The sequence below is a fragment of the Colias eurytheme genome, chromosome 12 (genome assembly GCF_061535395.1).
Source record: "Colias eurytheme isolate Ceu_HAF_F1 chromosome 12, ilColEury1 Martin Lab GWU primary, whole genome shotgun sequence".
NCBI classification, from domain to species: Eukaryota; Metazoa; Arthropoda; class Insecta; order Lepidoptera; family Pieridae; genus Colias; species Colias eurytheme.
In genome coordinates, this window is record NC_142991.1 from 11342584 (window position 1) to 11465134 (window position 122551).

Sequence of the window (122551 nt, forward strand, 5' to 3'; positions counted from 1 at the left end):
AACACAACTACTTACGATTATAACAATGATTTAAATTTTGATTATGGATATGGGATAATCTTAATCTAAATCATTATTTAGCACAGGCAATTTCAACGTCTATTTTGATTATAAAATTACATCAAAAATCAATCCGCAGCTATTTTATTTTTTTGTATAATGGCCAAGCAACGTGTTTATGTTCCTCATGTTAAAGGTTGTGGGCGTGTACCTAAATTCACTTATTTTTAAGATGTTGACAAGTAGGTAAACAATTAACAAAATTTTATATACCTAAAATGTAAGGTTAACTTATGGCAAAGACGACTCGAATTAAATTCGTTACTCCTACTCCGTTTACTATGGCCAAAACACATTTCAGCGACTCTTTTAGTAAGTAGACGGTCGTAGAGACTGCTCAATGAGCACTCAACATTGCCTTTTTCTTACTTTTAAGTTTTAATTTAATATACATTTCAACGTGGTTGTGCTTTATGCGCCCACAACTACTGCACGTACTTTTTATATACAGGGTTACTTGTAAAACACCAGCAACCTCGCAGGACAAGATAGCTAACATCATAAGTAACAACATTTGTTTTACGTCTTTTGATAATTTGTTAGATGTTATTTTTATACAAGAATAGATATAAAATATTCATTTAATTTTCCATTTGAATATTATAAACTCTACGCGCATCCCAAAAATTACGTAAACAAGAAGCGAACGAGAGGGGAAAGGAGGCGTCGCGTCATCCTTTCGATAATGAATAGAACATAGACTTACAATTTACAAATGTTAGGAGAGTACAATTAAAACTTTTAAAAAATCATTTAAAAATAATGTATTGCGCTATGCCAAAAGTCGTAGAACAAATGTTGTTACTTTAAGATGTTAGCTATCTTGTCCTGAGAGGTTGCTGGTGTTTTACAAGTAACCCTGTATAAAGAAAATTATAAAATAAATCTTATTCAATTGTGTGCTTGCACATATCATAATATCGATGTAGAGCTATTAGCAGTAAGCAGGCGTATTAACAACGTACAATGAGTCAATATAACTGAATGAAAATTAAGTCAGGATATTATTTTTCTGAATCAGTATACAGGTGATATTTATGTGTATGATGGTAACCTGCAGTGAGTATCTAGTGACTACAAGTACTTAGGTAACTATGTTAAATTCTAAATAACATTCTATCAGGTGACATCGTCCCAATCTCTGTCTGTCTGTCTGTTACTCAATCACGCCTAAACTACTGAACCAATTTGCATGAAATTTGGTATGGAGATATTTTGATACCCGAGAAAGACATAGGCTACCTTTTATTGCGAAATATGTGCCACGGGCGAAGCCGGGGCGGACCTCTAGCATAATATTATATATGCGAAAGTGTGTTTTTTCGTTTTAATGTGACATGGCCATGGGTAACTTTTGACAGCGGTGAAACGACTCATACTAATGCGAATTTAACATCAGGGGAATCCGCGGGCAAAGAAAAATATATGAATATTATTTTCAATAAAAATGATGATGATATTGTTCATGAACGCTCAACGACCAGGCGAGTTTATACGTACACTAGCTATGCAGATACTGAGCCATCTGCGCACTCGTGGCCTGTAGATAGAGAGCATAGCGTACGGGATGTGGGTGGGAATTATAGGTGGGTGGTTTACTTTAATTAGTCGTCAAAATTTCCAATTTTAGGAAAATTAGAAAAATGATTTAAACTTTTTTAAATTTTGATAAGTTAGGGAAATTTCGATTGACAGAAAAATTACGATAAGTCAGGAAAAATTTCTATAAGTCAGGAAAATTTCCATAAATCGGGAAAATTTCTATAAGCTGGAAAATTTCGATAAGAAAGGAAAATTTCTATACCTACGTCAGGAAAATTTATATAGATAAGGAAAATTTTTATAAGTCAGGAAAATATCTATAAGCCAGGAAAATTTCTATAAGCCATGAAAATTTCTATACGTCAGGAAAATTTCTATAAGCCAGGAAAATTTCTTAAAAAACAAGGAAAATTTCTATACGTCGGGAAAATTTCTATAAGCCAGCATTCTATAAGCCAGGAAAATTTCTATACGTCAGAAAAATTTCCAAAAGAAAGGAAAATTTAAGACAGGAATATTCCCATAAGACCGGAAAATTTCTATACGTCAGAAAAATTTTTATACGTCTGGAAAATTTCTATACGCCAGGAAAATTTCTATACGTCGGGAAAATTTCTATAAGCCAGGAAAATTTCTATACGTCAGAAAAATTTCTACACGTCGGGAAAATTTCTATAAGCCAGGAAAATTTCTATACGTCAGGAAAATTTGTATACGTCAGGAAAAATTATATACGCTAGGAAAATCTCTTTACGTCAAGAAAAATTCTATAAGCCAGGAAAATTTATATACGTGAGGAAAATTTCCCTTTGACGCAAAAATTTCTATAAGTCAGGAAAAATCCATAAGTCGAGAAAATTTCGCTAAGACAGGAGAATTTCTATACGTCAGGAAAATTTCTCTTTGTGGGGAAAATATCGATAATGACTTATAAAAAATAATATTATACTTAGATAAATTATGATAAAATACGTATTTAAGGCGATAGAAACGATTCAACTATAAATTTATATTTAAACATGGTATGCATAATAAATAACTTTATATTTCGTGTTTCTCAGAAATAATTCAGAAGAGAACTTAATACAACGATTCCGTGAGATAGGAGAGGAAACGGAAGATTGCTCTAAACCGTTGTTAGGCGATTGTGAAGGTAATATTATTATTTATTTAATTAAGTATTTAATTTGATAGATAAATTAAAAAAATTAATCAGAGATAATGTAAAAAGCAGTTTTAATCCTACTAATATTGTAAATGCGAAAGTTTGTGAGGATGTGTGTGTGTGTGTGTGTGTGTGAGTTTGTAACTCTTTCACGCAAATACTACTGAACCGATTACAGAAGGTAACTTGGATTAACACATAGTGTAGGTTTTATCCCGGAAATCCCACGGGAACGGGAACTATATGCGGGTTTTCCTTTGAAAACGCGGGCGACGCCGCGGGCGGAAATCTAGTAGGCTATAAGCCAGAGATGAGATAAATCTTTTGATTTTTTAACGTTCTTAAATGGCTTATTAATACAACAAACAAAAGCCATTTTAGGATTTTTAAATGACAATTTAATAATCTGACATAATAGGAAGTTATTTTGATGAATATAATATCCACTCATTACATTTACCATAAGAAAGGTTTGAAGGATAGGAAAGGGAAAGGAATATGAAATGAAAACAAGATTAATAAAAATAATGCACTTTTATTTATCACAGGGCTGAAGCCAAATCTGTTACTAAATAAACACCACAACAACCACACTCTCGTTTTAACTACTGTCACTTACAACTAGAGGAATGCTATGTATCACAAGCACGAGCCTCGCTCGACCCTAAACATAAATTAATTAATTTAAATATAAATACAATTTAACTAAGAACCCCGCAACTTTAAATTACATAGAGAGGCATCTCGTGCGGGCGGAGCGCACCGACCGCGTCGACCCTGTGCGAAACCTTCCCCTAACTATAGATTACCGGTTTGTACTATTGTTGAAAAGCTGTTTTATAAAATTATTACATGCCCCAAAACCCTGCGTCGACGCGGTAAGCGTGCGCCGGCCCTTATGCTAGGCCGTCTACGAAACGTAAACGGACTCGCGCGTGTCGTACATAATGCTATGTATAGCGCGACGTGCGTCTCTGATATAAATATTGTGATGTCAACGACTAAATAATATAAATAAACGTCACAAGACACAAACTAAAATACAAAGATCGTGATCGTTCGAGTACGTATGAATCGATATCGAATGGAGGCAACAAACTGGGACCGCAGTTGCGGGGCGACACGCTCGGATGTGCGTAATTCAATAGAAAATCGCGTGCTCTACGCGTGCGCGACCGCAACCAACTCCGCGCGGAACGCCAGCGGCGTCGCTCTCGCATTCACGTCGACGCGATAAACCTATATAGATCTGATGCCATATCCACAAATCTAATATCGTCCACTGAGCACTAGCTAGCGCACGCGGCGAGCGGCGCGTCGTGCGGCGCGGCGTGCGGCGCGGCGTGCGGCGCGCGGCTACTGCGCGAGCAGCTCGGACACGTGGTCGGCGATGGCGCGCGCCGCGTCGCCCGCCAGGATGGAGCGGTGGTCGGCCGGCAGCTGGCGCACGGCCAGCGGGCCCGCGCACACGCCGCTCAGCCCGTAGTCGGCCGCCAGCTCCACGTAGTTGTCACGCGCCGTGAACAGCGTGACGGGCGCGCTCAGCTTGCCGCTGGGCGTGTACGAGTCGGCGATGACGAGCTTGCGGTAGAAGGACTCCGCGGCGGCGGCCAGCGCGGCGGCGTCGCGCCCCGCGGCCCCCGCACCGGCCCCCGCAGTGGCCAGCTCCGCCGTGCGCTGCACGCGCTGCTCCCAGCTCGATAGCTTCGCGAGCTCGTTCGATACCTGCCATTATTTGTCGGGTTGTACGTGTCGGTGTGTAGATACTTAGCTTATAAAAATAATGTTTATATACGTACATAATATCTCAAATATTGTCGTTTTAAATAAAAAAATCTTTTTAAAAGTGATCATTTCGTTTTCGACTTAAACACGAGGCGTTAGGCACACGTATATACATCGCTTCGTTATTCACCTTCGTCCATCGAATAGGACGAGAGATGTGAAATTAATTCGAATAGTTAAAAAGCACAATTAAGTCACTAGAGTATTATCTATATTCTATACAAAGTTAAAGAGGGGCAAGAATATATAGACGAACCTTGACGATGTCGAGCTTCTCGTTGAAGAGCTGCAGGAAGTACGCGAGCGCGTCGGCCTCGTCGGTGGCGGGCGAGCGCGCGGCGCGCTTCTGTGTGCTGCGCCGCGTGTGCGCCGCCACGAACGCGGGCGAGCCGTCCACCAGCACCACGCGCACGCGCTTGCCCTCCTGCACGCACGCACGCCGCCCATTAGTTATAATATCATATGCAAAATAAAAAAAACAAACTACCGAATTTTTTAAATCGAGTCATATTTAACTCGTGCGACTTTGAAAAATATTTAGCATGTGAAATCGCGTAAGAGAGAGAGAGCGAAGAGTACCTTCTCGAGCTGCAGCGCCATCTCGAAGGCGACGCCGGCGCCGAACGAGTAGCCGAGCAGCGTGTAGGGGTCGTGGGGCTGCAGCGCCTCGACGTGGCGCACGTAGAAGGCGGCCAGCGCGCGCATGTCGGCCAGCGGCGCGGCCGCCACGCACTGCAGGCCCAGCGCCGCGCCGCGCACGCCGCGCGCCACGCCGCGCAGCGCGCCCGCCACGCCCTCGATCGGGTGCACCTGCGCACGGTGTCGCCGTTAGAGACACGAACAGTGTGCAGTGTAGCGCATCCGGTGCACGCACAAGGAGACTCACCATGAACACGCTGGCTTTGGAGTCCGGCGCGGCGCTGGGCAGCTTCACGACGACCTGCTTGGGCATGATCTCGCTCAAGGTCGCGAACTGCGCCAGGTCCGAGGCGGCGCCCGCGGCCTCCTTTTTCGTCTCTTCCTTCGCCTTGTCCTCAGCGCTCTCTTCGCCGCCCGACAGAGATTTTAACTTAGCGAAAGTGAGAGCGCGGATTTCTTGCACTCCCAGCACGAGATCGTAGCCGCGTTCCAGCGTCTGTTTGATTTCGGCGCCCATGAGCGAGTCCATGCCGAGCTCCGCGAGGTTGGCCGTTTCCGATACTTTGGACGGATCTTTGATGCCTACAAAATTAAAAAGTAAATTGTTATTAAAGCTCTTCTTTATTTAAATAATTAATATCAAAAGCGTCTCCTAATAATATAGCATCAACTCGAGCGACCGAATGTGACGCGACATCGAATCGTCGTCTCTTAAAAACTATCTAGCAAAGACAAATGGGAACAACGAGTCGATCTCCTCGTAAATATGAAAATTATCATGCTATAAATTTAATATTTTCGATATAAGAAAATCTTTAATTGTTTTCTTTTTACTACTTATTTCAAAATTTTATTAAAAAAAAATATACAAAAAAAGTTGCATCGCATAATTAAATTAAAAAGTGGCAGTAGGTCGCCCTGACCGAGGATGTTGGCGACGGCGTGCACGAGGTCCTGCGCGGGCGCGGCGGTCGCGCGGCGCTTGTCGGCCAGCACCATGGACGCGCACACGGCGTGCGGCCGCGCCAGCAGCGCGCCCAGCGCCTCCACGCACGACGCCACGCGCTGCGGCAGCGTGCCGCCCACCACCGCCTCGTCGCCGCCCATCGTGTCCACGACCAGCCCCACCTCGCCTGCGGACAGCGTTCCACACCTCAAACAGATGAACGGTGCAGTAGGCGGGATGTACAACGGTATAGCACGGCGGCTCACCGATGGCGCCCCACTGCACGGCGAGGCCGGGCAGCCCGTCGGCCTGGCGCAGCTCGCACACGCGCTCCATGGCCGAGTTGGCGAGCCCGTAGTTGCTCTGGCCCGGGTTGCCGCGCCCGCACGACACGGACGAGAACGCCACGAAGTAGTCCAGCTCGGGGCACAGCTCGCGCGACGCCGCGTCCAGCATCTTTGTTCCTGGAAACGATTAGCGGTGCCTCTTTGATAAACATTCCAATGTATTCTATACGATCAATAATTACAAAATAATTTATTTATTTATTTATTTAATTAAGGTCAGCCAACAGTTGTTTACATCAACACAAACATACAGAAACAAGAACACAAAATAACTTATACAAATGCAACAGCTACTTAAAGGCTAACACCCCATGCAAAAACTTTTTTTTTTAAGAAAAGAAAAACAGAACGGTTATGAAAACAAACAAGGCAGATAATTAGTACTTACATTACAGTTAGTTTACATTTTAAATTTAGACAAATAAAAAAAAAAAAGATTAACAATAATAATTTTCTTAATAAACTAAATTGGATTAACATTTATGAGATTATGAATGAATTATATATAAGCTCAATGATTTTAAATTAAATTAATAAAGTGTTCGTAGATTTTATTCAGGAATAATCTATGGCTATCAAAATTAATATCTGTTACATCACTACACTCATTTAAAATTTTAAACATTCTTAGAAGTGGCGAATTAGTACCAAGAACAGTTCTACGTAATGGAGGGTAAAAAGGTGTGATACAGCTACGGGGATACCTATATGGCACGCGAAACCTAATTTGACTCAACAAACCGGGACAGTCAATTTTATTTCTGATAAGTTTGAATAAGAAAGATGCATCAATAATGTTGTATTTAACATGCAAAGCACGCATTTTAAAAAAGTTAAGACGCGACTTATATGTAGGTAGTTGTCTAAGCTTCCCAACAGAAAATGCTAAGTGCCATAGAAATCTTTTTTGTACTCTTTCTAGTCTTAGCATGTGAGTAGAATAGTGGGGTCTCCATACGGAACTACAATATTCCAGGCTGCTTCGTACCAAGCAGTTGTATAAAATAATTTTTGTTCGGCCCATACTAAAATTTTTCGTATTTCGTAATACGAACCCAAGCATTTGGGAAGCTTTTTTCGTAACATTCTCAATATGCGGTACAAAAGTTACTGATTTATCAAACAGGACACCGAGGTCCTTGATTGTGTCTACTTCCTGCACTACCTGGCTTCCAATATAATATTTTGACTGCACTACAGAGTTCTTTCTAGAAAATTTTATATGGTAACATTTTTTTGAGTTCAACTGCATATTATTGAGTGCACACCATTGAATAAGTCGATTTAGATCTTCCTGTAGGAGACCGGAATCACTTGGTTTATCGATTTTTATGGCAAATTTAAGATCATCTGCATACAGAAAAGCCTCTGAGTAAGAAAAACAACATGGCAAATCATTAACATAAATGTTGAAAAGGATTGGCGCTAAATGGGATCCTTGCGGAGCACCAGACGTAATATGATGGACATCGGATACAAAGCCATTTACGACAACGACAAATTCTCGGTCTGTTAGGTACGATTGTAGCCAATGTAACAACGAGCCAGTAACTCCATAAGCCGAAAGTTTTTGTAATAGTATGGAATGGGAAATTTTGTCAAAAGCTTTACTAAAATCTGTGTAGATCACATCGAACTGCTTATTCTCATCAACACATTGCACAAGCGATTCAGTAAAGGTCAACAAATTTGTTGTTGTAGATCTTGAATGAATAAAGCCATGTTGTTGATCACACAGATATTGCCTGAAATGTCGTTGAATAAAAGGACAGATTAAAGATTCAAAAACCTTAGCCAATGTAGAGAGGATCGAAATCGGTCTATAATTTGAGTATAGTAATAGTTTTATTTTCTTCTTTTTTTACCACAAACAAAAATATGGAAAAGAGGAATAATAAAACGAGCGACTAAAAAATAACTGAGCAGATGATGAGATACTGTTTTAAACTTGAGCGGTATGAATTTGACTAAGCGACAAAGAAACTAAACGAGCGATGAATATTGGTCGGTAATAAAATACAGGTTGAACGTGGGATGTGATTAATCCATTTGAAATATTAAAATGGATAAAAGTGTGCGAGTAAATTCTTAGGTGAGCAACTAAATTACTAGGTGAGCGACTAAATTAAACGACTATAAATACATAGAGTGTAAATTAAGGGATACATTTTTACGGCTTAAGAATAACTTCAAATAATTATATCATAAATTAAAAAAAACGAACTCATAGTACCTACTATGCTCAAAAAAATATTTTTCAGTGATTCGAAACACCTCATATAAAATAAAAATGTCGCTCAATATAAATAAATCATATGCCAAATAACTTGGCCAAATAATGAAAAAATGCAGGACGTAACGTTGTCACATAAACAAATATTAGGTCGCTCAAATATTATAAAGCTGCTCATTTTGTATTTTGAGTAACTCAAATTAATGTTTGTTAGTCGCTGTTCTAGTGATTTTTCGTCGCACGCAGTCGCTCACTTAGTAATTTTGTAACCCCAATTCATTATCTTGTCAACTATGATTTACAGTCACTCGTTACAGTCTTTCGTTTAAAATAAAGTGTGGCCAAACTTATCCGTCCAATAAAGTATTACACAATAATATTAAAATGTCACGTAAACTGTCAAATACGGGCAATAAGAATACGTTTTTAAAATGGTAGTTTTATACATTATTCGACGAATAAGCTTTATCCGAGCATTGAAAAATCGGCCATTAATGTATTTTATTGAACTATTCTAATGTATTGTATCGGGAAGGCACAGACTCCTGAAACACAGCGAAAGCTATATTGGGAGTCTGGGGTCTTTATTTTGATGTAAGGATCCTTGTTCAATAAATGATTTTTATTTTATTTATTTTTATTTTTTATATCGTAGATTTGCTCGCAACTGTCAGTAATAGCCCATGGACTTCTTTTGTGGAGTCACTCTACTTTTCTCATACGCATAAACGGTGATTAATGTAACTTTACGATATGATCAAATAATCTCGACACGAAGCCGCGCTTCTGATTGTCCATATCGAAATAGAAATGCGACCAATTCGTGAAGTTATCGAAGTTTCACGAAGTGTGCAAATCTACGATACGGCCACGACATATATTATGTATATCGGTTTTCGGTCATACATATTATATAACACACATAATATTATATACACACACGTATATAATATACAATACGCTTTAAATACAATTTTAACGCGGTAATAACTGAATTCGAGCGCTCACCATCAATCTTGGGCGTGGCGACGGCGCGGAAGTCGTCCGGCGTGAGGTTCTCGAGGAAGGCGTCGCGCAGCACGGCGGCGAGGTTGAAGATGCCGCCCACCGGCGCCAGCGCGCCCGCGTCCGCCAGCAGCGCGCGCGCGCCCGCCGCCCGCGACACGTCCGCCGTCGACACCGCCACGCGCACGCCGCGCTCGCGCCACCTGCGCACACGGCGTCGTCAGTGCCTCGCTCGCACACCGCACACCCCCCCCACCCCCACACACACACACGCACCTGCGGATGCACCACGACTGGTAGCCGGTGCGCACGCCGCTGCGCGAGTTGAACACTAGAGCGCGCGCTCCGCGCTTCACGAGCCACTGCGCCAGCTCCAGACCGAAGCCGCCCAAACCGCCTGCGCATCACGATGAATTCGATTAATGATCCACGATAAACGCTCCTTAAAATCTTATTTATTTTTTACTAAATTGTCTGATATTTTGTAAGTTGAGTAAATTACAGACATTCATAAATGAAAAATCAATAAATTATAACTGATGAAAGTTTCACTTATTAATTCCATCTTTACGATTCCTAACTGTATGTCGTTTTACGCGTTCTTATATAAAACAATAACGGATAAGAGCGCGCACTGACCGACGAGCACGTAGCTCTTGGCGGGGTGCATGTAGGTGCGGGGCAGCGCGTGCAGCAGGCGCAGCGCGGGCCGCGCGCCGCCCGCCTCCTCCTCGCGCACGCGCAGCACCACCTGCGACACACGAAGAGGTTACTTTCGGTAAAAAAAAATCCTTAGTATAGTGTAGTTAGTTACTTTTTGTAACAGAGGTTATTTAATATTATAATTTCAAGCCAAATTATGTAAGTACATAAAACACGTTGCATGTATTTTAGTCAGAAAATTAGACATGGATTTTGTTTTTAACATGTCGATCCGGTAATGAGTATCGGCAACGCTGACCTTCCCGATGTGCTTGCCGGTGGCCATGTAGCGGAAGGCCTGCTCGAGCTGCTGGTCGCCGAAGACGGTGGCGGGCAGCGGGCGCACGGCGCCGGCGGCGATGCCGTCGCTGACGCAGCGCACCACGGCGCGCCGCTCCGCGCTGTCCGGAGCCGCGTCGAACAGCGCGTCCAGCAGGATGCCGTGGAACGTCGTGTTCTTCAGGAATACCGACATGCCCTGCGCACATACGTGCCCTCATTGTCACTGCTATTTTATATATACATCTTACGACTTCTGTTTTTATATTAATCATTATAATTTCCGAGAAAAGATGGATATTATGTATGCCACCGGAAAATAAGAATCGCAAATTTATCAATTTCCTTTTATAAGCTTGCGGATCTTGTTGTCTTCCGATGACATATACACACAATATTTTACAATTCACTGTAAAGTATTGTACTGTAGCTTATTATCTTTATGTTATTGAATCGTTTCATTTGAGAGTAAATAAGTTTTGAACTTAAAAATTATTAGAAATAATTAACAGAGTAAAATAATTTCTAATGCGGAACACGTATGCGCGGGAACTCACCAAGGGGGTGTTATTGGAGAGGTCGAGCTTGCCGATCTCGAGGAAGCGGCCGCCGTTGGCCAGGCAGCGCACGGAGGCGGCCAGCTTGTCGGCGGCCAGCGAGTTGAGCACGAGGTCCACGCCGCGGCCGCCCGTGCGCCGCAGCACGAGCTGCTCGAACGAAGTGTCGCGCGAGTTGCCGATGTCCTCGTCGGCCAGCGCCGGGAAGCGCTCGCGCAGGAAGGCGCGCTTGTCGGGCGTGCCCACCGTGGCGAACACGCGGCAGCCGGCGTGCAGCGCCACGGCGATGGCGGCCTGCCCCACGCCGCCCGTGCCCGCGTGCACCAGCACGCTCTCGCCGCGCGCCATGCGCCCGCGCACGCTCAGCGCGTAGTACGCCGTCGCGTACGCCACCGGCACCGTCGACGCCTCCTCCAGACTCCTGCCATCCGAATATCATTGTTATTTCGATCTAAGAAACTATTACATCATATTTTGTGTAATATATAAATAAATAAAATGTAATAAAAAAAAATAAGTACAATAATGTATTATTATCACAAAGAAAAACACCTCTGATCTATTAGCCCTGCTGAACGATCAATTTAGAGTACAATATTATACACATATAACAGACGAGTACTGACCAGTTGTCGGGCACGTCCCACAGGAAGCCGCGGTCGGCCAGCACGCTGGAGGCCAGCCCGCGCGCCGCCACCATGCCCATCACGCGCCGCCCGTCCGCGCCGCGCCCGCTGAACTCCAGACCCAGGATGCACTCCTAAGGGACACGACGATAACGTTCAATAGATCAATTCCATTTCAATTCAATGAAAAAATAATTAAATCCTTAGCAATCGATGCTAGAAGATATGAGTGGGATTTTTGCGTAAACTCATAAAAGGGAAGATGCAAATATGATATTTATAAAAAAATTATGATTAAAATGTTAGAATAGCATAAAAGAAGGACAACTTCAACGTTTTTATTTTATACTAGATTTCCGCCCGCGGCTTTTCCCGCGCTTTCATAGGAAAACCCGTATAGTTCCCGTTCCCGTGGGATTTCCGGGATAAAACCTACCCTATGTGTTAATCCAAGTTACCTTCTATATGTGTGCTAAATTTCATTGTAATCGGTTCAGTAGTTTTTGCGTGAAAGAGTAACAAACACACACGCACACACACACACATCCTCACAAACTTTCGCATTTATAATATTAGTAGGATTAAAACTGCTTTTTACATTATCTCTCTGATTAAATTTTTTAATTTATCTATCAAGTTAAAATAAATAATAATATAAGTATTACCTTCACAATCGCCTAACAACGGTTTAGAGCAATCTTCCTTAAAAACGTATTTTATCATAATTTATCTGTAATATTATTTTTTATTGACTTATCGAAATTTTCCCCACAAAGAGAAATTTTCCTGACGTATAGAAATTGTCCTGTCTTATCGAAATTTTCCCGACTTATGGATTTTTCCTGACTTATAGAAATTATTGCTGCAAAGAGAAATTTTCCTCACGGTTAGAAATTTTCCTGGCTTATAGAATTTTTCCTGACGTAAATAAATTTTCCTGGCGTATATAATTTTTCCTGACTTATACAAATTTTCCTGACGCATAGAAATTTTCCTGGCTTGTAGAAATTTTCCTGACGTATAGAAATTTTGCTGGCTTATAGAAATTTTCCTTATCTACATATATAATTTTGCGGCAAAGAGAAATTTTGCTGACGTATAGAAATTTTCCTGTCTTTTCGAAATTTTCCTGACGTATAGAAATTTTCCTGGCTTATAGAAATTTTCCTGACGTATAGAAATTTTGCTGGCTTATAGAAATTTTCCTTATCTATATAATTTTGCGGCAAAGAGAAATTTTCCTGACGTATAGAAATTTTCCTGGCTTATAGAAATTTTCCTGACGTATAGAAATTTTCCTGGCTTATAGAAATTTTCCTGACGTATAGAAATTTTCCTGTCCTTTCGAAATTTTCCTGGCGTATAGAAACTTTCCTGGCTTATAAACATTTTTCTGACTTATACAAATTTTCCTTACATTTTCCTGACTTATATAAATTTTTCCTACCTTATCGTAATTTTCCCGACTGGATTTTTCCTGACTTATAGAAATTTTTGCGGTAAAGAGAAATTTTTCTCACGTATAGAAATTTTCCTGGCTTAAAGAAATTTTCCTGACGTATAGAAATTTAAGAGGAAAAATTTTATATGCCAGGAAAATATCTATACGTCAGGAAAAATTCTAAAAGCCAGGAAAATTTGTATACGTGAGGAAAATTTCTCTTTGCCGCAAAAATTTCTATGTCAGGAAAAATCTATAAGTCGGGAAAACTACGATAAGTCAGGAAAATTTTTTATGTCAGTAAAATTTCCATAAGTCGGGAAAATTTCTATAAGGTGGAAAATTTCCATAAGAAAGGAAAATTTTCATAAGTCCGGAAAATTTCTATAAACAAGGTAAATTTCTATGCGCCAGGAAAATTTCCATGAGAAAGGAAAATTTAAGACAGGAAAATTTCCGTAAGTTTCCGAAAATTTCTATAAGACAGGAAAATTTTCATAAGTCCGGAAAATTTCTATAAACAAGGTAAATTTCTATACGCCAGGAAAATTTCCATGAGTAAGGAAAATTTAAGTCAGGAAAATTTCTATACGTCGGGAAAATTTATATAGATAAGGAAAATTTGTATAGGTCAGGAAAATGTTTCTAAGTCCGGAAAATTTCCATACGAAAGAAATATTTCTATACGCCAGGAAAATTTCTATACATCAGGAAAATTTCTATACGTCAGGAAAATTTGTATACGCCAGGAAAATTTATATACGTCAGGAAAATTTCTATGAGTCAGGAAAATTTCTATGTCAGGAAAATTTCTGTCAGGAAAATTTCTATACGTCGGGAAAATTTATATAGACACAAGGAAAATTTGTATAAGTCAGGAAAATGTTTCTAAGTCCGGAAAATTTCCATACGATAGGAATATTTCTATACGTCAGGAAAAATTCTAAAAGCCAGGAAAATTTGTATACGTGAGGAAAATTTATCTTTGCCGCAAAAATTTCTATAAGTCAGGAAAAATCCATGTCGGGAAAATTACGATAAGTCAGGAAAAATTTTTATAAGTCAGGAAAATTTCCATAAGCCGGGAAAATTTCTATAAGGTGGAAAATTTCCATAAGAAAGGAAAATTTCTATAAGACAGGAAAATTTTCATAAGTCCGGAAAATTTCTATACGCCAGGAAAATTTCTATAAACAAGGTAAATTTCTATACGCCAGGAAAATTTCCATGAGAAAGGAAAATTTAAGACAGGAAAATTTCCGTAAGTCCGGAAAATTTCTATACCTCAGGAAAATTTTTATAAGCCAGGAAAATTTCTATACGTCAGGAAAAATTCTATAAGCCAGGAAAATTTCTATGCGTCGGGAAAATTTCTATAAGCCAGCAAAATTTCTATAAGGCAGCGAAATTTCTATACGACAGGAAAATTTCTATACGCCAGGAAAATTTCGATAAGACAGGAAAATTTCGATAAGCCAGGAAAATTTCTATATGTCAGGAAAAATACTACTGAACCAATTACAATGAAATTTAGCACACATATAGAAGGTAACTTGGATTAACACATAGGGTAGGTTTTATCCCGGAAATCCCACGGGAACGGGAACTATGCAGGTTTTCCTTTGAAAACGCGGGCGAAGCCGCGGGCGGAAATCTAGTTTTTTAATAAATTTATGACCTATTTTACACGGAATTCTTTAAAATGAAAACAAAACTAAAAATATTATTAACTAGCAATATCATGGACTTCTTAAAAATGTCTCATTGACAATACGTAATTAGGCTCGTACCTCCCCGGCGAGGTTGCCGGGCAGCGCGTCGGGCGGCAGCTTGCCGGTGGCCAGCATGATGTCGCGGAAGTTGAGCGGCGCGCAGTACACGCGGCACAGCTCGGCGCGCGGCCCGCCGCTCGGGGCCGTGCGCAGCTCGCTCTCGATCCAGCGCAGCGACGACAGGTCGCCGCGCACCAGCGTGTTCACGTACGCGTGCTCGACCTGCGACGTCGACGTTATCGTTAAGGTAAATCTTGGAATCGGAATATTTATAAGAAAAAAATAAGCGGAGCGACGACGTCACCTGCAACTGCGCCTCGGAAGCGTCGGCGAGCAGCAGATGGCGGTAGGAGCCCCACACGCCGGCGCGCAGCACGTTGACGGGCAGGTCGCGCCGCACCTGGTCGCGGTAGGCGGGCGCGTCGGGCGCGAAGGGCTCGCGCGCGCCGCCCAGCAGGAACGTGCGCAGGCAGCGGCCGCCCGCCTCGCCGCGCAGGCACGCGCCCAGCCCCAGCACGCCCGACGCCGGCGCGCGCGACACCGCGTACACGCGCACGTCCTCGCTCTCCGCGCGCTTCATCGCGTCGCGCAGCTTCTCCACCCACGCGTACGAGTTCTCCTCGACCTCGACGACTATGCTGACTTTGGGAAGCACGGGCTTCTTGCGCAACAGAATGTAGTCGCTGTTGGCGGCCACTTGGCGCGAGACGACGATGAGGCCGCACTTCTCGATCGCGTCCTTAGAGCCGGGGTCGTCGAGCGCCGCGTGCGGCTCCTCCAGCAGGACGAAGCCGGTGTCGGCGAGCGCGGCCGCGAGGTTGGCCAGCACGCTGGCGCCGTGCCGGGACAGCACGTCGGTCGCGAGCACCAGGTGGCAGTCCGCGTCCGGCGGGCCGCTGCAGGCGTCCTTTTGGGTCACCTGTTTAGAAATAATAATTGTCGTTTTTAACGGGCTTCAAAAAAAGGAGGAGGTTATCAATTCGGCCATATTCTTTTTATGTATGTACACCGATTACGCCGAGGTTTCTGAACCGATTTACGTGTTCTTTTTTTGTTTGATGCAGAATGGTTTCGGGTTAGTCCCATAAAAATTTCAGTCAGGTAAGCCTAGTAGTTTTTATTTCATGAGCATTTTTGTCTGATCGCGATGACTTAATTGAAAATCTAGCAAGTAACTTTGATTCACTTCCCGTTTACCAATTGAGCTGAAATTGTTTGATTCGTGTTGAAAATACACTAAAAAGTATCAAATAAAAATAACTACATTAAAACAACCGACTTCAAATACGGAAAATTATAAAAATAAAAAAGATTTGATATTATTAATTACTACATATTATTTAGATTTGCTATTTATTAATTAATAGGTTTGAAGTCGGTGACAAGCACTAAGCACTTAGTAATAAGCCCGTGTAAGCCGGTAAGTTTTACATTGGCTTGGCACCGACATCAAACCTATTTAATAAATAGCACCTCTAAATAATATGTAGTTATTAATAATATCAAATCTTTTTTATTTTTATAATTTTCCATATTTGAAGTCGGTTTTTTTTAACGTAGTTATTTTTATATCTGATTTTTTCAGACGAAATAGATCAATAGTATTGAGAAAATTAATAAAAATGATCTCCGATCGTATTTTTCTAATACGATCGAATCGCATGCATGTCGCTGCAGGCCGCAAGGGGGCACTCACCTTGGCGCCGATGTCGCCGGCGAGCGCGGTGTAGGCGGCGTGGCTGGCGCCGGCCGCCAGCGCCGCCTCCACGCGCACGAGCGGCTCGGCCTCCAGCGCTTGCAGCGCGGCGGGCGCCAGCAGCGCGTCGGGCGCGCGGCCCAGCGCCGCCTCCGCCAGCCGCAAGGGGGCACTCACCTTGGCGCCGATGTCGCCGGCGAGCGCGGTGTAGGCGGCGTGGCTGGCGCCGGCCGCCAGCGCCGCCTCCACGCGCACGAGCGGCTCGGCCTCCAGCGCTTGCAGCGCGGCGGGCGCCAGCAGCGCGTCGGGCGCGCGGCCCAGCGCCGCCTCCGCCAGCCGCAAGGGGGCACTCACCTTGGCGCCGATGTCGCCGGCGAGCGCGGTGTAGGCGGCGTGGCTGGCGCCGGCCGCCAGCGCCGCCTCCACGCGCACGAGCGGCTCGGCCTCCAGCGCTTGCAGCGCGGCGGGCGCCAGCAGCGCGTCGGGCGCGCGGCCCAGCGCCGCCTCCGCCAGCCGCAAGGGGGCACTCACCTTGGCGCCGATGTCGCCGGCGAGCGCGGTGTAGGCGGCGTGGCTGGCGCCGGCCGCCAGCGCCGCCTCCACGCGCACGAGCGGCTCGGCCTCCAGCGCTTGCAGCGCGGCGGGCGCCAGCAGCGCGTCGGGCGCGCGGCCCAGCGCCGCCTCCGCCAGCCGCAAGGGGGCACTCACCTTGGCGCCGATGTCGCCGGCGAGCGCGGTGTAGGCGGCGTGGCTGGCGCCGGCCGCCAGCGCCGCCTCCACGCGCACGAGCGGCTCGGCCTCCAGCGCTTGCAGCGCGGCGGGCGCCAGCAGCGCGTCGGGCGCGCGGCCCAGCGCCGCCTCCGCCAGCCGCAAGGGGGCACTCACCTTGGCGCCGATGTCGCCGGCGAGCGCGGTGTAGGCGGCGTGGCTGGCGCCGGCCGCCAGCGCCGCCTCCACGCGCACGAGCGGCTCGGCCTCCAGCGCTTGCAGCGCGGCGGGCGCCAGCAGCGCGTCGGGCGCGCGGCCCAGCGCCGCCTCCGCCAGCCGCAAGGGGGCACTCACCTTGGCGCCGATGTCGCCGGCGAGCGCGGTGTAGGCGGCGTGGCTGGCGCCGGCCGCCAGCGCCGCCTCCACGCGCACGAGCGGCTCGGCCTCCAGCGCTTGCAGCGCGGCGGGCGCCAGCAGCGCGTCGGGCGCGCGGCCCAGCGCCGCCTCCGCCAGCCGCAAGGGGGCACTCACCTTGGCGCCGATGTCGCCGGCGAGCGCGGTGTAGGCGGCGTGGCTGGCGCCGGCCGCCAGCGCCGCCTCCACGCGCACGAGCGGCTCGGCCTCCAGCGCTTGCAGCGCGGCGGGCGCCAGCAGCGCGTCGGGCGCGCGGCCCAGCGCCGCCTCCGCCAGCCGCAGCCGCAGCGAGCCCGCCGCCTCCAGCGCCAGCTGCACGCTCACCGTCATCGCGTCGCGCTTCGACCGCGACGTGTCCTGCCCACACACACCGCACGAGTGTTATATCCGCACTTCAAATCGATAGTTTTCTAGCGATACTGTGTGCGTCTATGTATTCGATATTCGGACACTAAACGACAGTAACATTCACTAACTCACTATCTCCTAGCTTTATATATACAGGGTGTAATCGTTAAGTGTGCACAGGCGATTATTCTGTAACTATTGCAGATATCAAATAAAAGTTTCACTTTAAAAACTTTAAACTGATGTCGAATGCTCTTTACCTAATGCGTAAAATGACAATAATAACTTTTTAAAAATAAAACGGGAAATATCTAAAAATTTTACATCGAACTTAAAAAAGTATTATTGTCATTTTACTCATTAGGTAAAGGGCTTTCGATATCAGTCTAAAGGTTTTTGATACCTGCAAAAGTTACGGAAAAATCGCCTGTGCACACTTAACGATTACACCCTGTATACTCTAAATGAATCGGTCACAAGAACAAAATTAATAATAAATATGTACATGTATACAAGTCAATAAAAACAGATATACATATAACTTAACTTTATAAACATAACACGGTATTCACCTCGGTGCCGACGTTGGCGTTGTCGTAGGGCAGGAAGACGTACTTCTCGAGCTTGGGCGGCGCCTGCGGGTTGGCGCGGCGCGGCGCCAGGCTCGTCTTGACGCCGCGGAACTCGACCCCGCCGCACGCGACCACGTCGATGTCGCGGCGCATGCGCACCGGCAGCGCGCCGCCCCGCGCGCCCGCCAGCGCCGCCGCCTGCGCCGCCGGGTCGATCAGCGCGCGCTGCAGCCGCGTGGGCAGGTACAGCTCGCGCGTGTCCGCGCCGATGATGCCGAACTGCAGCATCGCGTCCATGAACGCGATCCAGTTGTCGTGCCACGCGATCTCGCCGGCCGTGCCGCGCGGGTCGGACGAGCGGATGCCGCGGAACACGCCGCCGTAGTTGTAGCCGCGCAGGCGCAGCTCCTTGTAGATGTCGTCGGCGACGAGCGCGAGCAGGTCGGGCTCGGCGGGCGGCGCGGCGCCGTCGGCGGGCAGGCGCTCGTGCGCGGGCTCGCGGGCCAGGCGCACGGTGCCCGTGACCACGACCGCGCCGCCCTCGCACACGTCGAACTCGCCCGTGCCCTCGAGCACGTTGATGAGGAACCGCACGGGCGCGTCCCGCGACACGATGGTCGCGCGCCTGAACTGCACGTTCTCTAGTATGATGGGCGTCTCTTCAGGTTTCTTGTTGTTTATCTTCGCCATCGTTCTCCACACTAAAGTCTACGGAGTGATAAACATTTTTGTTTATTTATTTTGTTCTGATTTTAATAAATAATGTTATGTAACACATTTCAGGCGAAGTTAGAATTTACGACGAAATATAATAATTTTATTTAAACTATTAATAATTACGACTGTAAATATGGTAGGTAGATCATAGTAAAAAGTCAGCCGTGGTCGTGTGCCAGTTACTGTAAGCGAAACCAGATTCATTATAGGTAGTAGTAAAATACAATCAAATTGGCATACGATCACGTCTATCCTACAATTCTCTATCAGTATGACGTATAAAAATACGTTAAAATACAATATGTACGGTGCAACCGCACAGAGTGCAAAATCATCATTTTTGTATATCACAGCATTTTCATTTTCATATAGCGTTAGTTCACATTAAAACGTCGCGAGCCGCGTACGTATGTAACTCTAGCATTACAGCATAGCAATAAAATCATATTATTTAGCAGCTTAGTTTTATTAGTAGCAGCAGCATCCCAGGTGTACGAACCGTAGTCCGTACATCTTTATGGTCCTTCGAGCTTAAACGTAAGCAGGACCCATTCGCGTGTGATATATCATACCTCGTGTAGTGGGAACTGCCACGTAAGTTCCAGCAGCAGCGGTGAGTCCACAGCTTTTTACCTATACTATCTATCGAAGCGAAGTAGCATTTTCATCATGGAAGATCTAGTAGCTAGCCAAAACATGATCATCGGAGCGATGGAAAAGCTCCAAATCAATTTTAAGAAAGACGGTGTCGAACGCAAGACCCCGGCTCATATTAATAAGCGATTAAGTGTGTTAGATTCTTACTGGCAAGAATTTCAATGCAATCATATTAAAATATGCGAATATGACGATAAATCGCATGAATATTTTAGCAATAACATTTATAAGCGAACGGCCGATTTTTATCATGAAACGCGGTCTTACATAATGCGGCACTTGCCAGCGGAAAGCAAGGAAAGCCCTATAAGACCTGCAACACCTGGCTTATTGTCTCAGCCGGGAACAAGCAAACAGCAACAGGATTTAAATCCTCAGCCATCATTTAAATCGCAAGGTACATCGAGCAAACTTGATGAATTATTCCATAAACAAGCAATTAACTTTAAGGCTTTTAAAAGAACTGTAACAAGTATTGATGTTGAAAAAATATGCACTAAGTGGAAATTCGAGGATGCCCTTCAACAGTTAAATTCCCGATGGAGCGCTATTGACTCCCTTCATTGGGAAATCGACAGCATTTTGGACGGGGAAGACGTTGAATATGAGAATTCTTTCACTCGCCACGAAAGCATTTTCAACAACCTCAAAGAAGCGATAAACACAAAGCTCTGGTCTGTCTCTCACAGAGAAAATATAACACCGAAGGTTGACATTCCGATTTTCAATGGAAACTATCAGCAATGGGTATCTTTTAAAAATCTATTCAACGAAGCTGTTCATCTTAATCCTTCCTTATCAAATTCACAAAAAATGCAGTATCTGAAAAGTAAGATCAAAGGCGAAGCAGAACGCCTCATACAGCATTTATCTATAAGCTCACAAAATTATACTTCCTGTTGGGAAATATTAAATCACAGGTACGAGAATAAAAAGCTTATTTTTACATCTCATATTAATATTATTTTAGGCCTACCCAACATGCAGCAGCAATCGCTCACACAAATTAAAAACATGCACGACGCGACAAAGGAATGCCTGAATGCCATCAAAAACCTTGGTGTTGATACAAGCACGTGGGACCCGATGATCGTTCATATCTTAGCGCTTAAATTAGATACCGACACTCATAACGATTACATCGAGTCATTGAAAAATCCTAGAGAGCTACCAACACTGCAAGAATTTCTAAGTTTCCTCGAGATGAAATTTACTGCATTAGAATCATCTAAGCGCAAGCAAGATCCACCTAAAACATTCCAGCACCCTCAAAAACCAACACCAGCAGCATATCCTAAAGTATTCCAGAAATCGCATTTATTTAAATCATTCGCTAGCAACTATAATAATTCATCGCAAAACGGAAAAGGTATCAATTACACAACGCAAAATTGTCCAATATGCAACAATAATCATGCAATAATATATTGCAATAAATTCGCGGAATCTCAACCTAAACTGCAATTACAAACAATTACCAGGTTACAGCTATGTCAAAACTGCCTGTATAATCATAATGGTAATAAGTGTTTTTCCACTAAAAGATGTCGAGTATGCAATGAGAACCATCATACTTTGGTTCATGAAGCGTTCGCACAGCGGACATCCCAAAATACAGCCAGCACAACAAGCCCCGAAAAACAACCGAATAACAGCTCTCACGTGTCTCTGGATGATACGCAGGAAATTTTACTAGCAACAGCTCAAGTTTCAGTTCAAGCTGCAGATGGTTCATCATTAATCATGCGTGCTCTCATAGATCAAGGATCACAGACTTCCCTTATAACCGAAAATGCAGCCCAGAGACTTGGTCTGCCGCGTCAGCATTGTAAGGGAGTGATTTTAGGTTTAGGCGCGAAAGAGAACACGTGTAAAGGCTTTATGAACATACAAATATTTTCTCAATACAGCGATTATTCATTAAATACAGGAGTTTTTATAATGAATCATGCGGTGAACAATCTACCAAACAAATCATTCAGCAAACCAGCGTGGTCATTTATTAACGACATACAGCTAGCCGATCCAGAGTTTTATCGACGCCGACCAGTCGACTTATTGTTAGGTGCAGATGTCTATTCATCGATTATCATGGAGGGAATTATTAAGCAAAGCGAATCTATTCCTGTAGCGCAGCAAACACGCCTTGGGTGGATTTTATGCGGCAACGTAAAGTCATACCAATGTAACGTTGTCATGGTCGACGTGGATAGCCTTCAAAAATTTTGGTCAATCGAAGACATTAACGAAAACATAGATATATCACAAGAGGATTATCAATGTATTCAGCAATATCAATCAACAACAACTCGTCAGTCAGATGGAAAATACGTTGTTCGTCTCCCTTTACATCCAGACGCAGATGAAAAGCTCGGTTTATCAAAAACAAAGGCATGCGCTCAATTTTATCAATTAGAACGAAAGCTACAAAAAGACGACAATTTATTCAATAAATATAAATCATTCATAAACGAATACAAAGAATTGGGTCACATGCACTTAACAATAGCGCGTAACATGAAACCTGCCTACTACATGCCGCACCACGGTGTACATCGAGCCGATTCGAGTACTACGTCATTACGAGTTGTGTTTAATGCATCCGAAAAAACATCGACGGGTGTAAGCCTTAATGACGTCATGTATAGAGGTCCGAATTTACAGCAGGATATCTTATTATTAATTTTAAATTGGAGACAATATCCTTACGCATTTATAGCAGATATCGAAAAAATGTTTCGACAGATTTTAATTTCAAAGCAAGATCAACGTTATCAGCAAATAGTTTGGCGCGAAAATCCGAATCAACCACTCAGAGAATATACTTTGTCCACTGTTACGTATGGTACAAAAGCAGCGCCCTTTTTAGCAATGATGACGCTCAAGCAGTTAGCCAAGGACGAATGCAACCGTTACCCGATAGCAGCGAGGGTGTTAGAAGAACAATTCTACATGGATGATCTTCTTAGCGGTGCATTTGACATCATATCAGCGAAGCAATTGCAAAGAGATCTCATCGATTTACTCAAATCGGGAGGATTTAATCTCCGCAAATGGTCAGCGAATGAGTCATCATTATTAGAAGACGTTGATAAAGCAGAAAACCTAGCAAGCGATACGTACAATTTTAAGCATCAGGAATCAACGAAAGCACTCGGTCTTAGTTGGAATGCACGAGATGACAATTTTAAGTTTATGTGCAAACTATCTCCGCAATCCGATTTACAGCCTACGAAACGAGAACTACTAGGAGAAATATCAAAGATATTCGATCCTCTTGGTTGGTTGGCACCAGCTGTAGTTCAACTAAAACTATTATTTCAAAGCGTATGGTTAACTAATTTAAATTGGGATGACGTCATACCAGACAAGATTAACCTTGAATGGCGAAAATTAAGAGCAGACATAGAGAATATTGGAAATATCGAAATCCCGAGATGGATTTGTAGCGGGAGAGACGATTGCATTGAATTACACGGTTTTTGCGATGCGTCGTTGAAGGCATATGCATGCGTAGTATATGCACGGATAGTGCGTAAAGATCAAACGCACATAACACTGTTAGCCGCTAAAACGAAACTTGTCCCCGTCAGCAAAACTAGCCCTTCGTCAAAGACCGACATATCGTTACCGAGACTAGAGTTAAGCGGTGCACTCTTGCTCTCGAAACTTATGACAAAGGTCAAGCAAAGTTTAAGCGATCGCGATGTAAAAACGTTTGCGTGGTGTGACTCAACAGCTGTACTTGGATGGCTACAGGGCGAGCCCAGCCGCTGGAAGCCTTTCGTCGCAAACAGAGTGATTAAAATAACAACAACTTTACCACCACAGACTTGGCGTTATGTTAAGTCCAGCGATAATCCCGCAGATTGTGCTAGCCGTGGCATGAGCATCGCGCTTTTAGAAAAACATGACCTATGGTGGAAAGGGCCCACCTGGCTACTCAGTGATATTAAACATCAGCAACAATTAACGTATGATACTAAATTAGAAGCAAAGAAAATGTTATCAAACGTAGTTACGAAGAATAATAATATTTCAGCGAACTTTATTAGCGATTTTATTGACAAATACAGCAGTTTTACATATGCGTCACGAGTACTAGCATGGATATTGCGAATATCCTCGTCCGTAACAAAACAAAATTATCTTACTATACAAGAGTTGCAAATTTCACAATTAAAAATTATAAAAGCTATACAATATTTAGAATTTCGTCAAGAAATAAATGATTTAAATAGCTTAAGTAGAGTTGATTCAAAGAGCAAGTTATTATGTCTTAATCCATTTCTAGACGAAGAAGGTTTATTAAGAGTTGGAGGTCGTCTAAAAAATAGCAACACCTCATATAACATGAAACATCCCTACATAATACCACAGAGCAGTCATCTTACAATTTTATTAATTGATTTAGCACATAAGTCAACTTTCCACGGTGGAGCGAGGTTAACGAACTCTTGGCTTCGTCAGCGATATTGGATACTCGGCGGAAACAGAGCGGTTAAGAAACGTTTATATAATTGTGTAATATGCAAGCGACACAACCCGGTAAAACAAGTACAAATAATGGGAGATTTACCGGGAGCAAGAACGAACCCTACAAGACCGTTTTATCACACGGGGGTTGACTTCACTGGACATGTAGACGTGAAATCAAGCAAGGGTCGCGGTATCAAAACAAGCAAAGGATATGTGGCCGTATTTATCTGTATGGTCACAAAAGCGGTTCACTTAGAGTTAGTATCAGACTTATCATCATCTACTTTTTTAGCAGCGTTACGTAGGTTAGCAGCAAGAAGAGGAACTCCTCGTCACCTATACAGTGACAACGGAACGAATTTCGTAGGAGCCAGCAAAATTTTAACGAATGAGTTTATTGACCAGCAATCTATTTTAACAGAGGAATTTTTCACGGAAATAAGCGAGATGCAAATCGAGTGGCACTTCAATGCACCTTCCTGGCCTAGCGCGGGAGGACTTTGGGAAGCAGCGGTTAAAAGCCTGAAATATCATTTACGTAGAGTTCTAGGCGATCAAAAGCTAACGTACGAAGAGTTCGCCACTCTACTTTATCAGCTAGAAGCTTGTCTAAATTCGAGACCCCTATCTCCTCTATCTGAAGATCCTGATGACATAGCATATCTCACACCTTCCCACTTTTTAGCGAGCGGTCCAATTTTAACAATCATAGAAACTGAGAGAGACGAGAGAACGAGATGGCAATTGACGCAAAAAATATTTAGTGATATTTGGAAACGGTGGCGAGCTGAATATTTAACGTCATTATCAGCCAGAAGCAAGTGGAAAACATCAAAGCCTAATATCAAGTTGAACGACATCGTGATCATACATGACGCTCTTCTACCTCCAGGAAAATGGGCGTTGGGTCGTGTGATTGAATTACATCCTGGATCAGACGGCTACGTCAGAGTCGTAAGCGTAAAAACTAAGACGGGTATTATCAAGCGACCGGTTATTAAATTGTCCATTCTCCCTGTTAACACAGAAGAAACAAATCAGCAAAAGCTACAGAATCATACCAGCAGCTTATCACCAGCAAACACCCCGAAAAAAGCGCATTCCAATTAAATCATTTCATATAAACTTATTATGTATCGTTCAAATTAATAATATTTATTTTAATGCACACGTCAGCTACAAACGTAATATTATACAGTAACAACTTCAATATAACAAGAATAAACGTCGACAAACATTTTATATTCTTCAATAAATTAACATAGTTGAAGATGGATAGAAATTAATTAACTACTCCAATAAGCAACCAAACTTCAAAATTTATTAATAATTAATTATATCAATCATCTGGAAATCATCAGCTGTATGAAACTTTCAAAAGTAATATTCATTGTAACATCGTACTATACAAATAAGCCACGGTTGTAAACAATTGGAGTTCCATGACCGCATGTTACTGAATCAGCATTTCGATTCAACGAGGCGCACGCGACCGCCTTATCAATGGTGTCAGATATATTATTGCGAATACATTGTCTGAGATTAAAGCTAAATATTCATGATTAATTCACATAAACAACACACTTATAAGATAAATATTGAGCCGGAGGTGTATCCGAAATCCAACCGATTCAGTATTTTATAAACACCGGATCAAATTTGGAGCTGGAAAAATAGCTACAACGACTCCCTGCTAGCTCTTGGGAAGCGCATTCAGGGGATAGCAGCAGCAGCGGGCCTGTGGTGTGCGTGGCGGCCGGCGGCGCCGAGCGCCCTCCGCGGCGCGAGCGCCTGCCGCGTACCAGCGCGCAGCGTGCCATCAGTGACCCATGTGTTAGTTTTAGTGATAAGTGTGTGAGTGTAAAGTGTGTAAAACAAAAAGCAGAGCAAAGTGTGTGTGAAACAAAAAAGCAGAGCAATGTGTGTGTGCGTCATTCAGTGAATCAATAAAAGACAATTCCCTATTTTAGAACAGTGTAGCCTTAAGATCGATATCTAATGATTGTCGGGCATCATTTGTTAATAGCTTTTAAGAATATTGTTTTCACCTTGTAATAGGTTAGCTCATCGTCATATCTATCATAGCTTTCACTTCCATCACTCTTGTTGCCCGGGAGCATGTACGGTGCAACCGCACAGAGTGCAAAATCATCATTTTTGTATATCACAGCATTTTCATTTTCATATAGCGTTAGTTCACATTAAAACGTCGCGAGCCGCGTACGTATGTAACTCTAGCATTACAGCATAGCAATAAAATCATATTATTTAGCAGCTTAGTTTTATTAGTAGCAGCAGCATCCCAGGTGTACGAACCATAGTCCGTACACAATACGTGTAATTTATTAGATAATTAAACGGTAAACTTTTTAGGGTAGTTTAAAGGAGTGACTTTGAATTAAAGTTTTTGGTGACAAAAATAATTAATGGGGATACAGAATTACTAGTGAGCGAGTGACGAAAAATCAATAGAACAGCGACTAACAAACATTAAGATACTTAAAATACAAAATGAGCAGCTTCATAATATTTGAGCGACCTAATATTTGTTTGAGTCCTGCATTTCTTCATTACTTGATTTATGATTTATTTATACCACTGTTTATACTGACATTTTATCTTAAATGAGATGTCTCGAACAGAAAATCACTTTGATAATTAATACTGTAATGGGCAGGGTAGGAACTATGGGGCAAGCAAAGCTAAACAAGCTAGCTAACTAAGGGCTGCAGATATAGAAACTATATTTATCTTACAGAAAAGAGCCATTCGCTCTATATATAATTTACGTGCTCGGGACTCACTAAGAGATCATTTTAAGAATACTGGTATCCTTACTGTACCATCACAGTATATATTTAATAATATTTTGCATGTACACAAAAGCTCCGACTTACACACAAGAGTAGGAGATAGACACGATTATGGCACAAGGAACAAAAATAGAATTGAAATGCCATTTTTCCGATTAGCTAAAGTTAAAAATTCATTTATGGGTCAAGGTATACGCTTTTACAATAGAATTCCTCATAATATTAAAGAGTTTAGTAGTTCTAAATTTAAAACTTATATAAAAAATGTACTAGTTCAGAGAGCGTACTACAATATTCAGGAATATATGGACGATAAAAACCCATGGAGGGTTGTCGCGTAAAAACCACAGGACAGTTCTTTGGCATATTATGATATATTATGTAGTTAGATATAAGTTGCATATTATGTAATATTGACATGATTTTAAAAGAGCAACTATGGAGTTTCTTGCCGATTCTTCTCCATAGATACTGCTTTCCGAATCGGTGGTAGATGTTAAAAATACTTATGTAATGACGATTCGAAAGTGCTACTAAATAGTAGTCTAATTGAATAAATGAATGTTTGAGTTGAGTTTGAGTTGAGTTATGAGTTAATCACTTACTCACTTACTCACTTAGAATTTAATTAAATATCTTAAACTATCATACCGCTCAAGCTATTAAAACAGTATCTCATCATCAGTCACATAATTTTTTTAGTAACTCGTTTTATTATTCCCCAATTTTTAACAGTTTGTACATTATAATATAATTGCAATGGAGACTATTTTCTTGTTTTTTTTTGTATTTGAACTTTTATTTACGAGTGTAGTATTATATAGTTGAGCAATTTTGAACAGGTTTTCGTCATTATTCATCGTGACTTAGGTTAACTTGGATAAACATCTATAAAACATATTAAAAATATACAACCGGATCCTATAATTATTTAGTTCCTCATTATAAATGAACTTCATGGGTCCTTCAAGTTACCATTATTTATATAATTTTTAGTTTTAATTTGAATGAGAATGATTACTGTGGGAAACATATTTATACCCACGACAATGACGTCTTTCATCGTCAGTTGAAACCACTATTCAAATGAAATCAAATCATGTTTTTTTTTTGTATTCACATGTTTTTTTAATGCTCTAGAGATTTAAAGTAATTAATATTAAATCCTTAAGCTTGCATGCATAATATTTATTTCTCTGTCACATTTCATACAAAACCTATCTAAGAGATACGATCGAAACGAAGCATGTACATGCAGTTAGATTACGAGCGCATCGTACGCGCTTTCGACCTCAGCTTTTGACGCACATTCGGTTCGACGCGAATAAGGAGGCACTCACCAAGTATCCGGTGGCCGGGAAGAGGACGCGGCCGTCGATGTTGTGTCCGGAGATGAAGGAGTCGTCGTTCTTGGAGATGTCGTACTCGATGACGTTCTCGCCGGAGCGCGCGTTGCCGAAGTCGGCCACGCTCCACTCGACGGAGTGGTCCCAGCGCACGCGCGAGGCCAGGCCCGGCGTGCCGCGCGGCACGGGGAAGGGCACGGGCGGGTACAGCGCGTGCGCGCGGGGCTGCGCGCCCGCCGCGTACAGCCGGCCCAGCGCCGCCAGCAGGTGCGCGGCCGGCGACGCGGCGTCGCGCCGCACCAGCGGCACGTGCGCCGCGCCGGGCCGCGCGCGCCGCAGCACGGCCTGCAGCAGCGCGTGCGGCGCCACCTCCACCAGCACGGCGCGCTCGGGCACCGCGCGCAGCGCCTCCGCGAACCGCACCGGCGACAGCAGGTTGTTCACGTGGTACGCCGCGTCGCTCAGCTTGGCTGCGACGGCCGAGCGATCGTTCACATATTTGTTATACGAACTTTATAGATAATCCATACTAATATTATAAATGCGAAAGTAACTCTGTCTGTCTGTCTGTTACTCAATCACGCCTAAACTACTGAACCAATTTGCATGAAATTTGGTATGGAGATATTTTGATACCCGAGAAAGGACATAGGCTACCTTTTATTGCGAAATATGTAGGTACCACGCCCAAAGACCGGGCGAGTTTATACGTTCGCTAGCTATGCAGATACTGAGCCATTCTGCGCACGCGCGGCCTGTGGATAGAGCACTTAGCGTACGGGATGTGGGTGGGAATAGGTGGGTGGTTTACTTTAATCAGTTGTAAAAATTTCCAATTTTAGTAAGATTAGAAAAATGATTTTAACAATAGTTAGGGAAATTTCCATTGACGGAAAAATTACGATAAGTCAGGAAAAATTACTATAAGTCAGGAAAATTTCCATAAGGCTGGAAAATTTCCATAAGAAAGGAAAATTTCTATACGCCAGGAAAAATCCATAAGTCGGGAAAATTTCTATAAGCTGGAAAATTTCTATAAGAAAGGAAAATTTCTATAAACAAGGAAAATTTCTATACATTAGGAAAATTTCTATAAGCCAGTAAAATTTGTAGAAGGCAGGAAAATGTTTATACGCCAGGAAAATTTACGCCATAAGTCAGGAAAATTTCGATAATTCAGGAAAATTTCCATACGTCGGGAAAATTTCTAGAAGCGGGAAAATTTCAAAAAAAGGAATATTTCTATAAGTCAGGAAAATGTTTATAAGCCAGGAAAATTTCTATACGCCAGGAAAATTTCCATAAGTCCGGAAAATTTCTATACGTGAGGAAAATTTGTATATACGCCAGGAAAAATCCATGTCGGTAAAATTTCTATAAGCTGGAAAATTTCCATAAGACAGGAAAATTTATAGAAATTTATAGAAAGGAAAATTTCCCTTTGCCGCATAATTATATAGATAAGGAAAATTTGTATAAGTCAAGAAAATTTCTATACGTCAGGTAAACTCCATAAGTCGGGAAAATTACGATAAGTCAGGAAAAATTTCTATGTCAGGAAAATTTCCATAAGAGAGGAAAATTTCTATACGTCAGGTAAATTTCTATAAATCAGGAAAATTTCTATACGCCAGGAAAAATCCATAAGTCGTGAAAATTTCTATAAGAAAGGAAAATTTCTATAAGCCAGGAAAATTTCTATAAACAAGGAAAATTTCTATACGTGAGGAAAATTTCCCTTTGCCTCAAAATTATATAGATAAAGAAAATTTGTATAAGTCAGGAAAATTTCTATACGTCAGAAAAAATCCATGTCGGGAAAATTTCTATAAGCTGGAAAATTTCTATAAGAAAGGAAAATTTCTATAAGCTAGGAAAATTTGTATAGATAAGGAAAATTTGTATAAGTCAGGAAAATGTTTATAAACCAGGAAAATTTCTATACGTCTGGAAAATTTCTATACGTCAGGGAAATTTCTATACGACAGGAAAAATCCATAAGTCGGGAAAATTACGATAAGTCAAGAAAAATTTCTATAAGTCAGGAAAATTTTCATACGTCGGGAAAATTTATATAAGAAAGGAAAATTTCTATAAGCAAGGAAAATTTCTTTACGTCAGGAAAAATTCTATAAGCCAGGAAAATTTCTATACGTGAGGAAAATTTCTCTTTGCCGCAAAAATTTCTATAGGTCAGCAAAAATCCATAAGTTCCGTACACTTAGATTGGTTGCAAATTTAATACATAATATGGAATTTTTTCCACGAGCATACAGCAAAAAAAAAAATAATTTAATTGCAATTTTAACATTGTTCCGGACTGCGGACAAGGTTGCAAAATGAGATTTATTGTCGTCCCAATGTACCATTCACTGGACCGTAGTTTGAAAACTTTTGGAATTATTGTGAATTGATTGTCTTGACTGACTGGAGTAATTACTCTAAACCGTTGTTAGGCGATTGTGAAGGTAATATTATTATTATTTAATTAAGTATTTAATTTGATAGATAAATTAAAAAAATAATCAGAGAGATAATGTAAAAAGCAGTTTTAATCCTACTAATATTATAAATGCGAAAGTTTGTGAGGATGTGTGTGTCATGTGTGTGTGTGTGTTTGTTACTCTTTCACGCAAATTCTACTGAACCGATTACAATGAAATTTAGCACACATATAGAAGGTAACTTGGATTAACACATAGGGTAGGTTTTATCCCGGAAATCCCACGGGAACGGGAACTATGCGGGATTTCCTTTGAAAACGCGGGCGAATCCGCGGGCGGAAATCTAGTAATTAATAAATTTCCTTCATGAAATTATTGTACATAGGTAATGAATCTGGCAGCACACAGAGCGAGACACACTCACCGATGTCGGAGTCCCACTGGTCGCGCGGCAGCGAGGAGGACACCCAGCGGGCGGAGCGCGGCCGGGGCGCGGGGATGACGCGCTCCAGCGAGCGGCGCAGCAGCGGCGCGGCCGCCGCGATGTACTTGCTGTGGAACGCCACGCCCGAGCTGTTCACGCGCCGCGCGAACGTGCCCGCGCCGCTCAGCTCCGCCACGAACTTCTCCACGGACGCCACCGGGCCCGACACCTGCCCCAACAGTTTTCCTTTATTGTAGATTGCGCCAATTGCGAAAGTCGCGTTTGGAGGACGCGTACGACGGCGCGGGAGCTACCGACCGTGACGCTGTCGGCCGCGTTGTGGCAGGCGGGCACGACGTCGGGCGGGCAGCGCGCGGCCGCGTCGTCCCACGAGAGCCCCACGGCGGCCATGGCGCCCGGCGGCAGCTCGGCGTCCACGATGCTGCGCCCGCGCCAGTACGCCGCCAGCACGGCCTGCTCGCCCGTCAGCGTCTCGTCCGCGTACGCGCAACCTGCCCCGCCAAATATATCGATATGAGTTATACGCCGAGCTGGAAATCACTTCAGTGGCCTACTTTAATTATTTGTGAAATTGGTTTCCATTATAACTACTTATAGCACTAGATCCCACCGCAGAATTACTTCGTTCATAGTTTTTTTGATGAAACCAAAATTTTATGTATATTTATAATTAGGAGAATATATATCGACTAGGTTGCCAGTCAAAATTTGGCCCCAAGCATGTTCAATAAAAATTTTTCACTTTGATTTTTTGGAATAAATTCCGTTCACTTGTTATTTATAGTCTACATCACGGCCAATTACATAAAGATTCTAAAAAACCACGGTTGCCGTTTTTCATCTGGCCGCAACCCCTTCGCAGCCTGGCGCAAACAGGTATGATTTCAATCCATTTATACGTTACACGTTCATAACGCATATTAATTATGAATCATATATCAAGTTAAAGCTATTTTTTTTTTCTTTTATTGATCACTAGCACTGCCCTGCGGTTTCACCCGCATAGATAGCGATATCGTTACAGTGAAAAGTCTACTATATAGGTCGGACTATAGGTTTAATTTTTAATCACATGAAAATCACCTTTACCCCGTCCCGTGGGGCCGTGGGTTATGTCGGATTCCTACCGACCAAAACCCCACTGTGTTCCGTCAAGACGCATATTGGTAGAATTCCTCCGTGACCCCCGCACTACGGCCTGCTCGAACAGTATACCTACTATTTTCTGTAGATTGACACTTTTAAAAATTCGTTATATCTTTTGAATGGAATATCCAATTCTTTTCATTTAAAAAGTATTTTGCTGGTATTGAAACAGTCTATAATAAAACATCATTTAATGGGATAAGGATTAATATATGTGTATGGATAACATGGTTTGATTACTGTCGGCACTTTTATTTACTTTGAAAACGTAAAAAAGTTGTTGTAGTAACATAACTATTGAAGATGGACATATGGTATCGCGGACTTTCTTGTAGATATTGATCCATTCTATAATACCGTAGAACATTTTTTTGTTCTATCTTCAATAGATTCCGCAGCACACGCGATGACAGAAGTTTTATTGAGGATTTTTTTACACCTTGGGTTACATTATTGCATTTTTGGTAAGGATCTCTAATTTTTTTGAAAATGCAATATAGCCTATGTTGCTCAGTAAAGATGCAGCTTTCTAATGGTGAAAGAATTTTTGAAATCGGTCCAGTAGTTTTTGCGTGAAAACCATACATACATACATACATACTTACATACATACTTACAAACTTTTCCTCTTTATATTATTAGTATAGATATATGGTTGCCTAATTAAATTCAGCCGCAAATGAGGGTTGCTGGCTGTTAAAGATGATGAATATTAATTAAAAATGCTTGCGGCCAAATTTTTACTGGAAATCTAGTCGATATATTATAAATTAAAATTTATATTCCACTAATTATAAATATACATAAAATTTTGGTTTCATCAAAAAAACTATGAACGAAGTAATCCTGCAGTGGGATCTTAGACTATATTAGCTGAAATGACGTTTGTTGCTCTTTGGTTCCTATAATTTCCTTAATGAAGAGGAATTTGAATGTTTTTAAGAATTAACCAACGTAACTGCCCAAATATAAAATTCTAAAAAAAAACTCCTAAAAAATTATAAATGTACTTTTGGCACTCGTAGTCAATGAGTATTGCTTTAAGACGTACCTGTAATCACCCGGATTTAAATTTATGGATATAAATTTTATACAAATAGGTTCGGTTGTTTAGGTGTGAAGAATACCGAGGAACTTACAGGTACCTACTTTCGTATTTTCTACATTATATTATTAGGATGTTATGTTTCTTACGATACGCAAATATAAGCAGTTTTCGTATTGGTACGCAATCCCTACATTTTTTATTAATAACATCATAATTAATAATTATTTCATAATTACTTTTTTAATTGCAACATTCACAACAAGATACACGCTTATAATAGGTGTTCGCTGTGTGACTAATTGATCTTAATCTTATAATAATAATAAAAAAAATAATATTATGTTGATTTTATTCCGTTAAAGTTCCGTATTATTAAAACATTAAGTAACTTAGTCTATTGTTATCTTCCTGTCACGGCCGATCATTAGATTATTCATTAGATTCATTAGATCATTAGATCATTTAACTGATTCATTCTCGATGGGAACGAGCCCATTATTTATTAAGTACTCGGAATAAACGGAATTTTTTTTAGTTAGCATGTTAATCGCTTTGTTTATAATAATAACGGTTTTTTGCGTTTGTTTATATTTTCTTTTATTCGTTCAAAGGAGAAGTTTCATGATGCTGGGAATATTATATAAATCGTAATCGTGTTAAAATATTGATCAAAACTAATCAACAACCGAAAGCATTTCGGAAATCCAACAATAAATGACTTAGATATAGAAGGATATAGATTATTGAAGTTTACTTATTTTGGCACGGCGCGGAGGTCTGTGGATTCGATTCGCCTGTGACGTCATTGGACCGCTTAAAGGCAGATTGTTTTGATCATGTGTATTTATTTATTTTAAACTTTTATGAAACATAAAAGGAAAAAAAAATGAAATAAAAATATTGTTCATACAGTTAGTAATTTGTTTCTTGTTTATATCTGACAGTATTATTTATTTGCTGTACATATTTATTTCAATATAACGGAAGGAGGTTTCGAGGTCGAACTTTATTAATTATTTAATAATGAACAATTTGCGTAATTTTAATAAATTTAATAGGATTTTTTCTACAAACGACCCTCGTAGCGGTAACTTATGACCTACATAAGTCACCGCTAGGAGAGTCGACTTTTATCGATGACCATAATTAAAATATAATTTATCAATTATAGAACAAAATCGAAACCGCTGCATCGAATAAGATCACTTCGCCCTGGCCGGGTTTATCCACATAAACAATAGCAGGCGGTACGATGAATCGAATGAAATTACCGATCTCGCCCACGGAGTGTCCGACGATGCCGTCGGGCACTATGCCGACGGCGCGCAGCACGTCGACCAGCGCCACCTGCACGGCCGCGATGGACACGAAGGACGCGATGACGTCGTCGAAGGCGGAGTCGGGCGCGTCCGTGAGCACGTGCAGCAGGTCCACGCCGTGCGGCTGCAGGGCGGCTGCACTGCGCCGCACGCTCTGCGCGAACTGCGGCAGCTGCAGCAGCGTGCGGCCCATGCCGGCCCACTGCGAGCCCATGCCCGAGAACACGAACCACACGGGCCGCGGCGAGCCGCTCTCCACTTCCTGCGACCGCCCGACGCAACGTTACATATACTATTTCATTCGAAGCGATTATAAATTCAAATATTATGTTTTTGGCGAAACTCGATAAAATATGTTAAAAAGTCAAACTCGTTCTACAATTGAGGATGTAACATTGTTCCTCATTACGATACTAGTTTTATTAGTAGGTAAACGGAATAACAACTAATAAAAGTTTAAAAGTTAACATTATGTTACACCATCGAAACATATGAACATATAAGTAACTATTGCGATAAAAATTAATCGAATCGATAGAATCGTGTACGAAAAGAGAAGCCTCATAATGAATGCTAGTTAAAATAAGACAAAAATATATGTCTCGTAAGTAGGCAACTCTTGGGGCGGGAGTGCGGGAGTGCGGGAGTGCGGGAGTGCGGGAGTGCGGGAGGGCGGGAACTCACGAGGATCTCCTGCGCGGGCGGGTCGGCCAGCAGGCGGTACCCGCGGTGCGCGTGCCCGGGGATGTTCTGCGCGTGCACGGCGTCCAGCAGCGCGTGCAGCCCCGCGTCCGTAGCGTTCTCCGCCGCCAGGTTTAGAAGTTCCTGAATTCACATTCAACGATTTCAAGTCGCCCATCAGAAATTAATCGATTCATGAATCGTTTATATTAATATCGAATGACGTAGAGGGATCTAGGGATAATCGAGTGCGAGAAGAGAGAGATACGAGTGGGGCGCACCTGCACGGCCTCCTCGGTGCGGCCCGAGGCCAGCACGAGGCGCGGCACGGCGTACTGCGCCGCGGCGCGCGGCCGGCCCGGCTCCGACTCCAGGATCACGTGCGCGTTGGCGCCGCCGAACCCGAACGAGTTCACCGCCACCAGCCCGCCCTCCCACGCCGTGTTGCGGTCCACCACCTGCATGTATTCATTGTTATATTCGGTCAAATCGCATTGTTAACTGCAAACTGGCGAATAATAACGATAAAAATGTATTTGCATAATACGTCTACGAGAGATAACAGTGTCGTATCGACACGTTAGGCCGAAAAGGCCTCGCGCGTTATGTCATATCACGTACGTAATAATATAATAAAATTTTATCAACATTTGTATTCATCATATTAATGTTGAACGATAAAAAAATTGAAAACGCAGAATGAAATAAGGGTGCGACGCAATACCTTAATGCGGCCGTCGCTGAGCGCGGGGATGTCGGGGTTGGGCGCCGCGTAGTGCAGGTTGGCGGGGATGCGGCCGCGCTCCATGGCCACCAGCACCTTGGCGACGGAGCACAGGCCCGAGGCCGGCTCCGAGTGGCCCATGTTGGACTTCACCGAGCCCAGCAGCAGCGGCGTCGTGCGCTCCTTGCAGAAGAACTCGGCTATCGCGTTCACCTCTTGCGGGTCGCCCACCTGTCGCAACGAGCCGTTCCTTTACCGACCTGCTATTTAGCCGGCGGCCATATTCTGATGCATTTTTTGAGTACAGTAATTATCCAATCGGTCAAAAGTTTTCTGTGCGCGCGTAAAGTTTATTTCATTATGTGTAAATAAAAGACCGCTTCTAGACAAAAACTGTAATTGTTCTGGTTTCTATTTCTTATTTTTTGTTTTTAACAGACTAAAGGCGTATTTTTTTTTCTTTTTTCGTCGCTGTTTCATGTTTAAATCTATGTATAATTATGGATCTGGTTCTCATTCTTTAACAGAGTACCAGGTTTATGCTTTCCAATATATTTATGGTGCTGAGATATACTAACATCCATGAGGGTAGATATAATTATTTTATGACATATGATTTTTTTATGTGTGTACACCGATTTCGCCGAGATATCTGAACCGATTTACGTGATTTCTATTTTAATTGATGCGGAATAGTTTCGAATTGGTCCCATGAGAAATTTGATAGGCCCACTAGTTTTTGAAGTGAAAACTTCTTTAGCGGCGTTAAGCACTTTTTCTGTAATGGGTATAAAATCTTAAACTCGCGTCAGGACACGTGACCTGATCGAAAAAGCGTAAGACGGATACCATTCCAAAATATCAAAAATGCTCAACGTTAATAAGCAAGTTTTCACTTCGGCCGGCAACCCGTCTTTTTTTATTTTTGAGTATTATTATTCTTATTACCGAATTTCAATCCCGGTTACCGATTGAGCTTGTATGCAAATTGGACAGCCATGAAAAATTATCATAACATAGAGCTAATTTGATAACGGAAGGTGGAACTCAGTAATTAATTGACTCAACTTTATCGAGTTAGGGCTCGTTCGAGTCAACGAGCACTTTAGTGCGGGTGGCAACTACAAACCTCTAGGGCCCAATCGAGGAGCCAGAAAGCGGCCATAGTAACTATTTGACAATACAAAAATACACTAAAGTATTCAATAAAAATAAGGACTACTTTCTATATAAATATATGTATTTGGTACGTTCGCCGTACCTTGGTGCCAGTGCCGTGCGCCTCGACGTAGGCGACGTCCTGCGGGCGCACGCGCGCCTCGCGGAAGGTCTCCTCGGCCAGCCGGCGCTGCATGTCGCCCGTGGGGAAGGTGATGCCCTGCGGCTTGTGGCCGTCCGTGTTCGTGCGCGCGCCGCGCACGGCCGCGTACACGCGCCGCGCGGCGCCGCGCCGCTGCAGCAGCACGGCCACGGCCGCCTCCGAGCGCACGTAGCCGCGCCCGCTCGCGTCGAACGCGGCGCAGCGGCCCTCCGGCGACAGCATGCTCAGCCGGTGGAAGTTGAGCGACGTGCCCGGCTTCAGGCACAGGTTGCTGCCGGCCACCACCGCCGCGTCGCACTGCCCCGCGCGGATGGCGCTCACCGCCTGCGCCAGCGCGAACATCGAGCTGGAGCACGCGGTGTCTATGGCGTACGACGGCCCCTTCAGGTCGAACGTGTACGAGATGCGGTTCGGAAACATGGCCCGACAGCACCCGGTGAGGGCGTAGCCGTTGATCTTGTCCGGGTCCGAGGTCCACAGCTCCTCCGTCTCGGAGTTGGAGACGCCGACGAAGACGCCGGTGCGCGAGCCGCGCAGCTCGGCGGGGTTGAGGCCGGCGTCCACGATGGCTTCGTGCGTGATCTCCAGCAGCAGCCGCAGCTGCGGGTCCATCAGGTGCGCCTGCTTCGCGTGCACGCCGAAGAATGTGGCGTCGAAGTGGGACAGGTCTTTTAACTTGCCATTGCGCTCTGGCAATCCGTGGAGACCTGTGCAAAATAAAGCAAAATGAATACAGTGTAAACTCTATATAACGACACCGAAGGGACTGTGCATTTTATGGCGTTATATAGAGTTGTCGTTAAATGGAGAGAAGAGACTCTCTTTAATTTTTTGGAAGATTTTCCCTCGCCCTCAGCTTGGAGGATATTTTCCTTGTTTTTCCATATTGTGGACACGGTAGAGCGACTAAATCCAAAGCGTTTGCCAACATAACTTATCTTCTCTCCCGTTTCTATTGCGCGTATCAATAAAACTTTTTCGTCAATACACAATGATTTTCTTTTACTAGCCATGTTTACAGTTTGAAAGTTTGTGAGCAACTAAGAATATGATAATGTATAACTTAGATGTATAAGTAGATAATCCAAGACTTATACCTTGTAAGTCATGGTCAAAAACAGTCTACAAGTGCAAGCAATCCCAATTTGTAAACAAAAGAACGAATTTCTTAGAAAGTTCGGTATGCATGACGTCGAGTTTATTACTTAATTGTTGTCTTTATTGAGAGTGGGTGTGATGCTATGTAGAGTGTATCATTGTATGGTAGATAAGCTAACTGCTAAACCAACCAAAGGCAATTGATTTTGACGCTTTAGAGAGTTTGTCGTTAAATCGAGTGTCGTTATATGTATAGAGTTTACACTGTATTTGATTTCAAAACTGTATAGTTTACGATCGGACGATAACTATTTGGAAAATAAAACATCACATGATTGTAAATCACTAACAAAATCTAATGATATTGTTAATAGGGGTTGTAACTAATCATAATGTGGTATACCTACTATAAACACTATAAATATCTCACTTGACGTCAATTGAGTTGTTTTTTTTAGTATTGAGCACCAAAGTTGGCATAAACGATCAAATTTACATCAGAAGTAAATATTTACTTTAACCTGAAGGTCATTCGAGAGCCTTCTAGTGATACGCGAGAAATACCCAAAGAAATAAAAATAATAAAAACTTTCCGTTCCGTTACGTAAATATTATTTATTTCCTTGTGAAAAGTATAGCGTGCACTATAAAAATGTTGTAGTACTCTGCGAAATAAAGACGATAATATTTTATTGAGTAAGCTGATACTGCCGCATGAGTCATGCACCCATTCCGCATCAAATGCTCATTTAGCAGGCGAGTGAATACTGAATGGAGGCTCCCGTCCGCGCTGCTCGCATTCCGCCGTCAATTGTATCGCAGACGGCAGAGCTATCGAACGATCCTGCGAAAGGCGCCGCTGTGTGCGCTCAGCGCTTCCGTGTGGACGCTCGCCGGCCGCCGCTCGCCGAGCGCTGTGTCATGTGTTGACGTGCGCACACTCAGCACCCGCGGGCGCTACAACGACGTGTTTTGTATAATGTATTACGATCACGCCACCACCAAAAGAAAAGCGACTCGACTGCACCATTGCAATAATAACAAAAATAATTGCTTTTAAATTTTTTATTACTAACGATTTCAATATGTAACTATTAAAATTTACTTTTTACACATCATTAATTTTCTATACAGTGAAAAAAAAACCTACATTGCGTCATTTCATTAAATGTTGACGTAATCTACTAAAATTTAAACAGTGCCTCGAGGCAGAATCCGGGCTGCAGTGTATATTTCTGCAAAATTGTGTACACAATACCATTTATTTTTATTTTATATTTTACTGGTGGATACCTATTTAAAGATTGACTGACTAAAAGTTATATATAACTTTTTATTTATTTGCAAAACAAAGACATTTATGTTTTATTTCCATGATGGTAACCTATTAAAAACTCGAATTTCTATTACCCGAATCTTAAAACCCCGAAAACGGTTCTTAGAACTTTTAAAAGACAGATGTAATGAATGACAAATTTTTAAAATTCCTTTTTTAATTTCCCAGATGAATCAATTTCCAGATGCACCAAAACCAGATTTTTAAAAAGTATTTTTTGTTTCCCGTATTCTCATAATACAGATCTCATTATACCAGATTCTCAAAATACTTTTTTTTGTTTCCCATCGTACCATTTTCCAAATAAACTATTGCCAAATTTTCATAATCTTTTTATTTGGTTCCCATATAATCGTATAACAGATAAACTATTGCCAGATTTTCATAATCTTTTTATTTGATTTCCATACAATCGTGATTATACCTTTACTATCGAGTGAAAATAAACATTGTCAGTAAGTAAATTTATTGTTTTACTTGTCCATTACAGACCGGTTTTAGTGTCAAAGTCGACTCAGTAGGTTAGGTTAGGTTTGAACTACGACCCCCACGCTAGAACTGACTCGCTATTGTTTTACTTGCCTATTACAGAAAGGTTTAAGTATCAAATTCGACTCAGTAGGTTAGGTTAGGTTTGAACTGTGACCCCCTGGAAGGATTACGTTTTGCTGGATATCGTTTATTTGAATTTCAAAAATCTGGACATTGTTTGTCTGGATATCAATTAACTGTATTTCAAAAATTTGTGTTTTAAAAATCTGGCTTTCGTGCATATGGATTACGGTCATCTGGATTTTGTGCATTTAGATTTCGTATGTCTGGAACTCATTCGTCTGGATTGTAAAACGTCGTACAAATAAAGAAATGGGCAAATGAAATTCGGAGTTGCGATTATAATTATGGCAAACAATACTTCGAAATTTTAAAATTCGGGGTTATGAAAAAATGTCCAAACGTTTTCTGGATTTAGTTCATTTTTTAGGCCTAACCTTGCGTTTTTTAGAGGATGCAATTTTGTTTTTTTGATATGTAGGGGGGGTCAGTGTGAAGCTAAAACCAAGTTTGTGGGGTCGCCACCCTTGTCCCACGGCCGCCATCTTGAAAATAGCGGTTGGAATGGTTTTTACGATATATCTCTTAAACTATTTATCTGATAATAAAACAATGTGAACATTATTTGTTGCAAATTAAATTCTCTACAACTTTGGTCTAGTAACTTTTTGTCGTAGAACTATAAATAAAAAAGTTATAAGCGAAAATGTTCAGAAATTAGAGATGTTTATATTTTTCAATAAAACTTTTTTTTATAATTTTAAGAAGAAATGATATCAGACCATTTTTGTAGATTGTTTTTCGAGGAACAACTTTTATATACAACATTTTTTCATCACGTCAATAGCGCTTAGAAGTGAGTACTATTTTTCAGTAGTAACTATACATAATATGTATATGTATTGGCTATTGGCTCTTTTCCCAGACTCCACAACAATGGAAGCACACTGCAGAACATTTCAGCCCTGCTTTTCGACGTAAAAAAAACGCGCTTCCAGACTCTATCTCCTGGGTGGTGGGGAAAAGATTCAATAATTAATTATTAATAATATTGCAAAATTAATTATTAAAAGTATTATAATAACAAAAAAAAACAATTACTGATGACAAATTATTATTTACACATTTTATAAGAAACATTTTATAAGAATAACGTATTTGTTACAATGGAGTAGATGCAAAAAGAAGACAGAGTCGTTGTTCTCGCTCTGTATCCTTGTAGTTACGCGACAAGTACAATTTTCAGTTTGCTTAAAAATTTATAAATTACATAGAGATTTGTTGATCGCCCTATAAAACGATTAAAGGAAGATTCAAGAGTAGAAAATAGGAAGAGAAGTGGTCGTCCTCGTACGGTTAGGACAACGGCAGTGATTAATGCAGTAAAGGTGCGAATAAGGAAAAGTCCGGTCCGAAATCGAAAACAGTCAGCACTGCAGATGAGCTTTAGCAGAACGACATGTAAAAGGATGTTTAACGGGGACCTAGGGCTACGGGCTTATTGTAGAAAAACATCGCATCTTCTTTACGCACGCTTGAAGAAGTTAAAGCTGGACAGATATCGATTTTTGTTTAAACGATACGCGAGAAAAATGCATCGTGAAATCCTGTTTTCAGATGAAAATTTTTTTACAGTGGAGGAGTGCTGCAACAAACAGAATAACAAAATGTATGCCCACAGTAGTGAAGAAGCGTGTCAACGTGTACTATGCGTGCCAACTAAGAATAGGACCGCGTTTGCTGCCAACTTCACACGAAAACTATCAAATTAGTACTGCCAGCAAAAAAATGTGCGAAAAAGAATTTTCATATAATTATTTTTTATTGTTCATGATTATATTTAATTATTGTATAATCGTTATATTCATTAAAAAATACTATTTATTGAATTTCACTGATGGATTATGGATAAATTAATTATACAGGTGTGGAAACAGTATTCATAAAAAGTTAACATTTTCATAGTTAATGCGGAGATAGCAGTGACAGCGACAGCAATGAAGATTCAGAATACGACGACGATGACGCTGTGTTAAGTGGTGTAGAGGAAATATTATCCGATTGATAAAAACTGAAATAAAATATATGTTTTTTTTTTATATACGTGCTTTTATTTTCAAATCCTACTCATTCATAATAAATTTGGCGTGAAATGTATTAGAAATACCAACAAAGCGTACATTAAATATTTAAACTGAATATAATTTCTTTATTGATTTTTTTGCACACCATACGCTTTGGTAATGAAGTTAGCGCGTATTACTGAACAATATGGCGTCTTGACAGTCCTATTCATAATTGGCACGCATAGTACATGGAGTCCAACGCAGGCATCACCGCTCAACGGTGATGATTTAGCTGGTGATTTAGTAATAGTTACTATAAACGTACCTGCTAAATGACCTTGAAATTTCTTAATAGTTAATTATGACCTAAGTGGTGCCAAATGCGTAACCAAATCTGTAAATACAACAGAGTTATTGTGTGATGTTTATCGAAACTATGAGGATATAATAACCCTTATTAAAACGCTGGGAGCTATACTTCCCACGTCTCAGTTTGAAGTAAATCGTGTTTTATTTTTATATGCTTAAACCTAATGCAGTGTAATATTTATCTACGCAATCTTAACATTTTAGACAACTTTTTTCATGGAAACACTTTTCAGAAAATTATTACATATCATGGTAAACACACGTCAAAGTCAGGTGACGTGATTTTGCAGTCGAAAACGACCGTTATTTTTTAGTTTTTGGTGTAGTGCTCAAAAAAAATTAGATAAGTAGATTTGAGTTCTAGCTATGTAAACTAGACTATATTACGGTTGCGTGAAACGTAAAAATATGCCCAGAATCTTTGTTTTATACCTTGGTAGAGTCGATTGAAATTAAGTCTTTAAGTGGGAAGATATCATCCCAGTGTTCGTCACTGCACACGACATTCGGAAATTCTATATATAAAATCTGTGTGTCTAAAAAATCTTTTTTAGTTGGTATAAGCAACTTATTTATTGTTATTCGTTATTTCCTGATCAGATAATTAGAAATCTTAACTCAATACATTACAATTTACCTATTGTTTTTATTTTGTTGTAGAAAAATGCCATTTTTATGTTGAAGTCATTCATTTTTCAATTCCCGAATTCTTCCCTCAGTAAAAAAAACTTGCATTGATGAGTACTTTCACCTCCTTTATTAAAAAACTTGATCTTTATAATTTTTTACGATAACATTAAATTCACAAGTGGAGTCAGGGCAACTAACTAGTGTTTTAAAATATTGATGTCTGGAGTGGACACTGGGAGCTATAGTTCCCACCTTTACAAACTTTTTACAAGAGAGAACAGATGACGGGATATATACTTCCCACCGAAAAAAGGGTACTTCCCCCCCACTAACCCCTTTTTTGTGTGTATTTTTGAAATCTACGACCCAAAATTACCCAGGAACGTATCTTACTTTTTAGTTAGCTCCTCCACAGGCTCGCGTTTGAATAAGGGATAATTAATAAATAGTACATGGATGTAAATTCAGTACCTATACAGTCTCATTCATATTCTCAAACATCGATACAAGCACCTACCTAACAAATAAATATTTTAAGAAATTATTTCCACAAAAAAGTTCAGATCTATATAAAGAAATTATAATATTATGTAACGGTTTGACAATATGTACATGCGACATACCTATACATATAAAGATAATATCAAAAAGCAATCGATAAGCGGAAAACGCATCCGATTTAGATAAGATAGTGCAGAATACTCTTAATAATACCATGGACTAATAGAATCTAAAGTGTGATTAGTCTTGAGTGTATTAGTCTATGATAATACGAGTATATCTGATGCGTAAGCGACGAATTAAGGTCTCGGAAGTCGCGCCCGCTTCTTCTTATCACTGACACCACACTATTCCAATGAATTCTCATTTCTTAGTAAATACGACTCATTCATTTCACACTCGCAAGAATGAGCGAATCCATCACAAATTGATTGTAATTCCGCGTGACAACAACAACAACAACTATTATGTATTTCCATACTTTTATGTATTATGTTTATCAACTCAATTACACTTTACTATAATGTAGGTAAGTACTAAGTACCTATTCATTTTATCATAACAGTTGTTGTTAATACTTTACTGCATTTTACACGGTTAAAATGTAAGTAATGACGCTTATCGATATCAACATGTAACATCAGCTGATGCAAACTATTTTTATCTTTCCTACTTTTGCACGCGCTACTCTACTCTGTACACTAAACTAAAACTACCGCACTAGAAGTTTTCACTTAGTTCTAATGCAAATGGGATTCTAATAGGATAACTACAGAATATTTATTAAATGTTTAAATTTATAGCACACTACACGATCCTCAAGGCTCTATTTAACCCGGGGAATATATTTTGCAGTTATTGGTGATGTATTCTATACAGTAGGTTGCATGTACACAAATAAAAATCTTTCTTCTATACCTATAATACTAGCGGTCCGCCCCGGCTTCGCCCGTGGTATTTCGCAATAAAAGGTAGCCTATGTTCTTTCTCAGGATCTAAACTACACTAGATTATATTGGAACATACATTGTATTTGTTTCGGTTGGACTTGTAGATATGTAATGTAGCTGTAACATCCTATAATTATTTATTTATTTATGTATTGCCTATCAAACTTTCACTTGCTTTTTTGAGATTATTTTAACACAAAATACATATTAATGGTTTAATGAATACTCGTACACTATCAGTAGTATGACATATTGTAGTGTATGTGAGTGAAAGAGAGGGAAGTATTATGTCATCTCTTGCGCACGTGCAACGGTGACACCGCTCACACAGTTCAGTTGGCTGCAGGCGGTCGGAGTGAGAGGTCGTGTGCGTCTAAGAGCCGATAATAGGGAAGGACATACACTACATTTTTGGCGACGAGGTAAATCGGGAATAAATGTAAGTAATTTTTTTTTTGATAATAAAAAAAAATTTACAAAAAAAAAAGGGAGGAAATAGGTGTGCTGTGATAACTATTGAACTAATTATATCCACAGTCGAGTTACATCGAAGGGAATATTAAAGTTAATAATAATATACACACATACCTATTTTCATTATGATATTTTGTGCCGCTTACATAAAAAAAAAAATATCCGCACAAAGTAGATAAATAACATGTGCGACTGCGTGCCTTTCGAGAGGCCTCCGGCCTCCGCGCCGTAGAAAACGAAGGTTTCGTTTACACAAAGATTTAGCAAAACCTATTAAATAATTGTAGCCAGAAGGATAAAGTAGGTGTTGTCAATTGTTTCTCGTATACATAACTACACTGATACCAATGCATACGCGGGCTGTCTTTATTGCTCGAGCGTATGGTGCCTGTTTGATAAATACACTGTACAGTGTACGGGTATACAGCTAGCGTCGTCCAGTATATGTACTCACGTAGTACACATAGGACTGTAACTGCGTTATGCGAGACTAAATGTGATATTTTGTTTAGTCGAGGCTGTAGATTATTATTTTGGGACATTTGTTTACATATAAATTTATTGATACTGATATGTAAAAACTTGCTTAAAGGATTGGTTAAACATGATTAAATGAGCTAAGAAGGTTCGATTCCCTATCAGCTCAGAATAGATTTGTCTGGTTACAAAAATATAATTATACCAAATACCCACTTATATCTTATTTAATTACTCGATGTGAAGTTGCATGAGTATTATTTAAGATTATTCATTATTGCTTAAAGAATTAATTAATGGTTATCATGCAAGGAACGTAAGTTTCCTGGACAGGCTAATATAGTAACATTATGGAAGTTCATGTAAGTTGATGTATGTGTTTCGATGGTGATGTGGACCACGACAAGGGATTTCTAAAGTTGTTGTTGTTAAGTTATAATGTTACAAGATGAAGCCTGACAAAAAAAATGTTGTGTGGTTTTATGAAACCACGGTAAAAGTGAAACTGTTCGAACGGTTCCGAACACTGCTTTATACCTGCTCGGCAGCCGACCGTCACGCGACATGCGCTGCACAGACCAAAAAGTTTGAGACGATGTAATAAAAGTTTCACTTTAAAAAGGGTAACGCCCGTGTACGTAATTTGTACTGTGTTACCAGATAATGCCTGGTGGTCAAGAAAAATCGGGTGACGCCCGTGTGTATTTTATAATGTTATACCAGATGATGCCTGGTGGTACAAAAACAAAAATCGGGTGACGCCCGTGTGTATTTTGTAATGTTATACCAGATGATGATGATGCCTGGTAGTGCAAAAACAAAAATCGGGTGACGCCCGTGTGTACTTTGTAATTTTATACCAAATGATGCCTGGTAGTCGTAATATAATTACAATACAGGTGATGCCTGCAGTAATGTGATACGGGTGATGCTCGTATAAAATGTTTATATTTTGGGTGATGCCCATATTGCGAATTCATGCACTTAAATACGCGATCTTAAAAAAAGAAAAGTGATAGTTCGTCACCATTTCACAGTGAAGTATTGTTCGTAAGATTCTATCTTCGAAATTACTTACGGTTAGTATTGATATCCAAATAAAAAATGGAATAATACAATTTTTAAGAGCATACAGTAAATACTAAAATATTTACAGTAGATTTTATTATTCTTATCTAAAAGTGACTTAATATTTTCATAATTTCATAGCAGATTTTGTTAAACAACGAAAGAATAATCATAATGATAACAATACCTAAAATATCTGCGATAGGTATTGCACATTTAACCGACAACTATAAAGACAGGTTAAGTGATAATATAATAATGATAAACAGGGTAAGGTAATAAAACAATGAATATTCGAAAACAAAAATAAATGGAATGAGAGACATACAGAGTAGTCTCAATATTCATTATTTCAAACTACCCACCTGGCAGACGTTGTAATGCTCTTTCGCCTTTTATCGGTTCGTTAAACGAATTGGAACATGAATATTATCTGAATTGGTCGAGCCGATACGCTGCGTGCCGAGGTTTGAGTTTTACACTTAGCAACATATTTGGCTATTCATTTTTATTGTATATACTATGTGGCGTTGTAGGTGAGGTGGAAACAAAAAAATAATAATAAGAACTGGATACTCACCATACAGTCGGCAATTAATTTAGTTATTTAATAAAATAAAATACAAATATCAGTAACAATAAGGGTCGTGGTGTGCCTAGGTCCAAACCCTCCGGTAGGGCTCTTACTGATATAGGTGGACGTAAGATGGAGTGCGCGTCTCGTTGCGAAGGATAGGCGGTAGGGTGTCTTTAGGGTTGGTCGCTGAATTCCTTCAACAGGAATTAAGGAGCCGAAGCAAGCAAGACGTAGAAGGATTTCCTCAGCGGCAATCGTAGCAATGTCGTAGTACCACTTAAGATGGGTCTTAAGCGGTATGTAGCAGCGTATGAGGTTCCTTATCGGAACGTGGCAAGGACGCGACAATTCCCTGCGCGGGAACGTTGCGGGTATGTAGAAGCTTTCTAAACGGAACGTAGCAGTAGCATAACACCACTCTCTCAGCGGAAATGTAGCACCCCGGTTTGGGGTTAGGTATAACACACTGTTAATCATTACATGTTGGAACGTTGAAAACGACTTTTACGTAATTTATACAATAATATACCGTGAAAGACAAAAGTTGGACAATAGACAGTTGGCATAAAATATGAATCGTTAATTGTTAATAACTAGCAAACCTGGCGAAGTCCGTTTCGCACCAGAGACACCTTTTCCTTGTTATAAACCTCACGGAGCCCGAGACCTTTCCAACGAGTGCAAAGCCGTGGAAATCGGTTCGTGCATTCTGGAGTTGTAGCGTCAGGAAGGAAAACCCGACTTATTTTTATATAGTAGATTACTTTGATAGATAGTGTATAGTGACAAACAACCTGTCAAATATACACTTAAAATTTTTAGATAGATAATAAAGGTCAATTTCAAGACCAACATTTAATGTAAAATAAAAAATGGATCATAACCACATCATACCGCAAATATGTATTGGTATATGCAAGGTATATGTAAGAACCATGGTAAAATCATACACCATGTGCATCTAGTTATTATCTACTATATTAATAACGACTGTTTTTAATTAAAAAACACCAATTTTATAATAGACGAGAAAATCAGCAACACAAACATCAACGTGAATAGTATTATAAAAGTCAATACACTAATAATTTTATTTACAAGTTTAAAAAGTTATTAAGAATTTAATAAGATTTACAACGTAGTAATTCATATAAAATCCAAGTTTTAATGGTGGTTTGTAAGACTGGTCTGATTTCATATTCATAAAGTAGGTACTTACGTAATACATCTTTTAAGAGCTCATCTTTTGAACATTAAATATCGCACCTAATGCATTAACACCGCTGCGAAAAAATAATGGATATCGTACTAGATTGAATAAAAGATTGTCAATTAAGAAATAAAGATTTCGGTAAAGATTTCTTGTCAAAGCAAAAAAAAAAAAAATGTATTATCGCGAAAAGGTCACCATTCGTGCCTTAGTCAGAATATAAATTCCAAGTATTAATCTCTACAATATTGAGGTGGTATAGTGGTATTGATTTTGAAATGCAAAATTGAATATTGTAAATTCAAGTTAATTACTTAATTTATGCAAATACTTATATAGTTATAGGAAAACAAAGTTTTTATTGATTGTTACAGTTAAATTTGTATTACTGATTGTTACAGTTAAATTTGTATTACTGATTGTTACAGTTAACATTGTTCAGTTAAAAAAAAATATGTATCCAACTACTTATTTTCAGACCATTAATGTGTGATTAATGTCTAGCCATTATTATTGTCATTACAATACAAATACAAATGTTATCATAAGTAACAAATAAAAAAAGTCATCAACAAAATGATACATTCTGATTCGTTTTAGGTTCGTTACATTAATTGTATTTTATATACCTATGTATTATTAATGTAATAATCATACAATGAACAACACCGCGTGTGTGTTGAGGTTACAATAAGAAGTATAAAAAAAAAGTAATACATTATTAATCACGCTTTACTAAATATTCATTATTGTATTGTCAATAAATTGTTGTAATATTGCCACTGAAGTTAAATCTGTACGGTTTGGGTAGGTCATAAGCGAATCGAAAAGAATCGGTTGCATACAGTCATACGAACATACAGGTGAAGCTAAAAGCGGTTCAATAGAAGTCAATGGCACAGTATAGTATGATATTGTACTGTTGCAGAGCAAGCTCCACTAAGACTATAATTCTGTCAGAGTGGTTTATACCCAAAAGTTGGTATTTAAATAATTGATAATTATGAACCTTAACGTTGTAATACTATGTATCTGTATGAATTAAATATATTTAATGCGCTATAAAAAAGGCTGCCACTTTCTAGCCTCTAAACTATCACCCAAAAATATATCATAAATCGCTTTATTGCGATATGAAAGAGAGACGGACAAACGAATAAATAAACAAATCTTCCTTGTGCCTAAGGATCATTATGATAAGTTGTTGTTGCTTAAATAAGAATAAATAATGAACCAATTAATGTTTGGTTACAATTTTGCCGTATAATATATATTATATTATTTAGGGTACAGATATATACATATTATATTACATTCCGATTTTATTAGGTATATTGAATTAAAATCGGAACATATATTGTTTTAGTAACGAAGTACATATACAGAATATAGATATTAAATAATAACCGAGCATTTAAGTATGTACCCAGTCTATAGGCATTTCACTTGGTAATAATTCGGTTTGCAGCTATAGTTTATTAATAATTTTAATATGTGGGAAGACAGTGGTTACTTAGATGGTGCAGATGCCGGTGCAGGTAAAGTGAATTAAATTATGCGTCAGAAGAAGCAGCATTCACCTCTTCTAAATGACCTGGAGTGCAGGTCATGATAAATAGTGAGTGAGACATATCAACAAGGTAGTGCAATAATCATGTAAGGAAAAAATAAAACAGGTTAAGTACAGGTACCTACAGAACAGGTACAGTTAGTCAAAAGTATAGTTAAGTTACAGAAGGAACATTAAGTTACTGAAAACGATTTCGTCCCATTGGTTAATAAATAAATAATGACTTAATAAACTTAAATATAAGTATACAACTTATTCATGATAGATTGTCGTATACTTAAATAAATTGTCATTATTGTTATTATAAATACCTATGTAAGATGTTACATTTCTATGATTTTGAAGGAGCGACTATATGCCTATATATTCTTGCCGGCTCTTCTCTGTTGAGGCGGCTTTCCGAACCAGTGGTAAATTCATATTTTGTCCTTATACTGACGAAACGTTTTAAACGTTTCTGGACGAGGTATGGTTGATGAATGAAGGTTTGAGTTTGAAAAAATTATTAATTAATATCGATTTGAATACATATATTGTAAAAATTATTATAATTTTGAATATACATATACTTAATGGAAAAAAAAAAGAAAAAAATGAAAAGGAGAGATGTTGCATATAGATAGAATTATATTACTAGGCCAGGTGACACATTCTACTCTATCGCTGGTATGGAGCGGACGTGTCCCTGAGCTGTGTTTACTAACTGATACCTATGATATATAAAAAAGCTAGATGCGTTACCCGCTCTCTATTTTGGCAAGAAAAAACTCAGCTAAGTGCCCGAGTTTCACTTAGTTACGCACCATTTAGCGTCGTGGCTGGACGTTCTTTTTATATTTTAATCGGCAGTTGTTATTACGAAGTACAGGAGTGAGACATGTATTATGTCTCGTGCGTGAGAGTGAAAGAGAGAACAACTGTATTGGTGATAATGCGTTAGTAAGTAGGTATGTATTAATTACGCTGTTTTTTTAGTGCAATGATGTTGGCGTATGCCGCGTCTACTAGTATAATAGGTCATTGACTGATACTGGTGCTTAGGTATAGACTAGAATAGAAGCATACATATAACATACCCGAATAGAACATAATATTTTATTAAATAAAATTAATTGAAAAAATTAAAAATTTCTAAAATAAAGGAGGGATGTAGTGTATGTGAGTGAAAGAGAGGGAAGTATTATGTCATCTCTTGCGCACGTGCAACGGTGACACCGCTCACACAGTTCAGTTGGCTGCAGGCGGTCGGAGTGAGAGGTCGTGTGCGTCTAAGAGCCGATAATAGGGAAGGACATACACTACACATATATTATACATAATTTGGTAACAATGAAGTTCAAATTATACAGTTAGTACCTATATCTACTATAGGTAATATTATTATGTCATATCAATATGAATCGCCGCGCGAGTGGCGTCCTAATCGATTTAGCGTAAAATGAAATGACCAAAAAGCGCTCGTGACGTCATAACGCGTCAAGGTCAGTACAAAAAATATGACACGCTTGTTTTTCATACAGATCGCGGTACTTGCGTTGTCTACTTAATATACATGTCTGTGGTATAGACAGCTTAGAATAGACAGCGATAGAGAGTAAGCGAGAACGCATGCGAGCGGATGCCATCTTCAGGTCTATTCTCTATCTACTCGGGTTATAGTCGTGAATAACAAAAAGTTCGGATGCGTAATTATAAAAGAACGACAATAAATAATTTTTTTTTTTTTTATTATTTGGTTCACAAATTGAAATTGACACTTAAATAGCCTTAAAAACAATTTACCAAAACAAACATTTGCGGTGCAACTCCTAAACTACCTAGTGAGCACATCGTGCAAAAATATATCGCTATTTACTAAAGGCTTTTATATCTTTATTCTCAATGTACTTTTTATAAATCAACATAATATAAGATATTATGTACATTGCTAAATTACTAATAAGTAAAGATTACGATAAATGGATTTTACAATAGTTCTATGTTTTCATTATAATATTTGATAGTATCAGCACAAATTTGAACATGATTTTGAAATAATAAGGATAATTGCAAAAGCAAATAGAATTGGAGAAGGAAAACCCATGAGGATGCGTGAGCGAACGTTATCAGCGCAGGCCGCAGGAGCGCTGGCAGCGCGCGGGCGGCGCGGGGGAGAGACGCTCCAGAAGGAACGGAAAACGCTTTATTTTCCTACACTTGGCGCGTCAACAGAACATGTTTACGTAATCTGCTACTTGTTTACACAAACATGTGTCAACGGTAAAAATCAAATGTGAGTTATTTTGATTTCAATGAGGATGAATTAATTACTAAACTATATTTCCTTCACAAATATAGTCACTCTCAAACTCAATGTAGGGTATATTAATGTTATGGATTCAAATATTTAAATCTTAATTATGACAGTTTTAAGAAAATTATTATCTTATTTGCGAATGTTTATTGCAATTTGTTTTTGTACACGAGACATCGTTGAATGCTCAAGGAGAAAAACAAAATAAAAACCGTTTCTTTCCTTGATTCTAAAATGCTTGTCTATCATCTATTAATTATCTAACTGAAAGCAACACCATTCAGGAGTGACGTTATGGTTGAACAAAAAAATCAGTATGACTGCGTAGTATATGTGTTGGTATATGTATTTGTATTATGTACATCAAATCGAGAAAAAGCGAATGAGATGAGATGCTTCACCGGCATATTCTGACTAAACGGTTGACAGCAAACTATGACCAAAAATGGTGGTCTTTATTAGTCAAACAAAAAAGTATGTGGTAAGTACTACTAACTAGGTATATTTAACTTTTATGTTAGATTTTTTTAATAAAAAAAAATATGTAAAGCTGAGAACGTGTTCTGCATGAATCAAGAACTTTGTTAACAAGATAATTTTTATGTGAAATAACAATATAACGCGAACGCCCAACGAAGCGGGCACGGGTCAGATGGTCCAAGTACATCAACTTTGTCATTAATTTACTCTATAACATGTAAACATAAGAGTAGTAAGAATTACCGGGCGTCCAGCGTCGGTCGTCAGCCGTCACCAGGTCGACCCCGTCGAACAGCTGCTGTGCGAACTCCTCGATGTTGTCGGACTGCGGCAGGCGGCCCGACAGCCCCGTCAGCACCACGTCCTCTTCGCTCGCTGCCCGCCCGCCGTTCATCACTGCACCCGGCATCGTAATCTACGCTCGATCTGAAATTTAAAGGCTCGTCGTTAGTTCAAACACGGTATTAGCATAGCGATATCGGGAATAGTGCGGGACGCTAACCTAGCACGAGAGTCAAGTTCGGCGGCAGAGGATAACGTTGCTAATTGGAGGTGCGAATCGCGAGTGTATCAGCATCAGCTCGCGTGTCGGCCGCGGGAGGTGCACGCTGCGAGTGAGCCTGCGGCCGCGGCGCGGTCGGTTAAAAGGGCGCGATAGCGGGGTCGCGACTCGCCACCACGTTTCCACGGAGCCGCGTTATCGCGCCGCAAGGACGAGCAAGGTCGCCGGCTCTTCCGCACCCTAGCTGCACCCGCACAGCCGTCCGCTTGCGCCTCGTAGCCCCTTTCCACTGACTGCCACGTCCAGTGTTCGTTGCCCGGTGACGAAACTCGAGAGATGCTACATAGGTGATAGGCGTCCGATTCGACCTCTGCACGGTATCTACGATGCGTCGATTGCGTGACCCGCCGATCGATTGTCATCATATTATTATCTGTTGTGTGTAAATCACGCGCAGTTTGTTGCGGTATACATGTTCTACGCAGATATTGATTCAGATAGACTACGTAGTTCGTTAAATGTTCGGGCCAACGCGCCGCTCCCGTAGTCCCTTGGCCCCGGCGGCCGCTGCCGTCTCTTTGTATTCCAATTGAGTAGACCTATCGGCCGAGGCACTTAAAGTGCGACACGGTCGCAGCCGCCTCTTACGTACTACAGATATATATACATAATCATACTTCAATTGCTTTACATTAAAATTACCATTACCGATGTGTTATTTCAAACTATAATAGGTATAACAAAAACTAACATAGGTAAAGCAACGATGTTTTGAGTAACGCCTGGGCGAACCGGTGAAATGAAGAAACATAATTCTCTTTCTACATACATTTTACGAATGATTAATTTCTATCCATGCTAAATGCAACTTATTTTTATTAAATTCGTTGAAAAACTATAAAGCTCGGAATAGAATAATACTGGTAGAATATAAAATTAAATGGTAACAACAAGGGCGCAAGTAACAGGCCCGAACTCAGAACAGAGCCGGTAAAATATAATAATATTGCGGGGTCCGCATAATGTTTCCGTAGAGATACAGTGTTCTGTGCTGAAACGCAATATGGAAATACGTCATGTAAACCTTCATCTCAGTTATAGATGGTTATAGGTAAGTACATAACAATTAACAGAACATACCATCAAGGTACCATTATTCTCAATATTTTTTTAATATAATTCTGATAGAAATATAGAAAAGGCTGAAAAATTATGAATTAGGAACTATTTTTATACAACGACGTTGGTCAGTTTTCAACCTACTTCATAAACGAGGAGGTTCTCAATTCGATTGTATTTTTTTTTCTTTTGGATTTGTTACCTCAGTACTCTCGATGGAGTGAAATAAAGAAATGTAATGTAGGAAAAGAAAATATGATTAAAAACGCCATTATAAAGGTTGATGAATTTAATTTTCTTGATTAACACACAAGCTGGTAACAGGTGCTTAGTGCTTACACAGAACTATAGAGTTCTGTGGGTGGAGATGGCAATAACAGACACGGCGGGGCACGGCGGGGACCGGGGCACGGACCGGGGTCAGCGCGGGCACAGCGCGGGTGCGCGGCTCACAGATAACCGTGGAAAACTACACTCTGTAACCGTTTCGCTTAATTATTGTATCAGGAATGTTTACATTTAAATGTCACATTACTTTGCCACGACGGAGTTATCAACATCTCATAATCATCTCTTATTATTTACTTTTATAAAATTTTCATATACTTTTGAACTACCAATAATTTTAAATTAGCTTGTTCAAGCAAACAAACAATATTACAAAAGCTTTGTTTAATGTAATATCAGTATATTATATAGCCGAAACCACTATACAACCTAAAAAAAAACTTTAGAGGCGTAAAGGGACACCAGGGTGGAACGAAGTTTACGAGAGAGAGACAGACGCGCACGCCGCTCGTCACAACTATAGCAAAAAGTGTCGTTACAACTTTTCGGCTTAATTTTTTCCGTCTAGCCCCCTTTCGCAACGCGCGATAAGGAACTTCGATCCAATAATCACAACAACAACAATGCTATCCGAGAGACACGTGTTTGATGTCTCGAATGAGGAAGATATTCCATAAAAAGTCGATCGATATTGTTGACTCTAAATTAATGGCTCCTTATGACGTTCATGAAAGAAAGATAGAACTACTAATATTTTTCAGGACATAATATTTCAGAACATTTTTCACACACGGCACGATCACTAAGGTTTTCGCGTGTGTTATGGAAACCAAATGGCTGATAAACATACATAATTTTAAAAATTATATGTGTAATACTTATACATATCTAGATAATTACCACCCAGACACAGAGCAAACATTGATGTTCATCACACAAATATTTGCCCTGGGTGGTAATCGAACCCACGACCTCTGGCTTTGAAGGCAGTGGTGAAAATGCGTCGTTCAGAAAGGGAGACCTCTCAGGCTGAGAGCCTGAGAGTCTCAGCATTTGCTGCATCTGCAAAACAGACAAAACGCTTATTTATGATGAACGGTTATTACTTATTACGGAACGGAAGCTAAAAAGTAAAAATTAAAAATGGTTTCAAATAAAATAGTATCTAGTTATTATACATTCATATTTCATTATGTATATTGTAATTTGTAGGTACTTTCATTTTGATCGATTTTAATTAGTAAGAGGATTGATTAGGTATATATTATTGAGATAGATTGATTGAGATTTGGGATGGAGCATGAAGATTTTGCACACGCACTTGCCTCCATTGCATGCACAATTAGTGTAGGGATGTGTTACTAGTTCCTACAACATTGTAGGCGTATAGTAGTCGGAGTAAGCCAAAGGAATAGTGTGTGATATTAGTTATAGCTCTTTTTACTATGTGATAGAGGATTAAGTTCGAGTGTTTTTGTGCCTTGTTTTTATTGGATTTTACATAACAATTTTTATTTTTATTTTTATATTGTAATTTATATTAAGTATTTTTTTTTACCAATCGTATTATTATTTTATTTGTATTTTAATTAACCAGTGTAGTGACACCTCGCTCTGAATCGCGCAAGTGAAATGTTTTCGCTGCAGAGCATAATATATACAACTTTCCGACATCATCCATCGGGGCCTTCTCGGCCGGCCAGTCGAGTAGACTGGTCGAGGATCCTCTCTTTTTCGATGGAGTAATTACACCTTCCTTCCTCTACAGTGGTGACCCCGACGTGATATGAACACGCAACCTTCTGATCTGACTCACTGGAACATACCTGGCACTGGAAAGGCAAACTCGTACTACGACCTCCGGTCTCGGAGGGGAGTCCTGTAGCGACACCTCGCTCTGAATCGCGCAAGCGAAATGTTTTCGCTACAGAGCATATACATATATAACTTTCCGACATCATCCATCTGGGCCTTCTCGGCCGGCCAGTCGAGTAGACTGGTCGAGGATCCTCCCTTTTTCTATGGAGGAATTCCACCTTCCTTCCTCCACAACTATTTTAATATTATTATTATTATTTCAAGTCTATAATTTACTATTGTATTAAATTTTTTTAATAATTGTATTTCAGATTTATTATTATTGTATTATTAAATTATTTGTGCAATAACATAATTAAATAAAAAAATGTCTCTGGACTATAATCCACTAGTGGCGCGAACACGAGGCGACTCTTAGCGAATGGAAGAACGTCTGAGTGATAACCAATAGCACGTTCTATAATCGAGGCATAGCGAACTCTAATCATGTGATACTTATAAGTTATAGGCAGCATAATTGTTAATTTAACCTTTTTCTAGAAATAAATGTTTTTTCTTTCTTCTTTCTTTCTAATTAATTACCTATTATTACTACTCTGCGTCCCGCGGTCGCAGAGGTTTGTAGATTCAAAAAATTCGCGCCAAACAACATTTACTAGACTTTGATAACTTAGCCCTCCTCGATAAAAGGGGCTATCTAACACCGAAATAATTTAAAAAATAGGACCAGTTGTTCCTGTGATTAGCGCGTTCAAACAAACAAATTCTTCAGCTGTATATTAACAATTAGTATAGATCAAAAGTAAAATGTCGGTGCAGTGAGCAAGTGGCGCGAGACGACGGTGCGGGTGGTGCGGGGGGAGGTGGGAGCCTCCATCAGCTGGCGGTGACGTCAGCTCGCCCGATCGGCACACCGACCCCGCAGCGCCGCACGTGTGCCGGACACCACGACTACACCTACACCACACTAAACCTTGTATTGAACGATATTACATGCATTATATAACGACGCACTTCTACGAGCCTCGAACGTTGTATGTAAACACTAAACAGTATAAAATCATAGATGCCACAATTATGTTTACCGACCATTGAAGGTTGTGTAAAGATAAGCATTAACGTCACATTTTTATTCGAATTTTACCAACACCTTTGTTTGTATCTGTTTTTCCGGTCAAATCAGAAAAGGCCCCATAGCTTGTCATTAGCAAATTATTATTGGAACGAAGTTTATTATTACACTAGCTTACCGCCAGCGGCTTCGCCCGCTTTGTCTAAAACCTAATAAATTATATACTAAAACCTTCCTCTTGAATCACTCTATCTATTAAAAAAAACCGCATCAAAATCCGTTGCAGGTTTAAGCATACAAAGGGACATAGGGACAGAGAAAGCGACTTTGTTACTAGGTAGGTATGTAGTGATGATGATAGTGATAATGTTGTACATTATACATATTATAACACACAATTCCTGCTCTCCGCGTGCAGTATGCACTATGCACCGAACAGCTGACGCAATTATGTGTTGTGATTTGTGATTTCTGGGTTCGCTACATGGAAGAAAGTACAGGTCTACATTAACTGAATATAATATTATCTTGCTATACAAGAGCACTGTTGGCGGCGTTTTTCTTTTAGGCAAAATGATCATTTTATGACCAAAGGGCACAGGTAGAAATTTTGATCGGTCCGCCCCGGCTTTCGCCCGTAGTACATATGAAAAATAGATGTTGGCCGATTCTCAGACTTACCCGATATGCACAGAAAATTTCATGAGAATCGGTCCACCCGTTTCGGAGGAGTATGCAGACTAACATTGTGACACGAGAATTTTATATATAAGAATAGGTAGGTATTATTTTATTTTAAAAATGTTTTCTTAGATACCTACCTACGTAATGTAATAAAAAAGATACCTATTGTATGTCTATTTTGTGTTTTTAGTAGGTACCTAGGTAGTTACATATATTATAAACTAGTGGCCCGCCCCGGCTTCGCCCGTGGTACATATTTCGCAATAAAAGGTAGCCTATGTCCTTTCTCGGGTATCAAAATATCTCCATACCAAATTTCATGCAAATTGGTTCAGGAGTTTAGGCGTGATTGAGTGACAGACAGACAGAGTTACTTTCGCATTTATAATATTAGTTTGGAAGTAGGTATGGATTGTTTAACCTTGCAAAATTGTACAAAATTCATAAAAATATTTTTATAGGTAAATATAAAAAAGGACAGGACCAATCAAGGTTTAAAATCACTACCTAGGTACACAACGGATGAAATACCAATATATTTAATATTTTTAAATTAGGTATATCAGTCACTTCATAATTCATTAATAGCCTAGGCTCTCGATTAAACGGCGTTGTTTATAGTACTGTAGGTACCTACTAGGCTACTACCTACATAATTTTTTTTCAATAGAAGTACATATACTGGTCCGGGATACATCGCCCATTTTTGCAAGTGATTACTATCAAGCTAATTTTTCGTGAGTAGCTTTATTTTGATGAGATGCCCAATAATTTCATGTACAAAACTCTCGATTGTGGTAGCTACCAGAGGAAACAAGGGTAAAATATTTTGATTTGATGGTTCTCAAATATTAATTACTAACTGAATGTTTTTTTTTTTTGTTCAATCTCAAGATAATTTTCTAAATTATTCGAAAAAATATTTGTCCTATTAAATCTATGGTTTGATCAAAGAGTCCCCCTTTCCAATGTGTATCGATAACGAAGTCATCATAAATGATTACTTACCAGCTGATTTTTTTATTTTCACTTATTTAATATTTATATTATATAATTCAACAGACATATTGTCCTACAAATTGCGTAATAAATATTTGAGAACCGTCAAATCAAAAATTTTTATCCTTGTTACCTCTGTAAGCTACCACAATCGAGAGTTTCGTACATGAAATTTTTGGGCATCTCATCAAAATAAAGCTACTCACGAAAAATTAGCTTGATAGTAATCACTTGCAAAAATGGGCGATGTATCCCGGACTATAAAGTATGATTATTGTTTACATACACGTACCTATAATGAATATTTCTATCCTTTCTTACCTTCAATTAATTACTTAGGTACCTATTTGTTTATAGTTTTATACCTATATATGTATCTAGTTACTAACTACATAGGACGTAGGATCTAAAGATGCATGTACACGATGCATAATATTATTTTTAAGTTAAAAACATTTTACTTCCGCACAAAAATAACAAAAAATGTGTAGAATAAGATAAGCAGGACGTACCTATCAGCATCGCATCGACGACAGCGCTATCTGCCGTGAGGTGTGCGCGAGTAGGTAACTAATTAACTATAAATAAATATTACAAACCTTCAAATCGTGTTATGTTGATTTGTTTAATTATTCAAGCTCATTTTAAAGAACAGTATAAGTCAAGATTACTCTATTTTTTTTTCAAATTATAATGCACAAAGTTCGCCACTACAGCAACTTTTGGATCAACTAGGTAGGTATCAACCTATCTAGGTAGGTACATAAATATTATTTAAATTACATAATATAAAAAGGAAACATTTTTATAAATTATACCAATAAAATCAATAATTACCTAAGTAATACCTAACTTACTTGTTTATAATTTTAAGAGTAGTTTTTTTTTCATTTAATATTCCTGTATTACCTATGTACTGAATTACCCATGGATTGGAAGTATCTATAATATGATAATATTATTTAGATGATAATTTAGCATATATTATGTACCTACTTAGTAGTATGAACCTACCTACGTTTATTTACATTATACTAGGTAGGCATCTAACTAGGTATATTGTTTTAATAAAAAAATGTATTTAATACAATTTAATAATAAATCAGTCCTAGAATCTAAGTACTAGGTATATGTATAAGCATTAAAAAAAAAAAATATTGAGTTAATATATATACCTACTAGTAGACCACATGATTAAAATATATTTTTTTTTGTATAGGTACTTAGTTATAGGTACCTAATTACCAAAAATCCGTAATGATGTGATAATATTTTGATTCCGTTATAGTTAATACAAAATAATTATAATTAAAGGTACCTAACTACTTAATTGGATTCAAATATACATAATATATAAGACACAATAAAAACCTACCTAAGGTACCTATTAGCATGGACTAATAGAATCTAAAGTATATTAGTCTTGAGTATATTAGTCTATGCTATTAGGTACAAAATTATTTAAAATTTTTATTTTAGGTATGTACCTATAAGATCGTGATATTTCACTAACATAATAATATTATGTATGTAATAAATTAATTTTAATACATAAATGTTGACAATTATTGTCTGCAATACTCACATAAAATGTATTATGAAGATTGTAATTGCCTGAAGTTCAGATAGTAGGCGAGCTTCAGCGTGGAGTCGGTAGAGCTGTCACTGCCACTTGCCACCTTATTTAAAAACGATATTATGTTCACGTCGTGTATAAATTACGTATCGTTAATGTTTCGTATCGACCGGCACTCGTTCTATTATAATATGAAGAACGGACGCGAACTATTTTACTCGATACGATAAAGCAAATCGTCGCGAGAGCGCAACGCGACTGCGAGTCAAAGCCGACTCCTTGTGCGAATATCTATCGCAATTCGCAGAGTGTGCGAGGGACGACGGTCGGCGGAGCGGGGAGGGCGCTTTGCGTTGCTATGGTGCGAGATCAGGCCACGTGCACGCGGCCAATGGAGGCTCGGTGTCGGGTCGTGGTGTGCGTCTCGGAGCCGGCACGCCGCGGAGTCGTGGCGGCGCCGTGACGCGGCCGCGCGGTACACTCAGTACAGTCGCCTGTCGGCCTGCGGGCCCGCGCCACCTGCCCTGCCGCGCTGCGGGCTGCGTGCGCCGTGCTGTGCGGCGCGCGCGGCCTGGCCCTTGACAGTTGTGGCAGTCGCCGCTGCGAGGTGACGCGGACGCACGGGGGCACAACCCCACATTGACATTCTTCGATCAGCTGACTGACACGCCAGACTTTGATAATGCAACTTGGATCGTTGACCTCGTAGCTCTCACTTAATATCATTGTTGATGTAGAAGAGCTTGCTCTAGGCAAGCTAATATACTACCTATAGTACTAGTTACAGTACTAGTTATACATAGTACAGTGTACGATTCATGATATTATCGGTGTGTTTTCTAACCTAGGCACTAAATATTTCTACTTTTTGCCAAATGAATAGCTTTTATCGTATTGACTGGCTGGTTGGCTTGGTTGGTAGTGGCCCTGCCTTCAAAGCCAAAGGTCGTGGGTTCGATCCCCACCCAGGGCAAATATTTGTGTGATGAACATACGTTTGCTGTGTGTCTGGGTGTTAATTATCTAGTTATATAAGTATTTATTTAAAATTATATATATATATATATATATATATATATATATATATATATACAGGGTGTAATCGTTAAGTGTGCACAAGCGATTATTCCGTAACTATTGCAGATATCAAAAAACTTTAAACTGATATCGAAAGTACTTAACCTAATGAGTAAAATGGCCATAATAAATTTTTAAAAATAAAACGAGAAATAACCAAAAATGTTACATTAAACGCTCCCATACAATTTATTTCCCATACATTTTGTATTCATAGTAGATTTTCGAAGTGACGTCCTTATTGTGCAATACAATGAGGAGGTCTATTTACAGTTTCTAAATGAACTTCCCTCCAAATTTGCGAAGTAATTAAATCAGAAAACCAAAAAAACAAAAAAAAAGCTAAAATCTTTCATATTAAATGTATAGGTTGATCCAAAAGTAATGATAATTGGGTATTTCCTGTGCACATAAAAATATAAAATAAATGTTTTATGCTTGCTCATGTAATCACTAAGTTATCACAAAAAAATTATATCTACAGGCCACGTTTTCAAGTATTAACATTAATTTTAATGTGAACAGTGCGAGCCAGAATGTTTCCCGACGAAAAGAAGAAACAACGATTCGACATTTAGAGGGTGAATTTCTAAATTTTTAATGAGATCAGGATAATTTTTTGTCACGATTTGTGACCATGGGCGTTACCTGGGTTCACCATGTTTATGCTGAAACCAAGAAACAATCAATGGCCTGGATGCGAGCTTCCAAAGTGACGGTGAAGATTTTCAAAGTGAAAATTAGTGGGATAGATTAAAGCCGTAGTTTTTTGGGACGCTGAAGAAATGTGGAATATTTTAAGAAGGTAGCCACTACTACACAGGGTTCTTACTACACAGACCAAATTAAAAGATTGCGGGTAGGTTAGTAAGAAAAAGAGACATGGCAAACTTCGGTCTTGAATGTTGGTTCACCAAGACAACGCACCAGATCACAAAGCGTCAGTTGCGATGGCTGCCAATCAAAAATCGGCATTGAAAATGCTTGAACACCCACCCTGTTTGTAAGATCTAGCTCCTAGTTAATTCTATTTCATACCTCGGCACAAAAAACACCGTCGATATAAGAAATTTTAAGACGACAGCGAAGTGATGGCCGATTTTGAGGGGTTTTTGTAGATGAAGTCAAAGTTTTTTTTTTTTCTAAGTTAAGGAAAAAAAATATCGAAGTATTATCTAGTTAGAAGACTATCTAGAGAAATACATAATTATTTTAACTGTAATAACCTTGTTTAATATTGATTATCATTACTTTTGGATCAACCCATGTACATGGGATATTCATATCTCATACTAAATGTATGGGAGGGCTTAAAGTTAATTTTTTAGATATTTCTCGTATTATTTTTAAAAATTTATTATGGCCATTTTACTCATTAGGTTAAGTACTTTCGATATCAGTTTAAAGTTTTTTGATATCTGTAATAGTTACGGAATAATCGCCTGTGCACACTTAACGATTACACCCTGTATATATATATATACATATATGTTTATCAGCCATCTGGTTTCCATAACACAAGCGAAGGCTTATAATGGGATCAGATCGTGCCGTGTGTGAAAATTGTCCCGAAATATTTATTTATTTATTTTATCGTATAACAGCTGCTTTTTGATGATGTGTTTATGATTCCATTTCCCCATATCTAGAATTCTAATATATTCGACTCATACGTCATACGCATACCCACCTTGTACGGTGTACCCACCAATCTCCTATGACCTATAATATTCTTTCTCGCTTTCGCTTTCATTTTGATTTCATGATTCGCGGTCCCATTTGAATTTTGTAATTAGTAATTAAAATTTTAAATTCCTCAATCATTCAACGATAAAGCGATTCGAATTGAGATAGGTATGACCGTATGATGAAGAGGTAGCCTGTAAGTATGAAAATATCATTACAAAAAAATAGACATTTTACCGACATACCTAACTACCTAGATTTTTTATTTCACCTGTGGCGTGGCAGTAGGTATTTACCTATTAAATAATTATTTAATTACCTATATAATTTTGAAGCATGCTTCAAAATTATTATAAGAATCTTCTATCGATCTTTCTTATAAACCCGATAAAACAAATGAAAATAAAACCGTGAAATCCTGAATTATTTACTTACAAATAAAAAAATATTAAAAAAAATTCAAGGCCTTCAAATTTTCAGAAACAGGCTAAATTGAATGAGAACACAGTACACTGGGGTAGATCCCTTTAAAATTTATAAAAAGTGCAAAAAAATCGCAGTCGGATGAAACCCATTAGAAAAGGAGGGGAATATGATGAAAATTAAAGGAAAAATAAATTACGGTCAATCCGAGTTCGGGAAGTGGGAGAGGGGAGCTTTTAAGAGAAAAAAATGGTTTCTCTCGATTTCCGACAAAACTACAAGTCCTACGGAAAAAAGTTCAATGGCAAAGTTGTAGGTAATAAAAAAATCTACAACTTTTGTATTGACAATTTTTTCACATAACCTCAAAATTTAGGTGAAAAATTCAAAAAACCAAGTTTTTGGTTTTTTATTTTTAACTACTTCAAAATTTATTTTTTTTCTACGATATTTGGTAGAAACTTGCTTTATTATGTCCCAAATACACTGTAATTTATTTGATTGAAAATATTTATTTTTTCGCCTTATTTTGAATTAATACCAAAAAAACAACCTAATTTTCAATCGAAAAGTCACCCGTCAAAATATCAGCTTTTTTCAAAAACTTTGGGAGCCTTTTATTCATCAAAATCTCTACTTTTATATGGTGTAAAAAAAATAAACCTTACCATAGTAAATGTTCTCAGGAAATGCTTACAAACAGTGTCATAATTAGCTTTTACTAAATCAGGCACACTTCTCGAACTCTATATCTTCTCTTGTATCGGCTTTTCGGTAATATTTCAAAAGAAAAAAAATTATCTGTTCTAAGTTTAATATTTTACAGCATATTCAAAAGCAAAATGATGTCGATAAAAACATTTCAGGTAGTTTGAGAAGTGTGCCTGATTTAGTAAAAGCTCATTTTCACACTGTTTGTATGCATTTTCTGAGAACATTTACTATGGTAATGTTTATTTTTTTTTACACCATATGAAAGTAGAGATTTCAATGAATAAAAGGCTCCCCAAGTTTTTGAAAAAAGCTGATATTTTGACGGGTGACTTTTCGATTGAAAATTAGGTTGTTTTTTTGGTATTAATTCAAAATAAGGCGAAAAATAAATATTTTCAGTCAAATAAATTACAGTGTATTTGGGACATAATAAAGCAAGTTTCCACCAAATTTCGTAGAAAAAAAATAAATTTTGAAGTAGATAAAAATAAAAAACCAAAAACTTGGTTTTTTGAATTTTTCACCTAAATTTTGAGGTTATGTGAAAAAATTGTCAATACAAAAGTTGTAGATCTTTTTATTATTTACAACTTTGCCATTGAACTTTTTTCCGTAGGACTTGTAGTTTTGTCGGAAATCAAGAGAAACCATTTTTTTCTCTTAAAAGCTCCCCCCTCCCTTTTCCCGAACTCGGATTGACCGTAATTTATTTTTCCTTTAATTTTCATCATATTCCCCTCCTTTTCTAATGGGTTTCATCCGACTGCGATTTTTTTTTGTTTCAAAAATTATCTACTCTAGTCTACAGGGGAGGCACCAACTTATAAATATGTGCCACCAAAAGGCCGAATATTATTTATTAATTTATCGAATACTCGGCCCATCTCTAATATAAATATAACTACTACTATAAATAACATTTTAGAACGGACTGTGGATGAAGTAGAAGTCGGAGCCCTTTTTTGTTTCCGCCTTTAGGTTTCCTCATATCCTAGCATCGCGTCGCAACTGTAATCTTGTTTGGATCTATCCACTTAGGTTCGCCGTGGTTTGCGAACGCGTCCGCTCCGCAAACCAAACATAATGGATACGTCGTGATCGCGGAGCGCGACTGGAGCACGATCGGAGCACGGCGGAGCGCTCCGGAAGCGGTTTTTTGCGCGAACTCAAAGGGGAGCGCAGTTTGTTCGTGGACGCGAGCGTGTGTTTGTTAAGTTCGCGAACATGGAGTGGTCCGATGAAATGATAAATATCACTACATAGTATAAAACAAAGTCGCTTTCCCTGTCCCTATGTCCCTATGTCCCTTTGTACGCTTAAATCTTTGAAACTACGCAACGGATTTAGATGCGGTTTTTTTTTAATAGATAGAGTGTTTCAAGAGGAAGGTTTATATGTATAATAACATCCATTAAATAGTGGAGAAGTACTGTTATTTTTGAGGTTTCTAATGTGATGTCGTAAAAAATTACATTCTTTCCGCTTACATTGCAAACGCAGGCTGAACCCTACGAGTTTTATCAAAATAATGTACTAAGTATTATACACATTGAAAAGGTCTATAGAAAAGTCCGCGATGGTATATGTCTATCTCTTATGGATAACCCACAATAACTTTTTTTTGTCATTTACTTTTTACGACAAATAATGGCTAATTTTCGATGCGATTTTAACCAATACAGCATTAATCCTTAACCGATTAAATACCTTCAATACATTGTTCATTTAATATAGATCTATATGGGCCTTTAAACCGTATGATTTAAGTGAATATTTTCGAAGATATTACAGATTTAAAAATTGCGGGACGTAGCGTTTGCGGCGGTACCGGCCGGCCGGCCGCCCGGCTATATACCTATTTTATACCCGTGTGCGAAGACGGAGCGGGCCGCTATGTTTTTATATACAACGTTCACAGTTTTGCTATAGTTTATTTAGTATCAGCATTGCACCCGTGCGAAGCCGGGGCGGGTCGCTAGTATGCATTATTTCATTATTTCTTCTTCCCTTATTCATATTACCTTGCCAAAATTGAGGAGGTTGTTTGTATTCCATCACAATATTATGTATCAAAATATAAGATGCACTTCCTAGTTCCTACTAATTCTGGAGGCGGCATGTTTGCACCGATCGTCTGTCGTGTGTCTACTGGAGACCGGAGCGCGGAATTTAGCGCTCCGACAGGAGCACTGATGTTGCAGCCAGTGTGTACACTATACACGTTCACGTTCGCGGAGCACACATTGTTCGCAATCCACGGCGAACCTAAGTGGATACGGCCGGCTTTACAAAATCAAAATCTTGTTTACAATGCATATATAATTCGTAAAAAAAATTATAATAATTCAAACTAATTGGTAACAGTACTGAGAAGGTCCGCATTTTTATATGTACCTATTATGTTTCGCCATATAATTCGTCGAAGATGTAATAGGTACTTAGGTAGTTATATCCAGTTGATAAAAAAATCTTGTTTTGCCACAAATAAACTCGTGTTTTAGTACCTATATATGATATTAACGTGATAATTACGTGCTGCCTATCTGTTTTGTATTAATAGGTAGGTATGCGGTATGCTGAATGTCATTAACTTGAAATTATCGAGGTCGCTGCTTTATCTCATACATAATATTATAATATGTATTTATTTTCGACTTCAAATTATTTCGATGGGTTTCCTTCTTTATTATTTTTTCCAATAAAGATTTACTTCACTTCTCTGTTCCTGAAATGTATTTGTTCGCTATTTATTAAAAATAGCATGATTTACTTTATATACCTATTGTACCTAGTTATATCATGTGTTTAAAAAAATACTTTTTTAATTACATGCATAGTTAAGTACTTACCTAGCCATTTGCATCATAAAATGATAAGTTTAATGATGCAGTCTACAAATGGGCACACCTGTCTAGATAGAGCCTTAGATTCACTCTCGCCTTGAATAAATCCAGATTATAGGCACAGTCATGGCACAGTCCTTCGCAGTTCAACTACAGAGGGATGTTAGCAGCCAATGTTCAGTGGTGCTATACTGCTATAGGGTGGCCGGTGGAATGACATTATGTACCTAGTTCCGTCGCAAGTTATTTTAGGTCTATACAATGTGTATATTATGACATAACATTGTCTCTATGATATTATGGTCTATTTTCTAGCTTGTGTAGCACGGTCAATTTTGATCGAATTTTGATCAAATTTGATGATTGAATGATCATTGATATTTTACCTAGGTTTATTAATTGCTTTTTTACGAAATGTAACAGTCATGCGTGCGCATAATTGTTGTTCGCAATTCACTCCCATGATAAAATGAACGTCCATCTTATCATTATTTTAAAATCATATTCTTAATTAGTATATAATAAATAAGTAATACATAAATATTAAAAATCCGGATTCACATACTCTCGTTTTTAATTGATGCATGTTAAAATATGTATGTATTGGTATTGAATTCGCAAACCGGCCGTACCGGTTCTCCGACGTCATAGCGGTCATGTTTACAGTTTATTATGTTCCTCCTGACTTGCTGGTGTGCGCGTGTTGTGTGCGGCGAGTGGCGACGCAATACGCATCGACCGCGCCGCGGCGCACAGCCGCCCGCGCCGTACAGCACATCGAAGGGGTCTCAACGACTTTACAAAATAACCTAACGGACTTATGGGAAAAGTAAATTCTCAAATAATAATTATAAATAAAGTAGGTACCTAAGTACATAATTTGCATAATATGTATAATGTCAAATTATTTTGGAGTGTAGATAACTTAGGCAACGCTAGAATATCATCCACTTAATTAAACCGTGTTTCGCAGCTGAGAACTGAATTCAAGTTTCAACTGATAATTTTATCGTATGAAATATGTATTAAGTACTAAGCAGATTTTAAATACGCGTTGACAACGCCACCTAGCGGCCTAACTTCGTTATACTACAATCATAGCGTTAAAGCAAAGAATACTTAATATGTAGTAGCTAATCCTAATGCGTTAAAGTATACTAGCTTTTCGCCCACGTTTTAAAAAAAACTGGCATAGTTCCCGTTCCCGTGGTATTTCCGGGATAAAACATCCTATGTGTTTACATAAGATACCCTCTATTATATGCGAGCTAAATTTCATTGTAATCGGTTCAGTAGTAGGTATTTGCGTGAAAGAGTAACAAACATACACACACACACATATCCATCCTCACAAACTTTCGCATTTATAATACATATTAGTAGGAAGTAGGATAGGATATTCTATGATCTTATTACAATCGAAGGACCGAGGACGCCCTACTTATTGAGAGCCATGAATTAAGAGAAGATAAAAAGTAGCAAATGTTTCGAATCACATTGTATCAACCTTGTATCAACACTTTTTAATGTCGCAGAATCTAACGGCGTTATATACGTTAAAAGCGGGACGTACAGGAAAAAATAAAAATACCAATTATTTTATTCAAAACATAATTTTCATTAACAAAAAAAATAATACTTTAATAACTATAACACTATTAACGTTCTCAAAATGAACTCCCTAGATTCCAGTTGGAACGCAACGCCTTGAGCTATTCTACGTAGGCGCGATGGTGTCTGCGGCGGGTGGCGGGTGCGCGGTGAAGTCGAGCACGAGCTTGCCGCGCGCGTGGCCGCGCTGCACGCGCTCGAGCGCGCGCGCCGCGTCCCACCACCCGTACACCTGCTCCACCTGCACCTTGAACTGACCACCACCGTGACGTTAGTTATTAGTTGATACGGGCGGGTGGGGCGGGTGCGCGGTGAAGTCGAGCACGAGCTTGCCGCGCGCGTGGCCGCGCTGCACGCGCTCGAGCGCGCGCGCCGCGTCCCACCACCCGTACACCTGCTCCACCTGCACCTTGAACTGACCACCACCGTGACGTTAGTTATTAGTTGATACGGGCGGGTGGGGCGGGTGCGCGGTGAAGTCGAGCACGAGCTTGCCGCGCGCGTGGCCGCGCTGCACGCGCTCGAGCGCGCGCGCCGCGTCCCACCACCCGTACACCTGCTCCACCTGCACCTTGAACTGACCACCACCGTGACGTTAGTTATTAGTTGATACGGGCGGGTGGGGCGGGTGCGCGGTGAAGTCGAGCACGAGCTTGCCGCGCGCGTGGCCGCGCTGCACGCGCTCGAGCGCGCGCGCCGCGTCCCACCACCCGTACACCTGCTCCACCTGCACCTTGAACTGACCACCACCGTGACACTAGTTATTTCATATTACTTGAGGTTTCATATTCAATCTAGAAAGCTGGGATCCGGTTTTTCCCACGTAGACGAGGAAAAAATTCCCATGGGAATAAAATCTTTATCGCGGTAAAGAAATACGTCATAACGTCGATGACTTTCTAACTACCTCTACTAAGACCACCTTAGACACAAAAATCGTATAATGAAATCGCGCTTTTGCGACGTGAAAAGACAACAAATGAACAAACAACCATGCTTCTCATTAATTATCTGTATTTTTAGTACATATAAGAATACGGAAAGTAGTAATAGTGTAAGGGAAGGTATATAATTACGCGAGTCACTCCAATTTGATGCGTGGCGCCTTTATGCTAATAGCATTCTAGTAAACGGGTGAAGCCGCCGCGTGGATACCTATCTGTGAAACTATATAGCTCGGTATAGCCTTTTGATTAATTTTATCGGCGTCCAGTATTTACCTTCCCCCGTTCCGCGAGGCGCCTCAGCATCTCGATGTCATCGGCGCGCGGCACGAAGTAGGCCCAGCGCACGTGCGGCGGGCAGGGCGCGGCGTGCGGTGTGTGCGTGCGCGCCGCCGCCAGCGCCTGCCCCGCCAGCGCGGCCAGCGCGCCGGCCGCGCCCGCCGCCAGACCGCGCGCGTCCGTCAGCGCCAGCAGCGGCGTGCTCAGCGTCACGTAGCGCGCGAACCGCCAGCGCCGCGCGCCCGCCTCCCACCCGCCTGCGCCGCAGCAGTCCAGTATCACGTCGTACCTGCGACGCGCGCGCCTCGTTTAGTTGCGGACTCGATAAATAGTTAATTCAATTATTGTTGAAACTTGAAATCTGTCGTGTATAATAAACATTTCGTTTGCCACCCGGTTTTATGTATGACTAGATTTCCGCCCGCGGCTTCGCCCGCGTTTTCAAAGGAAAACCCGCATAGTTCCCGTTCCCGTGGGATTTCCGAGATAAAACCTATCCTATGTGTTAAGGTGATGAATTAATTTTTCTAACATTTACGGCCCTTTTCAAACCTTCCTAATTTTTATATTATTAAAGTTGTCGTGATGAAAATTCTTGACAAGAAAGTTCAATAGTAACACAATACGTCTACCGTTTTAGAAACATGATTCCATGATATTTTCTCGATAGAAAAAAAATACAAAGTTATCATTGTTATTTTTTTTAATCTCTGGCATCTTCAAAATAACAAACGTAAAGTTACGACTTTTTGGATATTAACTATAAAATATACAACCTATACGTCTACCGTGTTAGAATTTTGAAATATGCGATGGTTTTGAAATAAACAAGAAATAATTGAAATTAGCGCGCGACCAGCCAATATAGCGAGAGCCGCCCTGTACCTTCCTACCCCGATCGCTGCACGAGTCATTCTCATTCCCGCTACGGCCGTCACACGGGGAACTTGTGTCGCTCGCGCAATCGTAAAAAAGGGTGACAACACGATAAGACAAAATGAGACAAATGGGTACAATAAAGAAAATAAGAAGAAGAAACATAAAGGTTGGAGGAAAAAGAATGCTTACAATTGGAACAAATTAATGAAGTAAGTTGGTTTTATTTTAAATTTGATGATAATTGTATTATAGACGATGTTTGATATGTACCCCTGTTTTAAGTACATAACGAATGTGTAAGATTTTTTCATTTATAGCATAAATAATCTTTTCAGAAATCCGGAATCCAGAAGGAAAATAAACCCACTGATTGTTCACAATGTGAATCCACTCCTTCGTAAGTACCTTTATTCAGTCAAAAATGTATGTTATCAAAGCTCTACTGGTTTTATCGCATGATTCCATTTTTAGCAAAAAGCAACAAAGTGCAAAGAAATAAAAAATCATGGTGAACTTAGTGGAAGTATGGCGGACATAATATGGAACAGGAGCTCATTGGAGTAGTATTATATTTAAAAAAATACGAAATAATTTCAAGAATTACATTTCTTAGAAGGTGGTAGATAAGTATGTTATATAAAGAATTTGATGTTGATATTTATTTCATTTATACTTACTACACCTGTGCGGGAAATTGCTTAGTAATAAAACAGGTTTATATTCATATTTACATAGTAGGTAATGTGAGTTTTCATTTCGAAAAATTTTGTGTAAGTATATTAAATTGAGTTCCTGGGTGATCTGGAAACACAATTGGGCCCGGAAGATGGCGCTGCAGTCACTCCTCCTAATGACATGAACCGATTCGGATGAATATTTGTGTGCACATTTCATTTTTGTGTGATGATTGGTTGATTCGCTTTCACATTAGCTAATATTATGTATTTTTGTTGTTAGAAAGTAAACTTAATTTAATGTTTATAATACATTATTATTGGTATAAATAAGACAGTGTTCGTCTCACATTGCTGTACCTGCCTACCTACCCTACCAAGGCCTAACTTTGTTCTGGCTATTTTATTTTGATTATTTGTAATGAATAATTACAATTATAATAGAGTGCAAAAAATAAATACATGCGTCAATATATTTTGTGTTTTTTTTAACAATTTTTTTATTTTAAAAAATATCATTCCGATCGCGGCTTTGCCCGCGTGGAATTAGATTATATCGTGAATCCTGTCTTATCCCACAGAAGTGTTCAGTTCGGATAAAAAGTATCCTTTGTGTAAATCCAGGCAATTAGCTATATTTTATCAAAATTGGTAATGTAGTCTTGACGTGATTAAGTAACAACTAACAAAAAAATATACAAATTAACATCCAAAGTTTCGCATCAGTTTTACTGTATTAGTGATATCTACTGACTCTTGACTGACTGAGAAGAATTAGGGTTTATAACTTCTTTCAGAAATATTACCTTTCATTTCTGGGCATGACGTAATATCTACGTCAGAATCAAATTCTATCTAAATCCATTCAGTAGTCCGCGTTATTGAGTACCATTTCATTTTTTCAGAGTAACAATATTTTTTGTTATTTTAAAGATTATTTATAACCTGTATTATTTTGTAATAAAGTAAACATTACGAAATAATAATAATTATTAATAATGTCTAAGTAGTTGTTAAAAAGAAGATTATTTGTTTATAAGCAAGAAAATAAAACCAATAAATCAACAATTAAATATATGTATAAGAATATTATAACTGTATGACGACTCCATATACATGTTTGTCCCGAGTCGGCCAGCGGCAGCGCGGCGAGTTTGCAAGAATGACTTCGCGCACACCCGCGTTCGCGATAGCGAGCTATTAGACTCCGCCCGCCAAGCAGTAGATTTTTTTTTGTGTATCGTCTTAATCCAAGTTACCCTCTATATGTGTGCATACATCCATACATCCATACAAACTTTCGCCTTTATAATAGTATTAAGATTTTATGAGTCGTTTTAATTTCAATAAGCAAAATCGACAGGCTTACGGTCCGGCGTCATCGAGCTGCCGGTCGTAGTCGGGCGCGTGTCGGTCCAGCGTCGCGGCGGCGCCGAGCGCGTCGGCCAGCGGCGCCAGCTCGGCCGCGCAGCCCACCGCCACGTGCGCGCCCGAGTGCGCCAGCAGCTGCAGCGCGGCCTGCCCCACGCCGCCCAGCCCCAGCAGCAGCGCGCGCGCGCCCCGCCCCGCGCCCCGCGCCCCCACCCGCACGCCCGCCGCCCGCAGCGCGCTGCACGCCGTCAGCGCCGCGTACAGCGCGCCGCCCGCCTGCCACTCGTCCAGCGACTGCGGCGCCCGCCCCGCCTGCGCGCCCTCGTTATCGTTATTATTACTCGTTACGATAATACTATTGTCCGTTTATATTCAAAATGTCATCGAGAGTCTGAACTTTTTGAAATTGATCTTTACAGATAAGTTGCTCAAAATATACAAATATGTAGTTACAATAAAATATGTATAGGAAAAATAATAAATACAGTTAAAAAATATATGTGCGTGTACACACGTAAGAAGTGAAACTTCTTTATGACCTTTTTTTTTTTAAATACAAAATGTGTGCGTGTTGGTACTAGTGTACACAGTACACACGTACACGTAAGAAGTGAAACTTCTTTATGAAATTATTTTTCAAAAAATAATTTACTTTGAGCAACTTTACAGAAATACGTCGAATCACGCGTGGTAGGGATAAGAAAAAGATGGCGCGTAACGGAAAAATGTCACGCGTAACGAAAAAATGTTACTGTACGATTACCTAATCGTACAGACAATAGGTACATGTTCCCGGAATGCAATGCGTCGATGGTGCATATTTTATTATATTGTATTAATTATTATTTTAAGTTTTAACACACAGTTCAGTTCGCCATCGGATTCCGCACCGTGCGGTGCGTCATAAAACTCAACTAAATTTTTTTCTACGAGAAAGAAGTTTCACTTCAAAAAAACTCTTAACCCATTGAGCCCCGAACGGCCCGATCGGGCCACGAGTCACGACACAATAAATTTTCTATTGTGTCTGTGATTCCGGGGCCTGATGGATTAAACTCATGAAATTAATGTACCGAGACCGATCCTTGATACAAAGTTTACAAACTTTGAATTCAATCAAAATTCAATGTATGTGTAAAGTGGGTCAAAATCCAGTCTAATAGGAATCAGTTACATACTGAAGCTACAGCTTCAGGTGAAGCTAATTAAAGCGTGTTTAACATACGCTCAAGTCTCAACGCGATAGCTATAAGCATACAATTCTGTATCGGGTTTTATTTTTTCTTGACAAGCAATCGTTCAGAGACCTTTAACACATTTGCTTCTTTATTATGCGCATCATATTAAATTCAGAGAGCAGCGGAATCGGAGGCACGCACCCAGCGGTCCTTGACGAGCACGTAGTCGGCGAGCGCGCCGGGGCGGTGCGGCGGCAGCACGCCCCACACGCGCGCGCCCGGCCGCAGGCGCGCCGCCGGCCCCGCGCGCTCCACGCGCCCGCAGAAGTCGCGCCCCGGCACCAGCGGCAGCTCGCCCAGCTCCGCCGCGCCCGCCGCGCTCTCCGCGCGCCGCAGCGCGTTCAGCACGCGCGACCCGTACCCGCCTGCTCCCGCGCAATATATTTATATGTTCCCGAGCCGCATTCCAAGCGCACACACAGTGAAAGCATATTATGGACGGCGGACGAACCCAGATATAAATTCAAGTACTTCTATACCGCATGTGTTATTGTGATGTATAACTTAAATTTCTGTAAAATTTTATCGGAGTCCTTCTAGTAGTTTTTAAGTGAAAGAGTAACAGACATCGATCCATCCCATGCTTACAAACTTTGGTGTTCATAATATTAGCAGGATAGTAGAATGAGTTTGAGTGGCCAGCCAAACTCACACATAAGGCAAAAAGTAGACATACCGAGCATAGCCACATCAAGTGGATTTAGAGATGCAGCATGCACTTTAACGAGCACATCATCAGTGCTCCTCAGAGCTGGCACACGAGCGCTGTCCAGTCGCAGCTCTGCCAGGCCGCCATAGCTGTGCACTCGCCACGCCCGCATTCTGCTAGCCACACTTTTCACTTGGCTTTCTAACATTCTTCTTACCTACTGTAATAACGTTATCAAAATTAAATCATTAAAGCAATTTTGTGAAAAAATAAATATTGTGTTAAAAAGTTGAAAGCATATCCATTTCCATTCTGTATAAATAAAATATGTTATTTCTTTCTTTCATTCTAGTTTTTTTTTTACAGTAACAATCATTTACAATATAAGTGAAATTTCAGCGTAGTTTAAGTAGTGAAGTTAAAATATTCAATAACCTGTATCTGGTTTGAACTAGGGACTTTAAAAAAAAAACAATCTGTGTTATAATCCCTACAAATAAAATAAATGCTTACGTCTTTCTAACCTTCTTCACACTTAAACTACTGAAATGGCATGAATTAAATTTGGTACATAAAGACAAGAAAGACAGTCAATCCTCAGGACATAGGATAGGAATAACCCCTAGATCCCAAAGATTAACCTCTGCACCGAAGAGGTTATGGCGATTTCTATAATTATTATATTTTGTATATTATGAAATCCTTTTTTATACTCACTGCTATAAGTAATGAAATATAAACTGCTCTGAGATTTCGCCCATACAATTAAAATTAAAGTTTTGATGAGTGAAAAGAATATTTATAAATAACAGACTTTAACTCTTAATATGTATAAGTCTATAATTCACATCCTAAGTTCACATCATATAGAAAAATACATTGTTAAGGCAATTATCATGTTCATATTTCATTTATTTTAGTATGTATTGCTAGTAACGTTAGTAAGTATTCCAATTTAAAAAGGAAATTTTCCTCCACATTTCCTTCTTGACTTCCAGTATATAAAAAGGTACTCTGTGACTACAGTTTTACTATTTAGTTTGGTTTTGAAATTTTGAGTTTTGACAGGATCGGTACCTTATTATTATGTCATCTCTCAAAAGTCAAATTCATTTCTCATCGGATGCTGACAGCTGACACTGACGTGTAGTATAAATTATACACAAAATTATATTATACAAGTATGTACCTACTTGTATATAAGGGCTTATGCAGAAAGAAAGCTGGAAACTTATAAGCGCTTACCGGCGCTTGTCAACCCGCGCAGGAAAATATTATATGAACACGCGCCGATAAGCGCTGAACGGCGCCGACAAGCTTCAATGCGTGCCTTGCTGGTTAGCGCTGGGCGCTGCCATATAAAATTTGTCTTGGTCTGCTAACTGCTTCAACCTGCTTCCTTTGTGAACGAACGAACCAGCGCTGACATGCGCCGGTAAGCGCTTATATAAGTTTCCAGCTTTCTTTCTGCGAGGCTCCGAGTGTGTGCTGGTATGATCACTCCCCGTTTTCCAATTACAGCACTAAAGCGCATTATGCGGCATAATGCTTAACCACAGATGCTTAACTTGAATGTTCCAACTACAGCAACGCTTCGCACAATCGAGCACTAGAAAAAGTAATGCGCGTGAATTTATGCGTGCAATCGATTTATCGTTAGTAATTATTAATTGTTGGAAAAAAATTTAAGGCTTTCGTTTCATTGTAGTTTTTTCGAAATAATCAAAGTTAATTCAAATTGTGTTAAAAAATTAAATATAAGTATGGATGAAGGTACAAACATTGAAAAAAATGTTAATGAAATAATCAAAATCCAAATTACTTAAAATAACCGTAAATATTTTTCAACCAATTATTATGTATACCCTGAGTGTATACCACTTTATTTACACATTAATGAGGTTATTGCTAGCTCTATGAATATTTTTTTTTCAACACTGAACTTAGCGCAACGTGCTAGTGCGTTTCATGTTCCAATTAAGCATCCGAATTATGCTGATCAGCATAATTCGGCATTGTGCGGCACTGAGTCGCATTATGCTCTGTAATTGGAAAACAGCCAATATTAATGTGTAATTATCACAGACTATACAACTCTGTGGACGCGGGGCCTGAAGATGTCAATGTCACGTCTTGGTCACGTCAAATTTGATTAAACTATATTTAAATTGACTACTTATTCATTATTGCTCTTAGATATTGACATTTGATAGACTTGTGGATAGATCTATTATACAATATACATTATACTCTTTGGGATAGATAGACTTAAAGTACATAAGTACCACTATAGTTAATAGTACATTTTTTAATATAACAGAAGTCAGAACATACTGTGGAACATACGGCATACCTACCAGGCTATCAGAATTCCAAAACTACTTTCAATCAAAATGACAAGATACTGTATAAACTGAAAAACATATTATATTTTCTACTCGGTCATCGGTGCAGCTCCTACTTTTATAGTGAGCTTGCGTGTGTTTAACGCTAAGCATGAGAGATGAACACAGCCTTATCCAGGAGTAGAGTGAGCGCAGAGCAACTAGATCTGCTGCTGACGTTTATGGAAGAGCACCCCGATTTTGCGGCAGGCAAACAATCTATTTACTCTCGATTCAGTGCAAGTAAATTGTGGCGGCTTCTTGCTGAAAGACTTAACGCTGCCGCGGCAGATACCGGTGGAGCTCGCAAGTCACCCGATAAGTGGTGCCGGGTATGTGATTATTAATAAAAAAATCTAAAGTATACTTTGAATAAGACCTACTGAACATTTCAGTGTGCTGATAATTTTATTCATATTTAATCCTGAAATCAATCTTTTTCAGTACTGGGCAGATGTAAAGTACAAAGCTAGAAAGAAGTCTGCTGCAGGAGGCGCTCTAGGGGATCTTTCGAGTGCTGAAGAGCGGCTACAGAACCTCCTTAATTGTAAAGCCGAATGTTTGTATCTTGAACCATTGTTATTATTTGCTTTATATTATAACATTTACTTGAGAGCTGGAAACTCGAAATGATTATCCTATGTTACCTCTCATCTAATGTTTCCATATTTTAAAACTAATATTTTATAGGAATTTGAATATATTTAGATAGTTTTGAAAAATAAAATTGTAAATGGAAATAAGGACTAAGGATATTAGAAGTGATAATGCCAACCTGTGGGAGATGGCTGGCAATGTGTACAATACAGTCAAAAAGTTTGCCAAACATATTGCCTTTAGTATATCAGATCATTTTATAATATTTAATAATAATATTATTGTGGAAAAGAAAGTGGAATCATACACAAGAGGAGGGTTTTCAAAAACTTTATGGGTAACACTGAATCAGTCTTAAAACCTCCTGTTTAAGATTGTGAATTTTTATGTGATGATATACCAAACAAGTTAATAAAATAAAAGCATTTATTGAACATTTTAACTATTAGACACTATTTATTCACAAAGTTTTATACAATTTAATTGTATTATTCAGAACATCTTTAGATAGTTAATGTAATCCATTGCAGCGAGTAGCGTAGGCGCCGGCGTCGGCGGCGGACATTCGGACGAGGAGCGCAAGCCGTCGTTGGACGACGACATGTACTCGGAGGGGTCGGGCGCCGCGCCCGAGCCGCGCCTCGCCACCGAGGAGCTGCTCGCCGAGGCCGCCATGCGCACCGCGCTCGCCGCCGAGAAGCAGGCCGAGGCCGTCGCGCAGGCCGTGGAGCTGCTGCGCGACCTCGTGGCGCTGCTGCGCGAGCGCGCGCCGCCGCCCGCGCCCGCGCCCCCGCCCCCGCCGCCGCACGAGCACGCGCTCGCCATGCAGCACCACCACCACCGGCTCTAGCGCGGCGCGCGCGCGGCGGGCCGGCGGGCCGCGGCGGGCGGGCCGAGCCCCACGCGCGCCGCCACGTCGGCGTACACCTCGTCGGCGCGGGCGCGCGCGCGGGCGGCGCCGTGCTGCAGAGCGTCGCGCAGCAGGGCGGGCCGCGCGCGCAGCTCGGCGGCGCGCGCGCGCACGGGGCCCAGCGCGCCGCACAGCGCCGCCGCCACCTCGCGCTTGTACTGCGCCGTCGTCAGCCCCTCGCTCTCCTCCACCACCTGTGCGGGCCGACGGACTTTTGAATGGCTCGATATCGTCGCCGTCGATAGAGAGGGAGATAATAATATTGGATGACTAGTGACACGATAATATTATAAGATAGATTAGCTCCGGTAGTGGCGCGTCGAACTGTGTCTATTTAGCCACATTTTCCTTGTCACTTTTTCTCTAACAAATAGTTCTGTTGAATCGTGCCATCTCACTTTGACGTCTAATCGTGTATGCGTTAATGTGCCCTCTTGGAGGATCGAATGTCGCGTCGGTGACCTATCTACACTTTATAATATCATCGTGGATGTCACGAAAATCGACCCTCACCTCCTCCGGTAACTTGTCTGCCGCGAGACAGTGTAGCGTGATGAGATTAGACACGCCCGGCCGATTCTCGGGGTCGAACGTGACCTGCGACAGTGAAAAATACGATGATATGCTATGAGATGTAAGATGCAACTTGATAAATAATAATCAGAGTAAAATATGAATGTCTTTTCTTTTCCTTCCCTTTGAACTATGTATAAGGAGCGTTTAAAACTGAGAGTTACGAAGAGCCCACTCTGGCAAAAAAAGACTGAGATACTCGACCTGCGGCGTGAAGTCGGTGACCGCTTTCCTTATCTTGAGGGCGATGGTGTCGTCCGAGTCGCTGAGCAGCACGCGCGACTTGGGGTCCGAGTCCGACTTCGACATCTTCCTGCTCGGGTCGCGCAGGCTGCGGATGCGGTCGCTGCCGTCCTCTGAAATACAGGCAGCTATTATGGCAATAGCCTTCACACTAATCCAGATAAAACTTTATTAACATAAAGCAATATAATACATGTAGTAAAAATTTATTTATTTTATTTATTTATTTTTATTTAAAAAACATCACATGCCATTACAGGACGATGCCCAATGCGACACAGATACAATTTTATTTTACAAAAGAAACTTATCTACTACTATACTAAATTAAAATTACATACATAACTTAACATAGACATAGAAAAATTTAAAGAACTTACTAACAATAACAGATTAACTGCAATATTACCCTTGCGAATTCACTCATAGGACAATGAAATAAGTCCGCTCTTTCGTGCGCTTCATTTATTATGCGGATGACCCGTACCATTGGTGCTTTCGCAAGAAGGTTGGTTCGTGCTGTGGGCACTAGCAACAGTGGTGAACGGTGCCGTTTCCACGCGAATCTGGTGGGGACGCAGAAACTCACACATTCAAGTAGTCTTGAGTTCTGTTCCCTACCACGAAGAAGACTTATAATATAAACGGCAAGCGAAAAATCTCGCCGTACACTCAATTGATTGTACCCCACCATACCCAATACAAATAAGGTTGGGTACATCAACGGATAAAAAGGATATACACCGTACAATTTTAAATATAAGTGTCTCATGAATTTATTTTGGACCCGCTCCAACATTAAATTATATTTGTCCTCATGAGGAGCCCAAATTGCTGCATTATGTTCTAAACGACTTCTTACTAACGCGTTATACAGGACCTTAAGGGTTGTATGTATGTATTTATCCTAATTTTATTATTGTTGGTATAGAATAGGGACAGTATAATAGATACGTGTATGTTTTTTAAGATACAGTTCGATCGTGAATATGAGGAGTCGATAACTTGCGAATTATATTATCAGAATGAACGATATATTCCACTAGCTTTCCGCCATAGGCCTCGCCCGCGTAGTCGATGGCGATTCCTGGGTTTTATCCACATAGTCTCCAGTTCGGGATTTCCATGATAAAAATTATTCTACATCATCTCAAGTGCCAAACTCTCTTTCTGACAGGGTTACATTTGTGGTGGTTTTTTTTGTTATAATAAGAATAGGGAATATATGAGTGGAATGAAAGTATGTCGTACCGGGCAGCAGCGCGCGCGGCGTGGGGAAGGCGGGCCCGAAGCGGTGGCGGAACGTGCGCACCAGCTGCGACGCCACCTGCAGGTGCTGCAGCTGGTCCGCGCCCACGGGCACGTGCGTGCCGCGGTACACCAGCACGTCCGCCGCCTGCACCAAATAATATGTCATCACGTTATTCAATATTTTTTTTTAAATCTTTGCAATTATGTAATAAATAAACGATAACGATTATTGTACCGTTTATTTAGAACTCCTAGTCGGTGGCCTAGGAGTGCAAAAATAAAGGTTCGAATGACAGTAGACCTGCAGGACGGGATACAGCAACAGGCCCAGAGGCACCTCCTTGACGGTGGCGGCCTTCTCCTTGTACTGCGGCAGGTGCGCGAGGCGCGCGTGCGTGGCGAGGCAGGCCAGCAGCCAGCACAGCTCGGCGTGGCGCGGCACGGCCGACTGCGCGAACAGCACCGTGCGCGCCGGGTCCACGCCGCTCGCCAGCAGGCACGCCGTCAGCTCCAGTGTGCGCTCCCAGAGCGCTGATGGATCCTGAATTCCAAACACTCCATTCCATATTTATTAACCACTCAGGATTCATTTCTGTTCTGATCTACTTCAGAAAAATAACATAGTAAATCTAGTCTAAGACAATATTTAATCTATACAAATGTAAACAAGGTAATGCGAATTAATGTATATATGTATGTATATATCAAAGTATTTTATGATGGTCATAATATTTATTCCCTATTTATTATAAAAGTATATATTACGTATATCATTACATAATATATAAATAACGATGCTCACTTGTTTAGTTGTCAATGCATGTAAATCAGCTATAAATATCATAACATCATTGCCTTCATTTTGTAACTTAACACACCGCTGCACTGCTGAAAAATAGTTGCCTACATGCAGAGTGCCTGTTGGCTGCAACCCGGTCACTATTCTCTTAGGCCAATTCCTTTCGGTATCCTTATTCTCAGTTGCCATTTCAGTCTTTTCATTTTGTTCAAAATCTTTCACCTAAAATAAACAAAAAATATTATAAACAATTACTGTATGCTTCTCAAACATTTATCTAAGAAGCATTCAATACACACTAAATTTTTATTGTAAATACATAGCAGTGGGCACATTATTTGTTAACCTTAACATTATTGAGTTGTGTATGGACAAATCGAGCGGAATATCGTTTCCTAAAGCCTAAGACGAAACGAAGCGAAGACTTTTTCAAGATATTCATTTGAATATGAGCTAAGTAAAGCTTGAGGAGATACTTTTCATAAAATATATCTTTGCTGATTTTAATAATTTCAAATGTTTACAGAATACACGTTATCAACAATAAGCCATTAACGCGAACAATAAATAATGGTCAAATTTATTTAAAACTTATATTCTGTACATAGTATTTTTTAAAGGTATTTTTAGTTTTTTTCAAGCATACTTGAAGCATAATTTAAAATTTTTTTGACTGAGTGTTTTCAGTTTTGACTTATGACATGTGTCTACTGTCTAACCACAGTATTACAATATTATTTCCTACAGTAAGGAATCGCCTTTGATGTCGCGCGATGCCGCCGCCAGCGTAGGTACTTACGCTGCCACACGAAAATACGCTAGGGTTGCAACAAATGGGAAATAAAACAATTTTGATTATTAATATTATGATGAAATCATTTATTCATATGTACATTCAAAATAATTGCGATTATTAAATCTGATGTAATTATTTGTTCATAAATATATAATTACAGATATTGCACTGCTAAATATTATTTACGTGGACACTTTATTTTTGGATGTACTTAATTGTATATTTTACCATTTAACTAAGTAATGCATTCGCATTGGGATGTACAATCTGATTAGAAAATAATGAGGACAACATATACATAGCTTTGATTTTAATTCAACAGATACAATTAATACAATCTTTCTGAAATATTGTTTCCTTCTGGGATTTCAATGTAGATTTACATCCGTAAACGGAACAGTTTTTGCGCGTCATAATAGAATATGTAAGTACCTATGTATAATAAAATTATTACACAAAAAATACGACTGCGTCGTCCTTTCGCGATAGTTAATGCAAACTCAGCGTGATTGCATTAAGCGGCCCGCGTCGCCCGACCCCCCGCCAGTTCCCCTCCGTTTCTCTGCACAAGTACATTCGTCGCCATACTGTAGGATGGTAATACTGTGGTCTAACTGATAGGGGATCAATTACAGTTTCCTAGTGAGTGAATCATTTTCGTTTTAAAATAGGAAGTTATTTTCCCGGACATGGTAGGACATAATATTATAAAATAAGATTGTGTGTAAAAAATAATATGGATTGGATTTTAAAGTGAACATTTACTTAGGTTTATTGCTCTGAGGTTTTTTACGAAATATGTATTAACAACTTAACTGTCCCCATACAATACAAAATAACACTACCCCACGTCCATCAGTTTTTTTTTTCTATTAGGGTAAAAAACATTCACATTGTCTTAATAAATTATATTTTATAAAAATAGTTATTGTTTTTATTTATTTTATTCAATTTATATTTATGCCTCATATATGAGCATGAGCGTGGGATAAAAGATTTTTTTTTCCAAGTTCAATGAGTCATATGTGTACACATCAAGAATAGACAATAAAACTTGATTGATGACCCGACGAACCGAATTTGATGAACCCAACGTTATAATAGACTATAATGAAGCAAAAGGTATAGATATTTCGGACCAACTAGCATCCTTTCACTCTCCTTTACGCAAAAGTCTAACTTGGTACAAAAAAATGGCTGTTGATATTTTATTTCAAGTTTCTGTAATAAATGCTAGGTGCATTTACAATGATTTGGCATCAGGATGTCCTAAATTGTCTGTTTTGCAAGTACAAGAACATTTAGTTCGACATTTTCTAGGGCCAGCAGCGAGAACTACAGAAAATAACGTGCCTCAAAGACTTTCGCTTTCTCTGACTCCCAGATCTCCAGTTTCTAGTTCATCCCCTGGCCATAGTCTTCAAGAAATTCCGCGTAATACTACAAACAATAAGTTAGTTCGAAAGAGATGTACCGGTTGCTATGAAAAATTAAAAATTCAAAGGCAGTTGGCTCGTAAAGCTAAACAAGTGCACACAGAGTGCAAAACATGTAAAAAAGCATTTTGTTTATATTGCTACAACGAAAAACATAATATTATGTGTTGATTGGTTCTCCTAATAATACTTACAAACATATTTTTCAAAATAAAACGTTTTCCTTTACACTGTATTTTTTGTTTTATTTCGAACAAATAGGATACACACACCTACCTACCTTAGTACCTACCACAGATAATGTATAAAACTTTTGCGAAAATTTATTTCAATTTCTTGAAGATTAGGGTTTTCGCCACACGTTCACGTAATTATATTTAGAATATCACTCCACGTTCATAACAAAAATATACCCCAAAGATTCTTGAAAAAAAGAGTCACCTGTGACTCACGAACTTATTCCAAAAGTTCACCATGAGTCATATGTGACTCATTGGACAGTTAAGTTGTTAAGCACAGATCTATTACATCCTTAGAGCGAGCGCGCACGAGCAACTTTGTCTCCGCAACTTTTTTGTCTCCGCAACTATTTTGTCTCTCCCACCTATGGGCTAGTATGAAAATGCGCGCACGTAGCGACGCAACTCCCCATACAAATTGATGGGAGAGACAAAATAGTTGCGGAGACAAAGTTGCTCGTGCGCGCTAGCTCTTACATGTATAATCGTGCAATGAATTCATTAGTAATTTCCATAGCAACGATTTTTGTCATCATTGTTTCATTTGAGACTGAGTAATTTAAGAAGAATTTTTTACCAAAAATATAAAATATGGTTAAAGTAGAGTATAGTAGGTATATCAATGAGAATATTATACTGAGCACACAAAAAAATTAAGTTTATCTCCGACATTTTTACAATGAGCACTTCGGTCTTCAATATTGTAAGGTATTCTGCATTCCATTAAATTTATCCATGCTTAAATAATTTATTGTACTTCTTAAATTATAATCTCAAGTACAAACCGATGAGTGAGTTTATAATATATTTACGACCTAGAGAAGATAATAAATTTTATTATGAATCGCTACGTAATGCTACAGCAACTCGGTGATGGTACTTATGGATCGGTAGCATTAGCGCAACGCCGAGATACTGGTGAAAAAGTAGCTATCAAACGAATGAAACGCAAGTACTATTCCTGGGATGAAGCGATGAATCTCCGAGAAGTCAAATCACTAAAGAAACTCAATCACGCAAACATCGTAAAGTTACGCGAGGTGATCAGAGAAAACGATACGCTTTATTTTGTATTTGAATATATGCGGGGCAATTTGTACCAACTCATACGTGATGCAGAACGGCCGTTTGCCGAACCAGTTTTGCGAAACATTTTGTACCAAGTTTTGCAAGGTCTTCAACATATGCATCGACATGGCTTTTTTCATCGTGACTTAAAACCAGAAAATTTATTATGCGCTGGACCCGAACTTGTCAAAATAGCTGACTTAGGCCTAGCAAGGGAAGTTCGATCTCGACCACCTTACACAGATTACGTATCTACTCGATGGTATCGTGCACCGGAAGTTTTACTGCACGATACTCACTATGGTGCGCCGATAGACCTATGGGCTCTGGGGTGTATTATGGCTGAGCTTTACACATGTCGACCCCTTTTTCCGGGCAATTCAGAAATAGATCAGTTATATAAAATTTGTTCAATATTGGGGACTCCATCTCGTGAAGAGTGGCCCGAAGGTTATAGTCTCGCTGAAGTTTTAAGGTTCAGGTTTCCCGCCAGCACCGGCATTCCCCTCGGGCGGGTTGTGCAGAATGCTTCTCAAGCTGCCGTGGCTCTGCTGGCTGCGCTGCTTCGTTACCAACCGCGAGACCGCCCCACCGCACTGCAAGCTCTTCGGTATGATACAACTACTATACAAAAATTTAGTTAAATCAAATAAATCGTTTAATTCTACCGGATACTATAAATTGTTTTCCAGATTTCCTTATTTTGCAGTCGGTACCGCATTAGTTCTTCCACCACCAATATCACATTCAAGAAGGTTTGATTAGTTTTATTGTTGTTTTATTAATTGTTGTTTAAGCGACTACTTACCTTATCTTAGTGACTAAGTATAAGTGTCTTATAGATATTATAGTCAATTTTATGTTTGTTTGTTCTTTTGGTTTTTCATAGTAACTACACACATACAATAATGTTATAAGTATCGGTATCTCTTTTTTTATATAAAAATAACTCTTGCTTCTCTTTTTGATAATTTACTTGGGCTATCTGGTTCGGCTTGTTACCTACACTCCTATAATGAGATTATATCGACCCAAAGCTTAGAGCATTAAACTCTAAGATCAAAAGTTTCATCCTGTTTCATCTATGTATAATTGTATAATTCAGTCGTAAATGAAGTTAATTAATATTTCAGAAGCAGTACGCGTGGTGAAGCGGAAAATATTGTTCCAAACACTAACGAACTTAGCAATCTACCTGCTGTCGCGTTGATGCCGCCACAGGACCGTTTCGCAGATATTTTAGGGTCGGTCATAAATTGGAAACATGTTGGGACTTTCGATCGATCTTCTCTTTATAAAAATAATTTCGAAATTTTGTCGTATAGGGGTGAAGTGGTTCATTCGTCTCACATTTCCCGGGCCGGTGTGGGCGATAAGCGCGGGCGCAGCGTACTCGCGCCACTGCAAGCGGCCCCCGCGTCCAAGGCGGGCCAAGCGCGTGGGCGCGCGTGCGGCGCGGGCGCGCTGGCGGAAGGCGCCGCGGCCGCATATCTGAACACGACGCGTTATGTCACAGGCGCCCGTATCGACACTTCCCTTTTTCGTCCACTCCCGCTCCGTTCTTTGCATGGTATGATGAAACAGAACGAAAAGTTTCGTTACCCTATTGTTATTATTGTGTCTAATATTTTTTTAGGGTTCCGTAATGAAAAGTCCGGAATACTCTGCATCAATCAAAATAAGAATCACGTTAGTCGGTTCAGTAAAAGCGGCTTAATCGATGAACATACATAATATATATACATATAATAATATAAACATATTAAACCGGTCGAATTGAGAACATCCTCCTTTTTTTGAAGTCGGTTAAAAATAGAACAAATCTATACTAATATTATAAAGCTGAAGAGTTTGTTTGTTTGTTTGTTTGAACGCGCTAATCTCGGGAACTACTGGTCCGATTTAAAAAATTCTTTCGGTGTTAGATAGCCCATTTATCGAGGAAGGTTATAGGCTATATGATATCATCGCGCTACGACCAACAGGGGTGGAGCCACGGGGGTGAAACCGCGCGGAGCAGCTAGTATTTAAGATATAAAAAAAGTGATTTTATGTATGTTTTTGTAAGCAAGTTTAATATTTTTTTATTATAAGTTATTAACAGTAGCGACATCTATTTTCAAATTATGGTAAAGGATAAGGCCCATGATCAGCTCTTGAGTAGGTATATTGGTCCATGATATTATATGTATATTATAAATGCGAAAGTAACTCTGTCTGTCTGTTACGCTTTCCCGCTTAAACCTCTCAACCGATTTTGATGAATTAATTTGGCATAGAAAATCTTTAGACCCTGAGAAAGAACATAGGCTACTGGCTACCTTTTATTGCGAAATATGTACCACGAGCGAAGCCGGGGCGGACCGACAGTATACCTTAATAATTTAATATGTATTGCGATTAAAAGGTGTCATTTAATTGAAAAAAGAAAAGAAGCTAATAAATTCGTCTTAAAATAGACAATTTTAACTTGAGACTCTGCTGGAATGCGACATATTAGTTTTTACTAGGTACCCAAAGTACCCAAGTACATATGTAAAACTGGTTATTAACTACCTACTTAGTTTGAATTACACTTCATTATTTTATTTATTTTGGAAAGGTACAGCCTATAATATTAATTATTATATTATTGAAAATAACATCTCAAGTTATTTCGTATGGGTTATAGAGTCTAGAGTTTAGACTGTGGCAATTACTAATAAAAATCGAATGGAAATCATGGGAAAAAAAAAATAACATTTTTTAATAGGCACAGATGACCCGGAATAAATACGCTCAATATAGATTATAGGTACCTAATAATGTTCTGTCATTCCGGAATAATATAGTTTTCTACTGGTGAAAGCACGGTGTAAGAATACTTATTTCAAACTGGTCCAGTAGTTTCAGAGCATTTGTCTTTTAAATAAACAAATTAAATAAAAATTATTTATTGTTAAATCATTTTACATTTTGTAGTATTGTGTGTCTTTATAAGTGAGGATAGTAGTCTGTAGTAGTAGTAGTCTTTATATTATGTGAGTAAGTGAGGATTAAATGAAATAAAAACTGACTACCTAATAATAATAAGTCATAAATGTTAAAAGTTGTTCGTTTTATTTATATGTTTTTATTCGTTTAGAAGCGGCGGCCGTGGGTAGCGGTGCATCTCGCGTTGATTGGGCTGCAAAATATCTACGATAAAGACATCCTTCATTGTAAAATAAAAGCATTTAGATATAATTTTGTGTATTATTATTTTTCCTTTAAATAAAATATGGGGTATAATAATTTACCATTGCACATCTATACTATCTACACTAATATTATAAAGAGGAAAGGTTTGTAATTATGTATGTATGTATGTATGGTTTTCACGCATAAACTACTTCACCGATTTCATAAATTCTTTCACCATTAGAAAGCTGCATCTTCACTGAGAAACATAGGTTATATTACATTAAAAAAAAAATAGAGATCCTTCATCGAGATAGAATGTACATGAGATCCTTACCAAAAATGCAAATGTAACCCAAGGTGTAAAAAATTCCTTAATAAAAATTCTGTCATCGCGTGCGCTGCGGAATCTATTCCTTGAAGTACGAGGATGGTTCTTATGAAAAAAAACGTAAACATGTACCACGGGCGAAGCCGGGGCGGAGTCACAATATACAGATACATACAGTAAGGAAACTTCATACAAAATGTTCGAAATGGCTCCCCCCCATCAAGCGTGTTTACGAGGGTATTCAGGGGGATCGATAGTAGCGGGTGACACATCCACAGATTTTGAATATAGTATGGAAAAAAGTTTAAAGTGATGTCAATTCACATTAAATAAATATCGATTGTTTCAGTTTGTAGCCCTTTCAATAAATATATTTGTAAATACCATATCTGACTACAAGTTAAAAATAGACTATTTTTTAATTTCTATAGATATGGCAGTATGAGTTTTATATTATGTTGACATATTTTCTATCAAAATGATAGCTACAAATAGTACCTATTAGGAGTCCAGTCTGTTTAAAGATCGCATCTATTTTTTACGCAATCTAGAAGAGCACGAAAATATAAAAAAGGAAACCTTAAAAAAAAATCTTGTTTAAATTTATGTGCATAATTACGTAAATATTAGGGAAGAAAAAGATAGATATTATAATTACTTAGTGTATTTTTATCGATACGTGGCGTCTCCACTTTGTCAAGCACTAAGCCTGTCAAACTATTTTCTTTTTCTTCTTAAAACAAAAAGGTAGAGGTTCTATGCTCGTATAATAATAATTTTAATTTATTTTTGCATATTTTGTGTTGTTAATTTAATTTATCGTTTTAAAAATAATTTAGTAGGTATACCTACATACAAGTACCTATTGTAAATTCTGGTTTAAAATAATTATTGAATATATGTATAATACAAATATCAAGCATTATAAATAATTTAGGTACATTAAATAGCCTTCGGCGTCCATAACAAAACTAGATTTCGAAATATAGCACTGATAAAAACGTATTTACTTTTACAAGCTGTATTAATTCGGATTGTTTCTTCTTGTAAATTCATAACTATTTAGGCTACACCATTTTTGTATTTTAACGTGTTTTAATCTCCAAATTACCACAAAATCAACTGTGAAAAAAAGCAAACAGAAATATACAGGCCGAATTGATAACCTTCTCCGTTATTTTTCAAGTCGGTTAAATATCAAAAAGTAACAGCCCTATAGCTATACGTCATAATTTCATGGGGGGGGCTTAGTTTCCTAACTGTATGTACGTAGTATATATATCTGTCAACTGTGGCGGAGTGGACCGCTAGTAATATGATATCTAAATAATATTAGCTAACACCACAGACTAATAATAATATACTATGTATACAACTAAAACCAATATTATTATAGCATAATAACACAGATGAGAAATCAAGCCTCATATTAAATAGTATAAAAATAACTGCATTAAAAACAACCGACTTCAAAAACGCAAAAGTAAAAAATAAAATGGATTTGATATTATTAATTTCTAGATATTATGTAGATGTGCTATTTACTAAAAAGCTTTGATGTCGGTGCACGGGCTTAATACTGTGTGCTTAGTGTTTGTATATAAGTCTAATATAGTAATGTTTTCCAAACTTTACATACTTGATGTTGAGGCTTGATTATCATTTTTGAATGATATAAAGGTTTGCTTCCTATGCAAGTACAGGCCTAATCCACCACACTGGACAGTGCAGGTTGGCGGATGGCATATGTCAATACCAACATATACATATGTATTTCGGCTGATGATGATGAAAGGTTTGCAATGATACAATAAGAAATAACTGAGGATGATCAATGGTTGTTATATGCAATACAATGCTTAAATAATACAAATAATTGAACTTCATACAATACTATATATTATTTACATATTTGCATTCATATAAAATCTGTGAACAATCAACAAGGCGCAATAGGCGTCACTCATATTTGAGGTAGGGTTTGGTATCAGGCAATGCTGCGGTGTGTGAATGGGCCGAGTGCTGCCAGGCGTCGGGGGGCCAGCTGTACACGCGCGGCGCGCCACCCTCCAGCAGCCCCCAGCCCAGCAGTTGGGAGCGCGCGCTGCGGTCCCGCTTGGGGGACGCAGTTGAAATGTTCACTGACACCCCTTTAATAATGTGGTCTTGCCCGCATAAGGATTGGGCAACCTCAGGGTCTAAAAATGTTACAAAGCTAAAAGCCCGAAACGGTTTAGGCACAAACACATCAGTCACCTGTCCGAATGCACCAAAGTACTCTCGGAGGTCATCAGCTGTGAGGCTTTCGGTGCAACGTCCGACGAAAACTTTGCGATGAGCTGCAGAGCCTCCGTCCTTACTATTAGGGATGCGTACATCGCACCAACGACCGTCGATCATGTGTCTTCTTCCGAGGGCTCTCATTTGAGCCTCGTAATCAGCAAACTTAATAAAACCGAAACCTTTAGAGAGTCCCGTTTTCGTGTCCCGCTTCACTTGCACCATAAGCAGTTCTCCAAACGCGGTAAAGTAATCACGCACAGCGTCCTCGCCCGTCTTCCACGGTAGCCCGAGTACTATGAGATCCGAGCAGCGCGGTCGAGGCGCAGAAGTTAGGACATCCGATCGCGGGAAGGCACAAAAATAGCGAAAGGCCGCCCACCCCTCTGCTGGCGGTAAGACACGGTCATCCGACAGTCGCAATCCACGTAGTCGACCTCCGGATCTATACTTCAGGCCACTAGCTCCAGCGAACTGCGCGGAAATCGTGCTCAGTAACAAAGAGCCGTCTTCCTCGGTTGGCAGCTCGATGGGCTCATCTTGTTCGCCCTCGCTTACTACCACGTACTCTATCGACATCTCGTTTACCAACCGACACAAATAGCCCAACACCACATTGCGTTCACTTTACATTTCAAGTTAGTCAAAATTCGTGGTTTCTTTAAATTTTTATATCTTTTTTTCGATTCGATTCGATTTGTTAATATTAAAGAATAAGTAATAATTCTCTTGATAAATAAAAAATAATTACGTGAAATATCAACTCTATCAGGTACTTTGTGACAGTTGGATGACAGAACGAGTATGACGTTTCATTTTCGAATTGCCATCGTGAACTAACTGGGTCCCCAGTCCCCACTCCCCAGTAAACAGCAACTATAAAATTAGTTGGGGAGGCGAGGTTGCTATATTCGACGGCGCCGCGCCGTCGAGACTTATCAAAATCGAAAGATAAAATAATTTCGAAAAGAAAAGCTTGTATGGTAAAAACCATTTTAGCGGTGGGTTTGGCGTGTACGGTTTTTCAAAAATATTTTATTTTTTTAGATTATTAACGTTTTTTTACAAGTTCGCGACCCTATAACTCGGCGGCGTCAAGGACTTATCGTCAGATTAGTTAAATTTAGTCTTATAACACTAAAATCAACCCCCAATATCTTAATCTGACGCGCTCGGGTATTTCAGACTATCGAATTTTTTTTACTAATGATCGTCTATCGCGCGCGTCACTACATATTAATATGTATAGAGCTTAATAGTTTACGAGGTACCTAGTTCTATTAGGTCTAAGGTATCTCTCATATCTTAAACTGCCACGCTCGAGTATTACCGAAAAATCCCCTATTCGGCTCCCTATCAAATGTATTTGTCCCACCCAAGGTCCCACCTTTAACACAGCTACTAGGTAATTTAAGTTTTGTTTATTTGATAGTATCACAAGGTGATCACAAGTAATAAAATAATCTAATAGCTGCTGCGCCCCGCGGTTTCACCCGTGCACATTATTTTTTTGACCCTTCTTTTGTGACAGTTTGTGACAATCTAATTTTATTGAATGATCGAATGGATGAATATGAGACCAACTCTAGAGTAAAGACCAATGCAAATTTAGCACCTCATTTATGGAATTTTGGGTCGAAAATGACCTTAATCGATAGGTCTCCGTTAGGTCCTTTAAAGTCCCACATTTTTTTGTTAGGTCCCTTAAAGTTTTTTTATAAATATTTTTTTTTTAATTTTAGGTATAAAAAACTCTAGAGGTATAAAAAAACTCTAGAGTAAAGACCAATGCAAATAATTTAGCACCCCATTAATGGAATTTTGGGTCGAAAATGACCTTAATCGATAGGTCTCCGTTAGGTCCTTTAAAGTCCCACATTTTTTTGTTAGGTCCCTTTTAGTTGGTTAGGTTAATGTTAGGTTAGGTTAGGTTAGGTTAGGTTAGGTTAGGTTAGGTTAGGTTAGGTTAGGTTAGGTTAGGTTAGGTTAGGTTAGGTTAGGTTAGGTTAGGTTAGGTTAGGTTAGGTTAGGTTTTTTTTTTTTTTTTTTTTTTTTTTTTTGTAAAAGCACCCGCCATCGCAGGGTGTTGTCTGCTTTTTCTCTAGAGTATAGTCTAGAGACATTTATTTTCTTTAATCAATAATAAACACAATTTTCTTTATTTACAATATGGGCACATAATATTAAAATACAATTAAATTTTAAAATACGAATTTACAATATACAAAAAAAAAATTTTCAAAATAATAATAAAATACAATAATTAAAAGTCACTTTAAAATTAACAATTCAAACAATACAATAAAAATAAAACCAATACAAGTAAATATACAAATTAACACGGCACAACAATAAAACTTAACCCTAACATCACAGCTTATCACAGTTTCTTTTGTTTACCACCCCAACAATGTATTTACAATATTCCAGGAATTCAGATCTCGTATCATCCCCCAGGGCCGCGGGCAGATTCTCACCCGTCATCGCGATGCCCAATTTTTGCTCAATAACATATCTATCTCTTGCAAAAATCGGACACTCGAGCAACAGGTGAGAAACCGTCTCGTCGACTCCGGGCTGACACAGGCACGATGGATTCTCCTTCAGCTTGAATCTGTTCAAGTAGAAGGCGAATCCACCGTGTCCAGTCAGTGCTTGTGTGGTGTGGTGTGTGATGTCTATTTTCCGTACTATTTTGTATGCAGCAGCAGCGCTTGGGAAAAAGAGCTTCGTGCCTCCAGCCGTCTCCCCCACATCATATCTCCTGTCCCATTCCCCGATCGTATCCTGTCTCAGGATACGCTTGACGAATGAAACAGGACACAGATCGTAGTCGGGTTTCTTCTTCGACCCCAGAGCGGCCTCCTTGGCTAACTGGTCCACTCTTTCGTTCCCCCTTAGCCCTGCGTGCGCCTTGATCCAAAACAGAGCGACCTCCCGCCTCTGCGAAGCAGCTTTTCGGAGGGCCGCCCTTGTTTGCACAGCAAGGGGGTGGGGGGAACCGAGTGTGACTGCCTGGAGGGCCGATCTGGAGTCGCTGAAGATGCCGACCTTCGACACTCCACTCTTGCAGGCTCTAATTACTGCTCTTTGGAGCGCTAGGAGTTCGGCCTGGTAGACGGTGCAATACGGCGGCAAAGCAAGCTTGACGGCCTTCGTCTCGGCCTCCCCCTCCCATACGGAAAGGGCGGCTCCGACTCGACCCTCAATCTTGCTGCCGTCCGTGTAGATCCTATGTACGTGGCTATTAGCCACGTCGGAATACGAGTCCTCGTCCACCAGCCCGAACCCCAGCCCTTCCTGCTCTGCCGGATGTGGGTCCTCAATCGCCGGAGCCATTCTTTCCACCTCCCTGTCTCCCAACGCTGGGTGCGACACCCCCTTCTTGATCCCATATAATCTCGAGACTTCGAGTATTCTGAGATCAAGGGGGAGTATCCCAGCCAACAGCATAGCTGAGTTCAGGGAGACGGTCCGATATGCTCGGCAGATCTTTTGGGCGAAGCCCCGTTGTACGGTGTTCAGCCTTTTTTGGACCCCCATCTTTTCCACGGTGGGTGCCCACGCTGCCGATGCATACATAATAGTCGGTTCGATAACAGCTACATAAATAGTCCTAATAATATCTGGGCTAAGTCCCCAACCAACTCTGGCTGCCCTAGCCAAGAGTTTATATCGGGCGATTGCCTTTTGGCATACCGTCCCGACGTGGGCGTTGAAAGTGAGGCCGCTGTCAATTGTAAGGCCCAGTATTTTAATATGTGAAAAATATTTAATTTCCACACTCCCCATAGCGAGCCGTGGCACGTCATATTTTAACCTCCTCGTCGAAAGGAGGGCACAAGTTTTGTGTGGTGCAAAATTTAATTTGTTATCTTTACCCCATTCGTGTATTACGTTTAGGACACGGTTCGCTTTTCCTTCTATTTCAAGGGCCGTATCACCCTCAAAGACCAACACAATGTCGTCGGCGAACGCTTGACAGAATACTCCCATCTCCTCTAACATCCATAGCAGAGGGTCCAGCAAGAGGTTCCACAGGATTGGTCCACCTATGGATCCCTGCACGCACCCCTTGCTGGTCCCCCTACTTACTTCCACGCCCGCATATCTAACTTTCACCCCCCTTTCACTCAGGTAGCTGCTGATCACCTGCCTCACGTTCCCCGGGCACCCAACTTCAGCCAGCCGCACCTTTATGGCTGGCCACCAGGCGCTGTCGAAGGCTCCCTCTATGTCCAGCGATACCACAACAGAAATCTTCTTCTCCTCCCTCATATTTCTGATGTGGTTCACTAGTCTATAGAGGGCGTCCTCGGTGCTCCTCTGTGGCATAAAGCCATACTGGTGGGGGCTTATTTTGGGCAACAGGTAAAACCTGAGTCGGCCGACCAGCATCTTTTCGAAGATTTTGCCGAGAACAGGTAAGAGGCCGATCGGTCGATAGGCTTTCGGTACCCGATATGATTCCCTGCCCGGCTTTCGCAGTATAACCACGGTCGCCCACTTCCACTGTGCGGGGAAGTAGGCGGCAGAGAGGCATCTGTTGAGCAAGGCAAGGAACCATCCCGGGTTACAATCCACAGCGTGCTGACAGATGTCGGCCGTGAGGCCATCCGCCCCGGGGGCCTTCTTGGGGTTGAAGGACCTTACGGCTCTCTTCAACTCCTCCATGATGAAAGGAGGGTCATCCGGGCCCGCCGGTGGTTCGGTGTCCAAGGACTCCGCACACCTGCGCACCCGACGATGTCCCTCACTTTCACCACTTTCCTGGTCCTCGGGGTAGAAGGTCTCCGCCAACAGTTCTGCCGAGCTCCGGGCATCGAGGGTCTCACCGCCCCTCGAAAGGGGCAGATCCTCCTCTCTCCCTGTGGCTCTATTAAGCACCCTGTAGATGCCCTCCCAGACCCCCTCCCTATCCTGTTTCCGGCAAAACTCCTTCCAACTCTTCTCTTGCGCTTCTTTCACTGCCTTTTCATACATCTCTCTTTCTTCCAGGTACAATCCAACCACGCGGTCTCTGCGATCAGGTGCTGCGTTTCGGATCCTGCGTCTCCTCGTGGCCACCTGCTTCTTCATCTGCGCGAGCTCATCATTCCACCACGACAGGGTGAATTTCTGTGTGTGTTTTTTGGTCGGCATTGTGTCTCTGCATGTCTGTGTGATTGCTTCAGTGTATCTGTCTATTGCGTCATCTATTTGTTGTGTGCTGTGTATTGTGTCTATGTCTTGTGTAGTTAATTGTCTGTCCGACATCAGCTGGGTCATTTTCTCATGAAACTGAGTCCAGTTTGCCTTGTGTGTGTTAAATATGCGTGTAGTTCGTATTATGTTCGTGCCTGTGGATTTATGTTGTCTGATGCCGAAGGATATGCCGTTGTGGTCCGAGCTCGTGAGACTCTCCTCAACCCTCCAGTTGTCCACTCGGTTCAGCAGATCGTCGGAGCACGCTGTCACATCCACGTAGCTAGAGTACCTTTTCCCACCTCTGATGGTATCGAACGTAGGGATGTCCCCGGTGTTGAGTATGTGCATTCCCATTTCTTCCAGTACAGCAGACACATCTCTTCCTCGCGAGTCTTCCACTTCGCCACCCCACCACGGGCTTTTTGCGTTCGCATCGCCTCCCAGGACCATCCTATGGATACCCAGCTCTCTCCCTATCCGCCTAAGATGGTCCAGGTAGAGCCCCACTGGTTTATCGGGCTCGAAGTAGAAGGACACTACAATCATCTCCCAGGCTTTGGTTCTGAGAGTGGCCACAACGATGTTGTTACTGCTAAGGCGTGTATGTAGTTCGACATCCAGTGTGTCGTCGAGTACTACAATACACGCCTTTACTGCTCCACCCCCTTCCCCTTCACTCTGGAAGATCCTCACTCCATTGTATGTCCTCATACTTTTCGCCCCACCAACGTAGGGCTCTTGCAGCAATGCTACGCATGCCTTACGCTTGGTGGCTTCGAGCAGTAGCTCCCGTGTGGCGATTTGGCTCCGCTGGAGATTGGCCTGCAGCATTCGGTACTGGAAGGACTCACCTTGGGCAACCTTAGCAATACGCTACCGCCGATCTGGCCAGAGCATCCCACCTCTTTCTTTCCGTACACTCTCTGTCAAAGGCGCTGTGCTCTGCGCTGCCTTTCTTAGCCTTTATGCAGTTGATGCATTGAGGCACTTCTCCCCGCAGCCACTTGTCGCACTCGGTCTTCATGTGAGGACCAGCGCAGTGGCTGCATCGTTCCTTCTCCTCCCTACACATTCGTCTCGTATGCCCGTACCCAAGACAGCGCGAGCACTGCACTAACGGACTTTGATCCATCACTTTCACTCTACTTAGCCCTATATGGGCGTATCCTTCACTCGTGCATCTCTTCCATACCTGTGGACTCACCCTGGCCACTACGTGGTTCTGGAGGTGGTTCCTTGCTTTCATCACGTACGCTACTTCTACCTTTCTCTCTTCCCCCTTCAGGCCCTCAAGGATGCTTGCATTTTGATTACTGAATGCTGTGACGAAATCGTCAACTTCGCATTTCATTACATCCCTGAAGACTAGTAGAGGGCTCTTATTTTTTACATCTTCCACTACTAATCCCTCATTCTTTCTCAGCCTTTCCTTCACCTTGATTCTTTCTTCCTCATTCGCACAGCCGACGACCACCTTCCTGTTCTTCACCTTTCTTACCCTCTCTACTTTCACCCATCCGTCCTTTGCATCCACAGTCTTTCTGATCATTTCTAACACCTCATCACCCGTCTCTTGTTCGTCTTTGGATGACACCATGACCGAATGCAGGGCTCTTGCTTCGGGGAGTTTCTCTATGACTCCCCTCGAGACAACGCCCGCATAACTCGCCGTTTTGGCGACAGTCATGTTGCCCTCCAAAAGCGAGCTCAATTTGTCCATTTTATTTTCATTCTCCCGCATGCTTACTCTCATATCTTCCATTCTTGTCATCATCTCTTTCATACTTTCTTTCATTCCTTCACTTAGGTCCAGATTTCTCACCAATGCGTCGTCAACTACGCTGGGACCAGCATCGGATGGCGGGGGGGGATGTATAGGGTCCCCACTACGCCCTCCGCTACCAGCCCTGGCATTGGTGAGTTCCAACTCCATCTCTTTTATGATTTCATACATCCTTTCTAGCGCCGTAATTACCCCATCTTTTATCTCGGTCTTTAAGTTACGAGATTCCCGCAGATGGCCTTTACCTTTTTGCAGACAGGCTCGCCCTTCTGCAGTCCTACTGCTCATACCCTTAGGCGCTGCTGTGCTTGCAGGCTTCTTCACTGGTTCGGAGATAGTGAACGTGTCACTGGCACGCCTCTGGGGAGTGTGGATCATGATGACTTAGGGGAGAAAAAAAAAAAAAAAAAAAAAACCCCTGTCAATAATAATTATTCTTAACACTATTAGGTCTCCCAATAGGGGAGATACCTGTCAATAATTACAATTAAAAATTAATATCACAGATATAAATATAAGGTATAAAATATTAATATAAAAATATGATATAAAAAAGTATTAATAGGTCACTGATAGTTAAAAATGGTCAACTTAACACTATTAGGTCTCCCAATAGGGGAGGTACCTGTCAATAATTACAATTAAAATAAATATCACAGATATAAATATAAGATATAAAATAATAATATAAAAATATAATATAAAATAAAAATATAAAATATTAATAGGTCACTGATAGTTAAAAATTGTCAACTTAGCACTATTTAAAATATTAATAAAATATTAATATTAATACGTCCGTAATAATTACAATTGGTCAACAATTAAAAAAAAAAGTCAATACTTATACCTACTTAATCAGTCTCCCAATAGGGGAGGCACCTGTCAGTGATTACAATAAAATAAAATAAAAATGGAAATGAGCAGCAAATACTAATAATATGATATTAGTAATACCTAATAAGTATTATAGTCTATAGTTCAGTTTAAAAGTCAATCTATAAGTTATACGATAATATTATCGTACGGTTCGACCTACTAAGCTAGCACTAGCTTACTAAAGCTAGCTAGTCAGTACTAACCACTCAAGTCAATAATTAATAATTATTATTATTACTTAAGACTATCAGGTCTCCCAATAGGGGAGTCGCCTGTTTATGATTTAAGATAGAATTAATATATAGATAAGATCAAAATGAATACATATATGGACAAATAATACATATGAATAAAAGATAATAATATTATAATATTATTGTGTTGTGTGATATAATATGGTCCCTAAGCACTCAGTATATAATACCTTAGTCTAACAGCTACACCAAAAATGATGTAGCTGGTCTATTTTTACAAAATACTAATATACAAATACAAAATATAAATTAGGTTAAAAAGAAAACATTAATTCGCCACCACGTGTTTACTGTTTTGTTGATTGCACCCGTGACCTACTTAGATATTTCTCCCGAAATACGTTATGAGAAGTTAAGATAATTTATTATCTTTGTGCGGGAAGATGTATAGAATATCAACACACTAATTTAAGTAGGAAACACGGTGGGGGGAAAGGAGAAAAGTATAGTTTTGGCGGAAGAAAGTTTCTACTTTTAGGTTAAAACACTGTTTGGTGTCTATCTTCGCCAATTTTCAACCGATTTCCCCGGGACAAAAACCACAACCTTTATTTTGATAAGACGCGTCTATTTGCACTTGTATCGTTTCACCATGCACTGAGTTAGGGAGGATTGCCACCGCCCGGCTTACCGAAAATTGTTTGTTTTACCTTATGTATGGGTCCTAAAAATCCCAAAATTTTCACAGGCACTCGTTTCACTAATACCCACAACACCACAGTTCCGGTTCGCGAAGTCCCCGATATAAATCGGGACTTCCCAGCGACGCCGTACTTTTGTTAATTTAGTAAAAATTTCTTTTCGTAATAACTTTTCACAGGCTCACTCGATTTTAAAACGGTTTTCGCGTCCGTATCTGTTGTCCAAGCGCGCATCCACTGGTATACAACACTAGTGTGTAAGATGAAAAAATACCACTTTTGCAAAAAAATAAACTCAGGAGCGATGCGATTTAGCTGTCAACGGACCGCGTTCGGGCAAATGACTGGTTGGGTTAGGTTAGGTTAGGTTAGGTTAGGTTAGGTTAGGTTAGGTTAGGTTAGGTTAGGTTAGGTTAGGTTAGGTTAGGTTAGGTTAGGTTAGGTTAGGTTAGGTTAGGTTAGGTTAGGTTAGGTTAGGTTAGGTTAGGTTAGGTTAGGTTAGGTTAGGTTAGGTTAGGTTAGGTTAGGTTAGGTTAGGTTAGGTTAGGTTAGGTTAGGTTAGGTTAGGTTAGGTTAGGTTAGGTTAGGTTAGGTTAGGTTAGGTTAGGTTAGGTTAGGTTAGGTTAGGTTAGGTTAGGTTAGGTTAGGTTAGGTTAGGTTAGGTTCCCGTGTGGAGTTTCTGGTCTCCCATCGGGCGCGTCCTCAGGTGGCGGATAGGGGAAGGCCTCCCAGATATGGGGGGTACCGGTGGTCTTGCCGGCGCGGACCAAAATCAGCGTGGAGGAACTCGAGGGCTACCACGTCCTCGTTGCAATCTCTGCTTTGCAGAGAAATTGCTGGGTTTGTTTTCGAACAGTGCTGCTTTTGCGGCGAGGTATGGCGACCAGTGGTTGCGGACGATTTAGTCCTACTGGACGACGGGCTGCTTTGCAGCGATGGATGGCGGTTGTATCAATCGCGGCGCGGCGGGCTGGGCGGCAGGCTTTTCTGTCGCCTGGTTAGAGGCTTCGGCCTCCCGTCGGGCAACCTGTTATCCGTCGTAGTGTTGTTGTCACGTCTAGCAGCTACGACGGACCAGGAGGCTTGCCTTAATCGGCTGGCCTGAGAGGAAGGACACCTCATCAAAAACCCTCAAATCCGCGTTGTAGTCCAGCGGCGTGGATTTCCTGTCCTTCCTGGACAGTTTGGCTCGGGAGAGCGTGAGCTTTTAGCTGTGTACACCCATGGATACCGCCCGACCTCCATGGTGTAAAAGGGTTATCCGGGTGCAGGGGGCACCGCCCGGATGGACGTTTTATATCCCCCATACTCGTGGGAACAAAAATGTCCTTTAACTCCGAACCGATCAACGACGACTTTAGCAAACACACAATTATGGACACTGAAAACTTCTATGACCTCGAAGACACTGACGGAAGTATGTCTCCGGCGCGTGTCGAGACAAGGCGGGGCAGGGCTGTGCTGCGTTCAAGCTCCAGCTCTGTCAACAGCATCATAGAAATGGATGGAAAAGACAGGCTGTGGCGGAAGCGGACGCTGGACACCAGCTGTTCTGGTTCCGACACAGAGGATGGCACAGGGGTTTTTACATCCCCATTTATTAAGACCACCTCAAAAAGAGGGAAGGGCCGCCCATCGGGTTCAAGCGCCACTCGGCGCGAGGCCACATTCGATATGACGAGGTTGCGTAAGAGGGAGTTGGAGGCGCAGGCCGAGAAGGAGGTTGCTGAGTGCGCCGAGCGCATTGAAGTGGCGCAAGCTAGCGCTCCTCTCCCTCCCATTCCAGCAAAGACAAACACGTCGGAGGCTCTCAGTCGCCGCATTGCCGATGACCTGGCTGCAATCGTGAAGGTGATGACCAAGTCATCAAATCTCAAGGGCACTTTCAAAAAGGCCTTGAAATTGGCCCACGATGACATTGAGCAGTCAGTAGCTCTATTAGAGAAACACACTGTCTCTGAGGAGACGAGATTGCTGCAGGCAGCCAATTCCCGCCTACAGGCGGAGCTCGACTCCCTGAAAAGGGAACTCCAAGAGGTGAAGGCCTCTCAGGGCTCGTCGCTGCCTGCTCAGCCCCAAGATTCGGATATCTTGCGCCAGGTCGGAGCAATGATTAACGCGAGATTTGAGGCTCTAGAGGAGCGTCTGCTGCCGGAAAAGCGCATAAGACCTCCGCTGGCGGCAGATAGCAGGAAAGCGGCAAAGGCGGCTGAACAAGCGATGGCTGATGACCTCGCACCGCCCCCTCCATCAAAGGCGAGGACATATGCAGGTGTTGCGGCTTCATCGCAACCCGGTAGATCGGTGTCTGGGCCCGCAATTAAGAAAACCGCGAATCAGACGGCGGTCCCAGCTTTGGAGATCGAGGCAACCTCGAAGAAGAGGAAAAAGAAATTGGCGAAGGGGAAGGAAAGGGTCCCCGTGCAGCCTGATCCGGCGGGTTCAAAGCCCCCCAGAAAAGATACGCTGGCCACGTCATCCGGCCTCCCGCAGCAGCCGTCAAAGGTCGGAGAGTGGACTGTGGTCGGAAAGCGAGGAAAAGAAAATAAGGGGAAAGGGAAGAAGCCTTCGGCTAAGTCCCGCAAGAAGAAGTCGCGAAAGCTCCACGCTCCGAATTCCTCGGCTGTCGTCCTTACCCTGCAGCCGAGTGCGAAGGAGCGTGGCGTAACCTACGCCGGTGTTTTAACGGAGGCGCGGCGTGGAATAGACCTCGCCGAAATTGGCATCAGTGCAATGCGTTTTAAGCGCGCTGTCACTGGTGCCAGGATACTAGAGATCCCCGGTGCTACCAGCACCAAGGAAGCGGACTCCCTTGCCGCCAAATTGCGGGAGGTCCTCGGTGAGGATAACGTTAAGGTGTCCAGGCCGGTCAAGTGCGCAGACCTGCGAATCACTGGCCTGGATGACTCGGCCACAGTCGAGGACATTGCGGCTGCGGTATCGCGCGCAGGGGAGTGTACCGCGGAGAATGTGAAGTGTGGTGGCCTGCGCACGGGCCCCCGAGGTGCTGTATCAGCCTGGGTTAGTTGCCCGGTGACTGCGGCGAAGAAGCTGGCGCAGGCGGGGCGCGTAATGGTTGGGTGGGCTTCGGCGAAAGTCTCTCTCACCGAGCAGAAGCCCCTGCGCTGTTACCGCTGCCTGGAGGTGGGCCATGTCAGCGCCACGTGCTCCTCGCCGACGGACAGGAGTGCCACTTGCTTCCGCTGCAGTGAAACAGGCCATAAAGCTGGTGGATGCGATGCCGCCTCCGCTCGCTGTGCCCTATGCACGGAGGCAAAGCTACCGGCAGAGCATCGGCTTGGAAGCGCAGCCTGTAAGGCCCCGAAGCCTAAAAGAGGTGGAATGCGGAAGCAAGATGGCGCTCCAACGCCATCACGCTCTGCTCCGGTGCCTGATGAGGTACCGCAAACGGAGGCAGCCATGGAAACGCAGTAATGGCCCCACTGCGTTTTCTACAGGCCAACATCAACCACTGTGCCAGGGCCCAGGACCTTTTACATCAGAGTCTGGCAGAGTGGGAGATTGACGTGGCGGTAGTGTCTGAGCCATACAATCTGCCCCCCCGGGATAACTGGGTGGGCGATCTGGATGGCTTGGTGGCGCTGGTTGCTCAAGGCGACACACAGCTTGAGCAAATCATAAGGCGACGGGGATGCGTCTCGGCGGTTGTCAATGGCTTCACCGTTGTGGGGGCGTACTTCTCGCCGAACCGCTGCCTCGCCGATTTCGAGCAGTTCTTGGTTGAGCTGAGGGATCTGCTAGACTTCGCACAACCTCAATCTGTACTTCTGGCCGGGGACCTGAACGCCAAGTCGGTGTCTTGGGGCTGCGTGGCAAGTGATATACGTGGCTCGACACTCGCTGACTGGGCAGTTGCGTCGGGACTGACGGTTGTTAACCGTGGAGCAGAATTAACGTGTGTTCGGCAGAGGGGTGGATCCATTGTGGATGTCACGTTTGCGAGCCCCCCTCTCGCTCGTCGTATACAAGACTGGAGGGTTCTTTTGGACGTGGAGACGCTCTCGGATCACCGTTATATCCGGTTTAGCGTCTCCACGCCCTCGACGGCTCCCAGTCAATTCCCCCCTGGCGATTGTCGTCCACGCTGGGCACTTGGTAGCCTCGATAGGGAGCTCCTCATTGAGGCTGCCTTAGTGCAGGCTTGGCTCCCGTCGCAGCAGAATGGCGGCGAAAACGTAGAGGAGGAGGCCACTTGGCTTGCCGAAGCTATGTCTCAGGTGTGCGACGCGAGCATGCGGAGGGTGCGGTCGGTTCCACGTAGGCGCCAAATGTACTGGTGGTCCGCCGATGTTGCCCAGCTGCGTGCTTCATGCGTGGCTGCGAGGCGGGCGTACACCAGGCACAGGCGCCGTAGGCGGCGTGACGAAGAGGAGGAAGCGCGGTTATACGCCGTCTATAGGGACTGCATTGTGTCTCTGCAGCACGCCATCAGAAGCGCTAAGACCCGTGCATGGGAAGAGATGCTCGAGAGTTTGAACCGCGAACCTTGGGGTCGGCCGTATAAGAGGGTGAGGCAAAAGCTTCGCCCTTGGGCCCCGCCCTTGTCTCAAAGTCTCGAGCCACGATTTCTGGAGCAAGTGGTGACGTCCTTGTTTCCAAGTCGGGGAAGACATTCTCCCCCACCGATGGCACCCACGATGACTGCGCAGGAGGAGCTCAACAACGAAAATGTCCCTCCAGTCACTCGCAACGAGCTCGCTGTGGCAGTAGAGCGCCTTAAGGCGAAGAATGCCGCCCCCGGCCCTGACGGTGTTCCCGGGCGGGCCTGGGTGCTGGCGCTAGAATCTCTTGGACCCAGGGTGGAACAGCTGTTCACAAAATGCCTCCAACAGGGCCAATTTCCCCGTAGGTGGAAAACCGGGAACTTGGTCCTGTTGCAGAAGGAGGGACGCCCGCGCGACTCGCCCTCGGCTTATAGGCCGATCGTGCTGCTCGATGAGGTGAGCAAGCTCTTTGAGCGCGTCTTCGCAGCTCGCCTCATCGACCATCTGGAGGGAGTGGGGCCGGACCTAAGCGAGAACCAATTTGGATTTCGCCGGGGAAGGTCCACTATCGATGCGATTGCTGAATTGCGGAACCTCGCTGATCATGCAGATAATGAAGGCGGAGTGCTTTTGGCGGTGTCCCTTGACATCGCCAACGCATTCAACACTCTGCCGTGGAGTTGCGTGATCGAAGCGCTCCGCTATCACAACGTGCCCGGGTATATGGTGCGCTTGTTGCAGTCCTACTTATCGGAGAGGGCTGTGGCGTACCCCGCGCGTAGTGGGTGGCTAGAAAAGGAAGTGACGTGCGGTGTTCCACAGGGCTCGGTTCTTGGGCCCCTTCTGTGGAACATCGGCTACGACTGGGTCCTGCGTGCCACTTATCTACCGGGTGTCAGCGTGCTTTGCTACGCGGATGACACCCTGGTAACTGCACGCGGGGCCTCGTACAGGGAGGCAGCCCTCATTGCGACCGCTGGTGTGGCGGATGTTGTGCGCCGAATCAAACGACTTGGCTTAGAGGTCGCTCTGAACAAGTCAGAGGCAATTTTGTTTCGCGGCCGTCGAAGGGCGCAGGCTGCTGGTTCAGCTATCCAGGTGGGTGGCACGTCCATCGGCGTCGGTTCCACTTTGCGCTACCTGGGCATCGTGCTGGACAGCCGGTGGACATTTGTGGAGCACTTTCGTCGCCTCGCCCCCCGTCTTGTTGGGGTGGCCGGGGCACTTGGAAGTCTGCTCCCGAATCTAAGAGGGGCTGGGGGTGCGTGTCGTCGTCTATACACCGGCGTCATTCGCTCCATGGCCCTCTATGGTGCGCCCATTTGGGCCGACTCTTTGAGCGTCCGTACCAGACCATACTTGCGTAGACCGCAGCGGGTCATGGCGCTCAGAGTCGTGAGGGCATATCGCACAGTGTCCTTCGAGGCCGCGTGTGTCATGGCTGGGACGCCCCCGTGGGACCTGGATGCCGAGATGCTGGCGGACGTTTATCGCCGCGTCACGGCGTCCAGATCGCATGGAATTAATCCATATCTGGAGCAAGTCCAGCAATGGAGGGCTGATGCTCTCGAGCGGCGGTTCAGGGAGTGGGAACGCCGGCTCGAGAGGCCCAGCGCAGGAGCGAGGACGGTCGAAGCTATTCGACCGGTCCTACGCGAGTGGTGCGACAGGCGGCATGGGGCAATTACCTTCCGCCTGACACAGGTGCTGTCCGGACACGGCTGTTTCGGGTGGTACTTGTGCAAAGTCGCCAGGCGGGAGCCGCAAATGGCTTGCCATTGGTGTGACAGTCCGGAGGACACGGCAGACCACACTCTCGCCGTGTGCCCCGCGTGGTCCGAGCCCCGTGCTCACCTAGTCGCAGTCGTCGGCCCTGATCTCTCCCTGCCTTCCATAGCTCGCGCAATGGTTGGCAGCGACAGAACGTGGCGCGCGGCTATCACATTCTGTGAAGATGTGATGTCGCAGAAGGAGGAAGCAGAGCGGGTCCGCGAGGGAGATCCCAACGCGGATCCTATTCGGCGGCGACGTCTTATTGGGCGCAGTCGCCGAGTCGCGACCGCTGTACACGGTCGCGACTTGCTTCCCTAATGTTGGGTGCCGGACGGTGGAACGGGGACATAATCCATCGTCCGGTGCGGTGAGGCGGCGTGAGACGTGTTCCGTTCACGCCGCCCCCCAGGAAGGAGGAACTGGCGAACATGACTAGCCAGGTCTAAATCGCGATGGGCCTATATAAAAAATAGGCTGCCGCTGACAGGGTTACGGAAGCGGTTACACCAAATACCCGCGACCCTGCCAATATAGCGGAGCGACGGAACACAGTGGAGTTTAGTCGGTAGTCGCCGCATTCTGCGGTGTGAGTCCGACATAACCCAGGGCCCTTTCCCCGAGCGCTCTGGGTATGCCTAAATGCATTCTCCACTATAAAAAAAAAAAAAAAAAAGGTTAGGTTAGGTTAGGTTAGGTTAGGTTAGGTTAGGTTAGGTTAGGTTAGGTTAGGTTAGGTTAGGTTAGGTTAGGTTAGGTTAGGTTAGGTTAGGTTAGGTTAGGTTAGGTTAGGTTAGGTTAGGTTAGGTTAGGTTAGGTTAGGTTAGGTTAGGTTAGGTTAGGTTAGGTTAGGTTAGGTTAGGTTAGGTTAGGTTAGGTTAGGTTAGGTTAGGTTAGGTTAGGTTAGGTTAGGTTAGGTTAGGTTAGGTTAGGTTAGGTTAGGTTAGGTTAGGTTAGGTTAGGTTAGGTTAGGTTAGGTTAGGTTAGGTTAGGTTAGGTTAGGTTAGGTTAGGTTAGGTTAGGTTAGGTTAGGTTAGGTTAGGTTAGGTTAGGTTAGGTTAGGTTAGGTTAGGTTAGGTTAGGTTAGGTTAGGTTAGGTTAGGTTAGGTTAGGTTAGGTTAGGTTAGGTTAGGTTAGGTTAGGTTAGGTTAGGTTAGGTTAGGTTAGGTTAGGTTAGGTTAGGTTAGGTTAGGTTAGGTTAGGTTAGGTTAGGTTAGGTTAGGTTAGGTTAGGTTAGGTTAGGTTAGGTTAGGTTAGGTTAGGTTAGGTTAGGTTAGGTTAGGTTAGGTTAGGTTAGGTTAGGTTAGGTTAGGTTAGGTTAGGTTAGGTTAGGTTAGGTTAGGTTAGGTTAGGTTAGGTTAGGTTAGGTTAGGTTAGGTTAGGTTAGGTTAGGTTAGGTTAGGTTAGGTTAGGTTAGGTTAGGTTAGGTTAGGTTAGGTTAGGTTAGGTTAGGTTAGGTTAGGTTAGGTTAGGTTAGGTTAGGTTAGGTTAGGTTAGGTTAGGTTAGGTTAGGTTAGGTTAGGTTAGGTTAGGTTAGGTTAGGTTAGGTTAGGTTAGGTTAGGTTAGGTTAGGTTAGGTTAGGTTAGGTTAGGTTAGGTTAGGTTAGGTTAGGTTAGGTTAGGTTAGGTTAGGTTAGGTTAGGTTAGGTTAGGTTAGGTTAGGTTAGGTTAGGTTAGGTTAGGTTAGGTTAGGTTAGGTTAGGTTAGGTTAGGTTAGGTTAGGTTAGGTTAGGTTAGGTTAGGTTAGGTTAGGTTAGGTTAGGTTAGGTTAGGTTAGGTTAGGTTAGGTTAGGTTAGGTTAGGTTAGGTTAGGTTAGGTTAGGTTAGGTTAGGTTAGGTTAGGTTAGGTTAGGTTAGGTTAGGTTAGGTTAGGTTAGGTTAGGTTAGGTTAGGTTAGGTTAGGTTAGGTTAGGTTAGGTTAGGTTAGGTTAGGTTAGGTTAGGTTAGGTTAGGTTAGGTTAGGTTAGGTTAGGTTAGGTTCCCGTGTGGAGTTTCTGGTCTCCCATCGGGCGCGTCCTCAGGTGGCGGATAGGGGAAGGCCTCCCAGATATGGGGGGTACCGGTGGTCTTGCCGGCGCGGACCAAAATCAGCGTGGAGGAACTCGAGGGCTACCACGTCCTCGTTGCAATCTCTGCTTTGCAGAGAAATTGCTGGGTTTGTTTTCGAACAGTGCTGCTTTTGCGGCGAGGTATGGCGACCAGTGGTTGCGGACGATTTAGTCCTACTGGACGACGGGCTGCTTTGCAGCGATGGATGGCGGTTGTATCAATCGCGGCGCGGCGGGCTGGGCGGCAGGCTTTTCTGTCGCCTGGTTAGAGGCTTCGGCCTCCCGTCGGGCAACCTGTTATCCGTCGTAGTGTTGTTGTCACGTCTAGCAGCTACGACGGACCAGGAGGCTTGCCTTAATCGGCTGGCCTGAGAGGAAGGACACCTCATCAAAAACCCTCAAATCCGCGTTGTAGTCCAGCGGCGTGGATTTCCTGTCCTTCCTGGACAGTTTGGCTCGGGAGAGCGTGAGCTTTTAGCTGTGTACACCCATGGATACCGCCCGACCTCCATGGTGTAAAAGGGTTATCCGGGTGCAGGGGGCACCGCCCGGATGGACGTTTTATATCCCCCATACTCGTGGGAACAAAAATGTCCTTTAACTCTGAACCGATCAACGACGACTTTAGCAAACACACAATTATGGACACTGAAAACTTCTATGACCTCGAAGACACTGACGGAAGTATGTCTCCGGCGCGTGTCGAGACAAGGCGGGGCAGGGCTGTGCTGCGTTCAAGCTCCAGCTCTGTCAACAGCATCATAGAAACGGATGGAAAAGACAGGCTGTGGCGGAAGCGGACGCTGGACACCAGCTGTTCTGGTTCCGACACAGAGGATGGCACAGGGGTTTTTACATCCCCATTTATTAAGACCACCTCAAAAAGAGGGAAGGGCCGCCCATCGGGTTCAAGCGCCACTCGGCGCGAGGCCACATTCGATATGACGAGGTTGCGTAAGAGGGAGTTGGAGGCGCAGGCCGAGAAGGAGGTTGCTGAGTGCGCCGAGCGCATTGAAGTGGCGCAAGCTAGCGCTCCTCTCCCTCCCATTCCAGCAAAGACAAACACGTCGGAGGCTCTCAGTCGCCGCATTGCCGATGACCTGGCTGCAATCGTGAAGGTGATGACCAAGTCATCAAATCTCAAGGGCACTTTCAAAAAGGCCTTGAAATTGGCCCACGATGACATTGAGCAGTCAGTAGCTCTATTAGAGAAACACACTGTCTCTGAGGAGACGAGATTGCTGCAGGCAGCCAATTCCCGCCTACAGGCGGAGCTCGACTCCCTGAAAAGGGAACTCCAAGAGGTGAAGGCCTCTCAGGGCTCGTCGCTGCCTGCTCAGCCCCAAGATTCGGATATCTTGCGCCAGGTCGGAGCAATGATTAACGCGAGATTTGAGGCTCTAGAGGAGCGTCTGCTGCCGGAAAAGCGCATAAGACCTCCACTGGCGGCAGATAGCAGGAAAGCGGCAAAGGCGGCTGAACAAGCGATGGCTGATGACCTCGCACCGCCCCCTCCATCAAAGGCGAGGACATATGCAGGTGTTGCGGCTTCATCGCAACCCGGTAGATCGGTGTCTGGGCCCGCAATTAAGAAAACCGCGAAGCAGACGGCGGTCCCAGCTTTGGAGATCGAGGCAACCTCGAAGAAGAGGAAAAAGAAATTGGCGAAGGGGAAGGAAAGGGTCCCCGTGCAGCCTGATCCGGCGGGTTCAAAGCCCCCCAGAAAAGATACGCTGGCCACGTCATCCGGCCTCCCGCAGCAGCCGTCAAAGGTCGGAGAGTGGACTGTGGTCGGAAAGCGAGGAAAAGAAAATAAGGGGAAAGGGAAGAAGCCTGCGGCTAAGTCCCGCAAGAAGAAGTCGCGAAAGCTCCACGCTCCGAATTCCTCGGCTGTCGTCCTTACCCTGCAGCCGAGTGCGAAGGAGCGTGGCGTAACCTACGCCGGTGTTTTAACGGAGGCGCGGCGTGGAATAGACCTCGCCGAAATTGGCATCAGTGCAATGCGTTTTAAGCGCGCTGTCACTGGTGCCAGGATACTAGAGATCCCCGGTGCTACCAGCACCAAGGAAGCGGACTCCCTTGCCGCCAAATTGCGGGAGGTCCTCGGTGAGGATAACGTTAAGGTGTCCAGGCCGGTCAAGTGCGCAGACCTGCGAATCACTGGCCTGGATGACTCGGCCACAGTCGAGGACATTGCGGCTGCGGTATCGCGCGCAGGGGAGTGTACCGCGGAGCATGTGAAGTGTGGTGGCCTGCGCACGGGCCCCCGAGGTGCTGTATCAGCCTGGGTTAGTTGCCCGGTGACTGCGGCGAAGAAGCTGGCGCAGGCGGGGCGCGTAATGGTTGGGTGGGCTTCGGCGAAAGTCTCTCTCACCGAGCAGAAGCCCCTGCGCTGTTACCGCTGCCTGGAGGTGGGCCATGTCAGCGCCACGTGCTCCTCGCCGACGGACAGGAGTGCCACTTGCTTCCGCTGCAGTGAAACAGGCCATAAAGCTGGTGGATGCGATGCCGCCTCCGCTCGCTGTGCCCTATGCACGGAGGCAAAGCTACCGGCAGAGCATCGGCTTGGAAGCGCAGCCTGTAAGGCCCCGAAGCCTAAAAGAGGTGGAATGCGGAAGCAAGATGGCGCTCCAACGCCATCACGCTCTGCTCCGGTGCCTGATGAGGTACCGCAAACGGAGGCAGCCATGGAAACGCAGTAATGGCCCCACTGCGTTTTCTACAGGCCAACATCAACCACTGTGCCAGGGCCCAGGACCTTTTACATCAGAGTCTGGCAGAGTGGGAGATTGACGTGGCGGTAGTGTCTGAGCCATACAATCTGCCCCCCCGGGATAACTGGGTGGGCGATCTGGATGGCTTGGTGGCGCTGGTTGCTCAAGGCGACACACAGCTTGAGCAAATCATAAGGCGACGGGGATGCGTCTCGGCGGTTGTCAATGGCTTCACCGTTGTGGGGGCGTACTTCTCGCCGAACCGCTGCCTCGCCGATTTCGAGCAGTTCTTGGTTGAGCTGAGGGATCTGCTAGACTTCGCACAACCTCAATCTGTACTTCTGGCCGGGGACCTGAACGCCAAGTCGGTGTCTTGGGGCTGCGTGGCAAGTGATATACGTGGCTCGACACTCGCTGACTGGGCAGTTGCGTCGGGACTGACGGTTGTTAACCGTGGAGCAGAATTAACGTGTGTTCGGCAGAGGGGTGGATCCATTGTGGATGTCACGTTTGCGAGCCCCCCTCTCGCTCGTCGTATACAAGACTGGAGGGTTCTTTTGGACGTGGAGACGCTCTCGGATCACCGTTATATCCGGTTTAGCGTCTCCACGCCCTCGACGGCTCCCAGTCAATTCCCCCCTGGCGATTGTCGTCCACGCTGGGCACTTGGTAGCCTCGATAGGGAGCTCCTCATTGAGGCTGCCTTAGTGCAGGCTTGGCTCCCGTCGGAGCAGAATGGCGGCGAAAACGTAGAGGAGGAGGCCACTTGGCTTGCCGAAGCTATGTCTCAGGTGTGCGACGCGAGCATGCGGAGGGTGCGGTCGGTTCCACGTAGGCGCCAAATGTACTGGTGGTCCGCCGATGTTGCCCAGCTGCGTGCTTCATGCGTGGCTGCGAGGCGGGCGTACACCAGGCACAGGCGCCGTAGGCGGCGTGACGAAGAGGAGGAAGCGCGGTTATACGCCGTCTATAGGGACTGCATTGTGTCTCTGCAGCACGCCATCAGCAGCGCTAAGACCCGTGCATGGGAAGAGATGCTCGAGAGTTTGAACCGCGAACCTTGGGGTCGGCCGTATAAGAGGGTGAGGCAAAAGCTTCGCCCTTGGGCCCCGCCCTTGTCTCAAAGTCTCGAGCCACGATTTCTGGAGCAAGTGGTGACGTCCTTGTTTCCAAGTCGGGGAAGACATTCTCCCCCACCGATGGCACCCACGATGACTGCGCAGGAGGAGCTCAACAACGAAAATGTCCCTCCAGTCACTCGCAACGAGCTCGCTGTGGCAGTAGAGCGCCTTAAGGCGAAGAATGCCGCCCCCGGCCCTGACGGTGTTCCCGGGCGGGCCTGGGTGCTGGCGCTAGAATCTCTTGGACCCAGGGTGGAACAGCTGTTCACAAAATGCCTCCAACAGGGCCAATTTCCCCGTAGGTGGAAAACCGGGAACTTGGTCCTGTTGCAGAAGGAGGGACGCCCGCGCGACTCGCCCTCGGCTTATAGGCCGATCGTGCTGCTCGATGAGGTGAGCAAGCTCTTTGAGCGCGTCTTCGCAGCTCGCCTCATCGACCATCTGGAGGGAGTGGGGCCGGACCTAAGCGAGAACCAATTTGGATTTCGCCGGGGAAGGTCCACTATCGATGCGATTGCTGAATTGCGGAACCTCGCTGATCATGCAGATAATGAAGGCGGAGTGCTTTTGGCGGTGTCCCTTGACATCGCCAACGCATTCAACACTCTGCCGTGGAGTTGCGTGATCGAAGCGCTCCGCTATCACAACGTGCCCGGGTATATGGTGCGCTTGTTGCAGTCCTACTTATCGGAGAGGGCTGTGGCGTACCCCGCGCGTAGTGGGTGGCTAGAAAAGGAAGTGACGTGCGGTGTTCCACAGGGCTCGGTTCTTGGGCCCCTTCTGTGGAACATCGGCTACGACTGGGTCCTGCGTGCCACTTATCTACCGGGTGTCAGCGTGCTTTGCTACGCGGATGACACCCTGGTAACTGCACGCGGGGCCTCGTACAGGGAGGCAGCCCTCATTGCGACCGCTGGTGTGGCGGATGTTGTGCGCCGAATCAAACGACTTGGCTTAGAGGTCGCTCTGAACAAGTCAGAGGCTATTTTGTTTCGCGGCCGTCGAAGGGCGCAGGCTGCTGGTTCAGCTATCCAGGTGGGTGGCACGTCCATCGGCGTCGGTTCCACTTTGCGCTACCTGGGCATCGTGCTGGACAGCCGGTGGACATTTGTGGAGCACTTTCGTCGCCTCGCCCCCCGTCTTGTTGGGGTGGCCGGGGCACTTGGAAGTCTGCTCCCGAATCTAAGAGGGGCTGGGGGTGCGTGTCGTCGTCTATACACCGGCGTCATTCGCTCCATGGCCCTCTATGGTGCGCCCATTTGGGCCGACTCTTTGAGCGTCCGTACCAGACCATACTTGCGTAGACCGCAGCGGGTCATGGCGCTCAGAGTCGTGAGGGCATATCGCACAGTGTCCTTCGAGGCCGCGTGTGTCATGGCTGGGACGCCCCCGTGGGACCTGGATGCCGAGATGCTGGCGGACGTTTATCGCCGCGTCACGGCGTCCAGATCGCATGGAATTAATCCATATCTGGAGCAAGTCCAGCAATGGAGGGCTGATGCTCTCGAGCGGCGGTTCAGGGAGTGGGAACGCCGGCTCGAGAGGCCCAGCGCAGGAGCGAGGACGGTCGAAGCTATTCGACCGGTCCTACGCGAGTGGTGCGACAGGCGGCATGGGGCAATTACCTTCCGCCTGACACAGGTGCTGTCCGGACACGGCTGTTTCGGGTGGTACTTGTGCAAAGTCGCCAGGCGGGAGCCGCAAATGGCTTGCCATTGGTGTGACAGTCCGGAGGACACGGCAGACCACACTCTCGCCGTGTGCCCCGCGTGGTCCGAGCCCCGTGCTCACCTAGTCGCAGTCGTCGGCCCTGATCTCTCCCTGCCTTCCATAGCTCGCGCAATGGTTGGCAGCGACAGAACGTGGCGCGCGGCTATCACATTCTGTGAAGATGTGATGTCGCAGAAGGAGGAAGCAGAGCGGGTCCGCGAGGGACATCCCAACGCGGATCCTATTCGGCGGCGACGTCTTATTGGGCGCAGTCGCCGAGTCGCGACCGCTGTACACGGTCGCGACTTGCTTCCCTAATGTTGGGTGCCGGACGGTGGAACGGGGACATAATCCATCGTCCGGTGCGATGAGGCGGCGTGAGACGTGTTCCGTTCACGCCGCCCCCCAGGAAGGAGGAACTGGCGAACACTAGCCAGGTCTAAATCGCGATGGGCCTATATAAAAAATAGGCTGCCGCTGACAGGGTTACGGAAGCGGTTACACCAAATACCCGCGACCCTGCCAATATAGCGGAGCGACGGAACACAGTGGAGTTTAGTCGGTAGTCGCCGCATTCTGCGGTGTGAGTCCGACATAACCCAGGGCCCTTTCCCCGAGCGCTCTGGGTATGCCTAAATGCATTCTCCACTATAAAAAAAAAAAAAAAAAAAAAAAAAAGGTTAGGTTAGGTTAGGTTAGGTTAGGTTAGGTTAGGTTAGGTTAGGTTAGGTTAGGTTAGGTTAGGTTAGGTTAGGTTAGGTTAGGTTAGGTTAGGTTAGGTTAGGTTAGGTTAGGTTAGGTTAGGTTAGGTTAGGTTAGGTTAGGTTAGGTTAGGTTAGGTTAGGTTAGGTTAGGTTAGGTTAGGTTAGGTTAGGTTAGGTTAGGTTAGGTTAGGTTAGGTTAGGTTAGGTTAGGTTAGGTTAGGTTAGGTTAGGTTAGGTTAGGTTAGGTTAGGTTAGGTTAGGTTAGGTTAGGTTAGGTTAGGTTAGGTTAGGTTAGGTTAGGTTAGGTTAGGTTAGGTTAGGTTAGGTTAGGTTAGGTTAGGTTAGGTTAGGTTAGGTTAGGTTAGGTTAGGTTAGGTTAGGTTAGGTTAGGTTAGGTTAGGTTAGGTTAGGTTAGGTTAGGTTAGGTTAGGTTAGGTTAGGTTAGGTTAGGTTAGGTTAGGTTAGGTTAGGTTAGGTTAGGTTAGGTTAGGTTAGGTTAGGTTAGGTTAGGTTAGGTTAGGTTAGGTTAGGTTAGGTTAGGTTAGGTTAGGTTAGGTTAGGTTAGGTTAGGTTAGGTTAGGTTAGGTTAGGTTAGGTTAGGTTAGGTTAGGTTAGGTTAGGTTAGGTTAGGTTAGGTTAGGTTAGGTTAGGTTAGGTTAGGTTAGGTTAGGTTAGGTTAGGTTAGGTTAGGTTAGGTTAGGTTAGGTTAGGTTAGGTTAGGTTAGGTTAGGTTAGGTTAGGTTAGGTTAGGTTAGGTTAGGTTAGGTTAGGTTAGGTTAGGTTAGGTTAGGTTAGGTTAGGTTAGGTTAGGTTAGGTTAGGTTAGGTTAGGTTAGGTTAGGTTAGGTTAGGTTAGGTTAGGTTAGGTTAGGTTAGGTTAGGTTAGGTTAGGTTAGGTTAGGTTAGGTTAGGTTAGGTTAGGTTAGGTTAGGTTAGGTTAGGTTAGGTTAGGTTAGGTTAGGTTAGGTTAGGTTAGGTTAGGTTAGGTTAGGTTAGGTTAGGTTAGGTTAGGTTAGGTTAGGTTAGGTTAGGTTAGGTTAGGTTAGGTTAGGTTAGGTTAGGTTAGGTTAGGTTAGGTTAGGTTAGGTTAGGTTAGGTTAGGTTAGGTTAGGTTAGGTTAGGTTAGGTTAGGTTAGGTTAGGTTAGGTTAGGTTAGGTTAGGTTAGGTTAGGTTAGGTTAGGTTAGGTTAGGTTAGGTTAGGTTAGGTTAGGTTAGGTTAGGTTAGGTTAGGTTAGGTTAGGTTAGGTTAGGTTAGGTTAGGTTAGGTTAGGTTAGGTTAGGTTAGGTTAGGTTAGGTTAGGTTAGGTTAGGTTAGGTTAGGTTAGGTTAGGTTAGGTTAGGTTAGGTTAGGTTAGGTTAGGTTAGGTTAGGTTAGGTTAGGTTAGGTTAGGTTAGGTTAGGTTAGGTTAGGTTAGGTTAGGTTAGGTTAGGTTAGGTTAGGTTAGGTTAGGTTAGGTTAGGTTAGGTTAGGTTAGGTTAGGTTAGGTTAGGTTAGGTTAGGTTAGGTTAGGTTAGGTTAGGTTAGGTTAGGTTAGGTTAGGTTAGGTTAGGTTAGGTTAGGTTAGGTTAGGTTAGGTTAGGTTAGGTTAGGTTAGGTTAGGTTAGGTTAGGTTAGGTTAGGTTAGGTTAGGTTAGGTTAGGTTAGGTTAGGTTAGGTTAGGTTAGGTTAGGTTAGGTTAGGTTAGGTTAGGTTAGGTTAGGTTAGGTTAGGTTAGGTTAGGTTAGGTTAGGTTAGGTTAGGTTAGGTTAGGTTAGGTTAGGTTAGGTTAGGTTAGGTTAGGTTAGGTTAGGTTAGGTTAGGTTAGGTTAGGTTAGGTTAGGTTAGGTTAGGTTAGGTTAGGTTAGGTTAGGTTAGGTTAGGTTAGGTTAGGTTAGGTTAGGTTAGGTTAGGTTAGGTTAGGTTAGGTTAGGTTAGGTTAGGTTAGGTTAGGTTAGGTTAGGTTAGGTTAGGTTAGGTTAGGTTAGGTTAGGTTAGGTTAGGTTAGGTTAGGTTAGGTTAGGTTAGGTTAGGTTAGGTTAGGTTAGGTTAGGTTAGGTTAGGTTAGGTTAGGTTAGGTTAGGTTAGGTTAGGTTAGGTTAGGTTAGGTTAGGTTAGGTTAGGTTAGGTTAGGTTAGGTTAGGTTAGGTTAGGTTAGGTTAGGTTAGGTTAGGTTAGGTTAGGTTAGGTTAGGTTAGGTTAGGTTAGGTTAGGTTAGGTTAGGTTAGGTTAGGTTAGGTTAGGTTAGGTTAGGTTAGGTTAGGTTAGGTTAGGTTAGGTTAGGTTAGGTTAGGTTAGGTTAGGTTAGGTTAGGTTAGGTTAGGTTAGGTTAGGTTAGGTTAGGTTAGGTTAGGTTAGGTTAGGTTAGGTTAGGTTAGGTTAGGTTAGGTTAGGTTAGGTTAGGTTAGGTTAGGTTAGGTTAGGTTAGGTTAGGTTAGGTTAGGTTAGGTTAGGTTAGGTTAGGTTAGGTTAGGTTAGGTTAGGTTAGGTTAGGTTAGGTTAGGTTAGGTTAGGTTAGGTTAGGTTAGGTTAGGTTAGGTTAGGTTAGGTTAGGTTAGGTTAGGTTAGGTTAGGTTAGGTTAGGTTAGGTTAGGTTAGGTTAGGTTAGGTTAGGTTAGGTTAGGTTAGGTTAGGTTAGGTTAGGTTAGGTTAGGTTAGGTTAGGTTAGGTTAGGTTAGGTTAGGTTAGGTTAGGTTAGGTTAGGTTAGGTTAGGTTAGGTTAGGTTAGGTTAGGTTAGGTTAGGTTAGGTTAGGTTAGGTTAGGTTAGGTTAGGTTAGGTTAGGTTAGGTTAGGTTAGGTTAGGTTAGGTTAGGTTAGGTTAGGTTCCCGTGTGGAGTTTCTGGTCTCCCATCGGGCGCGTCCTCAGGTGGCGGATAGGGGAAGGCCTCCCAGATATGGGGGGTACCGGTGGTCTTGCCGGCGCGGACCAAAATCAGCGTGGAGGAACTCGAGGGCTACCACGTCCTCGTTGCAATCTCTGCTTTGCAGAGAAATTGCTGGGTTTGTTTTCGAACAGTGCTGCTTTTGCGGCGAGGTATGGCGACCAGTGGTTGCGGATGATTTAGTCCTACTGGACGACGGGCTGCTTTGCAGCGATGGATGGCGGTTGTATCAATCGCGGCGCGGCGGGCTGGGCGGCAGGCTTTTCTGTCGCCTGGTTAGAGGCTTCGGCCTCCCGTCGGGCAACCTGTTATCCGTCGTAGTGTTGTTGTCACGTCTAGCAGCTACGACGGACCAGGAGGCTTGCCTTAATCGGCTGGCCTGAGAGGAAGGACACCTCATCAAAAACCCTCAAATCCGCGTTGTAGTCCAGCGGCGTGGATTTCCTGTCCTTCATGGACAGTTTGGCTCGGGAGAGCGTGAGCTTTTAGCTGTGTACACCCATGGATACCGCCCGACCTCCATGGTGTAAAAGGGTTATCCGGGTGCAGGGGGCACCGCCCGGATGGACGTTTTATATCCCCCATACTCGTGGGAACAAAAATGTCCTTTAACTCCGAACCGATCAACGACGACTTTAGCAAACACACAATTATGGACACTGAAAACTTCTATGACCTCGAAGACACTGACGGAAGTATGTCTCCGGCGCGTGTCGAGACAAGGCGGGGCAGGGCTGTGCTGCGTTCAAGCTCCAGCTCTGTCAACAGCATCATAGAAATAGATGGAAAAGACAGGCTGTGGCGGAAGCGGACGCTGGACACCAGCTGTTCTGGTTCCGACACAGAGGATGGCACAGGGGTTTTTACATCCCCATTTATTAAGACCACCTCAAAAAGAGGGAAGGGCCGCCCATCGGGTTCAAGCGCCACTCGGCGCGAGGCCACATTCGATATGACGAGGTTGCGTAAGAGGGAGCTGGAGGCGCAGGCCGAGAAGGAGGTTGCTGAGTGCGCCGAGCGCATTGAAGTGGCGCAAGCTAGCGCTCCTCTCCCTCCCATTCCAGCAAAGACAAACACGTCGGAGGCTCTCAGTCGCCGCATTGCCGATGACCTGGCTGCAATCGTGAAGGTGATGACCAAGTCATCAAATCTCAAGGGCACTTTCAAAAAGGCCTTGAAATTGGCCCACGATGACATTGAGCAGTCAGTAGCTCTATTAGAGAAACACACTGTCTCTGAGGAGACGAGATTGCTGCAGGCAGCCAATTCCCGCCTACAGGCGGAGCTCGACTCCCTGAAAAGGGAACTCCAAGAGGTGAAGGCCTCTCAGGGCTCGTCGCTGCCTGCTCAGCCCCAAGATTCGGATATCTTGCGCCAGGTCGGAGCAATGATTAACGCGAGATTTGAGGCTCTAGAGGAGCGTCTGCTGCCGGAAAAGCGCATAAGACCTCCGCTGGCGGCAGATAGCAGGAAAGCGGCAAAGGCGGCTGAACAAGCGATGGCTGATGACCTCGCACCGCCCCCTCCATCAAAGGCGAGGACATATGCAGGTGTTGCGGCTTCATCGCAACCCGGTAGATCGGTGTCTGGGCCCGCAATTAAGAAAACCGCGAAGCAGACGGCGGTCCCAGCTTTGGAGATCGAGGCAACCTCGAAGAAGAGGAAAAAGAAATTGGCGAAGGGGAAGGAAAGGGTCCCCGTGCAGCCTGATCCGGCGGGTTCAAAGCCCCCCAGAAAAGATACGCTGGCCACGTCATCCGGCCCGCAGCAGCCGTCAAAGGACGGAGAGTGGACTGTGGTCGGAAAGCGAGGAAAAGAAAATAAGGGGAAAGGGAAGAAGCCTGCGGCTAAGTCCCGCAAGAAGAAGTCGCGAAAGCTCCACGCTCCGAATTCCTCGGCTGTCGTCCTTACCCTGCAGCCGAGTGCGAAGGAGCGTGGCGTAACCTACGCCGGTGTTTTAACGGAGGCGCGGCGTGGAATAGACCTCGCCGAAATTGGCATCAGTGCAATGCGTTTTAAGCGCGCTGTCACTGGTGCCAGGATACTAGAGATCCCCGGTGCTACCAGCACCAAGGAAGCGGACTCCCTTGCCGCCAAATTGCGGGAGGTCCTCGGTGAGGATAACGTTAAGGTGTCCAGGCCGGTCAAGTGCGCAGACCTGCGAATCACTGGCCTGGATGACTCGGCCACAGTCGAGGACATTGCGGCTGCGGTATCGCGCGCAGGGGAGTGTACCGCGGAGCATGTGAAGTGTGGTGGCCTGCGCACGGGCCCCCGAGGTGCTGTATCAGCCTGGGTTAGTTGCCCGGTGACTGCGGCGAAGAAGCTGGCGCAGGCGGGGCGCGTAATGGTTGGGTGGGCTTCGGCGAAAGTCTCTCTCACCGAGCAGAAGCCCCTGCGCTGTTACCGCTGCCTGGAGGTGGGCCATGTCAGCGCCACGTGCTCCTCGCCGACGGACAGGAGTGCCACTTGCTTCCGCTGCAGTGAAACAGGCCATAAAGCTGGTGGATGCGATGCCGCCTCCGCTCGCTGTGCCCTATGCACGGAGGCAAAGCTACCGGCAGAGCATCGGCTTGGAAGCGCAGCCTGTAAGGCCCCGAAGCCTAAAAGAGGTGGAATGCGGAAGCAAGATGGCGCTCCAACGCCATCACGCTCTGCTCCGGTGCCTGATGAGGTACCGCAAACGGAGGCAGCCATGGAAACGCAGTAATGGCCCCACTGCGTTTTCTACAGGCCAACATCAACCACTGTGCCAGGGCCCAGGACCTTTTACATCAGAGTCTGGCAGAGTGGGAGATTGACGTGGCGGTAGTGTCTGAGCCATACAATCTGCCCCCCCGGGATAACTGGGTGGGCGATCTGGATGGCTTGGTGGCGCTGGTTGCTCAAGGCGACACACAGCTTGAGCAAATCATAAGGCGACGGGGATGCGTCTCGGCGGTTGTCAATGGCTTCACCGTTGTGGGGGCGTACTTCTCGCCGAACCGCTGCCTCGCCGATTTCGAGCAGTTCTTGGTTGAGCTGAGGGATCTGCTAGACTTCGCACAACCTCAATCTGTACTTCTGGCCGGGGACCTGAACGCCAAGTCGGTGTCTTGGGGCTGCGTGGCAAGTGATATACGTGGCTCGACACTCGCTGACTGGGCAGTTGCGTCGGGACTGACGGTTGTTAACCGTGGAGCAGAATTAACGTGTGTTCGGCAGAGGGGTGGATCCATTGTGGATGTCACGTTTGCGAGCCCCCCTCTCGCTCGTCGTATACAAGACTGGAGGGTTCTTTTGGACGTGGAGACGCTCTCGGATCACCGTTATATCCGGTTTAGCGTCTCCACGCCCTCGACGGCTCCCAGTCAATTCCCCCCTGGCGATTGTCGTCCACGCTGGGCACTTGGTAGCCTCGATAGGGAGCTCCTCATTGAGGCTGCCTTAGTGCAGGCTTGGCTCCCGTCGCAGCAGAATGGCGGCGAAAACGTAGAGGAGGAGGCCACTTGGCTTGCCGAAGCTATGTCTCAGGTGTGCGACGCGAGCATGCGGAGGGTGCGGTCGGTTCCACGTAGGCGCCAAATGTACTGGTGGTCCGCCGATGTTGCCCAGCTGCGTGCTTCATGCGTGGCTGCGAGGCGGGCGTACACCAGGCACAGGCGCCGTAGGCGGCGTGACGAAGAGGAGGAAGCGCGGTTATACGCCGTCTATAGGGACTGCATTGTGTCTCTGCAGCACGCCATCAGCAGCGCTAAGACCCGTGCATGGGAAGAGATGCTCGAGAGTTTGAACCGCGAACCTTGGGGTCGGCCGTATAAGAGGGTGAGGCAAAAGCTTCGCCCTTGGGCCCCGCCCTTGTCTCAAAGTCTTGAGCCACGATTTCTGGAGCAAGTGGTGACGTCCTTGTTTCCAAGTCGGGGAAGACATTCTCCCCCACCGATGGCACCCACGATGACTGCGCAGGAGGAGCTCAACAACGAAAATGTCCCTCCAGTCACTCGCAACGAGCTCGCTGTGGCAGTAGAGCGCCTTAAGGCGAAGAATGCCGCCCCCGGCCCTGACGGTGTTCCCGGGCGGGCCTGGGTGCTGGCGCTAGAATCTCTTGGACCCAGGGTGGAACAGCTGTTCACAAAATGCCTCCAACAGGGCCAATTTCCCCGTAGGTGGAAAACCGGGAACTTGGTCCTGTTGCAGAAGGAGGGACGCCCGCGCGACTCGCCCTCGGCTTATAGGCCGATCGTGCTGCTCGATGA

The 122551-nt window shown here is 42.7% G+C and overlaps 9 protein-coding genes across 10 annotated transcripts; 3 read left to right on the top strand and 6 right to left on the bottom strand.

Moving 5' to 3' along the window:
* Positions 1 to 3282: 3282 nt before the first annotated feature.
* Positions 3283 to 54611, bottom strand: FASN1 (Fatty acid synthase 1). The gene is given in 26 exon segments (XM_090107984.1): positions 3283 to 4492; positions 4809 to 4976; positions 5132 to 5362; positions 5439 to 5773; positions 6115 to 6324; positions 6404 to 6601; positions 9726 to 9925; positions 9999 to 10119; positions 10362 to 10473; positions 10684 to 10902; positions 11261 to 11681; positions 11887 to 12020; positions 15118 to 15321; positions 15404 to 16018; positions 18035 to 18274; positions 18838 to 19545; positions 28844 to 29319; positions 31718 to 31946; positions 32036 to 32229; positions 35204 to 35513; positions 35936 to 36076; positions 36214 to 36390; positions 36657 to 36887; positions 37918 to 38684; positions 53872 to 54054; positions 54131 to 54611. Coding segments are annotated over 25 exon segments (7239 nt in total). The 5' UTR covers positions 54038 to 54054; positions 54131 to 54611; the 3' UTR covers positions 3283 to 4060.
* Positions 54612 to 70023: 15412 nt separating this feature from the next.
* LOC149904281 (NAD(P)H oxidoreductase RTN4IP1, mitochondrial) lies at positions 70024 to 77170 on the bottom strand. Its single transcript, XM_090107681.1, has 6 exons — positions 76792 to 77170; positions 76102 to 76294; positions 75567 to 75790; positions 74186 to 74499; positions 71261 to 71552; positions 70024 to 70779 (listed from the first exon to the last, which is right to left on the bottom strand). The coding sequence occupies exons 2-6, from the start codon at positions 76280 to 76282 to the stop codon at positions 70636 to 70638; spliced, it is 1155 nt and encodes a 384-aa protein (XP_089963807.1). The 5' UTR covers positions 76283 to 76294; positions 76792 to 77170; the 3' UTR covers positions 70024 to 70635.
* Positions 77171 to 78245: 1075 nt separating this feature from the next.
* LOC149904282 (uncharacterized) lies at positions 78246 to 79905 on the top strand. Its single transcript, XM_090107683.1, has 3 exons — positions 78246 to 78790; positions 78903 to 79017; positions 79586 to 79905. The coding sequence occupies exons 1-3, from the start codon at positions 78578 to 78580 to the stop codon at positions 79903 to 79905; spliced, it is 648 nt and encodes a 215-aa protein (XP_089963809.1). The 5' UTR covers positions 78246 to 78577.
* A 2-nt stretch (positions 79906 to 79907) lies between these two features.
* Positions 79908 to 83518, bottom strand: TrpRS-m (Tryptophanyl-tRNA synthetase, mitochondrial; the record flags this gene model as incomplete). Its single annotated transcript, XM_090108226.1, has 7 exons — positions 83478 to 83518; positions 82835 to 83053; positions 82334 to 82573; positions 82033 to 82177; positions 80743 to 80894; positions 80479 to 80562; positions 79908 to 80159 (listed from the first exon to the last, which is right to left on the bottom strand). Coding segments are annotated over exons 1-7 (1101 nt in total), but the record flags the coding sequence as incomplete, so codon positions are not given.
* Positions 83519 to 85826: 2308 nt separating this feature from the next.
* On the top strand, positions 85827 to 89581 carry LOC149904284 (serine/threonine-protein kinase MAK). 2 transcript variants are annotated; one of them, XM_090107847.1, is made up of 5 exons: positions 85827 to 86980; positions 87063 to 87125; positions 87504 to 87614; positions 87696 to 87940; positions 89495 to 89581. In XM_090107847.1, exons 1-5 carry the CDS (start codon positions 86142 to 86144, stop codon positions 89554 to 89556), a joined length of 1320 nt encoding a protein of 439 aa, XP_089963973.1. In that variant the 5' UTR covers positions 85827 to 86141; the 3' UTR covers positions 89557 to 89581. The 2 variants fall into 2 exon arrangements, with proteins under 2 accessions (XP_089963973.1, XP_089963972.1); XM_090107846.1 differs by lacking the exon at positions 89495 to 89581 and having other exon boundaries at positions 87696 to 88796.
* A 2155-nt stretch (positions 89582 to 91736) lies between these two features.
* Positions 91737 to 92948, bottom strand: LOC149904285 (TAR DNA-binding protein 43-like). The gene has a single exon (XM_090108093.1). The coding sequence runs from the start codon at positions 92717 to 92719 to the stop codon at positions 91820 to 91822; it is 900 nt and encodes a 299-aa protein (XP_089964219.1). The 5' UTR covers positions 92720 to 92948; the 3' UTR covers positions 91737 to 91819.
* Positions 92949 to 94415: 1467 nt separating this feature from the next.
* On the bottom strand, positions 94416 to 96272 carry LOC149904286 (uncharacterized). Its single transcript, XM_090108087.1, has one exon. The coding sequence runs from the start codon at positions 96146 to 96148 to the stop codon at positions 94511 to 94513; it is 1638 nt and encodes a 545-aa protein (XP_089964213.1). The 5' UTR covers positions 96149 to 96272; the 3' UTR covers positions 94416 to 94510.
* Positions 96273 to 98189: 1917 nt separating this feature from the next.
* On the bottom strand, positions 98190 to 99488 carry LOC149904287 (uncharacterized). Its single transcript, XM_090108259.1, has one exon. It carries the CDS (start codon positions 99486 to 99488, stop codon positions 98190 to 98192), a length of 1299 nt encoding a protein of 432 aa, XP_089964385.1.
* A 21537-nt stretch (positions 99489 to 121025) lies between these two features.
* On the top strand, positions 121026 to 122457 carry LOC149904288 (uncharacterized; the record flags this gene model as incomplete). Its single annotated transcript, XM_090108228.1, has 2 exons — positions 121026 to 121853; positions 122034 to 122457. Coding segments are annotated over exons 1-2 (1252 nt in total), but the record flags the coding sequence as incomplete, so codon positions are not given.
* Positions 122458 to 122551: the final 94 nt, after the last annotated feature.

Coding starts and splice junctions, on each gene's coding strand:
- LOC149904281 (XM_090107681.1), bottom strand. CDS start 76,282: ATGTTAGAAAGCCAAGTGAAAAGTGTGGCTAGCAGAATGCGGGCGTGG. Junction 75,791..76,101: donor ACTTGATGTGGCTATGCTCG/GTATGTCTACTT, acceptor GCGCGGGAGCAG/GCGGGTACGGGTCGCGCGTG. Junction 74,500..75,566: donor TGCTCGTCAAGGACCGCTGG/GTGCGTGCCTCC, acceptor GAGGGCGCGCAG/GCGGGGCGGGCGCCGCAGTC.
- LOC149904282 (XM_090107683.1), top strand. CDS start 78,578: ATGAACACAGCCTTATCCAGGAGTAGAGTGAGCGCAGAGCAACTAGAT. Junction 78,791..78,902: donor CACCCGATAAGTGGTGCCGG/GTATGTGATTAT, acceptor AATCTTTTTCAG/TACTGGGCAGATGTAAAGTA. Junction 79,018..79,585: donor CCTTAATTGTAAAGCCGAAT/GTTTGTATCTTG, acceptor AATCCATTGCAG/CGAGTAGCGTAGGCGCCGGC.
- LOC149904284 (XM_090107846.1), top strand. CDS start 86,142: ATGAATCGCTACGTAATGCTACAGCAACTCGGTGATGGTACTTATGGA. Junction 87,126..87,503: donor CCAATATCACATTCAAGAAG/GTTTGATTAGTT, acceptor TTAATATTTCAG/AAGCAGTACGCGTGGTGAAG. Junction 87,615..87,695: donor CGTTTCGCAGATATTTTAGG/GTCGGTCATAAA, acceptor TTTGTCGTATAG/GGGTGAAGTGGTTCATTCGT.
- LOC149904285 (XM_090108093.1), bottom strand. CDS start 92,719: ATGTCGATAGAGTACGTGGTAGTAAGCGAGGGCGAACAAGATGAGCCC.
- LOC149904286 (XM_090108087.1), bottom strand. CDS start 96,148: ATGTTAGAGGAGATGGGAGTATTCTGTCAAGCGTTCGCCGACGACATT.
- LOC149904287 (XM_090108259.1), bottom strand. CDS start 99,488: ATGATCCACACTCCCCAGAGGCGTGCCAGTGACACGTTCACTATCTCC.